We start from the raw sequence: 144,179 nt of genomic DNA, 5'->3' as shown, positions 1-144,179 counted from the left end.
ACAGAAGGGGAAAGGCCAGGCAAACAGGGTTAAGTGACTTTCCCAGGGTCATACAACTAGGAAATATTTAAGAACAGATTTGAAACCAAGTACTCTTGACCCTGATCCTGGTGCTATATCCACTGAGGCACCTAGCTTCCTCTATCCTCTATTTTTATTGTTGTTCAGTTGTGTTCAACTTTTTGTGATCCCTCATGGGGTTTTATTGGCAGAGATTCTGGAGTGGTTTGTCACTTCCTTCTCCAACTCATTTGACAGATAAGGAAACTGAGGCAAATAGGGTTAAGTGACTTGTCAAAGGTCACACAGATAGTGTCTGAGGCTAGATTTGAACTCAGGAAAATGTGTCTTCCTAACTCCAGTCATGGCATTCTAGCCACTGAACCACCTAGCTATTCCCTCTATCCTTCAAACCATCCTCCTCTCAATGCAAGCTTATTCTGAATTTGAAAAAAAAATGTTTATGGATGTCTTTCAATTCCACAAACCCTACATTTCCCATGATATCCTGCCTTCCTCCCAGAGATGCATCCCTTCTAAAAAAAGAATGTTAAGAAGTTCAGCAAAACTACTCAACATATCAAAAAAGACCGACAGTATATGCAATATTAGGGGCCCATCAGGCAAGAAGGACCAGAGGGAGACACATGTTCTGGTGTCTCTTCATGGGGGCCAGGCTGGGTCGTTCTAAGTTTACGGCATTCTGCCTTTGCTTTAGTCGAAGTCCTAAAGGAGATGGACTCTGTCTGGGTCAGTCCACAGCCGCAGTATTGCTTTTCAGGTCAAGGAGCAATACTTTAGGAGGGATATTAGTGCAAGGAAATAGAGATGTTTATAGTTGGGTGGTGAAAGGACCTAGAGGGGGCCGTGGGAACTATCTTCAGAGTATTTGAAGTCTGGTGCCAGAAGAGAGATGCAAGGCTAGACATTCCAAGAAAGAAGATGGAAATCATAATAATAGCAGCATGCATATAGTTTACAATATATATAGCTTATAATCTAATATCTTATATATTTATATTATATACAAAAAATGTAAAACAAATTATTATAACTTATAAATTTATATTATGTATTATATATAAATTATATAACAAATTATAATAATATATAATAATTTGATATATAATAAATATATTATTATAGAATATATTTCTATCATATAATAAATATATTATTATATATAGTATAGAAATTATATCTTACTATATATAATAAAGTAATATTATATATGTATAAGACAATACAATATTTTATATTCTATGGATTAAGGTTTGCAAAGTGTTTTATATAAATATAATCTCATTTTATCTTCATAAAAACCCTGGGAGGTAAGTGCTATTATGAAGTCCTTTTACAGATGAGGAAAGTGAGTTGGAGTGAGATTAAATGACTTATACCAATGGCACATAGCCAGTAAGAGTCTGAGGCTGGATTTTAATTCAGATCTTGCTGACTTCAAGTACAAGCTCTGTCTCCTGTGCCATCTAGACGCCTTTTCAGTTAACAATCTCAGTTCAGTTAAAAAAAAATCCTAACAATCAGTGCTGTCTAAAAGTTTATGTGCTGCCTTGGTAAGGTATTGAGTTACCCCTTTCTAGAAATCTCCAAGCAAAGGCTGCAGTAGCTCTTCCTGGGTATACTAGAATTAAAAAAAAAAAGCCAAACCCTTTTGTTTAAGCATTAATTCTTTTTAAAAATTTAAACCCTTACTTTCTGTCTTAGAATCAATACTATAGATTGATCTTAAGGCAAAAGAGCAGTAAGGACTAGGCAATGGGGGTTAAATGACTTGCCCAGGGTCACCCAGCTAAGAAGTGTCTGAGGCTAGATTTAAACCCAGGATGTCCCATCTCTAGGCCTGGCTCTCAATCCACTGAACCATATAGCTATGCCCTTAGCATTAGTTCTAAGAAAGAAGAGCAGCAAGGGCTAGGCAACTGGGGTTAAGTGACTTCTCTAGGGTCACACAGCTAGGAAGTGTCTGAGGTCAGATTTGAACCCAGGTCCCCCCTGACTCCAGACCTGGTGCCATATCCATTGGGTCACCTAGCTGTTCAGTTGGATATATTGTGATGGAGATTTCTGTGTCATTGATCAAGACCTATTTCCATATTATTGATCATTGCACCAGGGTGATCATTTAGGGTCTACATTCCCAGTCCTATCCCCATCGACCCAGGTGATTGGTGGAGATTTCTGTTCAGGTTTGGGTTGGATTTGTTGACCTCAGATTTCCCCTTGAATTCTGAGATTCTATGAGTCAAGTGCTGGGTTGCAACTTCACTACTATGTAATTAAGTCCCTTTTCATTCAGAATTCACTGCTTGTGAGTCAGGAATAATTTTGACATGAAAGGGGACCAGAAGTGTTTGGAGAAGCCAGTGTGGTGTGGAAAAGTCTTAGATAAGGAACCAGGAGACCTTGGTCTTGTGCCAGCTCCACCACTGACTCATTGTGTGATCTTGGCCATGCCCTTTCCTTTTTCTGGGTCTCTAATTCTCCATCAGGAAAAGGGAGGAGGTGGCTGCCCCTTTACTCTGCAAATATGATGATGACTCATTGGGATTGGTGTTACCTTTTGTACAATCCACAAAGAAGGGCAAATGAAGGGAGTGAACCAAATCTCAGAAGGCTTGTTTAGCTGGTCTTAAAGGCTTTTGTAGCCTTCATTGTATATATAACACGTGTGTCTTTAAAGCAAGGCCAATAATAATCATAGCTAACATTTTAGAGTGCCTATTAGGTACCAGACAATGTATTAAGTACTTGATAATTAGTATCTCATTAGATCCTCAGAACAAGCCTGGGAGGTAGGTGCTATTGCTTATACATTTTACAGATAAGGAAATGGTGGTAAACAGAGGATAAATGACTTGTCTAGGGTCACATAGCTAGTAAAGAGCCTAGGTTAGGGACAATTTTTGTTTGCCTAGCCAAAAAAAAAAAACAGACAAACAATACAAAAACCCTCCAGGAGTATGAGTGAATGAATGAATGGATAGATGGATGAATGGATGGATGGATGGGTGGATGGATGGATGGATGGATGGGGCATTTATTAAGCACTCATCTCATGTAAAAGATGGCAATGAGCCCTGGGGATCCATATAGCAAAGTCAGACAGGCTCTTTTCTTAAGGAGCTCCCATTCTCATGGGGGAGAAAAAGTTTCAACTGCAAAGCAGATGGAAGCTGTTTAAACATGGCGCCCATTCAGGCTAGTCGACCCCATTTGTCCAAATGAGGCATGTCTCAGAACTAGCCACCAGGTGGCACCCTAGGTCTAGATCCAAGGGTCCATACAAAGCCTCCTTGCCTTCCTTCTGGAAGATGGCTCTTTTGCAGTAAGGGACAGAGAAGCTTTCTCTTGGGCCAGACTTGAGGTGACTGGGAGGTGTGACTGTCACTAGCTATCCACATTGATTCACCTAAGTAACCACTGACATTTTGGAAATATTTGAGATGGCTGATCAGCCAGAGGCCAGGCTGTGACCAAGATCAGTACAAGAAAGTGGGGTAAACCTCTCCTGTCCTTACTGACATGATGATTGAAGGGAAAGAGCATGGATCCCGGAGTTAGAGGACCTGGGGTCAAATCCTATCCCTGCTACTATCTCTGTGACTTTGGACAAATCTGTTAACTTTTTATCTAAGCCAGAAGGTAAGGGTTAAAAATAAATAAATAAAAAGTTGGAAGGGGCCTTAGAGAGTCCAAAGTCCTTGTTTTGAGATGAGGAAACTGAGGCCCAGAGAGGTTAAATAATTTGCCCCAAATTACCTAGATAAGTAGCGAAGTTGGGATTTGAAGCCAAATCCATTCACTCCTAGACCAGTATTCTTTCTACTACACCACCATGCCTTTTCGCTTAATTAAGCTCCTATTAGTTAGGTTTGTGGGAAGCAGATTGCTGGGTCTAGCAGCCAAAGATTAGCCTGGTATCTGGCCTTTGTCTCCTGAGGACTTGAAGTCACTATTTTACCCTAGAGGACCTTGCTCTCTGTCAGAGAGAAGATTCACACTTAGAGAAAATGCTAACTATCTTGGTATTAGTGGAAGGATTAGGCTTTTCTAGGAGCAATGGGTCTAAGATACAATTAGGACAATTTAGAATTTCCAACAACAGAGCTATTCATAATTCCAACCCACTGGAAGTTAATCATCATAATCTTTTCATATCATAGGATTATCGGGTCATAGTTTTGGAGGTGGAAGGGACCTTATAGGTTATATAATTTATTTTTTTGAGGATTTACGGCAACAACAATAATAATATTAGATCAAAATCACATGGGAACAAGAAGAGGTTGCTGGGAGCCATCAGACCACAATGCCTTGACAGAGTCACGCATGGTAGCTGTGGAGACTACAGAGTGGTCCTTGGTGAGATGTGATTGCCCACACAACCCCCTTTACATGACTTCTTTCATCAATGCCCCTTACCTATGAATTGGCATGATTATTATTCCCCCTAGTCTCAAAAGAAATAATGTAAGAGCAAAACACCTGTACCCTAATTCCCCAAAATATCACCAAAAGACCAGACCCTTAAACCCAATCCCAAAGAGACTATCATGGGTTAACTTTACTTAGGTACATAAATCCCAGCAAAACCGCAGCTACAGGCTAAGCCCAAAACTTTCCCACTCACAGAAGCCTATTCTTATGAAGTCAGCACACAAATCAATCATAGAGGCCCATACAATATGTACAGGTACAGTACAAGTACACTAAGCTTCAATATGCCTCAGTGACTAAATTACACAAATCAGTAACTCAGAAACTCCCTAGTAAGCCACCTGTGACAAAATCATTTATCTTGTATTCTGTCTGTAATCACAATACAAAAATATAGAATGTTAATCAAGTGATTTGTTAAAAGTTAATGTATCACTTTTCCATTTGTCTCACTTTGATTTTGTATACCTGCATGCCAAGAAAATGGGTATAAAAATAAATCCCAGTCCTGGGAATGTCGGAGCAGCTGTCAGATGCAAAGCAGTCCCATGTAATGATTAAGCTGTCTTCTGTTTGTTATTTATTTTGACTGATCGTTCACCATCAGTCGGAAAACCCTGGAGTAGCGAGTGAGGCTGGACCCTGACCACGGTAAGAGGTCCCTAGCTTCTCTGTCATCCTGGGTACTACAGGAAGTGTATCAAAGATGCTTTCAGTGAACCTACCAAGGATGAACTGATACTCAAATAACTTTATTTAGCCCCAGAAAGTAGTTATTTGGTTCAATAAGATGAGAGCCCATGGAACATTAAATAAGATAAATAAATAATTTTATTCACATTTATTTATATCATAAAACAAAACAATGACTGGTTTTTTCCTGTGATTGTTTTTATTTAAACCTCAATGAAAAGATGAGTAAAACACAATAATGGAATATTATCCCCAAATTACAAATAACCCTCCAAAATACCCTTGACAATTTTGCAAATTAAACATACTGGGAATTGTATGTACAGATGTAGTAACTATTGCCCACAACTATTGGAATATAACATTGATATGGTACAGTGAGGAAGACCTGAGTCCAAATCCAGCTTCAAACACTTTCTATCTGTGGCAAATCACTTCACCTTGTTTGCCTCAGTCTCCTCATCTGTAAAATGAGCTGGAGAAAAGAATGACAAGCCACACCAGTATCTTTACCAAGAAAACTCCAAAATGGGTCTTAAAGAGCCAGACATGACTGAAATGGCTGAATAACAAAATATAAAAATTCAAGAACAAAGTTAGTGGTAGATGCTGTCCTATTGAATGTTTACAATCCACAGATCAAGTGGAGAGAAAAGTTCTTAAAATATAGAGGCTTAATGGAAGAAACCAAAGCCCCATGGAGACAAGCTGAAATAAATCATATTTCTGTAGTTCTGCCTGTCCTGAGGATGCTTCTTGATGAGACTAGAGAGGACTTGGAAGTCAGGAAGACCTGGATTCAAATCCAGCCCCAGATATGGACTACCTGTGTGACCCTAGGTAAGTCACTAACCCATATCTGACTCAGTTTCCTCAAATGTAAAATGGGGATAATAATAGCACCTCCTTCCTGGGGTTATTGTGAGGAAGAAACAAGATGTTTGTAAAGTGCAATGCCTAGCACAAAATATGTGCTTAATAAATGCATGTTCCTCTTCTTCTTTGGGTTTCTATTTTTAATTTACATCCTTGGTGTTTTTTTTAATTGCAAGTTACAAATATTTATAAATAGTGATTAATTTTTTTCCACCTGTGCAAAAGTCAACAAAATATGACAACTCAGGGGCAACTGGGTAGTCTAGTATGTAGAGCAACAGGCCTAGAATCAGGAGGACCTGGGTTAAAATCTGCCTCAGACATGTTCTAGCTATGCAACTATGGGCAAGCCACTTAACCCTGATTACCTAGCCCTTGCTGTTCTTCTGTCTTAGAACTGATAACAAGAAAGAAGGTAAGGGCTAAAAAAAAAAAAGAAGAATATAGCAACTTATCTTTGGACCATTTACAGTGGAAAGAGGCTCTGGGATCAGATGCCATCACTTATGTAGACTTAGGTAAGATACTTCAGCACCCCAGGGCTCAGTTTCCTCATCTGTAAAATGAAGGGTTTGTATTTAATGGCCTCTGAGGACCTTTCTAGCTACAGAGCCATGAACCTATGAAAAGAAAAGAGATGAGAAGAATGAGATATTTATTGACTGCAAAAGCCATGACAATGACATTATTTTGTGCCTTCAAGTTTGTCAAACCCAAGTATATTATTGAATTAGATCCTCACAACAGCCAAGCAAATGCTGGCTGACCTTGGCCACTGGGGTTGTTGCTGGGTCAAGACTTCTTTTATGAACCCAGTGGGTACTTAAGGGCCTCTTTGACTCCATCTACCGCTGAGATTCTGTCATCCAGAGAGTAAAAGGAGGCAGGAGAGAGTCAAAGAGCTCCAATATGGTGCCTGGATGGCAAATTTTATAGGTTTTCACAGTAGGCTATGATGGTCAGGGAGGTGAGATCTGAGCCAAGAAAGACCAGGATTCAACTTCTGCTTCAGACACTTGCTGTGTGACCCTGGGAAAGTTAGATGATCTTTTTGTGCCTCTGTTTCCTCATCTGTAAAATGAAGAAATGCTATGGAAAGGAAGAACTTATTTCTGTCCTCCTGTTTTGAGTGGCCCTGACCAATGATCTGCTGGGGTCCTTCTTTTTTTTTTAAAACCCTTTTTTAGACCCTTACCTTTCATCTTAACCGTGTATTGATTCTAAGGCAGAAGAGTGGTAAGGGCTAGGCAATGGGGCTTAAGTGACTTGCCCAAGGTCACAAAACTAGGAAGTGTTTGAGGAGAGATTTGAATCCAGGACCTCCCATTTCCAGGCCTGGCTCTCAATCCACTGAGCCACCTAGCTTCCCACTGCTGATACCCTTCTTGCATGGAGACCTTGTCTCATTCCCTCAGGAAGTACAGATTGACTCAGGATATGACTCTGTCCCAGTCGGCTTTCCTATTCCACTCCTTCCTGAATGGAAGGTGATGAAGCATAATAGCCTCACCCCCTTGCCTTTTCCAGGCAATGATGGAGGGGATGGTGAGCATAGAACTAGAGGAAGGGGACAGGAATTCTACCTTTCCTGGACTTCCCTGGCCATCTGTCAGTTTCCCAGTCTGCATCCTCTTCTTTGATCTGTGTTTCCCATTGGTGGTTTCTGGAGGACTCCCAGTTCTTGGGCCTCTCCATCACCACCCCAATTTAACCTTGAACTTCATTTATTTTTAATGGGTGCCTTTTGTTGACCAGGCTCTCTCTCTCTCTCTCTCTCTCTCTCTCTCTCTCTCTCTCTCTCTCTCTCTCTCTCTCTCTCTCTCTCTCTCTCTCTCTCTCTCTCTCTCTCTCTCTCTCTCTCTCTCTCTTTCTCTCTTTCTCTCTTTCTTTCTCTTCTTTTATGACTTCACAGGCAAGTTTCCAATAGCCTGTCTCCCATCACCTAGAGATTGCCAATCATTAGCTGTTTCCAATAGCCACTATGGGATGTCTTCCATCACCTAGAGATCACCAGTCATTAGCTCTGTTCCAGGACAACAAGACTTGTATGGGAATGGGTTCTGGAGCTGGTGGTCTCCACACAGTCTTCCTGTGGATTATTGTATCCATTCTAGGCAGTTCCCCTAAGCCAGAGAGGCCATGGAGCAGTATTTGACCCGGACTCTGTGTAACCTGAAGGATTGCCCCCAAATTGGAATGGAACTCGAGACATCTCGAGACTCAATATTAATATATGGGCAGGGGGAGCTCTTTGCAGTCCCCAGACCTGTAAGAAAGGCAGGACATAACAGTAGGCATCTGTTCAAGTTTCTATTTTGGATCTTTGAGGAGCAGGTTGCTTTTTAAAATTAAAAAAAAAAACTTGTCAATGAATTTTTGTAAGTCCTACTCATGGCTTTGATGTTTATTTGTTCTTTAATATCACAGTCATTTCCAGATAGACCCCATCCTGGCCCAACTATGAGCCTTCCTTTGTAGCAAACAGTTAAACAACACAATGACCACATCTGGCAGCATATAACCTATTCCCCACCCAGGCTCTCATGTTTTTCCTTGCTTTTCGTCATCTCTTCTTGGACCTGAAATTAGTCATTGTAGTTTCAGAGCAGTGACCCTCGTTTTATTGTTCTTTTTGTTTAAATTGCTGCGTACATTTCATCCCATGATGCTTTCCTGGTTCTGTTTCTGTCACTCTGAATCAGTTCACACCCATCTTCCCCAGTTCCTTCGAATTGTTCCAATGCATCATTTCCAAGGGCACAATAATACCCCATTACATTCCTATACTATCATTTGTCTAGACATTCCCCCAGTCAATGGGTACCAACTTGGTTTCCAGTTCTTGGTTATTCTCCTTCTTTGTTAAGAGAGTTTGCCTGGAGGAATGGAAGAGACCTCAGCCTTTATCTGCCCATCCTCGTTATGCTCCTCTCATTGCTTTGACATAGTTCAGCCAGGTTAATTTACCAGAACCCTCTTCCCCTCTCCTCCTCCCTCCTCAGCCTCTTGCCACTCTTCAGGGTCCAGCTTGCCACCTCCAGCAGCCTTTGTGATGAATTCCAAGAAGAGTCTATTAAGGCTTCTACTCAACGCTCCCTTCTCTCTCTGTGTGTGCCCCTAAGCTACTTTGCAGATAATATACTGAGTTTGAACTCTGCTAATTTCTCCTCACTGACCTCTAATTGTTGATGGTGGTGGTTGTTATCTGTGTGTATCCACTCTATTTCCTTAACTAGATTCTAAGCTCCCAAGACAGAGCCTGGATACTCCTCAGTAGTGGGAACAATCAGGGCTCTACAGGAATGAAGCCAATAAAAAAGGACTGCCCCCATTTAATTCAATTCAATTCAACAGGAATGAAGCCATCTCCTGTGTGCAGATTTTGCTGAGGCACGAGTGGAGCGATCAGTGGAAGGCAGATTTAGATCTGGAAGGGATCAAAGAGCTAAATTCACTTCCCTTATTTTATAGATGAGGAAGTTGAGGCTGGAGGGATACTAGAGTCATTAAGTGATTTTTCCAAGAGTAGCCTCATCTTTTCTTTTTAAACCCTGACCTTCTGTCTGAGGATTGATACTAAGTATTGGTCTCCAGGAAGAAGAGTGGCAAGGGCTAGACAGATGATTGATTTGCCCAAGGTCACACAACCAGGAAGGGTCTGAAGCCAAATTTGAATTCAGGACCTCCTGTGTCCAGGTCTGGCTCTCTTAGCCATTGAGTCACCTAGCTGCCCCCAGCCGTGTCTTTTCTGTGCATATCAGGTTCAGATAAGACACAGTCCCAGTCCCTTCTAAAGGTTATAATTCAATGGGGGATAAGTAGGGTTGTAACTAGGACAGGGCAAATGGAGCTTTGCCCCCAAAGACAGCCGAATTTAAAGAGTGCTGGGATTAGAGGGCACTGATAGTGCTAACAGTCCTTCTGCTGAGTGGAAGCAACAGAGTTTAGCACCTAATTAGCAAGAATAATTAGTTAAAAAAAGGAAGCTACCAGATGGCAGGCTGGAGGTGTGCTCTTCCCCATCCCACCCTTTCTATCCTCCCATCTCCTCCTATGCACATGGCAGCTTTCCCAGGAGCAGCCTTGAGCCAGTGTCCTGGGGTCTCTGTTTCCCTGCCAAGGGGGAGTTCTCTTGCCTCCCCCTCCCCACCAAGAGATGGCTCATTTCCTGCCACTTGCCCTGGGCACAGCTTGTGGTACAAAACCCCCTAATTGCAGGTCTGGGAATGACATATTGACAAAAAACATACTTCCCTCTTTGCAGTGTAAATTTCTTTAGATCTGGAAGGTTTCCTTTCCCCCTGTATCCCTAATACTTAGCATATAGCAGGCCCTTAATATTTGCTTATCCAGTGACTGACCAGATTGCTTTGTAGCTGTGGGCAGGCTCTTCAAGCCTTGGATGCTGTGGCTAGCAGTGCCCTGATCCAGCTTGGTGCTGACCTTTAGGCCAGGGATTATTACCTCTTTTATGTCACGGACCCCCTCGTCAGAGTCTGGTAAAGCCTGTGAATCTCCCCCCCCCCCGCCCCAATTTTTTAAACCCATAAAGCAAAATACAGAAGATTCCCCGGAAACGAATTATACTGAAATAAAGATGTCATCGTTTCCCCCTTCTGGTACATGACGCAACTGAAATCTAGCCGCAGAGTCCATTGACCTCTGGTTAGGAACGCCTGCTTTAGAAGCTTAGCATGGCTGCCCATGGAGGACAGAACGCTTCAACTATACCGTAATCGAAGCCTTTCCAGCCAGTCTGCAGTCTGGGAAAGCCCCCGGTGGACTGACCACTGCAACCAAGTGAATGGAGCCTGTCCTGGAAGGCAGCCGGCTCCTATTTATCTCAGCTTTGATTAAACCTCCGCTTTCTTTCTTGTGTTCTAGGAACTGATGGTCTGTCGGGGAGAGGGTACTTTCCTCAAGGTCACAGACTGTAGCAGAAGCCAAAAACTGGGAAGGAACCCAAGCGTTGAGGCTGGAGGCACATCTGGGGGAGGGAAAGACAATCTGGCTTCTCTTATCATCTTAAGTTTTCCTCCACTCAGAGTTTCAGTTTCTCCTATCTGCAGCCATTGGTGTGATACATTTCTTCTCCTTTTTGGGCATTCGTTTCTGAGTGTCCCTGGGAGATTTCCTGACCCAAGACTCCAAGGTCTGACTCCCTGGATTAGGCCCACATCACTTCCTCTCTTCTCTTTACCTATTCTTTTCTGAGAAGAAAATCTGGGGGGTTTTAGGCCCTGCCCAATGAGTCTGGGAGAGTCCTCGCTGGCCATGGATGAGGTCATCAAGTTCCTGAAAAGCTCCCTGAAGCAGTTGGAAAAGAAAATGACCAGTGAATTGTAATGAATGCCTCCAAATCATTGGACGTTGAAATACACCCTTAATTCTCTCTTTGGCCCCATTCCCTTCTGCTCACCTTGCCCCTCTAGTAAAAGGAAAAAAGGAAGTCTCTTTCTTCTATGAAGGGGATCATAGAAGTAGATCTGGATGAGGCCTGGACAATGGTCACTCAGTCCAACTCTCTCATTTTAGAAAGAAAGAAAGAGAGAAAGAGAGAGAGAAAGAGAGAGAGAAAGAGAGAAAGAAAAAGAGAGAGAAAGAGAGAGAAAGAAAGAGAGAAAGCAAGAAAGAGGGAAAGAGAGAGAAAAAGAGAAAGAGAGAGAGAAAAAAAGAGGGAAAGAGAGAAAGAAAAAGGGAAAGAGAGAGAAAAAGAGAAAGAGAGAGAGAAAAAAAGAGGGAAAGAGAGAGAGAGAAAGAGAGAGAGAGAGAAAGAGAGAGAGAGAGAGAGAGAGAGAGAGAGAGAGAGAGAGAGAGAGAGAGAGAGAGAGAGAAGACACAAGGAGATTATGTGACTTGCCCAGAGTCACATAGGTTGCATGTATTAAAGATAAGATTTGAACCCTGGTCAGACAGACAGACCCCAGTTTAGTGTACTATCCACTACACCACATCAGAGTGTATTCTCGTCATTTCAGGAAGGGAATTCATCAGCTCTCTCATCTAGCCTGTATCCTAACAATAATACCCCCTACAACAGTCCCAATAAATGACCAGCTAGGTGGCTTGGAGACTGCCATAGAGGAAGGATCCATTCTCTCCAGAGGATGGCTCTAATTCTTAGGAGATTCTTCAATGCCTTTTAGTCAAAACCTAACTCTGTGACTTCCACTCATGCTCCTGGTTCTGTCCTCTGAAACCAGGCAGAATAAGTCTAAATACTTCTCCAGGGGACAATCTTTTTAGCTCCAGATCTGTGAAGCTTCTTCTCTAAATTGTGGGGTGGCACAGAGAGTTCTGACTGAGGAGGAAGAAGAGCTCACCTCCAGTCCAGCCCCCATCGCTAACAATGCCTTGCTGACTTGGCTCTGGCTTTTTGCCATGGATTGTTTCCCTCTCCCTTCCCTCCTCTGAAGTTGAAAATATGAGAATAATCATAATGGCCCTGCCTACCTCCCCAGAAGCTCCAATGAGGTAATGGGTGTGAAAATGTTTTGGAAAATACAGAGAATGGTAGAGATGTGAGGGATAGTTCTGGAATTGTTATGAAATATTCACATGCCTCTTTTGATCTCCACTCACTCTGTGGCTTTCAATGACCTCTATGTAGGATTTCAGAGATGTTTTCAGGTCTCAGGCTTCTAGAACCTGGAGGTTCAGGTTTCCTCTGGCCTAAAAACCTCCCAAACTCCCCCCAATCTTTCCTTGATCATACTCATACTCCCTGTTCAAGCCATCTCCTCCTTCTTTTCACTGGCCAACTTTATAGGAAGAGTTGCCCACATTCCCTGATTCCATTTGCTCACTTCCCGGTCATTCCTCGATCCCCTGAAATCTCATGTCTGTCCCCACTGTCTGATAAAGCTTCTCCCTCCAAAAGAAGGCTGGACCATGGAAATGAACTCCATTTTTTAGTCCCCCTGTGGTAACCCCACAGGATTATTCAGTCCACTGTATTAGTATCATAATGGACATCAATGATCACTTGGAGTGTCATAATTTGAGAGCTGGAAGGGATTCAGAAGCACCTAGTCCAATCCCTTATTTCATAAATGAGGAAACAGATGCCAGGTGATAATAAATAGTTTGCCTAGTGTCATAGCAGCACATTAAAAAGAGGATCCTAGTTGTGTGACCCTGAGGAAGTCACTTAACCCCAACTACCTAGCCCTTGCCACTCTTTTGTCTTAGAATTTGGTACTAAGACAGAAGGTAAGGGTTTAAAACAACAAAAAAAAAAGAGAAAAAGAAAGGAAGGAAGGAAGAAAAAAGAAGAAAGAAGGAAAGGAAGAAAGGAAGGAAGGATGAAAGGAAGAAACACAAATGAACTTGACAACATTATTTTAGGATGAGTTGGAGGCAATTAGGAAAGCAATTAGCTGATCTTTTTGTAACACTTAAAATTTTCTTTTTTCTTTTCTTTTTGTTATTTTTTAAAAACATTTTTCTATGTTTACAAGATTCGTTTTCTTTCCCTCCCCTCTTCCCTCCTCTCTCCCTGAGCTGACAAGCAATTCCACTGGATTGTACAAATGTGATCACTTGATATCTATTTCCATATTATTCATTTTTGCTATAGAGCAACCTTTTATTTTTTATTTTTATTTTTTGAATTGAGAAAAAAATTATTTAATTAGTTGATTTATAATATTTTTCCATGGTTACATGATTCATGTTCTTTCCCTTTCCTCCTCCCCCCCCCTTCTGTACCTGACACACAATTCTACTTGGTTTTACATGTGTCCTTGATCAAGACCTATTTCCATATTGTTGATATTTGCACTAGGGTGATCATTTAGAGTCTGCATTCCCAATCATATCTCCATCGACCCTTGTGATCAAGCAGTTGTTTTTCTTCTGTGTTTCTGCTCCCACAGTTCTTCCTCTGAATGTGGACAACGTTTTTTTTTCATAAATCCCTCTGAATTGTCTTGGATCATTGCATTGCTGCTAGTAGAGAAGTTCATTACATTCAATTGTACCATAGTAGCACTTAAAGTTTGCAAAATCTTTACATATATTAGTCCATCAGGCACTAACTCATTTATTAAGCACCTGCTATGTGCCAGGCAGAGCATCTAGGTGGCTTGGTGGATAGAGCTCTGGACCTAGAGTCAGGAAGACCTGAGTTCAAATGAGACCTTAGACTCTTACTAGCTGTGTGACTTTGGGCAAGTCATATGACCCTGTTTGTCTCAGTTCTTCATCTGTAAAATGAGATGGAGGAGAATATGGTAAATGATTCCAGTATCTTTGCCAAGAAAACCCCAAATGGAGTCACAAAGAGTTGGGCATAAATGAAAAATGATTGAAAATATGCCAGACACTGTGCTGAGTGCTGGGATCCAAAAAGAGGCAAAAGACACTTCCTGGATTCCAGAAGCTTACATTCTAATAGGGGAGACAACCTGTAAATAAATATGTATAAACAAGCTATAGATAGGCTGAACAGAAAATAATTAATAGACAGTAAACACTAGAATTAAGGTCTGGGTAAGTTTCCTGCAGAAGGTGGGATACTTTATTTCATTTGATACATATTGGAATCTCCATTTTATAGATGAGGAAATTCAGAGGCTAAGGGACTTACCCATGGGTGCCCAAAGGGTAATGCAGGCAGGGCTTGAACCTTGATCTTGTCTATAGGTCTAATGTCTTCCATTATACTAGTCTGACCCTCTGTCTGACATGTAGAATTCAAACCCAGGTCCTGTGACTGTATCTGGGGCTCTTCTCCACCGCGTCGGTAATTTCTCAAAAGCTCCACCTCCAAATCAGGTGCCCAGCACCAGACTCTGGTGATTTGACGGGCTCTGACGCTCAATAATTCTGGAGGAACCAGGCAGAAAGCTGAGTAATCATCATCTTGATGACTTAACAGCAATGGAGAGCCTGCATTTTAAATTGGAATTGCCACAAATAACTCCCCTTGATTGAAATAACTCTCAAGGCACAGGGCTAGAGTGCAAAAACAAATAATAATCTTCCTCTGAAAACCCTCCAAATCCTTCTCATTTCTCTGGCTCTATGGCTTCAAATGTTCAGACAAGCCTAATATGTAGTAGTCCACAAGTGCTAGGTACAAGGATCTCTCCATCATCCTCCAGGTCCACTAAGTTGACATGTCCCTTTCATTCTACCTCCAGTATAGTCCTCTTCTCTATTCTCACAACCCCCATTCTAGTCCCGGATCTCTCTAGTTTTCTCTGAGACTATGGTAGTGTAGCTCTGGAGTGGAGTCAGAAAGACCTGCCTTCAATTCTGGCCTCAGACTCTTACTAGCTGTGTGACCTTGGGCAAATCACTTCACCCCGTTTGCCCCCATTCTTTATCTGTAAAATGAGCTGGAGAAGGAAATGGCAGCACCAGTCCAGTATTTTTGCCAAGAGAACCCCAACTGGAGTCACGAAGAGTTCTGTAGGACTGAAAAATGATTGAACAAAATGTGCCAGGCACTGTGCTAAGTGCTAGGCATACAAAAAGAGGCAAAAGACAGTCCTTGGACTAGAGAAACTTACAATCTAATGGAGGAGACCACATGCAAACAAATATGTACAAACAAGCTATAGATAAGAAGGGAAGGAAATAATTAACAGACAGGAGGCTTTGGAATTAAGAAGGTTCAGGAACTGGTTTCCTGCCTCCAAACCATCCTAAATATTGTAGTCAGATTTCTCTCTCTCTCTTTTTAAACACTTACCTTCCACCTTAGTTCTAAGGCAGAATAGGTAATGGGGACTAAGTGACTTGCCCAGTGTCACATAGCTAGGGAGTGTCTGAGGTCAGATTTGAACTTGGGATCTCCTGTCTGCAGGCCTGGCTCTCAATCCACTGAGCTACCCAGTTGCCCTCTCAGATTTCTCTTCTTAAAGTGCTTCTCCAATCTGTCTCCCTACTGCCTGCTGCATGAAGTCCCTACTCGATAAGCGGGCATTCAAGTCCTTTCACAATATGGCACCACCTTACCTTCGACACCTAATCTCATCTATTCTACTCCATGTACTCTTTTTTTCAAACTTTATTTAATTAATTAATTTAGAATATTTTCCCATGGTTACATGATTCATGTTCTTTCCCTCCCCTCCCCCCCCCTTCCATAGCTGCCTCGCAATTCCACTGGATTTTACCTGTGTCATTGATCAAGATCTATTTCCATATTATTAATATTTGCACTATCTACTCCATGTACTCTTAAGTTTGAGCCAAAAGGTTGGAGAAGACTCATGGTTTTTCATTTTTGACATTCCCTCTCTTGGTGTGCCCCTTTTCACACTATTCTCCCTGTCTAGAATGGATTCCCCACTTTAGCCATTCTGCCTGTTGAAATCTTCTTTCTTCACGACCTGTTTCAAAACTTATCTACTCTATGAAGCCTTTTTTGTCCCCTGAGTTCTCTCTGTATCTTAACTCATGCCATTCCTTGTACCTGGAATGCCCTCCCTCCCTTCTTGGCGTTCAGAATTCCTACCCATCCTTTAGAAACAAACTCAAATGTCAATCTCCACTGGTGGTATTCCTCAGTCTCTGGATTGGGGACTCCTGGAAGGGATTTAGAGGCAAGTTATAAATCTCTAAACAAGCAAGCTTACTTTCCGTGGACTGAACAGGAACAACACTTCCAAGAGAACCAATTACATTTCAAATGTATGTAGATGCTCTTGTGATTTTATCATGCAGAGGAGAACAGAAGGGCATTTGGCATGGGGAAGCCATTCTCTTGGATGGGCAGTAGGAGTCAAAGGTTGTATAGGTGGGGTGGGACCAAGCCGTGGGGGGTATTCAATGCTCAATTGAAGGGTTTAGAGTTGAGACAGTATGAGGAATAGAATATTTTTGGAGTCAATGAGGTGGTAGACTGATCACACTAGATCGGAGGTATTACGTTAAGTTCTAGGAAGGACCTAAAGAAGGTGAGGTAGTTTCAGAAGAAGGTGACAAGCATGGGAAGGGGACCAGAGATCATTCCCTACAAAGAGTACTTGACTGATTAGCTACAAGAGAAGACTTTGGGGAAAATGATGGCTGACTTCAAGTCAGTATTTGAAAAGCTGTCACATGGAAGACGGATTAGACTTGGAGGAACTGGAGGCCCTGCTACATGAGGAGAAGCTGAATGATTAGCTCCAGGAGAAGACTCAGGGGAAATGATAGCTGTCTTCAAGTACTTGAAGGGCTGTCATATGGAAAAGGGATTAGGTTCCCACTGCTTGAAGTAGAGATAGTAACAATGGCGGAAAGTTGTTGAGGGGAAGAATTAGGTTCAACATAAGAGAAAAACTTGCTAACAGTCAGAGCTGCCAGAGTGGAATGAACTGCTTAAAGAGATGAACCATACCATTTCCCACCTTATTTCCATCATTAATTTTTCTTGCATGTTATCTACATTTTCTTTCACAACACGAAGAATATGGAAATATGTATTGTATGACAACACTGGAATACCTCTATCAGGATTCTTCCCGAGAGTCTTCAGGCAGAGGCTGAAAGACCACTGGTTAGGGATGCTGGGGAGGAAATCCCTGAAAAGATACCCAACGGACTCAGTTCTGAGATTCTGTGAAACAGCTGTCACTGGACATTTTCAAGGATGGGAATGATTGGCCAAATCCATGTTTTAGAAAACCTCATTTAGTCAGGGAGTTCACAGAGTGGACTTGAAAGGAACAGTGGAAGTGGGGAAGCTATGAAAAGTGGGAATTACATAAATCTAAGGCAGAGTGGAGTAGTCAGTAGTCTGGGATTAAGATCAAGAAGACCCTGATTCAAATATCTATGACACACTAACTAGTTGTGTGTTCCAGAGCAAGTCATTTAATTTCCCTGAGCCTCAGTTTCCTTATGTGTCAATTTGAGATAATAGTACCTACTTTTAGAGTCGTTATGAAGATCAGATGAGAGAATGTCCATAAAGCAAACTATAAAGTGTTATAAATAACATCATCACTGCTGCCACTGCCTTCATCATCATCTCCATCTGGAATACTACTGTGCCATAAGAAATGATGAGCAAGTTAATTTTAAAAAGTCGTGGAAAGACCTCCATGAAGTTATGCAAAAGTGAAACAAGTAGAACTAAGAGAACATTATATATAGCAACAGAAACATTGTTTGAAAAATAGCTTGTGAATGTCCACCTCCAAAAAAAGAACTGATAAATAGAAACATGTAAAACATAGTTTTATATATACATTTTTTTGGTCAAATGATGCTTCTCCAATTAAAATGATGAAAGGATCCAAGACAATCTCAAGAGATTCATAATAAAAAATGCTAACTACATCTATAGAAGCAACTGTCAGTCTGAATGCAGATTGAACCATACCATTTCCCACCTTATTTCCATCATGAATTTTTTTCTTGCTTGTGTTATATATGTTTTCTTTCACAACATGAAGAATATGGAAATATGTATTGTATGATAACACTAGAATAACCTGTATCAGGATTATTTACCATCTTGGGGAAGGGGCAGGGGAGGAAGGGAAGGAGAGAATTTGGATTGTAAAGGGTCAGGAAACATTGTTAAAAAATTGTTTCTACATGTAATTAAAAAATAAAATAAAATGGATAGACCAAAAAAGCCCCAAACTAACAATGCTTTCTCTAGTGGAGGAAGGGGAGAGAGGAAGGAAGATACTTGGGGATTTTTAAATTATTTTTTAGAAAAACCCTTATACTCTTACCTTCCATCTTAGAATCAATATTGTGTATTGGTTCTAAGGCAGAAGAGTTGTCCGGACTGGACAATGGGAGTTAAGTAACTTGCTCAGGGTCACACAGCTAGGAAGTGTCCAAGGTCAAATTTGAACCCAGGACACTTCTGTCTCTGGGTCTGAATATCAACCCACTGAATCACCTATCTGTCCTTGATACTTGGGGATTTAAATGGAACTAATGAACAAAAAAAATAAATTTACAAAAAAAAATCACTGTCACCATTTTTTTCTGCTTCACGTAGGGAATGGATTTAGGCTGCTCAAACCTTTATTATGTTTCCTTTGATTGCTTTCTGTTTCTTCTATATAGATCTTGTCCCTTTCACAAAGCTTGGAACTCCAGAAAAGCAGTGATGGGATCTCCTCCTCCTTCTCCTTCTTAGAGCTTGGTGCTGGGTTGGGTACATATGATATGCTTGGTGAATGACTCCTCAAATTGAATTAATCTCCAGAAATGAGTTCATGGGATTATCCCAGGGAACATTCAGGAAGCAGAAGGGTGTCCTGGCAAGACTGCTGAAACTGGAGTCAGAGGGCCTGAGTTCCATTTCTGCTTCTACTACTTATTAGCTGAGTGCCCTAAGATGAGGCAGTTATTTTTCTCTGGGCCTCAAAGTGTGTGTGTGTGTGTGTGTGTGTGTGTGTGTGAGAGAGAGAGAGAGAGAGAGATAGATAGAGAGAGAGAGAGAGAGAGAGAGAGAGAGAGAGAGAGAGAGAGAGAGAGAGAGAGAGAGAGAGAGACTTATTTAATCTCTAAATTCCCTTATATCGTTTACCTTCTGTGATTGTGTAACTATTTGTGGACAGTAATTGCATGGGCTGTCCTTGCGCCCTGATAACAGGAATGAGAAGGGGGCTTGCTGATTTCTGCTAATGACCATGATACCGCTAATAGAAATGATGTTGCTAATGAAGATGCTCAGGAGGCAGTGCCACGGGAACTCTGTGACCAGGTTGCAGAAGTGGCTCATTACAGGGCAAAGATGCCAGGGTAATAGTGGCCACAGTGATCTTAGGAATGCCCACTAGTAAGTAGCAGGGCAGAGGCAATCCTGAATACTGGGTCACATCATGAAGCCATCTCTGTGAGCCTGGGAAGGCGTGCATCCATTTGGGTGTTTTTTTTTTCCTTTTCTCTCTCTCTCTCTCTCTCTCTCTCTCTCTCTCTCTCTCTCTCTCTCTCTCTCTCTCTCTCTCTCTCTCTCTCTCTCTCTCTCTCTCTCTCTTTTTACACTGGTGTTCTCTTCCTAAGTATATCTTACTCAGACTGATATTGAAATGAGTTGGGCTTCTCTCCGTGTACACCAGCTGGGCGGTTGGGAATGGGGTGGGGGGAGGAGATGGCCCGGGAGCCGGCTGGCTGGTGAAAAGAAGCCAGCCTGAGATTAAAAATTCTCTCTGAATATTCCACAAATTCCCCTCCTCCAAGCCACAAAATGTTTCCAGCATCAGAGGAAAAAGGATCTCCCACTCCCTTAAGCTAAGCCCTCTCCCTCTGCCGTCGATCCCAGTCCCTCCCAGCCCATCCAGGACCTTGCTACAGCAATGATGATCTTTCTTTCATACAGCTTCCAACTCTCAGGTCCACTGCCTAGATTCTCAAGACTCCCCTGACCTGAAACAGCCTTTAGCTAGGTACTTTCCTACCCCATCCCACCACCTTCCGATTTCTTTCTCTCCCTGAACAACTAAACTTCTGTTAGAAATTGTCTACAACCCAGTCCCTCCACTTCCTCCAATCATGCTGTCTCTGCTTAACCCTTTGCAGTCTGGAGTCCCTCTTTACTTCTCCACTGAAACTGCTTTCTCCAGGGTTTCCAGAGAAAAGGACCCACTAATGCTAAACCCAGGGACCATTTCTTTTGCTTCTCATTCTCTTCAACATTGGATATTTTACTACACCCCCTTCTGCATTTCACCTATATCACTATACCTATGTGACCTTAGACAAGTCACTTTAGAAAGTTGACCCCAAAGCCAGGAAATCTTGGGTTTAAATCTCACTTTAGACACTAAATGTGGCCCCAAGCAACTTAACCTCTCAGCCTCAGTTTCTTTATCTGTAAAGTGAGAGGGTTGGACACAATGACTTTTTAAGATCTTTTCTGGCTCAAAATCCATGATTCTATGTTATCTTTGATATCATCTTATGATCCTTTAGTCTGATTTGCTATTCTTCCTTGCCATCAGAGACATTCCTTTTTCAGGTCCTTCTATCTTCATGCTTCTTCTGTCTTCTTTATTGCCTCCTCACCTATTAAGGTAGATATCTCCCAGGGTTCTGTCCTGGGTCCTGAAATCTTCTCTCTCTTCTCTCTTCATTAGCAACCATCTTCTTTTCCACAATTTCCACAATCACCTTCCAATCTTTATCACCAGTCCTGTCCAATTTTCTAAGCTGGAGATCACTGAAGACTTTGGTTGTCTACAGGACATCAGTTGGCTTTCTCATTGGCATTTCCATTGAAACAGATCTAGTTGTTTTCAGTTGTGTCCAAGTCTTTGAGACTCCATGGACCATAGCTATCCATGAGGTTTTCTTGGCAAGGAAACTAAGCTTGCTTTTCTCTCTTCCCACCCCGTTTAACCTCTAAGTTAATATGTATTGATCTTGTCTATTTATATCATAATTGTTTTTATGTTATTTCCCCCATTAGATAGTAAACTCCTTGAGCGTAGTAGGGACTATCTTTGTACTCCTACCTTAGAATAGCGCCTGATATATTAGCAAATGCTTCCTTCTAACCTCAAATTTCTGCCAAAGACACCATTATTCAATGTATCTCTTCTGGCTAAAACCTTCATGTTTGACTTTATCTTTGACTTTTCCCTTTTCCTCTCCTTTCCAATAAGTCATGAAGGCCTGCCACTTCTATCTGTGTAATATCATCCACAATTAGTCTCTCTGTTCCCACTGCTGCCTCCCTAATCCAGGGTTTTAGCTACCTGGCTTACAGATGGAGCCTCCTAACAGGTTTTCTTGGCCTCTCTACTCTTCTCCAATTTCCCCATAATCATCCTTTCTCTCTTCATTAACCCCCCTTCCTTTCTTTTTTCAATCAGATCTGCTTAAAAAGTGCTCATTAACTGGCTGATTTCATCCATGGAGGGAGCTCCCACCAAGTAGCTTTTTCACCAATATTAGTGCCTTCCCACTGAGATTACCTCCAAGTTAATATGTGTAGATCTTGTCTATTTGTGTCATAGTTATTTATATGTTGTTTCCTCTTTTATATTATGAACTCCTTGAGGACAGGGACTATTTTTGTACCCCTACTGCAGAGCAGTGCCTGGCATATTAGTAAATGCTAAATAAATGTATGTTGGTTTGACCAAGGAAGATTAGAACTTTTTTTTTTTTTAATTTATAGTTTAGGAGAGTTGCCCAGGGCACTGAGGAGTTAAGAGTCTTACACTAGCCTTTCACACATGCCCAGGGTGTATCAAAGGCAGGATTCAAACCCAGGTCTTCTCAGTTTCAAGATCAGCTCTCTAGTTACTACCTATGCTGTATCAAAGTTTTGAGATCTCCAAGAACCAGCCTGCCTTCTGATTCAAACTTAACTGAAATCTAATCTGAGACTGTTGGTTGGGACACCATATATGGACTGGTTCCTTTCTCTGATCTTGATCTTTCTGGGAAACCACTCCCCAAAGCTCTGCCCAGTCTATGCTCTTTAACTTTTCATAATTTCCCTCCTATCTTTACCTTTTGCCCTTCTCACTTTGTTTGGTGGTGGGGGGGAGTAGTAGTTCAAGAATTCTAGAATAATAGGGGTGGCAAAAGGAGCTATACTTGAAAAAAACAAAACCCAACATCTTCTTGCTTTGATAACAATGACCTGTGAGGGGACAGCTTTTCTTCTGTTTTTAAACCCTTACCTTCTCTCTCAGTAACAATTCCAAGACAGAAGGGTAGGAACTAGGCAAATGGAATTAAGTGACTTGCTCAGGGTCACACAACTAGGAAGTATCTGAGGTCAGATTTGAGTCCAGGCTTTCCTGATTCCAGGCCTGATGCTCTATCAGCTGATCCTAGGCAACTTTTCTTTTAAGTGAAACAGAATTTTCTAGTGGGAAGCAATCTCAGCCATTGTTGTTATTTTCTCCCAGAAAAGAGCCCTATTGACAAGTGGTCACCTAGTATATTCCCCTTCTGGACAACTAAAAAGATCTTCCTGACATTAAAACTAAACTGAATCCTTAGCAACTTCTACTCTTTGCTCCTAGTTCTTTCTAGTTTTGGGGCCAAATAGCACAATTCTAATCCCTTCTTCCCTAGAAAATTCTGCACATTCTTTTTTTCTTTTAAACCCTTATCTTCCATCTTAGAATCAATACTGTGTATTAGTTCCAAGGCAGAAGAGTGGTAAGGGCTGGGCAATGGGGGTTAAGTGACTTGTCCAGGGTCACATAGCTAGGAAGTATCTGAGGCCAGATCTGTACCCAGGACCTTCCATCTCTAGGCCTGGTTCTCAATCTACAGATCTACCCAGCTTCCTCTAATTCTGTACATTCTTGAAGACATTTATCATTTCCTCTTGAATCTTCTCTTCTCCAGGCTAAGCATCCTCAATTTCTTCAACTACCTTTCACATGACACAGATACACTGACTTTCATCATCCTAATTGCTTTCATCTCATTTATTAATGTCCTTTGTAAACCATGACCCATAGAACAGAACTCCTAACTCCACTGAATTTGGTCTGACATAGGGGGACCAGCAAAACCTTGGACAGCTTATATGCTCCATTGGTATCCCTGGGATGTCAAGAAAAGGTGTTATGTTGGGTGGATCCACTTCCATTTTCCTCTTCCAAGTGGTGCCTTTATTGGAGAACTTAGAAAGAGTCAGAACAGGACATCTGTCCCAGTGGGGACAGATGGCATCAGAGATCCATTTGAATCTACCATGAACTCTTCAAAGTAACCTTGGGACATAGGCAGGGTAGGGACCTGCCACTAGGTGGCACAATGATGTAATAACTCTACCCTAATCCAACCCTACCCCGAACCCTAATTTTGTTTATTTCTGGGTTTACAGTCAGAAGGTGACTTCAGACACCTACTAGCTGTGTGACCTCAACAAGTCCCATAACTTCTCTTAGACTCAGTATCCCCACTGTAAAATGCGAGAGTTGGACTCCATGACTCTGAGATCCTTTCCAGCCTGAAAGCCATGATCCTATGACTATTCCCCTGATTGTGAAGTGACAGCTCAGAGGCTGATGCCACAGGGTCCCAGGATTATAAACTGGCAGAACCAGACAGCTAGCTACACGTGATCCTAGCAGGAGTAAACTCAAATACCTCAATTTCCTGCCACAACCTGTGAGTCTGGTAGTGGAAGAAACATTTTCTCTTGTTAAAATTAGACATGATTTCATCAGTGTATGGGGACTTCCAGGGAGGCACTCCTTCTACCAGGACAGGTTAGGCTGCCTGGAGATAGTGAGTCATTAAATGACTTTGTCATTGTCACACAGTCAATATGTCTCAGGGGGCAGGATTTGAACCCAGGACTTCCTGATTGTTTAGCTATCTCTCCATCCATTAACCATTTTACAGTTGAGGAAACTGAAGATTATAAAGGGAAAGCGATTTGTGTGGTCACATAGCTAGTTAAGTGCTGGATCCTATACTCAAACCCAGGCCTTTGGACTCAATATCAAATCCTTTTTTCCTATCACACATACTTATTTTTTTTCTCATCAATCTTTATATACCAACAAGGAGGCTTTCTTCCCTGCTAGACTATAAACTCCATGATAACAAGGATTTTGTTTTCTTTACATGTTAGATTTAATCACCAAGCATGATCCACTGCATACAACAAGGGCTTAATATTTGTTGACTTGAATTACTTCATTCAAAAATATCTATTAAATAGTTTGTGCTAAGTTGGAGTATGCAAAGACAACAAAAGAAATCACCTCTGCTCTCTAGGAATTTATATTTTATTGTAAGGAAATGACCTATATACTTACAAAGAAAATGAAATATGAATAGATAGGCATTTAACTGAGTAATGGAATGCTGGAAAATTCGTAAATGAACACAGAGGAAATCTAGTTTCTGAGTCTAATGGGGCAGTGAGGAGATGGGGAAAGAGCAAGAGGACACAGCTGAAGGGACTAGGGATCAGGATAGGCTACCTGTGAGAAGTGGGCCTTGAGCTGAGTTTTGAAGGTAACTAGGAGCTCTAAAGAGGCAGCTGGATGGCTCAATGGAAGGAGAACTGGGCCTGGAGTCAGGAGGAAGACCCAAGTTTAAATTTAGCTTCAGATACTAGCTGTGTGACCATGGGCAAGTCACTTCAACCTGTTGCCTCAGTTTCCTCATTTGTCAAATAAGTTAGAGAAGGAAATGGCAAACCACCCTAGTATCTATGCAAAAAAAAAAAACCAAACAAACCCATGGACAACCTCAGAGTGCCATGGTCCATGGGGTCAGGAAGAATTGGACTTGATTGAACAACAAAGAGTGCTGAGGTTGAGATGAGAAAAGAATACATTAGGAGTATGGAGAACAGCCTGTGGGAAGGCCTGGCAACTGGAAATGGAAGGCTATTAGTGGGGAATCAAATTGGCAAGTTTGGGTAGACTGTGGAATGTGCAATTAACCTTGAAAGGGGAGCTGGGTCAGATTGGGAAGGAAGAGCTTTAAAGAGTTTATTACAGGTTATCGAATGTGTCTTCTAAAACTATGTATTCTAAAACCCCACCTACCAAGATAGTTTCTTTAGTGTGTTAGCACTTGGCAGATACTTTGTTAATTGCTTAAAAGTGGCTACAGTGAATGATATGTATGTGGATTATCCCAGGAAAATTTTAATCTCTTTTCCATCCCTTTTGCCCTTGGGCAGAGGAGGCAGTGTAGCTAGAGAGCCAGTTTCCAAGTCAGGAGATTCCTGTACTGCCTAAACCAGGCCAAATCAGCTAACCTTTTATTGCTCTGGGGAATTCTCTAAGGCCGCAGACGTGACTCTCTACATTTGATCTTTGCTCCGGCCCTTCAAGAGTCCTAAATTGGCCTTGGGTTGACACAATTGGACTGACATACAATTCAGTCACCATTTCACGAATGTAAGCTTGAGTAGGGGGAAGGCAAGACTGCTGAGTGTGTGTGTTGTAAAGGGAGTCCTGAAATCTTAGATTTGTTGATAATAATAGTTATATATAAAGCAAGGTGTGCAAAGCCTTTACAAGTATTTTGTTTTATCCTCACAACAATCCTGGGAGATAGAAACTCTTATTGTTGTCCTTATTTTACAGAGGAGGAAACAAATTCAGCAACTTGCCCAGCATCAGACAGCTAGTTAAGTATCTGAGGCAAGATTCGAACTGGCATTTTCCTGGCTCTCTCCATTGCTGCCACCTCGCTGGTGTGGTAACAGCTGTCTTTAGATGGAGCTTTAAAGTTTGAAAATCACTTTACATATATTATCTCTTAGCAACTCTGTAACGGAGACATTCCAGTCAGCATTGTTGCTGGATGATTAGAGATGATTCCGGATTCAAATCCGGATCCAAGTCCAGTGAGGTCTCCATTGCTCCGGAGTCTCCAAGTCACAGCTCCTCAGCCCGAGGTGTGTTGGCTGGAAGAACCTCGGGAAAGGTGGTTTCTCAGCCAGGCGGTTTCCCTGGGGTGATTCATTCATCACTTAGTCCCGGCATTTGGGCATCTCCTGGACTTTAAGGGCGAGGGCGCGCGTGTATGATTAATTTTCCCTATTACGGCTGCGGGGAGAGAGGCGGAGCTTTGGGGTGCGCACGGGACCTAGGCGTCCCGGCGCCCCTCCCGCAGCCCGGGTTACCTGGGGTGGGGGGTGGGGGGCGGACCCTGCGGCCTGGCAGGCTCTCCCCCTCCCTGCCCGGGGCAGCGGGCAGCCCGGGGGAGAAGGCGTACCTCGGGATGGAGCTAGCCCGTCCCTAACTCCGCCCCCAGGCTGGGGGGGGGGGCGGGGGTGGTGTGGCTTTGCTCGCAGAGAGCTGCCTCCAGTCACTCGTTTGTTCGGGTGGCGCTAGCTCTCCAGGCTCCCGGCCCCGCAGCCTCAGCCCACCCGGGCCATGACACCGCCGCAGCAGTGCCCGACTCGGCGCCCTGCTCCTTGGCCGCGGCTCGCCGCGCTGCGCGCCCCTAGGGCCGGCCGCCTCCAGGACCTCCCTCTCCAGCTCTCGCTGCTGCTGCTGCTTCTCCGAGCCGCTACTCCAGCCGTGGCCGCCGCTGCCGCCGTCCCCGCAGCAGCCTCCGGCAGCCACCCCAAGACTAGCCCCCGCATCACCGCAGCCTGGAAAGGTAGGTGCGCGGGGAGAGCAGCAGGCGAGCGCCGGGGGCCAACTCGGGCGGCCGCTTGCTGCTGGGCAGAAAGGGGCAGCGTGGTAGCCAGGGTCGGTGTATGTCCGCGAGTGTATGTGAGTGCACGCGCGCGTGGGGTAGCAGCAGCAGCAGCAGCAGCAGCAGCAGCAGCGCCTGGCAAGCACGACTGCGCCTGGATGAGTGTGTGTCCGAGTGCATCCATGTGTGTCAGCGCCTAGGTCTGGGTGCCCCTGGGCGTGTAAGTAAGTGTATGGCTGTGTGAGGGTCTGCGGTGGCTGTGTGGCAGTGTGGCTCTAGAGGGCTGGATGTGAGTGTGTAAGTCTGTCGGGATGTGTGGCCATATGGGAGTGAGCATGCCGGCGTGCGGTTCCGGTGTGCGGTTTGTCGGTGTGTACGTGTGTCACAGTGAGAGCCTGGCTGTCGGTCTGTCAGCGTGTTCTTGTGTGTGTGCGTGTGCGTGTGCCGGAGCCGCGTTAATGCGGCGGCGGCGGCGGCGATCCCTGGCTGCCCGAGCCTGGAGCTCCGGCTCCACGAAGAGAGACTTGCCCGCAGCAGCCCAAATCTGCAGCGCTTGGGGGCGGGAGGGATGGGGGGAGGAAAGACGGGAGGGAGAGGATATTGAAGCGCCCCAACTTGGGCTCATACTCCTGCCACAAGCACCGGGAGACCTTTCCCGAGCCACTTTCTCCCCAGCCTGCAGGCGCCCCTCCCCGCCCCCCTTCCCCAGCCCCGCCGCCCCTGGCTACAGCGAGGTGGAGGGGAGTGGGGTGCCGGGGCGCCTGCGAGCCTGCCTCCTGCTGCTGCTAGCTTAGCAGCGGGTCAAGCCGGGCCCGGGGGCCGGCAGCTCCAAGCTCTTATTCTGGGCTGCAGAGAGCGTGGCACGCGCCGTTCTCGGCTGCGCCTAGTGCAGACCCCGCCTGCCTGCTGGTGTTCCTTCTCTTGTTGCGGGAACAAAGACCCTTCTCGCCCCCTCGCCCCGCCACGTGAGCGGGGGTGCCCGGCCCCGGGCTCCCGGGAGCGTGTGTGGCTGGCCGAGGGGAGGGAGCCAGGCACCACTTTGCCCTCCAGCTGCACCCCGACCTGCGAGCTGCTTCTCGGGGTGCAGTCCCAACCCAGCAAGGGTGGGCGGGACAGCGGCCATTGGCCCCCTCCCTGGGGTGAACCTCTCACTTGGCAAGGGGGCAGAGGGCTTTTGATGGCTCAGGCTCTCTCGCTGAGTCTCTAACCATCTCTGGATGGTTGAGTCTCCCTCCAGCAGTTTTTCCCGGGGTAGGGGGCCAATTGGAGACTGGCCTAGGGGAGGACATGGCTCCTGGCAGGTGGCAAATAGGATCCTGGGATGCCAGGCTTCTTTTTTTTTTCCCTCCTGGTGTAGCAGTGCCCAGGAACTGTGCGGTTAAGGGAAGATGGCAACATAAGGTTCTGACATTTGAAAGAACAGGGTGGGTTTTTTTTGGGGGGGGTCGGCACTGGAGAAGGAGGAGTAGTGGAGCGCTTTAGACCTAGGAAATCTCTCCCTTGTGAACTTGGGGGCCCCTGCTGGATTTCTGAGTCTTGCCGGAGTTTTGTCCTTCCTACAAAGGGGACACTGACTGAGAGGTGGAGTCCGGGGTTTGTGGTTTTGAGATGGGAGGGGTGTGGAGTTCACTCCCAAATGGCTTTTCTTCTCTTTCCCCTGCAATGCACAAATGCCTCCCCCTACCTGGGTCGGGGTCTGGCCCAGAAATCTTTCATCCCTGCAGTGGACTGTGGTGCAGCCCGGGGCAAGATTTCTGTTGGAGCTCTTTGATGTTGGCCGGATTTGCAGAGGAATGCGGAATCCCAGCTGATAGGCAGGCAATATCTGGGGCAGGTATTCTTAGCCCGAGGTAGTTAAGGGGAAAAAAAAATCCCCAAACTGCGGCATTGGGAAGGAATTTGACTTGCTCAAGGTCACACAGCACATTAATACTGGACCTGACTGGGATGAGGGGAGCCTGGAGAAGAACTGAATGAACCTAGAGGAAATACCAGTCTAGTTTCTAGGGCAGAGCAAGCTTACTCTTCATTCATTCAACCAATATTTATTAAATGCTTTTTATGTGTAGGCATTGTACAAGACATTGGGCTTACAATAAAGCACACAAATCCTAGTATCAGGGAGCGGATGGGGTGCCTGCTTTGTATCTGAAGTTATCTTCCTTACCATTATGAGGAAGGGGGAAGGAGGGAGGTAGGGAGGTACAGTGGTACTTGAGTCAGTGCATCTGGTTTCCATTTCCAGGGCTGCCACTTAATGTCCCTGTAACCCCCAGCAAATCCTCCCTCTCTCAGTGCTTCAGTTTCCTCATCAGTAAAATAAAGGAGGGGTAGCTAGGTGGTTCAGTGCATAAAGTCTGGCCTGGAGATGGAGGTTCTGGGTTCAAATGTGACCTCAGACTCTTCCTAGCTATGTGGCCCAGCCAAGCCACTTAACCTAAATTACTTAGCCCTTACCAATATCCATTCTAAGACAGAAGATAAGAGTTTAAAAGTAAAGTAAAATAAAATGAGAGCATTAGACTAAGTGAACTCAAAAGCCCCTTCCAGTTCTAAACCTTTGAGTTTGTGATTCTTAGAGTCTGGTCTGCAGCTGGGAAGCGGTTGGGGGTGAGGGCTAGGTGGGGTCTGGAGATTGTATTGAACTCAATGAAAGGCTGAGAAGCAGGAGGTGGGGTGGGTGAGCAGATAGTGCTGGGGAGGAAAGACAGCTATGACCTCAAACTTCTCACCAGGGATTAAGACTTCCTCAGGAAACCCCAGGTGTGTGTGTGTGTGTGGGGGGGCATGGAGCCCCTGCATCCTCAGCTGAGGGTATCGGATGACACAGCCCCTTTGCTGCAAAGAGGTCAGGCTGAACTGCAATGTTGGTGGGGAGCTTTCCAGCTCTCTGGTCCTGCCCTGGACTCTGCCAGAAGTCGAAGTCTGGTGCTTTGAATTTCTAAGCTCATGTTTCTCTCTATCCTTGCTCCTTGAGCTGGAGGCGATCATGGTGGTGGAGAGGACTCAGATCAAACTCTGCTCTGAGCCCATTCCTCTCCCTGCCTCCTCACAGATCAGAGTTCTAAAGTGTCAGGACTGGCACTGAGTGAGAAAACAGTCATGTTGTGGGGCCATATCTGTGCATTCTGAAAGCCTTCGGGTCCTGCACTTAATCTCCCCTCTGCCATTAGCATTAGTCTTCCTCTCCCCAGGCTCTTCGTTTAGTTGGGGGCACTTAGGCTCCTCCGTGGGTTCTAGTCAGCCTTTCCTATTTGAAGCACTGATTCCCTGCCATCTGCCCTCCACACCCCAGACCTGACACTCCCAACCTATCTACACTTAGCTTCCCTTCATATTCCCGGCACTTAGTGGGACTTGGCTTGGCGGTCCTGCCCTTATCCTTGCCTGTTCCTGGCACTTAGCTCTCCTCACTCCTAGGGGCTAGGGATATTGAAAGCACTTTTGGAATGCAGGTTAGATAGTCAGAGGAAATCCTCTCAGACAGTTGTGCAAGCTCCTAGGCTTGCTCCCCATCCCCACCTCCTCCTCTGCCCTGAGAGGCTGACTGACATTGGTTCTCCCATGGTTGGTGGCCTGGTGGCCCCATCTTCATGCACTAAAGCTTTCTCATGAAGATAAAGTGACGACTGACGATTGAGAGATTCTCTGAGGCCCTCCTCCTTTAACCCCAGGCAGGGTACCATCTGTTCCCAGACCAATTTCCAGGGTTTGGTTGCCAGGAGTCAGGGAGGAGTCCCCATCCTCCAGACCCTGCCATCGCCCCATCCTCCAGGCTGGGCCGGTTGACAGCTGCCTTCAGGAGACCTATGGGGCATATGGTTCCCAGGGCAGGAGTTGGCAGTGAACAGGATGACCACAGGGAGTGCAGTGGAGAAGCCCAAGGGCCTAAAGTCCCCTTTTTGTCATCAGAAGGAGTATGGCCATCCAATTCCTCATTCCCTGGCTTCTGGTCCTGCCTTCCTCTATCCTGAAACTTTGGCTCCTTCATTCTTACTGTCTCTTTCCCTCGCACTCTCTCTGGTTCATCCCCAATTGAAATAAGAATTAAGAGAGGTAGCAGTTTGTAGAAGAGGCCCCTGTGGAAGCAATGGCCTGAGACAGGATTATACTTTAGGAGTTTTAAGTACTGGGAAGAGGGGATTTTTCTCCCTAGGTATGTGTACCCCAGAGGCCTGAGGAGAGCCCAGAGCAGGAAGGTGTATCAGGAACACTGCCCTTCACAGTGAGGACAAAAAGGGGACCAGAACGAAACAGAATTGTATATTTTAGCCTTTTTTTTTTTAAACAGAAGAAGCAATTGAGATCCACAGAGAATATGATTTGCCCCAGGTCACACGGGGAGGGGCAGAAGGTAGGCAGCAGATCCAGGATTTGAAACAAGGTGCTCTGACTCAAGCTTCCTTTTTCTGGCTAAGATGTTGAGTAATTTCCACTGGTATCTGGACATGGTCAAGCTATGCCCTTTTTTGCAGGGTGCTTAGTGAACTTTCTTGACTTTGTTCCGCAAATATCCCTCAAGTATTGTATCCTAAACTTCCAAATACAAAATAAATCCCCCCCTTTTTTTTCATGTTCAGACCACTCCTCCCTCCCAACAACTTCTTGAATCTGGAAATTTAAGCAAATCATTTTTCTTCTCTAGGCCTTGATTTCTCCATCTATAGAATGGGGAGAATAATGCTTGTCTTGCTCACCTCCCAGGGTTGTTATGAGGATCCTATGAGATAATGAATGGGGAAGTATATTGGAAGAAGAAAATAGGTTGTGCAAATGTGAGGTTTGTCACTAACGGAAGAACTGAACCAAGACTCGGGGCTGGACTGGCCCTTCCAAAGGAGGTTTAGGAAGAGTCCTGTGAGGTGTGATTTTAGGAGCCTTTGTTATTGTGTTTCAGATTTGGGGTTTTCTTGGCAAAGATATTGGTGTGGTCTGCCATTTCTTTCTCTAGCTTGTTTTTCAGATGAGGAAACTGAGGCAAACAAGGTAAAGTGACTTGTCCAGGGATAGTAAAGTAGGAAGTAAATGAGGCCAGATTTGAACTCAGGTCTTCTTGACTCCCTCTATCCACTGTGCCACCTAATTGCCCTTTCAGGGTCCCAGAAGACTCTAAAGCTTCCTCTGCTAAGGTAGGGCCAGGAGCTGGAACAGAGATAGTACAAGCAAGGTTCTGATTGTTCCTATTGATTGCAGCCAGCTCTTAGAACTAGAAGCCTCAAGGTCGAGTGTTGGCTCTGCCACTTAAAAGGAATGTGGTCTTGGGTAAGTGAATTTCCCTCTTTGAACCTCAGTTTCTTTATGTGTAAAAAGAGGGAGTTAGCCTAGATGCTTTCTAAAGGACTTTCCTACTTTAATGGTCTATGAGATTCCTCTCCTCTCTTGCCTGAATCCCTCTTTGGGAGTAGGAAAAGATGGGAATGCTTGGTCTTGGGGGCACAAAAGCCCAGGAAAGTCACTTCCCTTCCAGGCTAGCATGTGGCTGGAAGTCCCTGGGTCTGTCCATCCAGCTGGTCTCTTGGCCCCTTTCCTTGGCCCAGCTTCTCTCTGGAGGCCAAGCCAATTAACAAGTGTGAATTTATTTCCGATTTTGGCCACCACAGCTGGGGGAAGGATGATGCCTTATTCCCAGTGGGTGAGGTGGGGGTGGAGGAGGGAAGTTGTTACCTTCCTCAGGCTGAAGTCACTGTTGGGCCTCCCCAAGCATTAGCATTTCCAGTGGAAATCCTCTAGTCTCCAGGGTATTTATTCGCTCATCTCTTCTGGGAGTGAGCTCTGTCCCTATGTGGTAGGACTTTTTCCCTCTGGGGAAGCAGCCTGACATGCTCCCAAGCTGCCAAGCGAGGGGTGGTGGTGCTGGTGGTTGGTGGGAAGGAGGGGAATTTTCAGTATTTAGTGTCATCTTGTGTGACATCATGGGGAAGGTGAGGTAGGAAGTCCCCCCTACCTGAGGACTTCGTAGAATATTCCCCAGGATTCTTTGGGAGTATCCATTTAGCTCTCAGCCAGAAATAAAGCAGCTCACATTCCTCTCACGTAATGCCTTTCCTTTAAAAAAAAAACATTTTGAGGTAGAGATTGCAAGCATTTCCCCCCATTTTTCAGTTGAAGATACTGAGACTCAAATGGAGGAGAAACAAAATACTTTTCCTACAAGGGGTTCAAAGTCGATTCAACATTTGAACCCAGGTTCTCTCGCTCTAAGTTGAGTATGCCTTCCATTGTATCACTCTGCCTCTTATCCTTCTTTCCCCCAAGGAACAAATCCAAGCCTGCCAGCTCAAGGTCTCTCATTTACCTGCTGCCTGCCCAAAGATAATCTTCCTTCAAATTCTTCAAATGTAAAACGGGATTAGCCATTCCTGCAGTATCTGAGTTTGAAGATTAAAATAGATAATTCGTGTCTGTGAAGCATTTTACAAATTATCAAGCACTACTAAATGGAAAATATTGCTATATTATTCCCTGGGGGGGGGGGGGGGGGGAAGAATCACAATATAATACGGTTGGAAAGATCTTTGAGGCCACCTAGTAGAATTCACGTTTGGACAAGGATTGCCTCTTATGATTGACTTTCTAAATCATCATCCCACTTTGACTTCAAGCCCTCCACTCCCTTCTCAGACAGCCTGTTTACTTTTGTGAAGGAGTTCAGGCATCCATTTAGAGCTGGAAAGGACCTCAGAAACCATCTAGTCCAACAACTCTCATTTTTCCGTTGAGGGAAATGAGGCTTAGAGAAGTCACTCAGAGAGTGAGGAGCAGAGTCAGGATTAGAACCTGGGACTTCCAACTCCAAATTCAGCGTTCTCCAGCTATATCCATGCCTCTAAGAACCTCTTGGTTTGCTGGGTGCTATAGTAATTAGAATGCTGGACTTGAATTAGGGAAGATTTGTGTTTAAATCTTTCATCCAATGGGTGATCCTATTTAAGTAACTTGCCCTCTGTTTTCTCATCTATAAAAGGATTAGGGAACAGTATGGGATAGTGTGAGATCAAGATGCTGAGGGAAATGGAAAAGGAGGTACACAAATCAGCAAAGTAATCAAGGAAGATTTCTTATTTATGTATGTGTTTATTTTTCAGCCCTTGTTTTCTGCCTTAGAACGAATAGGTAGAAGCATGGTAAAGGCAAAGTAATTGAAGTAAAGTGACTTATTCAGGGTCATATAGCTAGGAAGTGTCTGAGGGCAGACATGAATTCAGGTTTTCCTGACTCCAAACCTGGTGCTCTACCTACTGTGCCATCTAGCTGCTCCCTATTTTTTTCATCCTCCTCATTTTTTTTTTTATATAAACCCTTACCTTCTGTCTTGGAGTCAATACTGTGTATTGGTTCCAAGGCAGAAGAGTGGTAAGGGCTAGGCAATGGGGGTCAAGTGACTTGCCCAGGGTCACACAGCTGGGAAGTGGCTGAGGCCAGATTTGAACCTAGGACCTCCCATCTCTAGGCCTAGCTCTCAATCCACTGAGCTACCCAGCTGCCCCCATCCTCCTCATTTTTGAAGAGGGGGAAACAGAGGTTCAGAAAGGTTAAATTGACTTGTCCATGGTCACATAACTAATAGAAGCAATATTTTAACCTAGGCCTCCTAATTCCAAAGCTGATACTCTTATTTGCTGTATCACAGGGCTTCTGTCCCTTAACCCTTCTTCCTTCCCCTCTAAAGAAGAGGAAGCATGTTGCTATATACAGGGTTCTTTTCTTCACCTCAAAAAAAAAAAAAAGGGGAAATATTTCAACCCATACTCAAGGCAGGAAGGACAACCTTTCTCTTTAGCGGGGGCAGATAGCTACCCTTGTAGACCTCAGTCTTTGACTAATCCTGTCATTCATTTCTGCCACACCAGACCTTAGAGATGTTCTCTGCCCTCAACCCTCAGCCCTCAGCCTTCTTCTACCTTTCCAGCCATGACCCTGATCTCCCTGAGCTGACTTTCGGGTACCCCCTGAGATTGCCTTGGATCCTGCCCACCCTCCCTTGTCATTCTCTCTACCTCCCTCCTAAAAGCCTGGCTGGTCAGCGTTGTGTCACAAGAGGAAGACTCTACGCTTCCTCTTGCCTTCTCTGAAGTTACCCATGGTGACATTTCCCCTTTTAGAAATTTCCTCAAAGAGTATTTTGCATGTGGAACTTTAATATGGTCTTGGCTTCCCAATAGGGAACAGGTACCTGCCACTACAGCTGAAGCCCTAGAATCCATGTTCCAGGCATGTAGGGGGGGCAGGCTCCTGAAGGGCCAACCATGGAGTCTCCCGGGTCCTATAGTTCCAATCTCCCCCACACCCATCTACTTTACAGTGTCCTTTGCTTTATGCAAATCAGTTTTGAAAAGGAAGACACATAACTTGCATTTTTTCCATGTACATCTCTGTCTCCTCCCAACTCACATGAAAGAACCCCAACATTTTCCTGGAGTAAGCGTGCCTGGTATTGCTCTCCCCTTCCTTCCCAATCTCTCCCAAGAAGAAATAAGAGAAAATGACTATCTATTCTCCCATCTGATGACTTTTTTTAGAAAATCCTGACTTTCTGTCTTAGTAATCACTCTAAGAAAGAAGGATAAGGGGCTAGGCAAATAGAATACACTGACTTGCCCAGGGTCACACAGCTAGGAAGTATCTGAGGTCAGATTTAAACTCAGGACCCCTTGACTACAGGTCTGGCTCTCTAGCCACTGAGCCATCTAGCTGCCCCGCAGTGTGATTTTTTTAATCCATTATTTCCCTGAACCCTTTGCAGTGGATTTGACCAGAATGCTGGAGCTCCATTGGGAGCTCTGTGCCTAATTAAAATAAAATTTATTAAGCAGGAGCTTAATAACTTCTTGTTGGATCAGGCAGGACCGCAATGGATTGGAGGCTTTCCTTTGGTTCTTATACGATTTCATGGATCCCAGTTCCCGATTTGAGCTGTCCATCTGTTAGCTCTTGCTTTTGCTCCATGTCCTCTTTTTTTTTTGTCCTTGGCTGTGCCTTTGGCTTCCCTTTTGGAGTACAAGTCATGGTTGGTACATGCGCTACAGTCTGCTTACTCTCATCCTTGGGGTCGCCTGCAATTTTGATTCTTTCAAACTTATGGTGATATCATGTGGCATCACTGGGAGAATATTGCTATTGAAGAAGATGAGCTTTTGTGTCCGAGAGCAGCTTCATATCATTGAAAGCTCTGCTTTCCCAAATGAGATACAGCTTTATCTCTTTCTAGTCAATTCAAGGTGTAGTTTATTGTCCATCTCTAGGGCCTGGCTCATTTCAATTCAATAAGAATTTGTTAAGGCACCATGGAAGAGTGGCTGCTACCCTGGACTTGGAGTTAGGAATCCTCCCTCAAACTCTGACTCTCTGGGTGACCCCAGGGAAGTCGCTTAACTTCTCTATGCCTCATCAATAAAACTGATCATTTTCATAAAGCTTTTTAAGGTATATTAAAATAAGCAACCTTAAGGCATTTGTTGACACCTCGATCACCTTTTGCTTTTTGGAGGGATGGTGGTGATAATGCTGCTATACGCTTTCTGGCTTAATTTCCAACAAAAGTGTCAACATTGTGGAAGTGGTTCATTTCTCCTAGTAGTATGTCCACTCAGTGGTTGGACAGAGATCACAGGTTTAGAGTGCTAACATTTTGGTTAATGTTTGTAGCTAGGTCTAATGATGATATGTTAGTACTAATGATATCTGACATTGATCCCTCTTAAAATTTTGCCAAGGATCTTGCATGCATTATCTTAGTTGACTTGTGAGGTGGGTGCTATAATGATACCCATTTAAGAAATAAGAGGCCCAAAGTGGTTAAATACTTTCCCAGCTAAGTGTCAGAGACAGGATTTGAACCCAGGCCTTTTGGACCTATCTAGCACTCTAACCTCTGTTTTCTTAGTTCACAACTGGTGTGATTCTTGGGCTCTGCCACTTTTTGCATCATTCCACCTCTTTGGGTCACTTGGGAAGTAAAAAGGGGCTGCATAGGAATGAGAATCATTTTCTATTTTTAGTGGTTTCCTGGGTTCCTGTGGTCAAAAAAAAAAATTAAAGAGAAAGAAAAGACCACCTACTGATTGGCCTTCTGCTGAGAAGCCCCTCTGCATGCAGGCTGTTGGGCAGCCCATACATCTGTCTTGGGGACCTTTATTTCTCTGATGCCCTTGTTATAGTCTATTCTGCACTTTGACCATTGCATAATTATGGCATTGTATTGCATCCTTCCACATATGTTCCACCCCCGGCTCCCTCACTCAACCCCTCCCAATACCATGACCTCTCTATGAGAGCAGGGATGGGCTATCTTTCTCAGTTCCTAGGACAGTGTCTACCCACAGGAAGTGCTTACTAAATAAATGACTGATGGATGAGTGAGTAAATGAATGAATGAACAAAAGATCTGGGCACAAAGTAATTGTTTTTTTTTTAACACATTTAAACCCAACATAATTCTCCTAAGAAACTTGATGCCTGAAGTGGTCTTGAAATGAGTAGAAGCTGGGAGCCTTGAGGGTTCTTCCTGTCTCTGACCTGTACCCACTCCTCCAGAGTCGCTTCCTTACCTCAGGAGTAGCTATAGAATAAGGGAACAGCTAGGAAGCACAGTGGATGTATAGAGCACTGGCTCTGTAATCATGAGGACCTGAGTTCAATTCTGGCCTCAGACATTTACTAGCAGTGTGACCCTGGGCAAGTCACTTAATGTGGTTTGCCTCAGTTTGCTCATCTGTAAAATGAATTGGAGAATGAAATGGCAAACCAAGCTAGTATCTTGGCAAGAAAACCCCAGATGGAGTCACACCTGACAAAACAACAACAAGGATTGTCTTTTGCTCTGTTGGAATGCTCTTTCCAAGGTCATATACTCTCCCCTAGTTCTCTTGCTTTTGAATTATGTTTTGTGTTTATGGGGGACTGTAGTGCCTTGTTTTCTCCAAGGAGTGAAAACTGGCATCAAGGTCAAGGTGAAGGAATGTGCCTGGGGCTCTCCAACTTGAGGGACCAGGATAGGGAGACTTTAGCCTCCTAGAGCCTATCATTATTAATACCAAGCAGCTTTCTGCTGCTGCTCTGATTAATCTGGGTTTAACACATCAGAACCATCTGGCCATTAGCCAGTCTTGTCAGCAATCTCCCAAGGTTTGGGGGATGGGCCCCTCTTGGTTATGTTGCAGATGTCCAGATGAACTGACCATCTTCTGGAGAAGTACTGGGAAACCAGAGGGCAATCTGGGAAATTTGCTTGATTTATTGATTCTCTCCCATGTGCCTAGTATTGTGTTGAGCCTCAGTGGAGGAAAATAAAAAGACATGAAGTCTATCTATTCTTTGGGAGCCACCATCTATGTTGGGGGTGACAAGATTCACCCACCTGGAACAGAGAACACAGGACCCAAACTCTATCCTGTTTCACAGGAGGAAGGAGAGATCAGTGTGAGCCTGAGGGGACTCACTGGAGAAGTAGAATTTGAACTAGACCTTGAAGGGTGGATATAATTTGGTTAGTCATTTCAGGTGAGAAGAGGAGCAAAGACTCAGGAGGTATGATCTTGGCATAATGAGGAAACAATGAGTTGGGTGCCCTGTTTGTAACAGAAGGAGTGCGTTGGGAAGCCATGAAAGATGAAATTGGATAGATGGGATGGAATCAGATTATGGAAGGCCTTGAATGCCAACAGAGAGAAGCTTTGTCTTGAAATACTGGGTTGCAGGGACCCACTGAGGTTGCATGAGTTATCCTGACCAGTGCGAGGTGGTAATAGTTCAATTCAACAAACATTTCTTAAGCACTTCCTGTATTCAGAACACTCTGTTATACCCCAGGGAAGAAGCAAAGTTTAGGTAAGATGGAGCTTATGATTTCATAGGGAGAGAGGACACAGACATGGATAATTATAATACATAATTATGGTAAATGTAGCTGAGCAGTCTAAGAAAAGTGTTAGGTGATCTGGGAAAGATGTGGTTGGAGAAATGGAGGAAATTCATTACTGGTTGAGAAAATCAGGGAAGTCTTTCTATAGGGCATTTGAATTGAGCATCTAAGGTACTGTGAGAACACTGGAGGAAGGGGAGCTGAGGGAAAAAGAGGAACCCTGGGGGAGTAGCCTGGGCCAAGGCACTTAAATTCATATGTGTAGGAGATAATCATCATTGAGGTTGTTTGACATGTGGGGTCCATGAAACCGAGTAGCCTGTGAGAGATAAGAGCGGAAGGATGGAGTGGAATTTTGCCAGATAAAGAGGGCTTTGATAACAAGCTCAAGTAATTAGAACTTTATTTAGTAGACAGTAGGGATCCATTGAAGAGCTCTGAGTAGAGGAGAAACATGGTGGCACATATCCTGGATTGGAGGAGAGAAATAATGGAGGAAGGAAGACCTATTAGAAGATGTTACAATAATCCAAATAGACTAATGAGAGTCTCTACCAGGGTGATGGCCATGGGCCAGGAAGGGGCATGTGAGAGACTGTGGAGGAAGGACAAGGATGGGCAACTGATTATATATGGGAAGAGACTTTTCTTCTAAGGGAAAAGACAAAAATAACATCAACTTGGTGAATGTTGGTGTCCAAATGTTGGTGACCAAAACTGTAAAGTTGGAAAGAGGATGTTGGTTAGGAGAAAGGAAGTAAGCTGTTTGGGATATGTTGAGTTTGAGAGTTTGAGGACATTCAGGTAAAGACGGGCTACAAGTAGTCGGATGTGTGGGTTTGGAGGTCAGGAGAGCTGAGGGTTGAAGATGATAGATTTGGGAGCAGAGTCCCACTAGGGTGGGGCGACTGAGGGCTTTGGCTCTGGGAGGTTACACCCAGTAGGCAGTGCTTTCTCCACCCAGGTGTCTAGACACTACAATCCCATTACTTCAAGATTTAAAGTAGTAAACTGGTCCAATCCACTCAGTAAAATCCTGCTTCTTATATGCCTCCAGAACCAGTACCCCCATCTCCTGGTGCCCATCTCCTCAGGCATTCTTCCTTCCTTCTCCAGTCCCTGAAGGGCAAGGGCCAGTCTCTCTGCAACATGGGCCATCTCTTCTGACCTGAGTGCACCCATGGTCAGACTAGCCCCAGTACCAATGCTGCCAGTAACCTACTGCTGCCCCAACCTCACTGGTTTTGCCCCAGATGAAAGAATCCCTGAGTTACATTTCAGTTTTGTGAAACATCTTGGTAGAAGTGTTAAGCAACGCCATGTGAGTGAATGAGATTGGCAAGGGAGAGAATGGAGAGAGAGAAGAGGATGGGGACAGAACATTGGCAAATACCTGTCTTAAGGAGTTGGAAAGAGGCTGAAGAAGCAGAGAAGAGAGAAAACTTAGAGAACTGCTAGTTAGATCTCAACAATATATTAGAAAACAAGGCAGGATAGTCCCCTCCCCCCCTTATGTTTACTACCATATTTTAATGTCTCAATTAAATATGACTCCCTTTGCCAGAGATAGTAATGCCTCGATGATGTGCCAGACCTCCCAAAGCATTAATGTAACCAGTACTAGCCAAGGACCAATGTTCCCTTCTGTGGCTGAGACTCTCCTCTCCCTTCTCTCGCCTGCCCCTGTCTCTGCCTCAAACTCCCCCTCTCTCCCCATCACACAGGGTTGCTGTGGCAATCACTGGCTTCCCTTGAATGTTCCTCCTTCTCTGCATTTGTTTTGTCTCCTCTGCCAGAGCCACGGACTTGTTTATCTTTTGGGCGTATGTTCTCCGGAGGCTCCGGTCTATTCTTAATACTCACAACAACCAAATATTATTATTCCCATTGGCAGTCAGAGCTTTGACCTTGTCAATAAGTCCAACAAATGTACCAGCTCCCTCCTATTCTTGGCCCCCTCCCAGAGGCACATACCAAAGTGCCTGGGCATACCCCACAGTTGGTGCGTGGAACTGTATATCCAGATGCACTGGCCCATGTGTCCACATACGTGGGAGGCAGCTACACTGGTACACACATAGGCACACACAGGTGCCCATAGGCAGTCGTGCACACTCCGATGCATTTGTGTACCCATGCAATGCATGCACCCACATACAAATGTGCATTTGTTTGTAAGCACATACAAAGCGTCTGTGTATATGTGCACACATATGTGCAGAATGCATGTGTCCATCGACATCCTCCCATGATGGATCAATACACAAAACCGGAGTCCTCACAATAATGCTTGCACTTGTGTTTTTGTGTGCACCCACAATACACCTTTATAATGCAGGCATGCTTGTGCCCATGTGCTCATACACCCTTGTTCTGGTTCCTTAAAGCCCCAGTGTCTTTTGATCAAGACCTCAGACAACAGAGGCAGAAGCTTCAAGATAACCAATTTGAGCAAGTCATTTCCCCTCTGCAGACCTGAGTTTCCTTTTCTGTACAATGATGGGGTTGAATTTCATAATCTCTCAGGCCTCTTCTGGCTCTGACATTCTCTGAATGCTCTGCTTAATTTCCTGCAATTGCTGTTACTGTCCATGGTTGCTGATCAGTGGCTGACCTGGCTGCTCTCTGTTCTCTGTTGTCTATAAAATCTCTTGGCTTCTTCTGGCGGCACTGGGATGGGGTCGGTTGCTGCCTTGAGGTCTTAGCCTCCCTCCTTGGCATTCCTCCAGAAGAGTGGGTGCTTGGCTGCCAGTAGACACTTTCCCCCAGTCCCTGTGGCTACCCTAACCCCTTCTTTAGTAAGCATCTTCTGAAAACCTCAGCTTTTCTTTTTATTTAGGCTGATTTCCTTCTCCCATCTCCACCCTGTCATGCCTAGTTGGCACAAGTTCCCAGCCTTGGCTGGGGTGCCTTATGCAGCTTGGCAGGTGTCCAAACCTTACACAAGACAGACCACTCTCCAAGGCTTCTCCACTCCTTGTCCCACGTATAGGGTAGCTCTTGGCCAGCGGTCTCTTTTCAGGGAAACTGTTCCCCAAGGGAATGCTTGATTTTATTCCTGAATTGAATTCTTGGTTGCCTTCTCCTGACCCACAAACTCCTGTCTGGACCCCTAGTTTAACCTCAAAGCACCTCTGGGTCCCTTTGGCTGCCCTGAACCAGAATGACTGCATTAGCTATCTGAGAATAAGATGATCCCAGAATAATCCCTCCAGCCAAATTATTTTCTTTATTCCCACCACTCATAATCTGGAAACTTGACCTTTCTCCTTTTAAAGTGGGTAAGTTTATTTTGGGTGTGTGATTTCTGCCCTATATCCTGTGGTTTCCTAGAGCCTGCTGCTTTCTGGGAAGAGGAATTAACCTAAGAGGAGGTATTTATAGATGTTTGGATGGATAGTCTATCTGCTGAGGGCAGTGGGGTACAATGCAAAGAGCCTTGTGAAAATTTCTTTAGTGATCTCATATTCCCCAGGTCACAAGACGGGTTTAAATACTGCCTTTATGACTTGTGTTACCTAGGCGAAGCCTCTTTACCTTCCCAAGCCTCAGTCTCCTCAGCTACAAATCAAAGAGGTTGAACCAGAAAGTTTCCAAGGTCCCTTCTAACTCTAAATCTGAACCTTCTGTTAAACCTTCCCAAACCTTCTATGTAAAAAGACTAGAAATTTGGGGTTGGAGTTGCAGCTAGGTAGCACAATGGATAGAGTACCAGACCTGGAGTCAGGAAGACATGGGTACAAATGTGTCCTCAGTTACTTCCTAGCGGTATATGACCCTGGGCAAGTCACTTAACCTTGTTTGCCTAAGCCCTTGTTATTAAGACAGAAGGTAGAGTTAAAAAAAAGATTTTTTAATCTCTTGGATCCTTAGTATCCTCTTCTGTAAAATGGGGATAATGATGATTTTATTTATTAATATTCAATATTATTCAATAATTAGATATTATATTCAGTCAATTTAATAATGTATTATAATGATAATATTATTTACCTCTCAGGGTTGTTGTGAAGTTCACAGGAGATAATACATGTAAGGTACTTTGGCATCTATTCTAAATCCTTCATTTTAGAAAAGGGGAAACTGATGCTTAGAGAGACAAAATTATTTGGCCAAGGTCATGTGCTAACCAAGTCTAGAATCAGAACTAGGGCCCAGATCTTCTGAGTTCTAACTTAGTTTTCTTTTGGCCACCCCATGCTCCTTGTACATATAACAATTTCCAGTTGTTTGGTGTTTGCTCCTTTCAAAGCCCATGCATACCTCCCCCCAGCCCCAATTTTTTATTTTTTGCTGGTCCCCATGGAGGGCAAATGAGAACATCTGAGACTTGGAGAGCTTGAGGGGACCACATATGGCCACCCAACAACCCAGTGGCAGAGCTTCTGACATCCTTGGAATCCTTCATCCAATTCTCTGAACTCCCAGTGAGATTTTTTCCTTTGTCCCTCATCGCTTTGCCGATTTGTCTTCTTTCTGCTTTGATGGAGGAGAAATCCTAGACATCAAGGAGTGTTTGTAAAAGTGACCAACTCACCCCCCTTCTGGCTTGAACATTCTGAGCCTTTGAAATTGCTAAGTTGGTGATGCTGCCTCAGTTGAATCTCTGGCCCATCTGGGGGGAAGGGGGGGAAGGGAAGATTTTTTTTTGGGGGGGGAAGTGGTAATGGTTGTTCCCTTAGTCTGTGTCAAGACTCAACTTCTGTAGTCTTGCTAAAGGGACCTTGTCAGTAGCCCTTTCTCAATATGGCCAAGGTCAATTGCTGAAATCGGAGAGGTTCTAGCTAAACTCTCCCATGCTGCTCTGACTACTTGAGTTCCTTGATGCCCTAAAAATCCCTCTTCTAAAAGCTAACAATCAAAATAACAGCAGCAACAACAACCACAAAAACAAAAAAGCCAGCAAGCTTTAGAGTGCTAGAAAGAATGCTGTCCTAGAAGCCTGGGGGTCCGAGGGTGAGAGGCAGCTTTGCTGGAGAGTGAGGATGGGCAGTGACTTGCTGGAATCCTAGTGGACTGTTAGAGAGGCAAAGGACTCTTAACAGTCTGCTGGGATTCTATGCCCCTAGGAAAAGCTTCTGGTAGGACTAGCCAGTGTTTGGATCCCTTTGCTGTTTTCCTTTTCTCTTGGGGGGTCCAGGAAGGGAGAGGGCAAGAGAGAAGAGGAAGGAATTGCCATGAAGGGTATAAGCAATAAAATGGAGGAGGCCTGTCACCCTGGTCCTAATGCCTGGAGGCTGTAGTGAGCAGCTTTGTAGGTCTGTATTCAATTAGTGAGAGTGGCTAGGGGTATATCCATTTCCCCCCCCCCCCCAGGGGCTGCATTGTATTCATTTAGTTTCATTCTCTAGATTAAGCAACTCAGTTCAACAAACATTTGTTCAAGTTCTCTTTGTGTGCAAGGCACTTCTTGCTTGTCAGTTGAGGACAAAAAGTAACCAAACCAAACCAAAATTGACAGCCTCAACCCTCAAGGAATTTACATTCTGGGGGGCTGAGGGAGGAGGAGGGGGCAGAAGCCAAGAGTGTGAGTAGAAATACAAGATTGCTGAGAGTGGACCTGAGCATTCTTCAAGAGTCAGGGATGGAAAAGGGATGCATTCCAGACTATGTGGGATGTGGAGATGGAATGCTGAATATGAGGAGGAATGGCTGTCCTCCAGTTTGGCTGGTACTTGGAATGCACGAAGGTGGAATAAGATTGGAAAGGTAGATTGGAATTAGGTTGTGTAAGACTCTAAATACTATGTGCCAAATTTATATTTAGTCTTCAAAGCAAAAGGGGAGCCATGGAAGATTCTTAAGCAGAGGAGTGACCGATCACAGAGTCTTGCAGTTGAAAATGACCTTAAAGACTTTTAAAAAAATGCCTGTGTTAAAACAGTATTAAACAATACTGTGTATTGGCTCCAAGGCAGAAGAACGGTAAGGGCTAGGCAATGGGGGTTAAAGTGACTTGCCCAGGGTCACACAGCTGGAAAGTGTCTGAGGCCAGATTTGAATCTAGGACCTCCCATCTCTAGGTCTGGCTCTCAATCCACTGAGCTACCCAGATGCCCCCAAGACTTTCTAATCCAACTCAGATCTGAACATGAACCACCGACGGTGAACATACCTGATGTGGTGAGACCCGTGCTTAAGGAAGATTATATTGGCAGGTGTGTGAAGGACAATTTCAAGAATCAGAGTGACTAATTAATAGGAAATTAGTTTAGTAATCCAAGCAAGGGACTAGGAGCATCTGACCTAGGCTGGTGGTTGTGTGAGGAGGATGTAGGGGGTGGCGTTGATATGCCATGATTAGACTTGGCAACTGATTGCATATGGGAGATGAGAGGAAACAGATGTCATCAGAGATGACATCTTCCTCTTCTCTATTGCCCCTTCTCTTTCTGCCAGACTTTAGGATCCCCCAAGAGAAGGGGGAAGCAGCAGAGAGATCCAAATATCTGTCATCAATGGTAGTCTTCACAGAAATAGGAAAAGTTAGGGGGAAGGGCAGGCAGCTGAGTAGCACAATGGATAGCGGGCTGGAGTCAAGAAGACTTATCATCTTCCTGAGTTCAAATCTGGCCTCACCTACTAGCTGTCCTGTGACCCTGGGCAAGTCTCTGTTTGCCTCAGTCGCCTCATCTGTAAAGGAAAAGGCAGACAGCTCCAGTATCTTTGTCTAGAAACCCCCTGAAGTGACTGAAGAACAACAAAAGAGGGAAGGGTAGAATTAAAGGGGAAGATGACGAATTTCATTTTGGCCAGGTTGGGTTTGAGATGTCTACAGGAAGGACATCCTGGTGGAGAATCCAAGGGGCAGTTCTTAGACTATAAACTTTCTGGGAGTGCAGGAGTCATATCTTCTGTACCTTCCCAAACACTCAGCATGGACCAGACTTAATTGGTTTTCTTAGGGATGGAGAACCAGAGCTTCATCTAGAACTCCGATCATTAGTGGAGTAGGAGTAGAAAACCAAGTAGTGACTCCTCATTAGTGTCTGGGCCACTTGGCTGTCTCTGTAGGCTGTCGGGCGGGTGTCACCCAAGTGGGACGGGAAGCTCTCTGAACGGAGGGTGCTGAGTCAGGCATTTAGAGAGAGAGGTAGAGACAGGCTAACACAGGAGGGCTGGCACTGCTCCTCAGCACTTGGGGCTGTCCCTGCTGGAGGCCAAACATTCCTTCTGGGATTGTGCCAGCTTCCAATGAGATTAAGGGGAAAATGCCCTTTGGTTTTTTTAGGGTGTTGGCTTTGAGATCTCAGACTCAGTCTTTCCCGACCTGTGGCCTTCGTCTGCTCCTCATTGCCTGAACTACCTTGCTCTACCCATCCACATCCTTGTCTGCCCAAGGCTGGAGAGCCTGTTTGGGTACAGCAGAGTATGCTTTATCATTCATTTGCTTTGTGACATTGTCTAGGTCACTCACTTCCTGAAGGCTCAGTTTTCTTATCTGACAAATGGAGATAGTTTTGTATGCATTCCCTAACTCCCTGGGCTATTGTAAGGAGCAAATGAGACAGAGGATATGAGAATGGTTTGGAAAATATAGACATAGATAGGGAAGCAAACTGGGGAAGATCCGGAGTCCTAGAACCATCAAACTTTCCATGTGGAGATTGTTCTTTGGAATATATGATGGAGAATGGAAAATGGTAAATTTCCTTCAAAATGAGGAATATGGAGGGGAAAAAACATCTAAGTAATTAGTTTCTGACCAGGTTTCCTAGGCTAGTAGGATAGATGAATTGCCTGGGCATAGGAAAATGGAATTTCTTAAAATTAAAAAAAAATTCTAAACTTAATAAAGAGTAAATAAGATGCACAATTCCTTTTACCCAGAAGGACAGTAAAGAAGACCGTACATGAAGCTTCAAATTGCTATTATGGACATCTTATTATTTTTTAAAGCTCTATAATAAATTCAGTCTGCATTTTTCAAAGTTGTCCTGTTTATCTGTGTTTCCTTCTAAATTTCCTTATTTTCTGTAGCAAGAAAAAAATTTTCAATGACTCTCTTCTTTTTTTTAAATTTTGATAATCCTATTATAATGCTCCCTTCCCACTCCTTGCTTCCCCAAATTGGCTGTAAGAAAAACAAAACCTTTGTTAAAAAATATGTGTAGTCAAGCAAAACAAATCCTCGTATTGTCCATAGTCTGAAAATCTCTCTCCTTCTGCGTCTTATGTTTATCATCTCTCTGTCAGGAGGGAGAGAAACACGCATCATCATCAGTATTCTGGAGCTATGGCTGGTCTTTGCAATGATACAAGTATTTGTCTTTCTCATTTTTTTTTAGTCTTTATTAGCATGTCTGTATTTATTTTTTGTTGCTGTTTTTAGTTGTGTTGGATTCTTTGTGATCCTTTTCGGGTTTTCTTGACAAAGATACTGGGGTGGTTGACCATTTCTTTATCCAGCTCATTTTACAGATGAGGAAACTGAGGCAAACAGGGTAAGTGACTTTTCCAGGGTCACCCTACTAGTAAATGTCTGAAGTTAGATTTGAATTCCAGGCCTGGTACTCTATCCACAGTGTCACCCAGCTGCCCCGAATATATGTATATACACAGATATATTCTCTGGGTTCTGCTCACTTCTGTGTAGCTACTCATACAAGTCTTTCTAAGTTTGTTTGACATCATCCCCTTTTCCATTTGCTATGGAGCAGTAATATTCCAGAACATTAATATGCCATCATTTGTGCAGCCATCCTCCAGCTGATGAGCACCTCCCTGGTTTTCAGTTCTTTGCCACCACTAACAAAGCTGGTATAAATATACATACATATATATTGACAATTTATATATATATTAGACATTATTCTATATACTTATATTTTATATATGAACATTATATATTTTTATATTTTATATCTATTTTTAAACCCTTACCTTCTGTCTTAGTTACTAAGGTATCTGTTCCAAGGCAGAAGAGCAGTAAGGACCAGGCAATGGGGGTTGAGGGACTTGTCCAGGGTCACACAGGTAGGAAGTATCTGAAGCCACATTTGCATCCTGGACTTTGGGTCTCCCAGCCTAACTCTATCCACTGAGCCACCTAGCTTCCCCTCAAATGTGTTTTTGTAAATATAAATGAATGCATGAACGATAAAGCATTTCCAAAGAGCTTTTTGCGTTCAAGGTACTATGCTAAGTGCTGGGGATACTAATGAGAAGGAAGAGCGGATGGAGCAGTCCTTGCTCTCAAGAAGATTCCATTATAATGGGGGAAGATGACATATAAAGGGATACTAGAAATGTGGGGGTGGTTCTTCTAGGCTTGGAAATGATTGGGAAATGAGGGGGAGAACTGGTTTCAGGCAAGGTTAGGTAAAAGCTCACTTTTCAAAGCCCAGAGAACCAAGTGGCAGAGTCCAGTGGGAGGAGGAGGAGGAGGAGGAGGAGGAGGAGGAGGAGGAAGAGCAGCGTGGCCTAGAAATGGCTGGGAATGGACATTTTTTTGCGTTAACCTTCTTCTTTGGGCTTTTAGGGGTTTTGAGCTAATAGTGGTATTACCAGGTCAAAGATATGCATAGTTTGTGACTTTACAGGTAGAATTTCAAATTGCTTTCCAGAATGACTAGACCCACTTATGGTACCACCAACAATGGATTTGTTTATTTTCCCCTCCAACAATGATCATTTTTCTCTTGTGTGTGTAAGTGTTTTCTTTACCAATCTGATAGAAATGGAGTGCATTTCTCTAATTATTAGAGATTTGGAGCATTTTTCAAATGTCTTAGATTTCTTCCTTTGAGAACTTCCAGTTCATATCCTATCTAACTCTTGGGGGTGTCTTTCATATATTTGAATCATTTCCTTCTGTATCTTGGATATCAGACCCTTATCAGAGAAACCTGCTGGAAAGCCCCTACCCCCATGCCTTAACTAATTCCCTTCTAATTTTTTTTAAACCCTCACCTCCCTCACCTTCCATCTTTTTTTTTTTAACTCTCACCTTCCATCTTAGAATCAATACTGCATAATTGGTTCCAAGGCAGAAGAGTGGTAAGGGCTAGGCCATGGGGGTTAAGTGACTTGCCCAGGGTCACACATAGCTAGGAAGTGTTTGAGACCAGATTTGAACCTAGGACTCCCTTCTCTAGATTTGGCTCTCAATCCATGGAGCCACCCAGCTGCCCTCCACCTTCCATCTTAAAATCATTACTCTCTATTGGTTCCAAGGTAAAAGAGCAGAAAGGGCTAGATAATTGGGGTTAAGTGACTTGCTAGGGCCACTAAACTAAAAAACATCTTAGGTCAGACTCAAACCCAGAACCTTCTATCTCTAGGCACGGCTCACCATCCACTGAGCCACTTAGCTGCCCTTCTAGGATGAGTTTTTAATAGATTCAGGTCAACTTAGAGAGAAATCTCTACTGAAATGTCCCACGAATCCATGCATAGGTCTATCTTACTCAATATTTTTATCAGTGATTTGGATAAAGGCACAAATAGGGTATTTACTAAATATGTGAGTAATACAAAGCTAGGAGAGATATGCTTGAGGATGGATTGGAAATCCCTAAAGACCTAGACAAGCCCCCATCTAATAAGATGAAATTCAATAGTGAAATCTCTGAAGCCTCCAATCTGGATTGGAAAAATCAACCATCCAAGGTAAAGGTTTTAGAAAGGCAGTCAGACCGAGGCCCCAACGACAGACTTAGCGTGAGCCAACAGCGTGAGATGACGGCCAAAGAAACAGGAACTATCCTCTTGGGTAAGTGCATGAGAGATGCAGGAGACTGCTGGTGAGAATATGCTGGTCACAACTGTCGATGACTAGGTCCTTACTGAAAATTTCCTGACACTGGAAGTTGAATGACTTTCCCAGAGTCAGACAGTCAGTAGTCCTGAGGCTGGGTTTGAACTTAGTTTAAAAAGGGGGTGGGGGGGATCCCACACTGTGCTATCCTACCTCCATCTTTTGAGGCTGTGGAGCTCCCATATACTCTGGCTGGCTCAGATACCCTTTAGATGACCATGTTTAGTTTAGGGGTGTTGAGAGAGGGGCACGTGTCAAAAGGAGGGAGGGGGGTTGAGTGTTGAAAGGACTTCAAACCAAGCTGAATAAGGGCTTGATTGAAAGAACTGTGAACATTTACCCTGGACCAGAGGATTCTTTAGGGGCACATGATAGCTGTTTACGACTAAGGCATGTCATGTGGAAGGAGAGATTAGATTTATTTTCTTTGGCCCCAAGAGGGGAAAACTAAGAAGGATATATGGAAATAGTGGGGAAGGGAGTTCTGAAGTTTTGGTTCAGTATTATAAGGGTCAGATTTAGAATTGAAAGGGACCTTAGAGGCCAAACCTCATTTTACAAATGAGGAAACAAAGGCATGGAGCGGTTGAGTAACTTTCCCAGGGGTCACATAGCTGAGGTGGGATTGAGATCTCTGGTCTTTTTGACTCCAAATTGAATCCCTGATCTCTCCCCCTCTCTCCCCCTCTCTCCCACTCAAAATAAATCATTTGAGCTGTCCAGCAGTATGACATAAAGGGGGTGAGTACTGGCTTTAATCAGAAGACTCTGGGGTCCATTTCTGGCTCTGCCATTCCCTATCTGTACAACACTCAACATGTAATTGAACCTAATCGTGTATCATTTTCATTGTAAAATGGGAAGGTTGTGCTAGACAAATGACAAAGTCTTTCCAGATCTAAAGTGACTAATGAAATGGATTACTTTGGAAGGTAGTGACCTCTCCAGCCCCAGAAGTCTCCAAGTGGAAATTAAAGGATTACTTGTCTGGGGCCTTGTAGACAGGATTTATTCTTCTGCTTAGAGTTGGATTGGGGACCTCTGAGGCCCCTTCTAGCTCTGAGGTTTTGTGATTCTATTATTATTTCGTCAGACCGGAGAGCAAGGGACACCAAGCATTCATTTTGGACTAGGAGTAAGGAAAGGCCCAGATCATAGGGCATTATTAGGCTTTCTGAAACTTGGTTCCCTGGACAGCTGGAGAACGAATGGGGGAGGACAGGGAGAGGCTCCTGGGGGGGACCCAGGGAAGCTGGGGGACAGTGAGAAGCACAGAATGTAAGCTTCATGGCTAAAGCCATTTTTGTGAACTGTATTGTATTAGCCTGATGGACCTCCAGATGAGTGGTCAGGCTTAAATTATAAAATGCTAACAGTGACTTAGATAAATGGCTTAAAAGGCTATAGATATTTATTGATGGATACCCAGGAACTGGTGACTACTGAAGCCCTGATGTCCATTACCACTAGCCCCAAGAGATAGCTAAATGGTACAGTGATTCAAGCACTGGGTCTGGAGTCTGGAAGGCTTGTGTTCAAATTTGGCCTCAGACATTTACTAGCTATGTGACCCTGGGTAAGTCATTTAGTCTTTCTCTGCCTCAGGTTTCTAAAAATGGGAATATAGTATGTATCTCCCAGGGTTGTTGTGAGAATCAAAGGGGGTAATGTTTGTAAAGCACTAAGCACAATGTCTGGCCCATAGTAGGTACTTAATTTATTCTTGTTAAGATATCTTTCCTTCCTTCCTTCCTTCCTTCCTTCCTTCCTTCCTTCCTTCCTTCCTTCCTTCCTTCCTTCCTTCCTTCCTTCCTTCCTTCCTTCCTTCCTTCCTTCCTTCCTTCCTTCCTTCCTTCCTTCCTTCCTTCCTTCCTTCCTTCCTTCCTTCCTTCCTTCCTTCCTTCCTTCCTTCCTTCCTTCCTTCCTTCCTTCCTTCCTCACTGTCCACACATCCAGAGGAGTGCTTGGTACTCCTGTCATCAAATGAGAAGAAGATATCAGGGAACTACCTTATAGCTGAATTGTTCCAAAGTCCTCTTCAAAGGAGTTTTATACCCCAAAGGAGGGCAGGATGGAAAAATAATGCTAGTGTCCTTGTCGCTTCTTCTGGGACAGTCTTTTTTTTCCTCTTTGGTTTAAGTGTGTCTTATTTTAGTCACCCCCATGACATGTTTTTAAAAATGATGTCTCAGCTCCAAATAAGTCTAGGTAAAAAATAAAATGAATAAAGGTCAAGATGACATCAGTTCCTAGGACAATCTAGCCACCAAGTACCTTAGGAAGAAGGAGACAAGGAGAAGCTTGTGACTTAGGGACTAATCTTATCTCTGGGAAATGCCTACTGGAGCTGAGATAAACAGAACCTGCCTCCTGCTCGGGGGATTAGGGACTCAGACCTCTCTCCCCAGACTTTATTTGTGTTATTCATTATTTGTGGTCCACTACTCCATCCCTGACCTTGGGCAAGTTCCTTTTATCCACTATGCTATCTACCAGACAACACTGCCTTTCCACCATCTCAGGCTAAGAGGTGATGATTCCTGTTGCCTTCTGGCCTGTTCAGGTTGCATCTAAATGACTGTATTTTGCCTGGAGAGACTATACAGATTGGGTGGGGCAGTGCTGGTTTCTTGGATTCTCTCTGAGACTCCGAATTGATAAAGTGACATTGGATTAGATGACCGCAAAATTTCCTTCCAGTTTAAAATGGTCCCCCATTGAGAAAGGGCAAACCAGACAGATTTCTTACAGGGCACCTGAAAACAGTCCAAGAAAACATCTTTTCACCACCAGGGATCTGCTCTAGGAGGTAAACACTCAGTTGAATCTTTTTTTTTTTCTTTTTCACTCTTACCTTTCATCTTAGAATCAATCCTAAGCATTGGTTCCAAGGCAGAAGAGTGGTGGTGGGGGGCTAGGCAATGGGAGTTAAGTGACTTGCTCAGGGTCACACAGCTAGGAAGTATCTGAGGTTAGATTTTAACCCAGGACCTCCCATCTCCAGACTATTAAACTACCTACCTAGCTTTCTCTACTCAGTTGAATCTTTACTAGGATCTCTAGCCCTGTCCTATGGATGAAGTCATGGTTAAGGCTCCCTATGGATGGAAATCAGGGCAAAGAGAATATGGAGGTCAAGTTGAGGGGGATCTCTGAAGAAGGTGGAGTTAGTTGTGGGGGGTATGAAGGATGCTGCCCTGGGCAAGCTGGCTCTCATGCCTGGAATGTGCTGAATTCCTTGACAATGATAGGGCTGGCAAGGGAACTGATGATGTCAGAGGGCAGGAGCAGAGCAGATGGCTACTGTGGTTAGTACTTACCACTGAGTGAGAAGAAAAATCTTAGGTGCTTTGTTGGATTCCAGGTCTATAACCAAGGCTTCCTGATCAGCAGAATTCTCTGAGGAGGTATCTCTCAGTTCTTTACCCATCTTAACTTCATTCCAGAAACTCATATGTTAATAGCATCCCTAGGTATTTCCTTTGGACTCCATCTCTCTAGGCTCGTCGAGCCAATGACCACCAGGGTTTGATGATTTACCTTGAATTAACTAGTTCTATCCCCAGGTGGACTTGGACCCTAGAATCCAGGATATTCAGGCACCTTTTACCAACTCCCCCAGCCCCAAAACACTTCCTCTCTGTCCAGTGGTTTATGGAAATTTCCCCTTTGAATGGACAAGTGTCAAAGAATTCTAGGGTTTTATGGAAAAGGGAGAATGGCTGGTAACTACACCCAGATGAAGCGAAGATAGACAGTATAATCTGGATGGGCCTTACAGAAAGAAAATTCACTGTGTGGAAATAGAGGTTTGGAAAACTAGGACTTGAGGGAATGCTTACTTAGGGAAATAGTGAGTTGTTTTCTAGAAGTCACTCTAGGGGACACTGAACAGTCATCTTCTCCCCTCTATTTGAAGTAGGATTGGCTTAATGAGGCACCCTTTCCTGGTCCCCCTACAGGAATTTTGTAGTGGTCCATGTAATAATAGCTGGTCCAAGGAATTGATGGAAGCAGGAGGTGTTCCAAGAGCTTGCAACTCTGGCTGGACTCCTCATCTGTTCTGAGTCTTTTCCCATTTCCTTAAGGCAGCAGGGTGGCATATGGATAGAGTACTGGGCATGGAGTCCAGAAGAACTGAGTTTGAATCCTGTTTAGACACTTCCTAATAATGTGATCTACTTAGGATTATCAAGAAAACCAGTTCTGTTGAAATGCAGTTATCAGAGTATTTTTAAAAACATTAAAACAACCATAAAACACGTTCACAGACTCTAGACTGGTCAAAGCATACATAGAGGGAATTCCAAGTGAAGATGTAAGGATCCTCAGCGATAGAAACTTCTCCAGAGCCTTTGAAGCTCTACTATTGATTGTTGGAAGCAGGGGACACACTTACCCTACTTTGCTTTGGGTTTGGACAGGAAGGAAGACTTCACCTTTCACCTAGGGGAAGGGATCTGGGTTATCTTGAAATGATCCTATCACACCATGCCCACTCTTTGGAGACAAAGGGCAGAGCCATTCCTCTGGACCTGCTCAGCAAGTAGAATTAGATTGATTGTAAACAAGGATGATCTGGGACTGATTAGACTTAGCTACCGAAGGGCACGACTCCTCCTTGTTTCTCAAACATCTGATTCCTTTTCATGAGATGCCTGGATGATCACATTATCTTGGATATCCTGAGGATAGCAGAAATCTCCTTTCTTCTTGTTTTCTTGACTAAGTGTGGAGGAGGGAGCTTGGATGATATCCTGGGCCATATCCGAGGATCAGAGGAAAACATCAAATTGGGATCTCTCCCCAGGACTTCTCTCTTCCAGAGACACCTAGGTCTTGGAGGAGTCTTTCCACTCCCGGATTTTGGTCCTAGCGGTCTGCCTCCTCCACATCCAGATATTTCTTTCTGGGTACCACAGCTTTCCTCATTCTTTTTGCCCAATTTCAATTGTTCTTCCCTTCCTTTCTCTGTCTAGGCTAGTCAAATCTGGAGAAAGAGATCATCTGATTAGTGGCCAATGTCTTCCCAGAGCCCGGAATGAACCAGCCCTTCAGATCTCTCTCCATCCCCCCTGTCTCATTCCCAAGCTCCCTCTACTCTCTCAGCATCCCCCAGAACTTCCCCATTCATTCTTTTCCCTCGCAGCTGTTCTTTATCCTTTGCCTGGGCGCCTTGTTCCCACTTTTGATCTATTGTTTGATTTGGGACTGGCAATCATTTCCTTTCTCTGTTTCTATCTTTTGACACTTGCTGTTAAGACAGATAAACACAGCTGTTTAGCAGAGAGGCCCAGGAGCTGACTTCAGGAACCCAGCTGGGGCAGCACATAGAGGAGGCACACTATGGGCCTGGGATTGGGGAGGAAAAGGGGCCTGACTCCCTGGCACTGGAGTGAGAGTGAGAAGAGTTTCTGGGAAACTCTTTGAAACTGTTGTGCCCTGCATAGGTTTGGGTGACTTGAATCTCACCTCCTACCCTTGATCCGATGGTAGAGTTGAAAGATAATTGGATTTAGAACTCAAGGGGAAAAGGCAACTAGATGGCACAGTATAGTGGAAATCAGGCCTGGAGTCAGAAAGACCTGGGTTCGAATTTGGTCTCAGACACTTCCTAGATGTGTGACCCTGAGCAAGTCACTTAACCCCATTTGCTGAGTCCTTACCCTTCTGTCTTAAAGTTGTTACTAATACAGAAAGTAAGGGTTAAAAAAAAAAGAATTCAAGGGAACCACAGAAACTACTGAGTCCAACTCTTTCATTTTACAAATGAGGAAACTGATCCAAACATTAAGTGACTTACCCAGGGCCACACAACTAGTAAATATCTGATGTAGGATTTGAAGTCAGACCACCTTGATTCCAAGTCTAAGGTTCTATCCATTATATCCCTTAACCCCAAAGTATCCAGTGCTATGCTGGGCTCTTCAGAGAGACAGGAGGGAAAGACTTGGGGGCTACCCTTAGGAATCAGGGACACATTTGCACATGGGTGGACCCTGGAACATGAATATGTAACAGTCTTTGCTAATTTTGTTTGGTTGGAGGAATACTTTGAGGCTTGAAATATTTTGAAGGAACCTACAAATACTGTCCTGAGGGATTTAGGACTATGGGGAAATGACTGGATTATAGGGGGTTAGGTAAATTTAAGAGAAAAAATAAGGAAATCAAGCTTATTTTCATATAAAAATGTACATAACCAGGATTTGATCATTCATCAATCTCTTGCTTGTTTATTTATGAATGAGTGAATGAATGAATGAATGAATGAATGAATCTCTCAGTGCTGACTGACAGGAAGCTTTGAATGGTTCCATTTTTTACTGGGTCTGGTTCCACTCTGTTATGGTCCCCTTCTCCCCTCCCCCCTCCCCACCCCCCAATTCCCTGCTTATTGTTCTTCAGTTCAAGTGTGCCGTCACCCTCAGCCTCCTTAAGAGCTGGGATTATAAGGGTGAACCACTGTACCCAGCCATAATTATATTTCTGATATGTGTATGTGTAATTTAATCCTCTGCTAAAGGCCTACCCTAGAACTTTCTTGAGGTAGTGAGCTGATTTGGACTGTCAACAGTGATATCCATGGAATGTGAGTGTTAACAGCTTTTACCAAGCTAGACAAGCTCTGAGTATGACTTGCCAACGGATTGTGGGCCTGTGGCCTAAGGACCAGTCTTGATGGTATGAAGAGGTTTGTTAGGAGATGATTACCACCAAGTAATTGCTTTCTTTGGCTCCAGAAACTCATAAAAATAATAACTAGCATTTATAGATCGCTTAAAGATTTGTGAGGCACTTTACATATATTATCTCACTTAATCTTCATAACAATCCTGTGAGGTAAGTACTGTTATTATTCCCATTTTACAGATGAGGAAACTGAGGCACTATGGTGTGGTACCATAGAAAGAGCAATGTGTTCTAGAATCAGAGGACTTGATTTCTAAACCCATCCTTGGTGTTTACTACCTGAGTGACTTTGAACAAGTCCCTTAATCATCCTGGTCCTCATTTATTTATCTATAAACTGAGGGGATTGGTTTAAATAATCTCTCAGGTCCCTTCCAGCTCCAGGATCCTAAGATGTTATGATTTAGCTTTGCAATCCCAACTCTGATTCTCAGCTGCCCAAGTGACCTTGGACAAGTAAAAGTCTCTTGCAGTCTTGGTTTTCTCATGTACAAAATAAAGGGATTGGATCAGATGGCTTCTGAGTTTTCTTCCATCTCTTGATCTAGGAGTCTAGGGTGTTCAGGGTCAGAGGAAAGCATCTATCAGAGTGCAGAGGGCTTGTGACCAGTATTTGTGAAGGGAGGTCCCATGGTGAAGACATGGATGTTGGAACAAACATGGAGCAGAGGGAGTCCTGGGCTGTAGAAGAGAAGGGCTGAACCCTACAAGAGGGAAGACCCAAGAAAAGATGAATGACCATTGATCTGGACATGGACCCATGGGGCCAGATTCAGAGGCCACTTGGTGAGTTCCAGATTTGATGGTTTGGGGTCCTTTGGTTGGAGTTGGTCATTGGACTTTGGCACCTTCTTCATCATTCATGGAGCAGATGACTACCAACAAGAAGATGGGTCCCAAGTGCTGACCCAATCATCCAGAACATATCTACCATAAAAGAGATAGTGCAGCGCCAAGGGATATCCAAGACAAGAGCCCCAACTGAACCTTTAAAGGAGAACATCACATAGGAATGAAGGGTGACTAGATCCTCCCCAGGATATTCCAAGACAATCCAGAGGAAACTTACTCCCTACTCTTCCAAGCCACTTCTCTCTCAGAACTGTGGAATTTTAGAGTTGAGAGACTTCATTGGCTATCCAGGCTAGACTAAGTGATGAGTTCCTGCCTGGCAACTCCATATCATGAGACGGCCAGCGCCGCTGGTCTCACTGTCCTCTTCCCACTCATCTTCAGCAGCTCACCCCACCCCAATTCCCCCACTTCCCAGCTCCTCCTTCCAGTTTATCTTTCTCTAGCAGAACGTAAGATGCTGAGAGGAGGACATCCTTGTTTTCTTGTTTCTGTATCTCCAACGCGTAGCACATCCCCAGTGCCTGACACATAGTAAATGTTTAATGAATGTTTTATCTGTAACTTTTCTCTCAGCTGCCCACTCCCCCAGTTGCTGAACCTTGTACAAGTCCTTTCATTCTGGGACGTAGAAGGGTCTTGGACAAAGACTAAAGTCAGCTTCCTTAGCTTGTGCCCTAAGCAGTACAGTTGGTGTTCTCCAACAGGATGGGGGTGGGTGGGGAAGAATTAGAGGGGCTTATTAGAGTCTAGAGAGTAAGCATATGCTTATGCCTTTCAAATGGGCACACACATACCGCTAAGCTACCAGGCAAGTGGGCACCTCTCACTTCCTTCTGCACTTAATTTCCATGTTCACACAGTGCTTTTCAGAGGGCTTTCACGTCCATTATTATCTATTAAGTCAGGACAACAACCTCAATCCTTTTCTCCATTTCCCCAAAAAGGCATTCTGGGAAGTGAACTGACCTAGCCCAGACCAGGTCCGAGATTTCTCCTTTCCAGTGCCTTGCCCATCTTACCACCCTACCCAGCCAGAGGTGAGTTTGGGATTTTAGGATTTAGAGCTGGGAGAGACCTTAGAGAAGATCTGGTCTAACCCCCTTTTAAAGAGGAAGAAACAAAAACCCCAGGGAATAAGGTTCACAGATTTTGATCTGACCTTAGCAGTCTTCTGGCCTCATTTTGCAAATGAGGAAACTGAGGCTGATAGAGGTTAAATGATTTGTCTAAGGTCGCATACGACCTGGTTTTGAATGATGATTCTGTTACTATCTGTCTAGTAAGTGACAGAAGCACCATTCGAACCTTGATCTTTTGACTCAAAACCGAACCCTTTCTGTGATACCATGATGCTTTGCAAACCTATTAATGCATCTCATAAAGCCTCCCGGAAGCCCAATGCCCTTCTGGAAACATCCAGAATTTAGACCAGGGAGTGAAAGAGGTAGAGATAATTCATTATTTTGGAGGGGAGAGGTTGGAGGTGTGGGTATAGAGGGGAAGATGCTGACTGTGGGAGAGGACAGGTTAGAGGGTAGGTCCTGGCCTATAGCCACCCTGTGGATCTTCCCCCTTCCCTTCCCCCCCTCCCCATTATTTATTCTGGGAGCTTTTAGCTGCTACTTACTCAGCCACTAATGCGTCAGGTTCAGGAACCAAGGTGGGGGTTGGGGGGGAGCTGTGGTGCCAGACTGTGCTTCTTTTAGACACACTCTGTCCCAGCCAGCAGAGGCCCCAGGGAGAAACCTGGTCCATCAGAACTGGAGGGGAAGATGGAGGGGGGAGGCAAAAGGTGTGTGAGATGGGAGGATGCTTAACAGGAGAAGAGACAGCCATGAATAGCTGGGCCTTCTCAGGAAGTGGGAGGGGCTGGTGGAGGTGATGCTGTAAGAAAGTGAGTTCAAACCTTGAATGAGAGACTTTTTTTAAGCTTTTGTGCCTTTGGACAAATCCCTGACCTGCTCTGAGAATGAGTTTCCTCAGCCCTCCTGGTCTGGGCACATTGGAAAAGAAAAGGAAGAAGGGAAGAAAGGAAAGGATGGAAGGAGTGATGGAAGGAAAGAAGAAAGGCAAGCAGGAAGGAAATGAAGGGATGGAAAGGAAAAGGTTGGGAAGGAAGGAAGGAAAGCAGGAAGGATAGAAGGAAGGAAAGAAGAAAGAAAGAAATGAAGGGTGGAAGGAAGAAAGAGAAAAGGTTTAGAAATGTGGAGTTATTTGTCCCGGGTCATATTGTTAGGAGGTCAGAATAAGAACCCAAGTCTCTTAGTTCCCAATCCAACAGTCCTTCCACTCTGCCAATTCTGACATCAAATTTTACTGACTCTCCATCACCTACAGGGCAAGTTCCATACTCCTTACTAATGTTCTGGAATGCCTCCCTATTGCCTACTCACTCTTTTCAGAGTCTGGTCTCAATCCTCCTTTCTCATCTTCTCTTCTATATTAATATGAACCCTCCAATTCAGCAGTTGGTCTTTTCACTTCTCTAAGAATGTAGCTTGCACCCTCACTGCCTTCTCAGAGCCTTGCTATGCCCTCCCCACTCCCCTCCCCGCTATGGAAAGCCTCTCCATCCTTCCCAACCCTTTGGATTCCTGGGGAGGCAAAAGGGAAAATGGCCAGGAATTTGAGTCTTTGCTCTCTTGACCCGGTCAGAAGAGCCATGGAATGTCAGATCTGGGAGCAGGGGGCACTTAGAATGCCCTGGCTTTAGAGGGGCCCCAGAAACCATCGAGTGGGCTAACTCCCTTCTATTACTATTATTAATAATGGCTAATTTTGATACAGGGCTCTAAGGCTTGCAAGGTGCTTAACACATATTAACTCATTTGCTAGTCATTATCAAGAAGAATAATTAAATAAATTCTATTAATAAGAATACTATGATATTTATATAGTACTTTAAGATTTAGATAAATGCTTCCCAAGCATGATCTCGTTGGGTAATTTGAGGTAGGCATTATGATTGCCCCATTTTTACAGTAGCGGGAAGGAAAGAAAGAAAAAAGAGGGAAGGAGGGGGAGGAAGGAAGGAAGGAAAGACAGAAGGAAGACAAAAGGGCTTGAGAGAAGAGAGATAAAGTCATTTGCCCAAGGTCACATAATTAGGCTGCGGCAGGCAGGGCTAAAATCCAAATCCTGTGAGTCCAATGAAGCTGGACCCCCCCATTCCATCGGGACCGGGGTAGACTGAGGTCCGATAGGAAGGACAGTAGCCGTAAACGCATTGGCCTATTTATTTCAGTGAGTTTTTTAGGTGATTCCTTTCTCTGTGTTTCTAACAGTGAGGTGGAGGGGGTGGGAGGCAGCAGGGATCTAAATTTAATAACTAATAAAAGCCAGCCCCTGCCAGCACCACTACACAGTGATCACAGAGGGCACAATAAGTGTTCAGCAGCAGCAGTAGCAGAGCAGACACCATCTATGGGGCCATTTTCCTTCCTTTCCAGGCTCAGGGTTCCCTCCTTGTTGATGGCGAAGGCCAGGTGGCAGATGTCTGGGGCTTCCCTCCATAACCAAGGGGCTCCAAAGGACACCGGGAGCTCCCTGGCATTTCGGCCCCTCCTTCCGAGGGATGAGGCCAGCTGGGTTTGTTGGACTCAGGGATTTCTGGTTCCCTGTTGCCCTCTTCTTCACTGGGGTTCCAGGCAGATCACCCAGGGTGCCGATGGCAGCCCCCCTCCCCTCCTCATCCCCGAAAGGAACAAAGCGGCTCATTCTTACATTCATCCTGCCGCTGGGTGCTTCTGTAGGGAACAATCAAGCCTTTTGAGCTCTGGCTGACTGGGTGAACAGGGGCCAAGAGCAGAGGGATGAGCCGGGGTCCTTGTTCACTCCTCCCCCCCAAACTGGTGTCATCTCCTGCTTCTCTTGAACATGCCCATGTTGCCTTTCCCGTATCAGCTCCCATCAATCGCTGTTCTTCCTCCAGAAAGCCTTCCTGGATTACCTTTCCCCTTCTATTCCCCTTCCTCTTATGCTGACTGTTGAACCAGGATTCACAGGATCACAAATATAGAGCCAGAATCCAGCCCTCTCATTGGACAAAAAGTGAGGTGCAAGGAACGCGAGGCTGAGCTATTTGCCTAAGACCATTCAGCAAAGTCAGGATTTGAACCCAGATTTTCTGACTTCAGATCCAGCACTCACTCTACTGTGAAACCTGGTTTCTGGTTTTGTCTCAACACCTACAGTTCTTCGACCTTGAACAATTCACTTAATCTCTGTGGGTCTCCATTTCCTCATCAGTGGGGTTAATGATGCCTGCCCTGCCTGCCTCACAGGAGTGTTGTGGGACCCAAAGAAGATAATGGATTTGGAAATGCTATGAAGAATGTAAGGCTCCATTTCCAAGTAGTATTAATATTGTTCCTTTACCCCAAATCTCCTGAGTGGGATGGTCTGCACCATATTCACTGTTATCTGCCAGTGTTCTTGGAGCATGTTGGGATATGAAGCCTGGCTTCATTAGAGAGGGGCTCTCCAAGGTTGGAAATCTATGTATTTTCCACCCTCTGTCTCCATTGGCTAACCCAGGGCTTAGTACCACCTGGGCTACAATCTGTGGCGAGATGGAAGTGCTCCTGGGCTCTAGGCTGGGGGTCAGAACCTCCTTGGGGGAGGGGGAGGGCTTGGGCCACGGGGCAGGCTACAAGGTTGCCCCTATGGTCAGTCACTTCTTAAGATGGGACAAGCTGTAAGAAATGATCTTGGGAAATGGCTCAGCATCTTCCAGACATTAATTCAGCTGTTTTCTCCTGGCTTTAGTGGGGCAGAAGGATGAGCCTACATTTAGTAAGGGCAGGAGGGGGGCCCCTCCTGCAGACAGTCTGGATCCCAGGCCCAGATCCCAGGGGGAGGGTGTCAGGGGGAACTTGTGTCTCAGCTTGGTGACTGTGGATGAAAGTGGAGACGGCAGGGAGCTGAGTCAGGAAACCTAAATCCTTCCAGTCTAATTTTACCCTCCAAGAGGGAAGGAACGAAGGAGCAGAAATTCAGAGCTGAGCTGCCCAGGGCTTCCAATCTGTCAGAGCCCTCAATTTAGGGGCAGACTAGGACCTCCATAGCTGTCCTTGGCTCGGCCACAGAGACCCTGATGCTTCTGTTCTAGGAGTCATCTGAAGACTTAACAGTCTCGTCCGGGACCTCTTGCCCCATTGCTGGAGATTTGCAGAACTTTGAATAAGGGCTGGTGGGGGTTGGGAGCCATGAGACAACTGGCCAGTGACTGTGAGAGTTTTCCTTTTCCTCAATGGCTTTTAGTGACTGACTCAGCTTCTTAGCTCCTATCACCCTCTCACCCAATGAAGGGTGAGGGGATTTGCCCCAGAGCACAGGCTCTTGTGAGAGGTCATTGGTTCAGTTGAAAGACTTGGAATGGGGAAATAGCTGGGTGGCTCAGTGGATTGAGAGCCAAGCCTAGAGATGGGAGGTCCTGGGTTCACATCTGACCTCAGATGTTTTCCAGCTGTGTGACCCTGGGCAAGTCACTTTAATCCCCACTGCTTAGCCCTTACCAGTCTTCTGTCTTGGAACCAATACACAGTATTCAATTTTAAGACAAAAGGTAAGGGTTTAAAAAAAAAGAAAGAAGAAAGATGGGTTGAGAGTCAGAACATCTGAGTTCTATCTAGTCCTGGTGGTTCATTACACTGCTGTGACCTTGGGTAAATCACATAAACTTCCCATGGCCTCAGTTTCCCCAAATGAAAAATGATGGGATTGGACTAGATGGCCTCCAAGCTTCTTTCTAGTTCTATATCTGAGTTCCTATGACTAGATGACCTCTAAGGCACGTGTGGGAAGATGGACCTGGAGTCAGTTAGACCTTAGTTCAAATCCCATCTCAGACAATTTATTAGCTGTGTGACCCCGGCAAGTCGCTTAGGTAATATTTGTAAAATGCCATATGAACAGGAGTTATTATTCTCACTGTCATTGAAGGTTCTTTCTAGCTCGGAATCCTGTGATTTTTATGAGATGAGTCCTACTGGGGTCTAGTGGTCAGTACCTTAAGTGATGTCATTGTAGGAAATGGGAAAATGAGTAGGGGGGAGTTCTAGGAATTGGTATGAGTTACATGTAACATCGGAGCTGGAAGGAATCTTATTGGAGGGCACCTCGTCCAACCCCCTTATTTTTCAGATGAGGAAATAAGGCAGTTTGCTAAGTGGATTCGTCTGTGAGAGAATGGCATTTTGGCAATTTTCATACTTTATAGGTTCTTACTCTATGGTGGGTTTGTGCTAAATGAGAACCAGATGGCACGGGGTTCAGATTGCATCAGCAGGGCCTTGGGTCAGACTTTGGGAGTATCAAGGCTGCAGACAGCAAGGTACTAAAGAAGAATCTTGTCTGTCCAGGCTAGGATGAATCTCTCTGGCCACCTGCAGTTTGATGCTCTGCTAGCCTCAACCCCATGATGAGAGAATCATCTCCAAGATGTCATGGGACCACTGAGGCTCTTAAAGAGACTTTCTGTCCAATAGGGGAGGTGTTAGGGCTTGTGGTCCGGAAGGGTTTGGGGGGTTACCTGCTTGGATACCCTACCTACCTCTACCCCCTTGTCAGTGGAGAAGTTATTGTTATTATTAGCTATGGGGACCAGGCTAGGGTGTCGGCTTTGTTCCTGAGGACTCCAGAGAGACTTAGACTGGTCAGTCCAGACCCCATCTGGGGCTCTCTCTGTCTCTCCCTCCCTCCCTCTCTCTCTGTCTCTCTCTTTCTCTGATTCTCTGTCTCTGTCTGGTTCTCTCTCTCTCTCTCTCTCTCTCTCTCTCTCTCTCTCTCTCTCTCTCTCTCTCTCTCTCTCTCTCTCTCTCTCTCCCTCTCCCTCTCTCTCTCTCTCTCCCTCTCCCTCTCCCTCTCTCTCTCCCTCTCCCTCTCTCTCTCTCTCTCCCTCTCCCTCTCCCTCTCTCTCTCCCTCTCCCTCTCCCTCCTTCTCTCCCTCTCCCTCTCCCTCTCTCTCTCTCTCTCTCTCTCTCTCCCTCTCTCTCTCCCTCTCCCTCTCCCTCTCTCTCTCCCTCTCCCTCTCCCTCTCCCTCCCTCCCTCCCTCTCTCTCTCCCTCCCTCCCTCCCTCTCTCTCTCTCTCTCTCTCTCTCTCTCTCTCTCCCTCTCCCTCTCCCTCTCCCTCTCCCTCTCTCTCTCCATCTCCCTCTCCGTCTCTGTCTCTGTCTCTCTCCTTCTCCCTCCCTCCCTCTCTCTCTGTCTCTCTCTTTCTCTGATTCTCTGGCTCTGTCTGGTTCTCTCTCTCTCTCTCTCTGACTATACGCTTAGTCAGAGCCTATGACTGCCTACAGGCTGTGCTTCCCACCCTCTGCTGAGACCCGATATCCCAGAGGAAAGAGCAATTGTTCCCTCTTCAGAGCTCAGGCTTAGAGAATGAACATGACCTGAGGAAAGGAAGGCTGCTGCTGCTGTTCAGTTTTTTGTCAGTTTTTGACTTTTCATAACTCCACTTGGGGTTTTCCAGGCAAAGATACGAGACTGGTTCATCATTTCTTTCTTCAGCTCATTTTCCAGATGAGGAAACTGAGGCAAACAGGATCACTCAGGTGCTAAGTGTCCGAGGTTATATTTGAACTTACAAAGATGAGTCTTCCTGACTTTGTACCACTATCCAAGGACCAGTCACAATGAGGGAGGGGGGCCACAGGCTGAAAATGGGTCCAAAGGATCCGGGTTCAAATTCTGACTCTACCAATGGATGGCCTGGGTAACATTGGAGTCATTACCTCCCTGGGCTTCAGAGGCTTCCTCTATAAAGTGAAGTGACCTCTCCCATCCCTCATTTACGCCATGACTGATCTTGCCATCTTTTGTTCATAGAGAAGGATTATTCCCATTGCACAGATAAAGAAGCGGGCTCCTGGAGTGAACCCGAGTCGCCCAAGGTCATGAGGCTGGCCAGTTGCAGAGCTGGCACTCTGGACTCTGAGCTCCATCTCTTTGTCCAGATCCTGCCTGCTCAGCTCTCAGCTCAGGCTATATTGCAAAGTGAAGAAGATACATTTTCTCCCCGGAGGGAACAAATCTACCATTTCCTCTTTGGTCAGAAGCTTCCATCTTGCCCAGTCAGCCCTTCTGCTTTTAAAGGCACAGGCAGTCACTCTGGCCCTCCTGGCCCTCCTTCAGGAGCCAGTGACAATGAACCCTCCTCAGCCCACCTGGTGGCCAGCAAGCCTCTCTGGAGGGCCTCCCCGTCTCCTTTTCTTATGCTTGGCCTTGTGGGAGAGCCAGGAGGAGGAGGGGGACCCCAGTGCCTGCCCTCTGGGAGTCTCCAGGCTGGTTGGGGGAACATGCCCAGCCCCTGGCCCAGGGGAGAACATTTGGAGAGCAGCATGAGTCAGGTATTTAGACAGGCTCAGAAAAGGCCAGAGAAGTCAGTGGAGGCTCCCCGGAGGAAGTGGGCCAGGGGAGGGGGGGAAATCTGGAGCTGAGGGAGCCCCAAGACCAGTGCCATCTCCCTGGTGGGCTCCGGTGATGGCTGCCACCCCATCCCGAGGCTCTCCATGATATTCAGTCTGGGCTCTGGAATTCTGGGAAGCTCAGAGACCATTCTGCCCAGGCAGGGGAGAAGGGAGCTGGGCTCAGACAGTAGTTTGGGGGGATGATTGGAGAGGAGGCCTAGAGCCCTGGGGAAGAGCTGAAGGGAGACGGTGGCAACGCTGTCTGGGCCCTCAAGGGGACCCTGAAAAACAGCCCCTCTTGGCCCCCGTTTGCGGGTGGGAGAGGCTTTGACTGTATCCTGACAGAAGCTTCCTTGTTCCCTCACTTAACAGCCTCCGATGGTTCCCGCATCCTACCTCTCCCCTTGCAAAGTGTTTAGGAAGGAAAGTCTGTCTTCCCAGGCTAGAGGAAGTCCTATCTTTTGTGACGCCTCCCTCCTTCCCCCCTCCCCAACTCTTCCCCCATAGTCCATATGTTGTGGGGGAGGGGAGAGGACTTGGGGGAGCATCTGTGGGCAGGCTGGCACCGGCTGCCATCTCTCTGCTTGGCATTCGTGCCGTGGGTACCGTCTGGGCCGGCGGGCCGTCTCCAGGGAGGCTTTGGATAGGAGGGGAGAAGGCTGACAGGCCTTCTGGCTGGCTGATGGGAGTCCCAGAGATGGGAACGAATGCTACATGGTCTCTGCATGTGTTCTCCACATTCCTGGCCTTGGAGCTGGCCCAGGGCTGAAAACTGCAACTGGAAGCCACCAGAGGTCAGGTTGGGTGACTTTCTTTATGGCGCGTGGTGCCCAGCACCCACAGGCCAGGTTAGGCTTGTTCCTCCTTTCCCCTCTCCCTCAAGAATTAATAATGGTTCCCTATTGCCTCTGCCCGACCTTCAAGGCTCCAGCCCCTTCCTCTACTGTTCTCCAACACATTGTCCTTCCCTTCCAGCCAGGAGAGTTCCTCTCTGTTCTCTGTACATGCCAGGCTCTTTCTCACCATTGCGTCTTTGCCTATGCTGTCCTTGCCACTTGGTATGCTGTTTCTTCTCTTCTTTGACTATCCAGTAACTGTTACAAGAATAGTAATCGTGCAATGTGTTTATTTACTTATTTTTATTTTTACCAATTACATGGAATAAATTTCCACACAAGTTTTCTGAAGTTATATGATCAAATCATCTCCCTCCCTCCCTTCCCTTCCCCTTCTTGGAGCTGGCAAGAATTCCATCTGGGATATACGTGTAATATAATGCATATTTATATGGCCTTTTACAAAGTGCTTTCTTCACTGCCATAAGCCAGAATGAGGTTCCCAAAGGTTAAATGACTTGCCCAAAGACACAGAGCTAGTGGCAGATCAGAGGCTCAAACCCTGGCCCCCTGATCACACGAGAAATAACGCGCTCATTCATCCCTGGAGGGGTCAGAAGTGGGATGGGATATCCAGACACAGTGAGAAAATGGCTAGGAAAAGCGCAGAGACTGTCGCTTGAGGACCGCTGATCAGGGATGTCATAGAAGGCATTTCCATCCAGCTAGGGGCTGATCTAATTCTGAGATTCTAAGATGTTGATTGTGATCTCTGTGTGTGGTAGAAAGAGCACTGGGCTGGGTGTCTGGAGATCTCCATTCTAAGCCTGGCCCTGCCATTAACAGTGTGGCCAAGATCCAGCGCTGTCTCCTCTCTGGTCCTCAGTTTCCAAATCTGTAGAACAAAAGGGTAGATTAAATGATTTCAAAGGTCTCTCTCAGAGAGGCAGCATGGTTACTAGATAGCAAGCTGAATCTGAGTCAGGAGGACCTGGGTTCAAATTTTCCTCCTAGTTCCCTTCCTCCTCCTCTTCTTTACCACCATATTTAATCAAGGACAAATTCAGTTATCCCTCAGCCTCTGATAACTCTCAACTCTTATCTATTATCATTTGCTGTAGAGGAAGGGTTAAGAGAATTCCCAAAGCCACTTCCAGCTGTGCCCATGATTCTAATTACTATCAGTTCTTTTTTTTTTTAATTTGGTTGGAATCAATTTATTTCATGTCTGTAAACAAGGTGTTTTGATAGTTATGGCATTTTTGAAATGCATATTAAATCAGATGAGTTGGACTAATTAGTATCGATTCTTGAGGGCCTCTCTTCCCATCCAATGCTTTCCTTGGCAACTCTGAACCCTCATTCATCTGTTTCCATGAACTTGAACAACACTTGAGTCTGAGAACCTTGCTCTGTTTTTATTTTCTTTATTAGTTCTATGGACTTATCACAGCAACTAGTATACACTAAGTGCTTAATACTTGTTTTATCTCATTCCATGGTCACGTATAACTTTCAAGTTCATAGAATCATAGATTTAGAGCAAGAAGGGACCTCAGGCCATCTATGTAGTCTAACCCCCTATTTTTCCAAATGAGGAAACTGAGGCTCAGAAAAAATTAAGTGAATTTTCTAGAGTTTCACAGCCCATAGTTATCAGAAATAGGATTTGAACCCAGTTTTCTTTATCTCTCCAAGTACAATATTCTATCCATTCTACCATGGATGAATATTCTTTCCCCACACACAGGAATGCTTGTTTGCTGAATGATTAGGATGGGAAAAGTGTCAAGAGCCTTGGGAGAAGAGAGATAGTGTGGTAGGATGGAAAGAAGTTGAGCTTTGAAGTCAAAGAACCAAGGTTTCATTCTAGAGGATCTCTGTGGTCTTGTGCCCATCGTTTCCTGACTCTGAGATTTGTCTGGAAGACAATCTGAGAAGAGCTGGAAAGGCTGGTTTCTAAAGATGCTCCTAGTTCTAAATCTGCAGAATCTGAGAGATGCAGCAGTTCTAGGGATCCCAAAGACAGTTTCTTTGTTATGTAACCTGCTGGCTGGAGCTACTATCATTTTTCTCTGCTTCCAGAAGCTAGTGGAATGTCATTGATGAGCCATCCTCAAGGGAGCTTGAATTCCCTTGGTTCTAGGAATTTGTTTTTTTAAAAAATATTTTGAAAACTGCATTGAAATAGAATTGGGTTCCTTTGTAATCCCATGTATTTGATTTAATGCATTAAAAAAAATTCTGAGAGGGCACCTATAGGCTTCACCGTATATTGCCGAGGAGAGTCTGTGACTTGGCCTCTGTAGAACACTTGTATGTAATGTACAGAGTGGTTTGTATGTTGACTTCTCCATGAGAGTGGAAGCTCCTTACAAAGAGATCCTGTTTTCTGTCCCTCTGAATTCCTAGCATTGGGCACATAATGAGTGCTTAATAAATATATACTAATTTATTATAGAAAAAGGGTTAAGAACCCTGGTATAAATTAACATTTTAGATAATATTTGAAATGCACTTAGCACAGTGACTGGTCTATGATAGGTACTTAATAAAATTTTCTTTTCTTTCTTTCCTTCCTTCCTTCCTTCCTTCCTTCCTTCCTTCCTTCCTTCCTTCCTTCCTTCCTTCCTTCCTTCCTTCCTTCCTTCCTTCCTTCCTTCCTTCCTTCCTTCCTTCCTTCCTTCCTGTATCTTTAGACATATCAGGTAAAGATTGTCCCAAGGTGGGACAGTGGTCCCATTAACACTATGCTGGGGTGCTGGAAAAAGGGGTGGGGGTGGGGGGGAGAGAAATATCCCCATATCCTTGGGGAACTAAGTGAAGAGGGATGATGTGACCTCTTCAGGAATGGAGGCAGAACACACACACACACACACACACACACACACACACACACAACTCAACAAAATGAAAATGTGACTGCTGTAGGGCAAACTCCCACAGTACACAAACACAATGATAACTGGGCCAATTAAATTCTCTAAGTAATAAGCAGCTGCCCAATAATCAGATGGAATCAACCAAGGAAGACTTCCTGGAGGAAAGACCTGTGAATAGGGTTCACAAGCATATCTTGGGGAAAAATGGGACTGATATGAGGGGGAGAGAGGACACCCCACCTCTCCTTCCCTTCAGCTTTGGGTTGCTCCATTCTCTGGCCCCCTTTCCTCCCCTAACCCGTCTCTTCTTTGCTGTTCTTTTCAGGGCAGGAGAGCTATAGTTTCCCACAGCCTGAGCCCCACACAGTGCTGTACCACGAGCCGGGCAGTGATTCTGTCGTGGTGGGAGGACGAGGGAAGCTCTACCATTTTGATTTCATCCAGGGGAGAAATGCCTCAATAAAGACGGTAAGGAAAGACTCTGCTCCCTTCCCCATGTCCAGGGCAGTTTGGAACCTCCCCTGCTCACCCCCACATAAGCCTGTGGCCCTCTCCTCAAACTTCCAGAGTCAGGAGGCCCTCTAAGAACTTGGGGTTCTTCTCATTTTCTTCTCTTCCTTCTCTCTCTCCACTCGCCCTCCCCTTCTCTCTCCTTTCTCCCCTCCACCTCTACTCTCCTTCCCTCCTTCCCCCTCTTCCTTCCTCCTCCAGGAAGGGAAAGACCCGATGAATGCTTCTCTTCTAGGCCTCTGCCAAAACCCCCGAGGGTTTCTACAGTTGGTGGGGGAGGGGAAGGTGAAACATCTCACTTCTCAAACCTGGGCCCCTCTGTTCCCTTGGGAGTTGGGAATAGGGTGGGGGTGGAGGTGAGGGTGGGGATGGTTTGGCTTCCCCTCCCTGCTCCATCTGTCATAAATGGTTCCCTGGGAGAAGAGCCCTGAACAATAGGCCAAGTGGAAGAGCCTGGGGGTGGAAACTGCCTGCTATAATTGCACTTAACTAACATTAGCTAATGAGTCCCACCTCTTCTGGTGGAAAAAGGGCCCTCACCTTGGGGGATTGGGCCCTGGGTTCCAGTCTCAGCTTAGTCTGTGACTCATGCTGACCCTCAAGGGATATGTCGAGGAGTGCCTCTGGACCTTAGTTTGCCCCTCTGGAGAATGGGATTGAGCCTTCTTCTTTGGGAGAAAGAGGGAGATCCCCAGGTGTGAATGAGCACTCAACCAAGGAGCTAAAAACTTTTTTGTTAATAGGTCTTCCTGTTTACCTAGGGCACTTTTTTTTTTCCAGAGTGGCTCCAGGGAGGAGATAGCTCTCTTGTTTCCCCTGGAAACCCAGAAAGGAAATTTGGGCTCTGCCCTTTGGGCACTCTGGGGTCTGATGGGGGAGTGAGTCTCAAGGTCTACAGGGAGTCTCAGGTCTGATGAGGAGTTAGGCACTGAGGGGTCTGCTTACAATCAAACAGCAATCAAAAGGAGATGTGAAACCTTGCCTGCTTCCCATTCCCCAGGGATCTCTTCTCTTTCTACACCCCCAGTTAGGTAACTTGTTCAAAAAGTGCCCCTGTGGGTGGTAGCTGGGTAGCTCAGTGGATTGAGAGCCAAGCCTAGAGATGGGAGGCCCTAGGGTCCAATCTGGCCTCAGCTGTGTGACCCTGGGCAAGTCACTTGACCCCCATTGCCTAACTCTTACCACACCTCTGCCTTGGAACCAATATTGGTTCCAAGATAGAAGGTAACAAAAAAAGTGCCCCTGGGGGTAGGGATGAGAAAGTATGCCTGAGATTTAAACCTACAACCCCTAGGCTATATGAGTTCTGACCATCAGATTACCCCATCCTTCCTTGATCATTTCAGTATGGGCAGTATGGTTCAATACTGCACTTCTTTTCTCTCTGACACAGATGGACATCAGTCCCAATAAAGCATTCTGCCAGAATCAATTGGTGAGTAAGATTGGGTCTTGTATGTAATCAGGGTCTCTGTATGGGTTGGGAGGAGTAAGAAGTGTTGCAAAGACATGGGTGTAGAGGGCTGCCCCAGAATTTAGAAGCCAAGTCTCAGCAGCTCTGTACTTCTTCCTGGGAGCCAGCCTACCTTGTTGCTACTGGAATAGGAAATAGTCTTTCCTTGCTCTGTGCCCCCATTCTGGGTGTAGTTGACAGGGAGGAGAGCAAATTGCTGGAGAAATGGATCAGTAGTTGTCAGTGTGGATAACTATGGGAAAAATCCCATGGTCTTCTATGAGGCATCATGGGTCTTTCCCTCTTGGTGAGGGAGTCCCTGGACTAATGCTTCATGGTCTGGCCCCTCAAGAATGGGACTAGAGATAGCTTGAGCTAGGGTATCAGGTACCCCTTATTTTTTGCTTTCATACTTAATATAGATAGGGAACAGCAGACTTCTTTCTCTTTCTATTAGCCTTTTGGAGGCATAACATCATAAAGAAATGGAAAAAGCCAGGCAGCAGGAATTCTCATTATAGTTTCTCTGACCAACGGTCATCCAGCCTCTGTTTGGTTACTTCCTGGGATAAGGAAATTGCTATACACAGATCCTGCTTTTTGGATCAGCTCTAATTGTTAGGAAACTTCCCAGGAAGGGAAATTTTCCAATTTTGTTTATCATAGAACAACCTTCCACTCCATGCAGGAACCCTTTCCAAGGGGAGGCAAACCGGAAAGCAGTCATCCTGCCTTTGCTCAAATGCTGCCCACTGTCCAGTTACCCAGAAGCTCCCTGCTTCCCACAATAGTCCTTTTCTTTGTTAGATAGCTCTGTTAGGAAATTCTTACATTGAATTTGTACTTCCAGCTAATTAGGTCTTCTCTGTGGGTTCACCGATGGTGACCACATTGTCTGGGTCTCTTTCACTCAATCCTTCACCTTTTAGGGTGGTTATTTTGTGTTAACCTTGCAGTCTCCATGCTTGTCTTCTGTTTGCTAGGACTGTGAGAACTACATCACCCTTTTGGAGAAGCAGAGAGAAGGGCTGCTCATCTGTGGGACTAATGCTCGCCACCCTAGCTGCTGGAATTTGGTAAGGCCACTCTCCCACTTTCAGCATGGGGGGCTCTGAGAAAAACCTGATCCATCCTAGCCAAAGAGGATGCAGGAGAATAACGGTCCAAGTCAGAGTTAGGGGTGGGGGATTGAAGGGACTTTGCTTTGCTTTGAAGTCCCTCTGAGGAATAACCAGGCAGCATCATGTTGGGGGAAAAAAGGACAGGACAATTATATGAAACAAATATGAAAACACACCCACCTATATCCCAGAGATCCAAGAGAGGGTGATTTTTTCTAGACCAAGTGTATTCATGATGAGGGGATATTGAGTGAGGGTTCAAAGAGTTTTGAGGGAGCACAAGGGCATTAATTAGCAGAGAGGATCATGGGGAAGAGTCTTCAGGTAGGAGGCTCAGGGAAATAGAAGGAAGGGACAGGGGCTCGCTCAGTAAGAACCATCATCCTTCTTAGATCTGAAGAATGGATGGGTCTTTAGGAAGCCCAGGCTGACTCTGTCTGTTCTTTGTCTTCCAGAGTAACAGTACCATCTCTCTGCTGGGGGAAAGACGAGGCTATGCTCCATTCACTCCAGATGAGAATTCCCTCGTCTTGTTCAGTGGTATGTAGCAGTTCCACGAAGGAGGAGGGAGTCAAGGTCCTTCTTGGCCAAGAATTTCCAAACTCAGCAGCAAAACTTTTCTATAATAATAAATGTGTAACAATGTGGTATTCGTTGTGTGCAGATTAGAACATGAAGGAACCTTGGCAGTTATCTGCTTCAACTCCCTTATTTTCCAGAGGAAGGAAAATTTTACAGGGAGCCATTATGTTCTGGTGGGTAGAGAGAACTGGCTTGGAGTCAGGAAGACATCGGTTGGAATCCTGCTTCAGACACTTCCTAGCTGTGTCACCCTGGGCAAGTCAGCTCAGTTTACTCCTTTGTAGAACAAAGAGGTTCTACTGGATTATCTCTAAGGGTCCTTCCAGCTCTGAGTCTTTATCCTATGTCCTTAGGGCCCAGAGATTGGAAATGATGTACTTAAGGCATATTGATAGAAAGGTATTTTAATGAAACAGCCAGAGGGAAAATGGTTGGTGTTTTCTGCTGTGGGCCCAGTTCAATTTCTGAGATGCTTCATCAACTGAGTAACTAGAACATGCTTATGGGACATGACTTGAATACAAGTGGAGCTAGGATTGATTTGAGCTAAGGTTCTCTGATTAAAACAATTATCGAATTGAATCATTTAGCTCTTATACAAGAAAGGAACTTTGTTAGGTATTTTGGTGGTCTTTTTTTTTATACCAATCACTTTGCCTCTCTGGATAGGAAGGAAACAAACACTGAAGTACCTACTATGTGCCAGACACTGTTAAGTGATTTACAAATGCCTATTTGATCTGTATGGCAATCCTGGGAGACAGGTGCTATTTCTATCCAAATTTAACAATTGAGGAAACTGAGGCAGACATTAAGTAACTTGCCCAGGAATGTATAGCTAGTAAGTATCTGAATCTGAATTTGAATTTAGGTCTATCCAACTCTAGGCTCAGTGTTCTAATGTACTATGGAGCCACCTTGCTGCCCCAAATATTCTGTGCATAGTGATGCTTACTGGGAATCCTGGAAAGACTCAAATATTTAGATGTTTAGCGGCTATGAGTTGAAAGGCTAGCACAATAACTTTTTATTATTTTGTTTTTACATCACTTATGTTTTCTACTGTACCCATCTCCCCATCCTTCCACAGAGTCATTCTTTATTTATTATTTTTACTTAAAAATTTTTTTTAACAATCCCTACCTTCCATTTTAGAATCATTACTGGGTATTGGTTCTAAGGCAGAACTGTGGTAAGGGCTAGGCAAAAGGGGTTAAGTGACTTGGCCAGGGTCACAGAGCTAGGAAGTGTCCGAGACCCCCAGAGTCATTCCTTATAATAGAATAAAAAAGAAGGGGGAAAAAATCTCAACCAAGTTAACCAACATGTTCCCATAGACACCCAATTCTGCAAAGAAACAGAGGTCATCGGGAAAGCTCAGGCTCTTGGATGGGGTGATTGTAGCCAGAGAAAGACATTGGAGCTCAGGGAGTGTGGGCCCCTCTAGGGATGGCAATGGCTGACTGGTAGGGTCTTTCCTCTGTCCCATCTGCAGATGACCAGGTCTACTCCACCATCAGAAAGCAGGAATACAATGGCAAGATCCCAAGGTTCCGGCGCATTGGAGGAGAGCGGGAATTATATACCAGTGACATGGTCATGCAGAGTGAGTCAATCAGTGTCTCCCTTCGGTGTGGACTCATTCCACCACTACCTGTTCTGTGGGGACTGCAGGATTGGGGTGGTTGATGGGGAGGTTAGAAGAAGAGGACAGGATGGGATGAAATAGCCTCTGCCCACTCCTCCTCCTCTCAGGGGGCTCACAGGAATCCATACCTGTGACTCAGTGGGAAAACATCCCCATGTGGTCAGGGATTGTTAGATGGTAATGGTGTGATTCAGACTAGTAAGGACTGTAAGAAGTCGGGAAAGGGAGCAATTATGGAGAACTGGAGGCCACTCAGAAGGCTTCCAGTTTCTGAAATAAGATTTGAGCTGGAGCAACAGATGGCAGGATTTGGACAGCGAGAAGGGAGAAAGGTGCTTAAACATAAAGGTAGAAATGAGGGATGGAGGCAGACCTGAGATTCAAGCGGAGGGCCCACCTTAGGGAGCAGAGTGAGAGCTGGGCATAAAGTTGGGGGTGTTGGGAGCCTGGGGGGAAGACTTTGGACTGAGCCAATGACAGGGGGAGAGAAGGGCCAAGGCTAGGTGAGGGAGTGGGGAAAGGGAACAGCTAAACAGTTAAATTGTACCTTCCAAGGCCCTGTAGGGGAATGAAAGCTGGTCCCTGGGATGGTGCATTTGTGGAAGATGGACAAAACAGAGGGTGTGTTCTCTGCCTGTGTATGTGCTGTCAGCAAGCTGGAGCTGAGATGGTTCTCCTGGGAGCCCCACGGAGGCAGCCTCAGGGGGCTGGGAGTTCCTCTCTCTGCCCTTGGCCTGCCTGCCCTTCTGCCCTGGGGAAGACTGATCTCATCAGGAGGCCCCCTTGCCTCCCTCCCACTAGCTCATTACAGGGCTCCACCTATCTGGCAGAAATGACAGCCAAAACATCTGGGGAGCTTCTGGCTATTCCCAGGGACTTGAGGTCATTGTTTCTCTGTGGATGATGCGCTCATCAAAGGTTCAAAACAAATGTTCCTCTCCTGGGGCCCTGGCCTCAGCCCCAGCCCCTGTCCGGCTCTGCCTTCCGGGGTTGGATCATTGTTTCTGCCTCCTCGGGTTCTGTAGAGGCCTAAGCAGAAGGAAGTTTTGAAGGTTCCATATTTAGCACAACTATCTGACTCTTCGTCTCCTTCCTTGACTTCCTCGTTGTTCCCTTGATTGCCCCCAAGTTAATCCCTCTCTTCCTCCATTCCCTACCCCAGGATGGGAAAGTCCTGGAACTTTTGGTCTTGTTGCATGACTGAGGGCATGAAGGAGGACATGAGAGGCCACCAGGAAAATACTCCTCTCTTCCTTTACCTCCCCACTGCCTAAGGAATAGGCTACCTTGTCATGGTGTCTAGACTCCTCCCATGAGCCCTTTCTCCCTTTGGGGAAAGCAACGTCATCTCTCACATTATCCCCATCTCCCTACTAACTGCCCAGGTGAATCTTAGTTCACTCCCTCTTTTTTCAGGGAGGAAGAAGCTTCTCTGTTGGACAGGAGGGACTGGGATATCAGGAGGCTTGGGGAGAAAGTCTCAGGAATGGGCGCTTGAACCTTGGCATTGGAGCTGACTGTGAGGGGGGCTCTTTGTCTGTTCTAGACCCGCAGTTCATTAAGGCCACCATCATCCAGCAAGACGAAGCCTACAATGACAAAATCTACTATTTTTTCCGTGAGAACAATCCTGACAAGAACCCTGAGGCCCCCATGAACGTCTCCAGGGTGGCCCAACTGTGTAAGGTGCAGCCATGGGGCTTGCCAGCTTGGGGGGGGGACTTCAGGGAGGACAGACTGCCCCCAAAGGGAGATAGCCATTTCTTCTGCTGCCCTGCATAAGACTTGCTGGCTACTGGGCTCACTAGTGGACCAAATACTGCCCAGTCCCACCTTGCATGAAACTGTCCTGGACTTAAAAGGTAGGGTGGTTCAATGGAAAGGATGTTGGATTAGAGGACCTTACTGTGTTCTAGCCTAAGCATCAATCCCAAATCACAGAGCAACCTCAGGGTAATGGTTCTCTTCTCTTTGAGTCTCAGTTTCCCCATCTGTAAAAAAGGCTACAGTTGTACCTTCCCTACTTCAAGGGATATAATGATCAGTTAAATGAGGATATGGATATGTTAGCAAAAGCGCTTTGGAAAATCTGTCACTGTTCAAGGGTGAGGTAGTATTATTGTTATCGTTATTATTTTTGATGTTTGAGAGTCTAGGGGTTAGAGAGCTGACATCAGAGTCAGGGAGATGAATGCTAAAAATTAAAAAAACAAAGCCAAACAAACTTCCCTTACCTTCTGTCTTAGTATTAAGTCCAAGGCAGAAGAGCAGTAAGGGTTTGTCTTGACTTTGACTCTCATTGGCTATATGACCCTGGGCAAGTTATAATCTCCCAGGGCTCTTAACTTTTTCAAACTCTTGTGTTTCAGAGTAAGTGCTGATCTGTGTTGTTAGGAGGTTCCTTATAGATAATTCCCTATACCAATGAAATTTTAGAATTTAATATGTATGTAGTCCCTATTAAGCATAATATTACTAATACTTTTTACTAATAAATTTTCAGCAGATAGAATGAAAGCCCCTAGTTTTACCTCTGCTCCATCCCCTATGATGCTACCCACAATGCTCCTATATCTATTCCCTTCCCTATCTCCAACCTGGACTCTTTCACCGGATGCATCATCCTTGGAATTTGCTCTCCAGTGGGCAGACGTTGTTCTGTTACCTGGTCCATGGCTGGGTCCATAGTCTTTATCCAGTGCTCAAATCTTAATGTGACATGTACCCACAAAGGAAACTTCTAAATCAGCCCTCCATTCTCTCCAGCTGGGGTCCTTCTGAGGAACAGTTGGACTTGGCCATTGTAACTATTCCTGCAAGATTGGGGCAGGTATACCCCAGGATCTTAGGATTTTAGAGCTAGAATGGACTCTAGAGGTCACCTATCCCATTTTATAGAAAGAGAAACTGAGAGCCATTGAAGATAGGGACTTTGCTCAAAGTTGAGAGCTTGGATTTGAACTCAGGTGTTTTGATTCCAAAATTAGTGTACTTTCCATCATACTTTTTTTATCTTTCTGAATTCTCCTTAGTGATCTCCTCTAGGAATTTCTCCAAACCTTTTGGTTTGTGCCTGGTCATATGTCCTGGCTGAACCCCTTTTCTTCTTCTTTTTTTAAACCCTTACCTTCTGCCTTAGGATCAATACAAAATATGGGTTCCAAGGCAGTAGAGTGGAAAGAGTTAGGCAATGTGGGTTAAGTGAATTGCTAAGGGTCACACAGCCAGGAAGTATCTGACATCAGCTTCCCTTTTTTAGTGTTAATAAGGTCATTCCTCCTAGACTTTGGGTGTTGGATAAAGATAGTTTCTATCACCCTCAGAATTTCATTGGGTTATAAATCTAGAACTAGGAGGGACCTTGGAGATCGTCTAGTCCAATTTCCTGATTTTACAGATAAGGAAACTGAGGCCATGGAGATTAAGTGACTTGCTTAAGGTTGCAGAGGGGACAAGATATGAACTCAGGTCTTCTTGTCCTTTCCATTTTATCAAGCTGCCTTATAGGTTTTGGTCCCCTCAAGTCTCAGGTTGTATCTCCATCAGCTGAGAAGGCTTCTCTTTTTGGTTGGAGCTTCTGTGACTGTCTTCTTGATCAGGGGGGATGCTGATCTCTGGATAATAATCCTGTGATAACCCCCACAATTTCTCCACTTTCTCCCAAACAGGGTGACCAGGGTGGTGTGAGCTCTATGTCTGCCTCCAAGTGGAACACTTTCCTGAAGGCCATGCTGGTGTGCAGTGACCCGGCCACCAACAAAAACTTCAACTGGCTGCAGGATATCTTCCTGGTCCCTAATGCCACAGGAGACTGGCGCTCCACAAGGGTTTATGGTGTCTTCTCCAACCCCTGGTGAGTGCAGTAGGACTGTACTATGGGCTAACCACCAGTTGTGAGTAGAGCAGTGGGCTGGCCTATTGTTGAGTTGAGGAAGGATCTGTTAAACTGGGGGCTTAGGGAAAGGGACAGGGGCTCAGACAGAGAGTGGGAGTCTCAAGGAGGAAATAAGGATCTTAAGGAATGGATGGGAAGATTCAGGGAGGATGTGGGAAGGTTAAGGGAAGAAATGTGGGAAGAATCATGTTGAGAATGGGAAAGGTCTCAGAGGGAGAGGATGAGTAATTGGGGGTGAGTTTTCTGTAAGGGGAATATGGACTCAGACAAGGAATGAGGGCTCTGTCATGGAGGGAGGGAGGGAGGGAAGGAGAGAGAGAGAGAGAGAGAGAGAGAGAGAGAGAGAGAGAGAGAGAGAGAGAGAGATGCCACATCAGATGGGGAGCTAGGTCATTGATCAGGTGAGGGTCTTAACCCTTCCAGGCTTCTGTTCCTTCATCTGTAAAATAAAGGAAAAAACCCCATTAAGAATATTTAATAAAAGATAAAGTTAAAACAATTAAAAAAATTACAAATTGGCCTTCTGAGGCCCCTTCCAACTCTAGCCTTGAGCTTCTCCGCTCCTTTGGTGGCTCTGTGACAGAGATGGTTGCCAGTTCTGGGTCACCAGCTCTATGTGCTTCTGGGCAGCTGAGGTGAGATGAGCTGAGGTCATGGCACCCCTTCCTGCTGCATTGGCCTCTTGAGGGGTGTTATCACACCCGGCTCATTTACTGTGCTCAGTTTTGAATTTTTGCCTCTTAATCACTCTAATCGATTGAAAACAAGAAAGAGTGTGTCTAGGGAAGAATAGAAGGTGATAGGGAATCTTTGCTGATGGATGCCTCACTGGCCAGGATCAGATCAGAGTTAGAATTCCAGGGACCTTGGGGGAGAAGGGAAAGATCCAACCCCAGGACCAAGAGCTGCCATGGGTGCCCAGTTCTAGGACCTCTGGAGTAGGGCTGGGAGCTTATGCTATTCTCCACTGGGCAGAAGGCACCCAGTGAAGGCATAGATGACCTGCCGTGTTCCATGCCCTACCAAGGACAGGGTCTGGATACTCATCCACCAAGGATGCCATTGAGGGGATTCTGGCTAGGCTGGATTTCAGGAAGTCTAAGGTCCTTTAAGGTCCTAGTAGAACCCTAAGATTCTATTAGGAGAACAGAAGACCTTAGATTATAGCAAGGAGTTTGGTTAGGCTTGAGCACAACAAGGCACCGAGAGCTGATATTGTTGCTGGGGACAAATGTGCAGCTGAGGACTCCCTGAAGCTGGGCTAGCTGTTTACAGGAATCCAGAGGCAGGGGGCTGGCTTAGGCACTGAGGCAGGGTTCCATGCCTCCCACAGGAACTATTCGGCCATCTGTGTGTACTCCATTGGTGACATAGACCGTATCTTTCGTACATCCCCTCTCAAAGGCTACAGTGGGACACTCCCCAACCCACGACCGGGCAAGGTGAGTGTTAGTCATACTGTCCTCCCCCTCCTCCCACACGCCCATTTTCAGACACAGGGATTGATAGAGTGTTGGACTTGGATTCCAAGAGACTTGAATTCTAATCCCTCCTCCAACATTTACTGGCTATGCAACTATAGGCAAGAAATTATTCACCCTTTGTGAGTCTCAGTTTCCTAATCTATGAAAAGGGACTGGTAAGATCTATTATTACCCCCCCCCCCCCCACTTTACAGAGTTGTTACCAGGCTCAAATGAGCTCACACTAATGCTAGCAAAATATCTTGCAACTTTAAAGCATAATGTATCATATGTTATTGTTGTTTTCTTACATTCCTTTCCCCACTAATCTTTGCCCTTCTTCCTTGACCCAGTGCCTCCCTGACCAACAGCTGACACCCACTGAAACATTCCAGGTGGCTGACAGTCACCCTGAGGTGGCTCAAAGGGTGGAACCCTTTGGGGCCAAGAAAACACCCCTCTTCCATTCGAAATATCACTACAAGAAAGTCCTGGTGCACCAAATGCAGTCCAGGAATGGGTCCACCTTTGATGTTCTCTACCTGGCCACAGGTGAGGAAAGTCTTTGGGGCATTTTCTCTGGAGAACTGTCTTCAGCCTTATTCTCTCTACATTTTTTTTCTACATCCCCAGTGATTTGGGTAAAGATGTGAATAGAATCAATAATTTGGGTGAAGGTGTAATGACATTCTAATAAAATTCAGATGCCTCAAAGTTGGTAGCAATGACTAACAGCTATATAGATAAAGATCCCCGAATATCTCATTATCCTGGAACACTAAACCAAAACTAATAACATGAAACTGGATTACAATCCATGTAAAGTCCTTCTCTTGTTTTAAAAAAAAACAACAAGGGTACAAGTACAGGATGAGAGAGATGTGCTTAGATCAGAGTATCTATGAAAATGACTTAGGGGTCTTAGTGGACTGCATGTCCAATGAGTCAACAATGGATGTGGTGACCAAAAAACTTTTGTATAAATAGAAACATCATATCTAGTGCAAAGATGACTTTAGTCCTGTATGTTGTTTTGACCTGACCACATTTCAAGTACTAGACTTAATTCTGGATGTCATGTTTTAAGAAGAACTTTGACAAACTGGAACATGTCCGGAGGGCAGACAGGCTAGTGAGGGGACTTGAAATGGTGCCAGGTGGGGTTCAGTTGAAGGAACTGGAGATGTTTGACCTGGAAAAGAGAAAACTTAGGAGGGACATGATAGCTGTCTTGAAGTATTTGGAGAGCTGTCACTTGGAATGAGACCTGTTCTACCTTGCCCTAGAAAAGCAGAACTAAGAGGAATGGTGAAATGAAGGCTATGGAGAGACAGATTTAGTTTCGACGTTAGGAAAAGCTGACTGTGAATTAAAGTAGAATTCATCCCAAAGTGGAAGGACTAAATGGCCACTGGCCAGGGATGTTGGGAGTTTCTAAATAGGTAAAGGTTAAACTGAAGACCTTTAAACTTCTTTCTCACTTAGGTTCAGTGATGCTAGATCCAGGAGGCAGGGTCAGACCCAACTGATACCCATCACAAAGCATTGCCGTTGGATACTTTCCCTCCTTTCCTTTGTTTCCTGGCTCCCTTTTAGTCCCAGAAATCCCACCATCTACAGGAAGTCTTTCCCAATCCTTTTGATTTCTAGTGCCCTCTCTCTGTTGATCATTTCCAATTTAGCTTTTCTTTTCTTGTTTAAATATAGCTATTTGTATATTGTCTGAGTTCAAATAAGGCCTCAGACATTAGCTGGGCAAATCATTTCACTCTGTGGACCTTAGTTTCCTTATCTGTAAAATGAGCAGAATAAAGACAAGGTGAACCACTCCAATATCTTTGCCCAGAAACCCCCCCCAAATGGAATCACACAAAAGCAAAGTTGACTGAACAACCTACCAAATAGCAACATAAACTGTGAATTCAAGAGTAGGGACCTTTCTTTTTATCCCCAGTGTTTAGCACAGTGCCTGGCACTTAGTAGGAGCTTAACAGATGTTTATAGACTAAGTCACATCATCATCATCATTATTTGAGTGCTGGACCTATGGAGAAGGTAGATAAGTGTGAATGAAGAGCTTTGAACTTACTAGATGACTTTGAGCAGTTGGTCACCACCCAACCCTAGAGCTTCTGAGCCAGGTCAATAGACTAAAAAGTCCTAATGTCTGATGCAAATCCAAGCCTCAGGGATAAAGTCTAGTTTTGGGCCAGGTTAGAGAACTGACAGCTCGACCTATGGAGGTAGAAGGGATGCTGGGACTGAAACCTAACAGGAGCTTAGCATATAGTGTCTGGTACATTATAGACACTTGAATACTTGTTGACCCATCTCTTCTGTCACGTTTTGACAGGAATAGGACTCTGGCTAACACCTGCTAACTCAGTTTCCCTTTCCAGAGGCCAGAGAGTTGGAATGGTGTTGGGGTAGAGTTTGGTTTGGAGGGAGAGCCAACCTCCCAACCTCCCTCTGGCTGTTGGGAATCTAGGGGCTAAGGTGGAGGAGTGAGTCTAGCTTAGGTGGTTGTAGGAGATCTGGTCTGCTTCTAGACCTTTTCCTTCCCCTAGACCATGACACAAGGGTTTGAAGGACTGGACTTTATTGTCTCTTTCCCTCCCCCCCTCCCCGGGAAGGAGAAATAATAATCTGATTGCTTCCTGTCCTTTCACGTTCCCTTCCTCCCCCAAACAAACTAGCCTCCTTGCTGTTTCTGGGTACAGGACATTCCATCTCTGGTTGTGTTCTTGTCCTGGCTGTCTGTTCTCTATACAGTGAATAATCTCCCTCTGTGCTTCCACTCAGAACCCCCTCCAAGAGTCATTTCCTGATTTCCCTAGTTGTTAGTGTTCCTTCTCATATCTATCAATAGATAAGCATTTATTAATGAACTTATGAATTCAATGATAGGTAATACATTTAATAAAGGCAACAAACATTTATGGAAATTAATTAATTTAATAATCACTTTGTCCTAGGCACCAGGGATAAGAATTAAACCATCCTTATTCACCAGCTGCTTACATTTGAATAGGGAACCAAGTGCATATAAAAATATTTATAGCATAAATATAAATTTAATAAATGCACACACAATTGGCTTGGCAGGGAGGCACTTGCAATAGAGGGAAATCAGAAAGAAATTCATGTACAAGATGGTGCCTTCTTCCTTCTTTCTTTCTTTCTTTCTTTCTTTCTTTCTTTCTTTCTTTCTTTCTTTCTTTCTTTCTTTCTTTCTTTCTTTCTTTCTTTCTTTCTTTCTTTCTTTCTTTCTCTTTCTTTCTTTCTTTCTTTCTTTCTTTCTTTCTTTCTTTCTCTTTCTTTCTTTCTCTTTCTTTCTTTCTTTCTTTCTTTCTTTCTTTCTTTCTTTCTTTCTTTCTTTCTTTCTTTCTTTCTTGCCTTCTTTCTTTCTTGCTTTCTTGCTTGCTTTCTTTCCCTTTTATCTTAGAATTGATACTAAGTATGAATTCCAATGGTGGTAAGGGCTAGGGAATTGGGGTGAAATGACTTGCTCAGGGTCACACAGCTAGGAAGAATTTATGAGACCAGATTTGAACCCAGGATCTTCTATCTCCAGGTCTGGTTGACTCCACCAAACCATCTACCTACCCCTTGAGATGTTTCTTAAACATTTTCTTTTTAAAGGAAGAGAGGTAAGGAGAAAGTACATTTCAGGAGTAGGGGATGGCCACTGCAAAGGAATGGAGGTGAGAGATGGTCAGTCAGAGCAGAGCAGGGAGAGTAATATCCAATGAGACTAGAAAGGTAGGTTAGAACCAAGTCATGCAGGAATTTAAAAGCTAAACAGAGGAACGGCTATTTTATCTAGAGACAATAGGAAGCCCTTGGAAGAGGTTGAATACCAGAGTATTTACTTGACCAGGTACATGTTGTTTTCCCTGAGTAGAATGTAAGCTCCTTGAGGATAGACATTGTTTCATTTTGGCTTGCGGGTCTAGCCCAGTGCTTGGCACATTTGAAGTATATAATAAAAAACTTTTTAAGTCGCACTGAGTTGAATTTAGGAGAAAGAAGTCTATAACTACAGCCTTTCTTCTCCTCCCTCCTCATCCCTTAGTCCTTAGAGCAAAACTTCCCTCAGGTGACTAAGGGGCTTTAGTGGAATATCGGCCTCTGTGGACAGTTTATTTTTATAACAAAGCTTATTTTTACAACACATTTACCGGGATTTTTTCAGCTGGAACATTGCCTGATTTCCTCCTATTTACATGCCTCAAAGTGCTCTCTTCGTAGTGGCCAGGAAACCCAGAACCACTCATGGGGACTATTGTTTAGCCTTCTGGAAAATGGACCTTTGAGGGGAATTAGATTCTTTCTGTGTGACAAGGCCAGTGCTGTGTTATACAAGGAAGGATGGCTAAAATAGCCAGGGCCCTTCCTGACGCTGAGCCCCCACCAGAATTCAAAGAACCTCAAAGGAAATCCAATATGGAATCTTTGTAGATGGGCCAGAGGGAGGGCTGGGATGACTCAACTAATCAGCTGTGTGGCCTTGAACAAATCCTTGAGCCTCAGGGGCCTCAGTTTCCTCATCTAAAAAATAAGGGAGTTGAGCAAGAGGGTAAGATCATGAATTTAAGCATAGAAGAGACTTGAATGAATCTCATCCAAACTCCCTCATTTTACAGATGGTGAAACTGACCTAAAAGGTTCATAGACTTGGCCAAGGTCACATGGCTAGTAAGTGTCAGAACTAGGAGACCTTTGACTACAGTTCTAGCACACTTTATATATTTTTTACCCCATTTTATAGTTTAAGGCAGTTTCTAATGATCTCCAGATTTTATAGGATTATAGGTTCTAAGGTTCTAGAACTCTAATATTCTAGAATAATTGAAAAGAGGCTAAGGTAGATGAAAGTCCTATGGCAAGCAAATACCAGGAGACCTGTGGTTATTTGTTGGAAGAAAAGAGGACAGAAGTTGGATCTAGAGGTCCCTTGAAGACCTGTAAAGGGAGCATGTCTAAGTAAGAAGACAATGTTCTCACTTGAGGACAAGCCAAGAGGGAAATGTTTTGGATGTGCAGAAGGAAGGTTCAGGGTTGGATAAGAGAAGGAGAATCCCAGCTCGGCTATATGGTAGATCAGTTCTGTTCAGAAGCATTTATGGCCCTACTTTGGGCCAGACACCATGCTAGGTGCTAGCAGGATTAAAAAAAAAAGAAAAAAGAAAAAAGCAAACAATCTTCCTCTCAGGAGACTTTCATTATATCAGAGGGAAAATAACACAGACAGACAAATAAAAACCATAGGCTAGAGGCCCCTGATATATGATATAAATGCAAAGTAATTTTTGGGGAGGATGGAGAGCACCAATTGTGTTGGGAAGAGAACCTACGCTGATGAGTCTTGAAGGCTTCTAGAAATTTCCAGAGGCAGAGCTAGGGAGGGAGAACATTCCAGGCTTGGGGGAAGCTTGTCAAAGACAGGGAAGTAGGAGAGACCTGTTTGGAAGGGCTGTGCATCCCTGATGCCTATGACTAGAGAGAGGCTGTGCATTCCCCATAGGTCTGGTGATGGAGGCAAACCTGGTGCAGGGATGTTTTGAGGGCAGCCAAACCCTTCCTTGGAGGCAGAGCTGAGATTTCAACCCACTGCTTCCAATCTCTGCCGTCTAGGGTTTCCTTTGGACATCTCCATTCTTTGATTTTGGTTCAGTTCAGCTCAAAACAATTAAATGCAACAGACATTCTTGGTCCCTTTTCACTTGGGAATCCCATCACTTTGAGAGTGAAAGCGAGGTACCACTGGGTCAAATCTAGGTCCAGGTCCCCTTTGGGCTGAAGGTCCGAAGGCTTAGACCCTGGTGCCTGGCTTCCTAAGTAGTTTCTTCTATCGTGGGCACAGCTGCTTGATCTCTCGTCCTCTCTTAGAGGCTCTCAAGCAGGTCCACCAGACCTAAATTCTTTATTCTACCAGTTTGATCCACATCAACCCTCAGCTAGCTGTATCCTCTGGGTACGATCTTAATTGGGAAATCAGCTTAATTGGGCGTGGAGTTCTTGTGAAGTAGGTGAGGAGCTTTCCAGCTCTCTGTGTTCTCTGGTGATAGTCTCTGAATGGTCCCAAGCTCAGAAAGTGGAGGAACAAGCCCACTGGCCCTCCCCAGCTTGCCCACATGCCTATTTCTGTGACATCTTCCCATTCCACTCTGATTTCCCCTTTTCGGTTCCAAAGCTTGTTTATAGGTCCAGTACAGATCATTGGGAATCCATTGAAGTCTTCATTTTTTAGAGAGATTATTTCTGAGTGGCAGAAAGAGGTCCTGGGGAAAGAGAAGAACAAGAAGATTCTAGTTTAGGTGTCTGTAAAATGAGCTAGAGAAGGAAAGGGCAAACTACTCCAGTGCCTTTGCCAAGAAAGCCCTAAAAAGGGTCATAAAGAGTTGGATATGACTAAAATGAGGATTTCCCCCACCATATCAAAATGATTCTCTGAACTCAGGAGCTAGAGGCATCTGCTGAATAGGGAAGCCAAACCAGGGAGAAGCCATGGGACCTGGTGTCATAAGATCATTGATTTAGAGCTGGAAGATACCCCAGAGGCCATCAGTACCCCTTGTTCCATTTTGCAGATGAGGAAACTGAGGCATAGAGAGATATAGTGCCTTGTGCTTCACAACTTGCAGCTGTCTAGAATGGAATTTTAATCCTCTTGATCCCATGTCCAGTGGATTATTTACTACTAGCTAGAAGTCAAGACTCCTGGGTTTCTTTCTTTATTCTCCCCCCCCCCCCCCCCACTTTGGTGTTCTATGTGGCCTTAAACTCAGATAACAAAGCATTTTTTAAATGGACATTTTTTAACTGATGAGGAAATAAGCTGAGATAAGAAAGCATTTTTTAAAATGAATCATTTTTTTTCTTAACTGATGAGGAAACAAGCCCATATCACAAAGACTTTTTAAAAAAAATTGAATCTTTTGATTCTTTTTAACTGTTGAAGAACAGAGAAATTAAATTAAATTTAAAAATTGAAATTTTTAATAATAGCATTTGAAAATACCTTGGGGCAAGAACTAGTTAGTTTTTGTTTTTGTAGCTGTCTCAGGGACCAAGAGGCTGTATAGCAAGCATAATGCACAGAAAAATGACTTCAGAGTTAAATCAGAAAGGTCCTGGGTTCTAATTCTCAGTCCCTTTATGTGACTTCCTACGTCCCTCTTAAGAAACAAACCTTTCTTCCAGCTCTCTAGGGATCTTGATGAATTGTAGCTGTGGATTTAATTTTTAAAAATTAAATTAAATTTAAAAATTGAAATTTTTAATAATACTTTTTTCTTAATGTTCTAAACAAAAAAAAAATGGGAGTGGGTTGGAGAAACCAGACTGTTTGACTAACAACTGGAGAATTAGAGACTTTCAGAGTTGAAAAGTGGTTTCCAAACCATATGAGAAGCAGGGATTCTTTTTATAGCATCCCAGAAAAGGGGTTAACAAGTCTTTGCTTGAAGACTTCCAGTGATGGGGAACTCACTATCTTCCAGGTCAACCCATGCCACTTTCAGATTATTCTAATCATTAAGGGTTCTTTTTTTCCCTCTAAAATTTGTCCCCTTTTAACTTCTATCCTTTAGTGCTAGTTTTGGTCTCTGGAGGAGAATAGCACACGTGTAATCTTTCTTCCAGATATTTGAAGATTGCTTTCCTATCCCTACCTGCATTCTTCCCTCCTCCCCCTCCCTCCCAATTAGGTTTCTTTTTTCACCACTTTCTTCAGTGGGCGCCATGTTCTCCAGGCCCTTTGCCATTATGGTTCCCTTCTAATCTGTCCTTCCTAAAATGCTGTACCTAGAAATGACCTCCGTATTACATACAGCGGGGGCCTGAACAAGGGAGTAGGATCTTCCCTCTAGAGCTGAAAGGGCCCCTAGAAGCCAAGGATCTGAAGCCAGGTCCTGTGGCAAGTTCAGGATTCTCATTGCACCACACCAACTCCTTGAGGCATTGAGTGTACTATGGATCTGCCACCCCTTCCCTTCCTAATCCTGAACCTTGTTCTAGATACCTTTCTCCCTCTTTCCTAACCCCATCTAATCTAATTCAACCCAACCTAACTCTATTCTTCTCTGCTCTCTGAATGGGCTCCTGGGTGGAGAGCCCAATGATATCGTTCCCTCCAAGCCAGACTCCACCACCAGCAGTCCCATGGGACCTGAGGAATCTGAGTTGGTTGCAGACAAAAGGGCTTTTAGCCTGTAGCTCTCCCTTCCCCATTGGTTACTCTTTTTTTAACTCATGAAATAAAGAGGCTCCTCTCCATTCTGACACCCACACACTGCTCCTTGACCCAATTGTGTCATGGTGGTTGACCTAGGTTAGAGCAAAGGGAATTTGGGCCATTGGAGTTTCCTCCGGAGTGTCCATGGTGCTGTGTCTGTCTGTCTTCCTCTTGATTCCTTCCCTCTCCTCTCTCCCTTTCCCTCTTCTTCTCACACCTTCACTCTTTTCATCTTGGTTCCTGACATCCTCCCTACCTCCTCCTCCATCTTGTCTCTACAGACAAAGGAACAATCCATAAGGTGGTGGAGTCAGATCATGGTGCCTTTAATATCATGGAAATCCAGCCGTTCCGTCACCATCCGGCCATCATCCAGTCCATGACCCTGGACAGTACTACGGTGAGACCCTGCACTGGTGGTGTCCATTCCTGCTCTGGGTCCCAGCTTCATAGTTCTGAGCCCCCTGACTAGCTCATTGACTGTTCCCACTCTCCCTACTCCCTCTGGGGCCTCTAGCCTATGGAAGTGCCCTATTGGGGGTACAGGGGGTCATAGCTTGGGGTCTTCTTGTTCTTTCAGATGAAACTGTATGTGAACTCTCAGTGGGAGGTCAGCCAGGTGCCCCTGGACCTATGCAGCGAGTACCGAGGGGGCTGCCAGGGTTGCCTGATGGCCCGGGACCCTTACTGCGGCTGGGATGACACTAATGGCCAATGTGTTTCCATCTATAAGTATAAAGGGTAGGTATGACCCCCAACCTTCCCCCAGGTGTCTGTGGACCCTTCCTAGACTCTCCTGATAGGTTCAACCAGAGTCCTTTGACCAAAATATCAGCCTATTTCTTGCATGTGGACAGAGAACTCCTGGACTTTTCTAGGGTCAGCCCTGGAATGTGGATAGGCCAGGGACTAGGAATACATTTTTAAAATTAATTTTTTTTGCTATATTTTGTATCTATTTCCTTCCTCCTTTTCTGTGAACCATCCCAAGTGACAAAGAGTTTTAAAAATGAATCTTTTTTTTAACTGATGAGGAAATAAACTCTGATAAGGCATTTTTAAAATGAATCTTTTTTTCCTCAACTGATGAGGAAACAAGTCCATATCACAAAGACTTTTTTTTTTTAAATGAATCTTTTGGTTCTTTTTAACTGTTGAAGAACAGAGAAATGAAATAGCATTTGAAAACACTTTGAGGCAAGAATTGGTTAGTTTTTGTTTTTGTAGCTGTCTCTGGGAACAAGAGGCTATGTAGCAAGCATAATGGACAGAAAAATGACTTCAGAGTTAAATCAGAAAGGCCCCTCCCAATCCCTTAGAAGCTGGTGCTATTCTGATCTCATTATTGGGGTTGGGAGAGAGAGAAATAGAGAGAGACAGAGAGTATGAGAGAGAGAGAGAGAGAGAGAGAGAGAGAGAGAGAGAGAGAGAGAGAGAGAGAGAGAGAGAGAAGAAGATGCTGGTGATGTTGGAATGTTGGAGCAGGCAGGATAAAGGGATGCCGACCATAGTGGGGGTAATCTTGGCTGAGCTCTGGAGTTGGCATACTTGTGTGACCTGTGTCCCCTCTGTTCCCTAGCCCTGTGTTACAGTCTCTGGGTCCCAATGAGCCACATACAGAGTGCCCATCATCTAAATTGGGTAAGTCACACTCTCAGGAGTTTGGGGAAAAGCCATGATCCTGCCTCAGGGACTCTCTAGTCATGGGATGAATGAATGAATGAATGAATGAATGAAAATGCATTTACCTAAGTCCTTGCTATGTGCCAGACATTATATTAAATGCTAGGATCAGAGGCACAAAAGTGGGACCATTATTGCCCTTATGGGACTTACCTTCTGTTAGAGCGCTACAGTACATATAATAAGTGGGGGTGACCAGAGAGGGGCATTTTGGTCTGGGAAGTCCCAGGAAGGAGGAGTTTGGTCCATAGGCTCTCCAGTCATCAGAGCCTTCCCAGAAACAATGGTTGTCACTGAACTGACTATAGCATTGAATTTAGAATTTGGAAGAAACCTTAGAAACGATTTAGTCCAATTCCCCTCATTTTACAGAGGAGGAAACTCAGACCTCTTGAAGGGAAGGGACTTTACATGGGTTAAGACAACTAGTAAATGGCAGACCTAGTTGGTGATCCCAGATCCTCCGACTCCAAATACATTGTGACACCCCAAGAGGTGGAAGCACCAGCCTGTCCTGAGGGTGTGTGTGTATGTAGCACCCCAAGATCTTTAAACCAGGAATGTACTCCAGTCCATTGCCATTGAGGTGAGATGAAAGAATACCAATCTAACCTCCCAATGGAGACTGGAAAAGCAGTAGGGAGACAGATGTGATGCCCAAGTAGCATGGCAGATAGAGTGCTATCAGTCAGGAAGACCTGAATTTGAATCCAACTGCAGATACTTACTAGCTATATGACTTTGGACTAGTACCTACTTCCTGGGGTTATTGTAAGGATAAAATGGGATAACACTTATTAAATACCTTAAAAACTTTTTTTAAATTTTGGATTAAAAAAATTATTTTTCCAATTACATGTAAGAATAATCTTTTATTAATGTTTTAAATTTTAATTGATGTTAATGTTTTAATTAATGTTTTAAATGTGTTAATTTATTTTTATTTTTAATATTTTAAATTATTGTTTTGAATGTTTTAGTGTTTTAAAATTTTGTTTTTAAAATGTTGAGTTCCAAACTGTTTTTTCATGTAATTGGAGAAAATTAAATTTAAAACAAAATTTTGAGTTCCAAATTCTCTCCCTCCTCCCATTTTCTCTCATTAAGAAAACAATTTGATATAGCTTATATACATGCAGTCATCCAAAACATTTCCATCTTCCTCATGTTGTGGGAAAATGCAGGACCCCCCTCCCCCCCCCCAAAAAAAACACACACACACACAAAAAAGTTTAAAAAATCTATTTTGCTCTTTATTCAGACTCCATCAGTTCTCTCTCTGGAGGGGATGAGCATTTTTCATGTCCTTCGGAAGCACTTTGCAAATCTTTAAAAGACCCCATCAATGCTAGTCATCGTTGGGTTTTGGCTGTCGCCGTTACTCAATACTGTGATTCTTTTTCTTTCTTCTCCAGAGAAGGGCTCTGGCGAGGCGCAGAGCGTCACTCTGGCTCGGAATTCCCGCTACTATCTGACCTGCCCTGTGGAATCCCACCACGCCACGTACTCTTGGCACCACGGAGACAAGAAGGTGCATCGCTGTGAGCCTGGCTGGCAGAACTCTGACTGCATCCTTTTCATCGAGCGGCTCACCGACGAGCAGTATGGCCTGTACCGTTGTAAGGCTGAGGAGGGCTCCTACAGTCGCATCGCCGTTCAGTGGGAGCTCCGCAAGGAAGCCACCGCCGAGCACCTGCTGATGGGCAATGATGCTGGGGGCCTCGATGCCCCGGTCTGTCTCAGGCTGCTGTTTGCTCTGGTTGTTTTCCTCCTATTTCAATAAGGATCCCTCCCCTCGACCCCCTTCCCAGCACCTCCTCCTTCTCAGGATGTGGGCCGTCGTGGCTTGCTCCTTCCCTCTTCTGACACTTTTGGGGAGACACCCTTTGCCCCCCACCCCTCCAGGTGCCTCTCACAACTGCTACAGGCCCAAGCCTTGCCTTTACCCCTGGGGGCTAGGGCTAGGGGAGCAAAGAGCTTCTCCCCCACTTTTTTCAGGGGAATGAACATTTCTGAGCCATAGGTCTGCTTGGGAGGCATGGTGGGGTGGGGGGGAAGGACTTGGGACTTAAGGAGAAGGCCGGTCTTGGGTGCACATGGGCGCTGGGCTGCCCAATGATGGTGGTGGGGGGCACAGGGAGGTGATGAATGTAGGGGATGAGAAAAACCAATGAAGGAACAAGACTGCAAGGGGGTTACGGAGTGTACCCCAGGACATTATCCCTTTAAGAATGTTTGAAAGAAAGAAAAAAGCAATTTTTCACTCAAGGGAAGACATCTTCTGGGGGTCCCAATGGTGGAAAGTGAGGAAACATCCACCAGAAGAGAATGGAGGTGATGCAGGGAAAAGAGCTGGGGCTGGAGGAGACAAATATTCTCCCCTAAGGGCCAAGGGGAAGAGTTTGCCAAAGGTGAATCTTACTGGGAAACTATTGACTCTATGCATTGACTATGTATGGGTGTGGGGTGGGAAGGGAATGGGCAGAAGGCCCGGCCTTGCCCTACCTCCAGGGTCCTCCTGTGCCCTCGCTGCCAGAGCCCACCTGGGATCCCTCTTGCTCTTGCCCACATCTCTGGGCAGACCCTTTACCAATGGGCCCAGGCAAGCCTACCTAAGGGAGTTGGGGCTGTCCAGATGTCCTGGGTGGATCCCTTCCCCTTTGGCTTGGGGAAGGGGAGGACCTTTGAAGCTTGCATGTTTATCTAGGGATGTTTCCTTTCCTGCAGGAAAGGGCTTTATTTGTATTTGTTTAGCTTATTTTAAGTTTGACAAACTTCCGACTGCATCCAAATGAATCTTAACAATGATGGGAAGGGTGGGGGTGGGAGTGGGGTACCCGGGGTTGGAATCCTAGTCCAGAGATGGCTTAGTTTAGGGGGAGAGGGAGGGAGGGAGAGGGTGGGGACTGAGGGGAGAAGGACTGTCTGCTGGGACCTCCGAGGAGGCCTTGAGGAAGACTTCCAGGGGCCTGAGCTGTCTGAAAGGCTGACCCTTTCTCCCCAGCCTGGGAGAGGGAGGAATTGGGATCAGGCTCAAAGAAGCGGAAGACAGTTCCCAACCCCAAGGAGCCACCTGATGGGAGAAATCCTTCAGGCCAGCTCTGGAGTCCCCCCAGAATGGCAGTTCTTGGGATAGGTATTCCTCATGAGTTGGGGGAGTTGGGGGGGGGGGAGAAGATTGGGGGGGAGGGTAAGAATGAAGGAATATAATTGGTTCAAATTTCATGGTGTTCATTTTGAAGGGGTTTGGTCCTCATGGGTAATGAGGGCCTGGGCCTCTGTTGGCCTTTGGAGTTGAGGGTTGGGGGCCGGAGGGGGAGCATCCCATTCTAATCCCCTCTGGCATCCCCTCCCCAAGGGCTGTGCTTCCATCCGGATTCATGCCTTCAGCTCAGGTCATATAACTTAGGATAAACTGTGAATCCCAGAAGGAGCTCATCCTGGGGCTGTGAAGGCCAGAGCACCCACTCCCCAGGGCTTTGGAGCAGGGGGTCTCAGTGCCCTTGGTCTGTCATTTCAGTAGCAAGCCCAGGCAACCTTCTTCCTCTGTGCCCCACGGGGCCTGGCCCGGGAATCTGGCAACCTTGGGTCTGCTATGTCTCTTCCTGATGCACTTTAATAATGTAACATATTACTAATAAACAAGCTATTTATTTACCTGTGTCTCGTCATTGCCTGGCCAGGACATGGTTCATAGAGGCTACTTCCCAGGCAGGAGTCTGGCCAGGATCCACTTCTAGAGACCTTTCTTGACCTCCTTGATTGGAGTTCTAGACCTTTAGCTCCATTCCCGCCTTTACCGTGTTATCTTCACCTCCTGGGCCTCCGTGTTTTTCAACTGTCAAATGAGGACAATATTATTTGCTTAGCGTATCTGCCAGGGATGGGATGAGCACAGAATAAAGAAATGAATGGATGGTTCTTTATTCAGGCAAAAATGGTGGTCTTAGTGGAAAGGAGGAAGGAGACCGAGGCCTCTGGGAAATTTTGTGAATTGCACCCTATGTAAGTCACAAGAAAATTCACATACAAATCGGGATTGAGGAAGAAGGTGGGAGCTGAGAAGAAGGCTCTTCCCCCCCCCCCCCCCCCATCCTCTTTGCATACACCACACAGCCCTCCTCCCCTCTCCCATCCCCAGGCTTGGCTCACTTTCCAAACAAGGTGGCTCTGCCAGTGACCTCTCCTCCGCTCTCCTTTCCCTCCATATCAATGTCTTCACCTCACAAACAGTGACCGGATTTCTAATGTCTGAGCCAGGCCCGCATAGATAGACCTTGGCCAGGAGAGAACTCAAGGCCAGAAAAAGAACTCGGAATTGACCCCATGCTTCTCTGATGTCTGCCCCTCACCTCCTATCCATCCTTTCCTTTGACAGAACAGGGACCTTTTGTTTTTTGAAACAAAATTGAATGGAAATGTAGCAGAAAGGTGTCTTATCCTTCCAATCAGGAAGTTCTAGGCTGAAGAATGGTAAGGGCTAGGCAATGGGGGTTAAGTGACTTGCCCAGGGTCACACAGCTAGAAAGTCTCTTAAATCTGTATTTGAATCCAGGACTTCTTATTTCTGAGCCTGGCTGTATCTACTGAGCCACCCAGCTGCCCCTCTCAGCATTTTCTTTTTTTTAATTTTAAAATTTTTTTAGCATTTTCTTGAAAACATCCAGGAAGAACAAATTTTTTGCCATTGATTCCACTTTTGCTGAATTCTAATTGTCCTTCTATAAGTCAGAAACCATATATATTCAACAAAAGCTGATGCCTTTGCCATGCTCAGAATGCTCCAAGTCTATGAGAGATAGGAAGATGTGGAAGAGGCATAGTGTAGTTCCTGATCTCAAGAGCTTCTCCTATCTAATCTCTTCTATTCCTCCCCTAGTTCAGATCCCTATCACCTTTCCCCTGGACTACTTTAACAGCCTCCTGACTGTGTGGCCTCCCTGCCTCCAGTCTCTCCTCTTTGGTGTATCCTTCATATAGCTGCCAATATAATCTTTACAATCATAGGTCTTATCATGTCCCTCTTCTGATAGGAAAAAAAGTCCTTCGGTGACAACCTGTGTAGTTTATTCTCAGCTCCAGGACACCATTGCCTTTTGGCCGCCATGTTTTACTAAGACTTCCATGTGCTAGGAATGCCAGGCTGAAAGCAAGGGGGAAAGTTTGGGAATAATCATCATTCATATAGAGAATGAAAGGTATTTTTACAAATGTTCCAAGGAGGAGTAAAATAACCAAGTCCCCTCATCCTAGCCTACCTTGAGCCCCTAGAAGAAGTTTTTAAAAGAAATTAATGCTAAAAAGGACTCAGTTATCTTAGGCTTCATCACCAACCATTCCAAGGATTTCTCATCTCATCCTCACTTCAGTTTAATTCCACACAACAAACATTTATTAATACATTAATAAATGTAAACATAGAGTACAAAGTTTCTCTTGTGTATATGTACAATACAGGTAATATGAGAGAGATCTGTGATTTCTTCTGGAGAACCCCTGGTGTGGCATCTGCCTCCTTCAAAGCAGATCCGTAAATTAAGTAGATAAATCCTCAGGAATTGCTTGAAGAATATAGAGATTATGTGACTTGCCCAGGATCATTCAGCTAATGTCAGAGGTTCAACCTGAACCCTTTTCTTCACTATTACAAGTCCATAATGCTAATTACCTCATCACGTTGTCTCTACTGTGGACATTTCATTAGTTTTCAGAACATTTTACATATATTGTCTCAGTTCAGCCTCACGGCAACCTGTGAGGGAGGTCCTACAGGTCAGAGACATAAAAAAGGCAAAGCATTCTCCATTTCAGAGTCCTGATATAGGAGGGGGGCACTTCCTCATTATAATGTTATTCTACCCAGAAAGGAGAGCCAGGGAAGGGAAGGACATGCAAAGTTCAGAATGGGTTGGATCCAGGAAAGGAAGAGTCAGGGAATGGAGAGATACTGAGCTTCCAAACTGGGTATGGCACCAGGTGGATGTGTTGTGGTTCTTAGGAAGCTTGAATACAAGCAGCAGCCTGGGGAGCATGTCCTGAGCATCATCCATCCACCTGTGGAGATGAGGCACGTCAGGGCTGTAGGCCTTCTGGTGATGTGGAGCTAGGATGCTCCAGGAAGGCGGTAGGCTTCTTTATTTCAAATTCTACCTGGAGAGAGGGTAGCATTGCTCCTTGGAAAACTGAAGACAAATGGTGAGCTTCTGAGAGAGAGAGTTGGGAGCAAGACAGACAGAGAGAGAGAAGGGAGGAAGGGTGTGGGGAGGGGAGAAAAGAGCCAGACAGAGAGCCAGAGAGGAGAGGGAGAAAGTGAGGGGAGAGAAAGGGAGATAGAGGAGAGAAACAGAGATGACTGGGTAGAGAGAGAGGGAGAGAGAGAGAGAAGAGGGAGAAAGTGGGGGGAGAGAAAATATGAGAGGGAGAGAAACAGATGGGGTAGAGAGAGAGGTGGGATGAGAGGGAGAGAGAGAAGAGAGAAAGTGCGGGGAGAGAGTGAGGGGAGAGAAAGGGAGATAGAGGAGGAGAGAAACAGAGATGACTGGGTAGAGAGAAGAGGGAGAAAGTGGGGGGAGAGAAAAGATGAGAGGGAGAGAAACAGATGGGGTAGAGAGAGAGGTGGGAAGAGAGGGAGAGAGAGAGGAGAGAGAAAGTGGGGGGAGAGAGTGAGGGGAGAGAAAGGGAGATAGAGGAGGAGAGAAACAGATGACTGGGTGGGGAGAGAGAGGGAGAGAGAGACAGATAGGAGAGGAAGAAAGTGAGGGGAGAGAAAGGGAGATAGAGGAGGAGAGAAACAGATGACTGGGTAGAGAGAGAGGGAGAGAGACAGAGAAGAGGGAGAAAGTGGGGGGAGAGAAAAGGGTAGAGGGAGAGAAACAGAGGGGGTAGAGAGAGAGAGGTGGGGAGAGAGGGAGAGAAGAGGGAGAAAGTGGGGGAGAGAAAGGGGGAGAGAGAGACAGAGAGAGAGACAGAGAGATCCATATTCTCTCTGGGATCAGAAGCTAGGATGTAGGACTAAGCAAACAATAAAAAAGTATTTATTAAGCTGCTACTGTGTTCCAAATACAATTGGGCACTGAAGATAAAAAGTAAAAAAATACCCAAGATATATTTCTCGCCACCATTCAGGATGGAAGAAAGGTAACACAGCTACTAGGCAACTCTAAGACAAGCTGGGAAGGTGTCCTTGGATCAAAATCAGACCCCTTTCCCCTCCCTTCAAGCTGAGTTTGCCCCACGTTTGAGAATATCTAGTTACAACCCTGCTACAGGACCAGCCTAGCAAAGGGGGGCATTTAGTGGCTCATCGCAGGGCTCTGTCCTACCTCCTGTTTCATTCCATTCTTATTGGTGACTTGGTCCCCAAAGAGAGGACACGTCCATCAAATGATGACATGAAGCTGCTAGGGGTGAGACTGGCTAATGTATTGGATAACAAAGTCACAGTCTAAAAACATCTCCAAAGACTGGGATGAAGGAGCATGTGCTGGGTCAGGAGATTTTGGTGATGTTGGCAAATCATTTCTTCTCTTGGGTCTCTGTTTCCCCACTGATACGACGAGAGAATTGGATTGCAAGATATAAAAGTCCCTTTCAGTTCTAATGTTCCATGATTGATTCCATGATTGAATTTAATGTAAAATCTGACTTTTGTATTTGAAAAAACAATTGCAAAAAGATAAGATTCCCCATTTTACAGAGAAGATTATGGAGGTTGAAAGAGCTTAATGATTTGTGCAGTTTCATATAGTTAGTAAATCTAGGTGGGCCAGGATTTGAAACTTCTACACAAGTCCAGCACTTTACCTGGCCACTAGGTGAATAGAGCCCTGGGTCTGGAGTTATGAAGACCAGAGTTAAAATTCTGCCTCAGACACTTATTAGTTGTATGAGACCAGGCAATTTACTTCATCCTGCTGGCCTCAGTTTCCTCATGTACAAAATGACCTGAGGAATAAAATGGCAAATCACTCCAGTATCTTTTCCAAGAAAATTCCCAGGGGGCAGCTGGGTAGCTCAGTGGATTGAGAGCCAGTCCTAGAGATGGGAGGTCCTAGGTTCACATCTGACCTTAGATACCTCCCAGCTGTGTGACCCTGGGCAAGTCACTTGACCCCATTGCCTAGCCCTTACCACTCTTCTGCCTTGGAACCAATACACAGTATTGACTCCAAGACGGAAGGTAGGGGTTTAAAAAAAAAAAGAAAATTCCCAAATGGGATTATGAAGAGTCAGACGTGACTGAAAAAATGACTGACCGACAATAAGTTTTTTACCCACTATACCACGACACTGCCCTCAAGGACTAAGTTCTGGCAAACAACTATGAGAAGCTGGGAGGGAGAAAATACTTTTGTCTAGAGTGGAAGGAAGTGGCAAGAGGACTCATGGACATGGTGGCCTTGAAGGATGGGCAGGAACTGTTCTTTGTTGTTGTTGGGTTTTTTTTTGGTTTGTTTTTGTTTAAACATTTTTTAAATATTTTATATATATATCTATATATCTATCTATATATATCTATCTATATATATATATCTTTCTCAGCATGGGCTGAGAAAGAAAGACTAAATGCTACCTGGCCTGGGATGTGCCACTGGGGAGTCCTGACCAGCATTTCCCACATGACCCACAGATGCCAGGGACGGAAATGACACCCAGGATTCTTTCTGAATAAAGAAGATTGGAGGAGGGGACAGGCCAGGAGTTGTCACTAGAGTTCAGTTTCTGTGGGAAAAAACAAATGAAAACAAATCCCAACCCATTCACTGTCCAGATGGGAGAGTGAATCAAGAAGGCAGAATTCACCCACAGAAGAAAAAAAAGAGTTTCCTTTGGTCTGAGTGAACTGGGAGGAAGGGAGACTTCAAACACATTCTTGGGGTCAGTGAGCAGGCTTTGAGGAGCCTGTGGAAGAGAGAGAGCAAGAGCAGGCTTTGTGAGGTTTGGCCCTGATCCCAGCCCAATCTGGATAGCTCTGGGGTTGGAGAACCTGGGTTCAGATCCCGTCTTTGATGCTTGTGAGACATTGGCTGAAGTACAGTCCTCAGTGTCCTCATCTGTCAAATGAGGGGGGTGGGCTAGCTGGCCTCTGAGCTCCCCACATCATGGCCTTAGGAACCCTAAGACGAAGGGGTGTAGAACCCTCCTTCTCACTCACCAGCCAGCTAGACTGGCACCTCTTTCTCAAGCCAGATTTGAACTCAGGAAGACAAGCGCTCTATCTGCTGCGCCACCCAGCTGCCCTTCAGTTTGCATTTAATCCCTGTTAAATTAGATCATAGAATCAAATATAAAATGTTTGACTGGGAATGAATTGGAGAAATCATGGATTTTGGCCATCTCATTTGACTATTTTTTAATTTTAATTTTTTTAAACCCTGACCTTCTTAGAATTAATACTGTGTATTGATACTCCAAGGCATAAGAGCTGTAAGGGCTAGGCAATGGGAGCTAAGTGACTTGCCCAGGGTCACACAGCTAGGAAGTGTCTGAGACCAGATTTGAACCTGTCTCTAGGTCTGACTCTCAATCCACTGAACCACCTGACACTTACATCTTTGGTGGAGTTACTGATAAAAATGTTGAACCAAACTCGGCTGAGAAGAGGCCATTCAGGCTGGGGCTGGTCCATCAATCAAACAATTTTGGAGTAATTGAGGGGATTGCCACACAAGTCAAAGACAAAAAAAAATGGTCCCACAAAAAGTAAAATATTTATGTCTTCATTTTTTTGTGGTTCCAAAGACACATTAGGTGCTCATGGATACAGAAAGTGTTAAAGAAAGTTGGAACATGGAGAGAATAATTATTATTATAAAGATGATGAGTATTGAGAATGCCCAGATACCAATTTAGATATTGAGATACTAATCAATATTAGTTTAAAATATTAATTATTAGAATATTTAAAATAATCCATAAATGAAATATTATTAGAATATTTATAATTTATTATTAATATTATTAAGATTAAAACCAAGAAAAGCATGAGAAGATTTAAGTGAGCCTGATACAAAGTGTAGCAAGCAGAACCAAAAATGCAACATACATGTAGAATTGCACTGAAGCCAGCTACTACTGACTCCTGAGCGTTGATTGCTAAAATTTCAGTGTAAGTATTTACACCTCAGAAATTGGCAAATACTACAGATTCGGACTTGTTTGTTGTTTTTTTTTTAATTATCTAGACTTAAGAAAGTGATGGAAGAAAATGTTAAAAATTCAGGTTAAATTTAAGTGTGTTGTAGGCACATCTTTCTTTTTGGAGAGCTGGTTGATAAATATACCACTGAATGTATAACACTATAAATGGAAAACAAAAACAAAAACAAAAACCAAACAAACCTGAAACTCAACACTATAATTATAATGACCAAGTATGTTGTTGAAGAAGAGATAAGAAAATGCACCTTCTTTCCTTCCTTGGAGAGGTGGAGGGGTATGGTTTTAGAACATTGCATATGCTTTAAAAAAAAACAAACCAAAAAAACCCTTATCCTCTGTCTTAAAATTGATCCTAAGTATTGGTTCCAAGGCAGAAGAGTGGTAAGGGCTAGGCAATGGGGGTCAAGTGACTTGCCCAGGGTCACACAACTAGGAAGTGTCTGAGGTCAGATAGGATCTTTCATCTCCAGAGTGGCTTTCTATCCATTGAGCCACCTAGATGCCCTTCTATCTTCTCTTTACTGGGGAAAAATGAGATTTAATTAATCCAGTAATTCTAGTTGAGGCTTCTTGATTGACTTAGAGGGAAATTGTTGATGGAATGAATAAGCTTAATTCAGCATGGGCAAATTAAAAACAAATAGTTTGAGGGTGCTGTGGGATGAAAAATGTTACATGAGATTATGGAATTCAAATCAGTGAGGACTTTAGAGGGTCATTTTATTATTATTATTTTAAATTTTATTTAATTAATTAATTAAGAATATTTTTCATGGTTACATGATTCATATTCTTTCCCTCCCCTCCTCCCATAGACAACGAGCAACTCCACTGGGTTTTACGTGTCCTTGATCAAAACCTATTTCCATATTATTGATATTTGCATTAGGGTGATCATTTAGAGTCTATATCCCCAATCATATCCTCAGCTACCCATGTGATCAAGCAGTTGGTTTTTTTTTTTTCTGTGTTTTTGCTTCCACAGTTCTTTCTCTGAATGTGGATAGCATTTTTCTCATAAATCCCTCTGAATTGTTCCGGGACATTGCATTGATACTAATGGAGAAGTCCATCACATTCGATTGTACCACAGTGTATCAGTCTCTGTGTACAATGTTTTCCTGGTTCTGCTCCTCTCACTCTGCATCACTTCCTGGAGGTCGTTCCAGTCTCCATGGAATTCCTCCACTTTATTATTCCTTTGAGCACAATAGTATTCCATCACCAACAGATACCACAATTTGTTTAGCCATTCCCCAATTGAAGGGCATCCCCTCATTTTCCAATTTTTGGCCACCACAAAGAGCGCAGCTATGAATATTCTTGTACAAGTCTTTTTCCTTATTATCTCTTTGGGGTACAGACCCAGCAGTGCTATGGCTGGATCAAAGGGCAGACAGTCTTTTAGTGCCCTTTGGGCATAGTTCCAAATTGCCCTCCAGAATGGTTGGATCAATTCACAACTCCACCAGCAATGAATCAATGTCCCAATTTTGCCACATCCCTAGAGGGTCATTTTCTAGGTCAGGTCAGGGCCCAGGAGAATAGAATAGCTCTACAACTGGAAGAGGCTTTCCTTAAAGGCCCTTTCATCTAATCCCTCCTTTTAAAGATGAAGAATCTTAGACTCAAATGTTAATGGTTTGCCTTACAAGGAGTCAGTGGCAGACCTAGGATTTGAACCCAAGCCTTCTAACTACCTATCCAAAGTTCTTTCCATTGAACTGAGGTCTAGAACAAGGGTTCCAAACCTAAGGTTGATAGACCCCAAGGAGTCCATTTCAGAGGAGTTCATGAACTTGAAGAGGAAAAAAACAAATGTAGTTTTAATTTTTACTAACCCCAGCACTTAGCACTCAGTAGATGTTTAATAAGGAAATCTTGTTGTTGATTGACCTAATGCTGAAATTTAACATTTCTTTCCATTATGAATGTAGGTGATAAGCATTATTCTGAGACTGCTAAAAGGGCTCATGACACACCAAAAGCTAAGATCCCATATTCTACAGAGGAGAAAGAGGGGATGGAGTGAATCTGGAGAGACAGAGCTGAAATGGAGAGGTTCAGGACCTGAGAGTCACCTACCATGAGATCTTAGTAGGGCAGATTTGTTTTGGGTGAATTATTAATGACCTTGCCTCATTGGGTTGTGTTTGAGTTGGAATGTTTTCTCTTCCATTGTAAATAAACCCTGAAATTTACTAGGACTTACTAGGGAAATCCCAGAAGATGGATGAGGAAGCCATGTAGTATTAGTGGGAAAAGGTCTGGTTCTGGACTCAGAGGACCATCAAAGGATACTTACTGCTCATGTGACCTTGGACAAATCACCTATCCTCTGAGGCTTTAGATTCCTCCTCTGTAAAAAGAGGGGAGTTGGACTAGATGACCTTGGCTGTCCTTGCTGCCTCTAGACCTTTGAAGATGAGGATGAATGGAAAAGAGGGAAGAGGACACTAGACATGGGCACCCATAAGGCAGCAACAGCTGGAGACAGGAGAAGGGGGCAGCAGATCTCTCAGCTAGCCAAATAGATTCAGGGATGCTCAACCCAATTGGGACTCAATGATTGAGAAGTTTAGAAAAATAGCAGAAGAGGGAGGCCCTGGGGTAGAAGGCAAAGACCCCCAGATCATCTGTAGGAGGAAGATCGAGTGCACTGAAGTCTGTTGGGCTTTGGCAAAGAGCTGAGCTCAGGGAAGGACCCATGACAACTTCCAGGCAGTTGTTGCCTTTCTTAGAGCAGCTGTCCATTCTTCCTCTCCCACATGTCCCATTTCCTCCCTTTCTCAGCCTCAAGGCAAGAGGATGTTGAGCAAATGCTTGTTGAGTGGGGAAATGGTTCCATTTATTTGAATATGAAAAATAGAGTAGGCAAGTAGAGAGATCCATGTAAGATATTTAGCCATAGGCAGACATAGAGTGGGAGTGGGGAAGTGTGGGCACATTCCATGTAAGCAAGACTGTTCCAGAAGGATGTTATGAAATATCCTAATCTTGACTGTCCAGAAAGTGGAGGTCACAGACTACTGCCAACTAAGGCATCCACTCTGCTTCCAGACCTTCCCTTTTCTAAGCCTCCTCCTTATGGTTGTTCTTGGTGGCGATGGTGGCCTTGGCTTTCCTCCCAAACTTAATTGGGCTCACTATCTCAATGTCATTATGCTCCCTCTTGACTACAAAGACCAACCTTCCCAAATCATAGTTTTCCCAAAAAAGTTGAATGGGGCAGCTAGGTGGTGCCATGTGGCACAGTGTGGGCATGGAATCAGGAAGACTCATCTTTCTGACTTCAAATCTAGCCTTAGACACTTACTAACTGCATGACCCTGGACAAGTCACTTAACACTATTTGTCTTAGTTACTGTAAAATGAACTAGAGATGGAAATGACAAACCACTCCAGTATCTTTGCTGAGAAAACCCTCAAATGGGTCTGTGACAAGTTGAACACAGCTGAAATGGCTGAACAACAACAAAATTGAGTAGCAAAAAAATTGGGCTGGATGTGGGAAACCACATAGTGCTTTCAGTGATCTAAAGTTGCTTGCTTCTGCCAGAATCTATCTTCTGATGATTTTTTTAAAAGGAAAAAACAAACCATATTGATTCTTTTATCTTAAAATTATCTTTATTTCTTAATATGTCTCTTCCTTTACTAGCCATAGGATGATCTCTTATAACAAAGAATAAAAATTGTTGTTGTTCAGTTGTATCTGGCTTTTTGTTACTCCTTTTGGGGTTTTCTTGGTAGCAATACTAAAGTGGTTTGCCATTTCCTTCTCCAACCCATTTTACAGAAAAGGAAACTGAGGCCAATGGAATTAAGTGTCTTGCCCAGGGTCACACAGTTAGTCAGTGTCTGAGGCTGGATTTAAACTCAGGTCTTCCTGACTCCAAGCCCAGATACTCTATCCACCATGCCATCTTAATTGCCTCAAATAATGAAAAATAAAACATATTTTCAGGTAGCTTGATAGCACAACAGACAGACTACTAGAATTGAGAGTGAAGAAGACTTTTCAAATTCTGCCTCAAACTCATACTAAATATCCAATCCCAGGCAAATCCTTTAATCTCTTTTGGTCTCAGTTTCCTCATATAGAAAATGGGGTAAAAAAAAAAAGCATTTATCTCATAGAGTCATTGTGAAGATCTGAGGAGATAATATTTGTAAAATTCTTTAATTTATGTAATTTAATAAGTTATTTATTAAAATTTAATTTAATAACATTTACAAAGTACAAATACTAATTGAAAAGAATGACAAAAACGCACCTCAATAAAACTGATCATCAATACATCAATTCATTCTGGCAGTGCATGCGATACTCTACTCCCAGAGTTCCCCACCCCTCTGAAGAAGGATGGGTTTTCTCATCTCCTCTTCAGGGACTAGCTTAGTCATTGTAATTATACCATGTTCCATTTTGTTTAATCATTCTTTCCACTGTCATTGCTAAAGTCAATGTGGAGGCTGGTTTCTTGGCTCTGCTTTCTTCACCTGTACCAGTTCACAGAGATCTTTCCGCGCTTCTCAGCTTTATATTCATTGTTTCTTATGACATATCAATTTCCATTAAATTCCTGGACCACTCGGTTGAGCTTCCCCCAACTGGAGGCAAAGGCCATCTTTTCAATGCCCAGATCCTCCCATGATGGCGTATGTCTGTGAATTATGAAATACTGTGATCTTGAGAGAAATATAATAGCGAGTGACCCGAAGGATCGCTCCCTTGTAGAAAACCAATTAGATTTGAAAGGCTCATGGCAGGTGGAAGCCGGCTTCCGTGTATTACCAATGAAGACTTTAATGCAGTAAGTGGTTTAAAGGACACGTTCAAGGACATGTCTGACAGGAATACATTGACAATAGTTTGCACTTATAGAGTGCTTTAAGGTTTGTCTTACAAATGTTATTTCATTTAATCCTCCCAACAGTCTTGTGAGGAACGAGCTATTATTATCTCCATTTGGTAAATGAGGAAATAGTCTGAAAGAGGTTAAGTGACTTCTCCTGTACACACAACTGGTCATACAACTGGCGGGTACCATTGTTACTTCATTGAAGCTGGGATCTCATCAGTGAAGGCACTCCCGCCAATGGGAGGGAGTGTGACTCTTCCTTGTCTTCTAGTCCTAGGTGACTCTTGATCGTGCCCTCTGGGAAATCCATCATGATGGGCAAGCCTTCCTCTAGATCTTTTGACATTCTGTGGATACTAATGACATAGTGTATGAGCTAGCCATTCACTGTTGGTTGTTCTTTCTGAATAACTGGACCCACTTCCTTTTCTAGACAAATATCTTTTTGATAAGGTTGGAGAATACAAGAATGGAACATAGAGAAGAAAGGGAAGGACCACTGAAAACTTGGCACTAAGAGACAAGTCTGAGACTCTCCTCAACTGGGGCAGCTAGGTAGTTCAGTGGTTAGAGCACCAGGGCTGGAGTTGGGAGGTCCTGGGTTCAAATCTCAGTTCAGACACTTCCTAGCTGGGGGATCCTGGACAAGTCACTTAACCTAACCCCCATTGCCTAGCCCTTACTGCTCTTATACGTTGGAACCAATGCACAGTATTGATTTTAAAACAGAAGATAAGATTTTTTAATTTATTATATATTTTAAATTTTTATTTAATCAATTTAGAATATTTTTCCTTGGTTACAAGAGTCATGTTCTTTTTATCCCCTCCCCCAAGAAGGTAAGAATTGAAAAGCATTGAAATGAAAATAAAATAAAATGAGAGGATTAGACTCCATGATTTCTTTTTTGAAAAATATTCTGGATATCCCGATCTGACATTCTCTGCTTGATTTTATGATTAATTAGCTCTGTGACCCTGGATAAGTCACTTATCCCCAATTGTCTAGTCCTTGCCTTTCTGTTTTAGAGTTGTTACTAAGATAGAAAGTAAGGGTCTAAAAAAGAAAGAGAGAAGGTAAACAGTTACCACCCCAGTAGCAAAAGAATGACAGAATTCAGAGTGAAGAGGGATTGCTGTAACCATCTAGCTGGGCTCCCACCCCGGAAAGGAATCCTCATTAGAATCCATGTTAATAACCAGTATGTGGTCACTCATCATGTCCTTGATGACCTCCACATACAAAATATGGTTCCTCTTTGCTCCTGCTTTCTGAGTCAGCCTGTTCCACTTGTGTGTAGCTCTAATTGTTGGGATGTTTCTACTCAAAGGGGCAGAGGAAAACTGGATCTATACCACAAGGTTGGAGAATACAGAGGAGAAAAGGAAGGACCACTGAAAATTTAGTGCGAAGAGACAAGGGTGAGGCTTTCCTCAGGGATGAAGGTGATTGACACTCGGAGAAGAAGGATGCTGGTGGCAGCTGGGTAGCACAGTCTGAAGGACCTGGGTTCAAATCTGGTGTCAGACACTTACTAGCTGGATGACCCCTTGACTAGCCCTTGATGCTCTTCTTTCTTAGAAATGATGCTAAGACAGAAGGTAAGGGTCAAAAAAAAAGAGAAGGAAACAAAGGCTTGCCTTCAGGTAAGGATGATTTGAGTCTACAGGTACTGCTGAGTGTGAGTCAGAGGATGCAGATGCATGGAGAAGCTGATGACTCTTTGTTGAGAGGAGGCTTTATGCTGACCGGATAACATGAAAGGTGTCTTTTGTCTTCCCGGGCATATATCCAAGATGTGGAAGACTTCTCGAACAGGATGCACACTATCCAGTTCTGGTAATATATGTGAACATAGATGATATGGCCTGAAAGAACCTAGAAGGCATTACTAAAAATTGTAAATATTGGCCAAGAAATTGAACTCCTTAGAGGCGTAGGTCATGGGATCATTCTGAAAGGGTCTCAAAAGCCACCCAATCAAACCATCTCATTTAATAGAAGGAAAAAACTGAGGCCCAGAAAGCTGCAGAGGATCATGGATTTAGAGTTGGACCTTGGATACTATTTAGTCCAATAATCTTGATTTTATTGATTTTATTATTTTATTGATAAGGAAGCTAAGGCCCAGAGATTTTTTTTTAAACCCTTACCTCCTGTTTTAGAATCAATACTGTGTATTAGTCCCAAGGTAGGAAAGTGGTAAGGGCTAGGCAATGGGGGGTAAGTGACTTGCCCAGGGTCACACAGCTAGGAAATGTTTGAAGCCAGATTTGAGTCGAGGACCTCCTTTCTCTAGGCCCAGAAGGTAGTAGTTTTAAAAATTACTGGGGAGGAAGAGAAAAATCAAAGAAGAGATAGGACCACTTCATGGGGGGTGGTGATGACTGACAATGGAGAGAAAGGACAATCATTTAACATCCGTTTTGTCCTATTTTCTCTGTTAAAGACAATGATCTTCGGATTGGGAAGAATGTTAGCCAATGGAAGTTGACAGTCTAACTGAGCTCTAACTCTTAGAAGCTGATCATGCAGATAAAACTTAAATGTGTCCTGGGGAGCAGGTAGATGGTTGAGTAGATTGAAAGCCAGGCTTAGAGATAAGAGGTCCTGGGTTCAAATCTGATCTCAGACACTTCCTAGCTGGGTGACCCTAGCCAAGTCACTTAACCCTACTTCCCTAACCCTTTCCACTTTTCTGCCTTGAAACTGATACACAGTATTGGTTCTAAGATGGGAGTTTTTTAAAAAGTGTGTCCTGCATACATTTTTATTTTGAGAATTGGTTGTTAAACATTTATCAGCATGTTTCTGTTTGATAGCCAAGATGAATAAGGAAAAGGAAGGTACATACTTGATCCAGATGAGATCATGTTAGCCAGGCCAGACAAACAGATGCTATTTCTGAGCTGCTGTCAGTGATATTTGAAAGATCTTGTGAAAGATCATGGAAAGAAATGGATGACACAGCATTAGAGGAAGCCAAATGCTGTCCTGATTTTTCAACAATAAAAAGGGAGAAGTTGGCTCTATAAAGCAAGGAACTTGACTTTGATTCTTGGTAAAAGTCTAGAATGGATTATTAAAAGGATGGCTAATGACCATTTAGAAAAGGAGAAGATGGGTCACAAAGAGTCAGCGTGGCTTCATTAAGAACAGGTCATGCTAGAATCACCTTATTTCTCTTTTTAACAGTTACTAAACTGGCAGATCAAAGAAATATTTACCTAGATTTTAGCAAGGCATTGACAAACTCATGATATTCTTATGGAAAAGACGGGGAGATGCAGGTGAAATGATAGCAAATTCAGGTGAATTTGGAGCTGATTGAATGGTTAGACCCAAAGATTAATCATTAATGGTTTGATGTCAACCTGGAAAGAAGTCCTTCACAGAATGCTGGGCTTGGCCTTCTATTATTGAATACAGGAGCATAGATTTATGGATAGGAAGGAATTCGAGGTCATTGAGTCCAGTCCTCTTATTTTTCAGGCGAAGAAAGTAAAATACAGGGCAGTTAGGTGATTTGCTCAAGGTCACATAGATAGTGAATAGAAGATATTCAGCCGTTCTTCTGTCATGTCCATCTCTTCCTGATCTAATTTGGTGTTTTCTTGGCAAAGATTCTAGAATGTTTGTCATTTCTTTTTCTAGATCATTTTGCATATGAGGAAACTGAGGCTACAGATTTAAGTGACTTGCCCAGGGTCACAGAGCTAGTAAATTTGTCTGAGGCTAGATTTGAACTTAGGTCCTTCTGACTCCAGGCTGGGCATTCTATTTATTGTGCCATCTCACTATCCTCCTGGTAATGGAAGAACAAGGATTCAAATTTGGGTCCTTCAATTCTAAATCAGCCCTCTTTCCATTGTATTAGTCTGTCTCCAGTTTTTATTAATGATATGGAGACTTATTTTTATCAATGGCTTAGAGAAAGGAGGGGTGGTTTGCTATTGAAATCCACAGATCACACAAAGCTGGAGGGAAAGCTCTGAATGACACAGCTAGGACTCGTGAGGATCTTGACAGGCTGGAACATGGGACCAAACTGCTTGGAATGACAAGATTTTCAAATAGACAGCACAAGCAATGAAAACCGTGTGGGAATAGAATGAAGTACATGTCATTCCCCATCATTCTGTTTGCTACTGGAGCTGTCCCAAAGATGCGTTCAGAGAACCTGCAGAGGATGCCCTTATTCTATCAGAAAAAGCAATCATTTTGTCCCCTCTCCATCCCAAGAAAGAGTCTGTTGAATATGAACCATGAAAAAACAAGAGGAGAGTGACTTATCCCAGACTGAATCTATCTGATCACAGCTAAGTGTGAGAGGAGAATGAGAATGACTGAGATGTATATAGTACTTTCAGAAAAGTACCATATAAGCACTTTATTACATGATCCTATCTAAGCCCCCCACAAATTCTCTTTTGCAGGGATAACAAGTTTTGTCATCCTATAAACAAATTGAGACACACAGAGTTTAGGTGACTTACCCACAAACACACAGCTGGTAGATACAGGAGACCTATCTACCTCCCCTTTCCTGATTCTGAATCTATATTAGAATCTATATTAGAGTGCCTCAATCCCACCCCAACCCTCAGACCAAGTGCTGTGCCAGTCCCCCCATGGAATGCCCCACCCTTCCCCCCCATAAAGTATTGGGTGTGCCCTGCCCCCCTCCCCCCACTGGGGAGGGAGAAAGTGCTCTCATTGGGCTGCCAGGCAAAGGGGTGGGTGAATTGAGGAATGTCCTCAGTGAGTATAGAGAGGGGGAGGAGAGTGGCCCAAACACTCTGCTCCCCTCCAACTCTGCTGCCTGTGAGCCACTCCCTTTACCCTTTACCCTCTGTGCCCTCCCATTGGGCTGCTGGGCAGAGGGGTGGGTGATGTGAAAAAGTGTCATCAGGCACAATGGAGAGGGGGAAGGGAACAGTTCTGCCTGAATTCCTCTGCCTTTCTCTGGGGGGATGCAGGGAAAGAACGCTCTGTGTGACATCTTTGGCACTCATGCCATAGGTTTGCTATTACTGCTATATTCTTTCTACTATGCCAATGGAAGAGGAAGCTGGCTGACTATGTTGCAGGAGTGAGGGTTTAAGAGATGGATGGGGCAAAGCACTTGTTCCCTCCACTCTCCAACTACTGAAATAGTAGAAGAACCTGAAGAGATCCCACCACCCATTCACTGCAAAACTCATAAAGGAAATCCAGTTCTTTTAGAGGGTCTCATCAGAAAGCCCAGTCTATGGTTTTTCTAAATTGGGCCAGTCAAAAAAGGACTAAGAAAGGACTGGTTTGATTGATGGATTGGGGGCTAATACAAGCCCAGATTTTCTGTTTTTACATCCAGATTTTGATGTATATGAAGAGTATTAAGAAGGCTCCTCTCCCCCCACCCCACCTCCCAATATTTCCACCTCTATCTTTCCTCCCTCCCCATGACTATGTCTAAAGTGTCCCCCATTAGTGCTCCTAGAAGTAGAGCTACCTCCTGATTCACTATGATCCCCTTTTCCTTTCCATTTCAAGACCTTCTGGAATGGGAATCTGGCTTATATTTTCCAAGAGGTTAATAGAAACTTTCTTCCTGGGGATGGGGGACCTGGGCTCCAAAGACTCAGTTAATTTGAATTTCTCCAAGAGCTGCCCTCTGAGTGTGAGAGGAAATTTGGGGGTAAGGGGTTCAGTAGGGACTAAGAGGATGTGTGTGTGTGTGTGTGTGTGTGTGTGTGTGTGTATGTGTGAGTGTTGGGGGTAGGATTTCAGTATGTTCCAATGATATATGAATGCCATGCAAATGATATGCAAAGCTGCATGTAAATGAGTAGCTATTATTGGGGCTTTTCTGTAGCAGGACTGTGACAGGGATTGCCTCTGCTGGGGGAAGGGACTCTGACTCAGTCTCCCTAGTCCCCTTGGGGGCAAAAAGAGGAAGCTATAGGGGCAGCCTGGGGCCCTGGATTCAAATCCTAGGTAGAAAGGGCTATTTTTGTTCTTTCTCCTGATTGGCACCATTCATTGGCTGGAGCTGGAGCCTTCTTGTCTTTCAATTCTAGCAGTCTTGTTAAGGAAGCCAACGTGGAAACCCTAAAAATAGTCTGCTCTTGGCCTCCCCCTCCATGCTCCAGATCCCAGCCTCCTCCTCCTCCTCCCCCTCAGCCACCTAATTGGGAAACTGCCTCCACACTTCAATTCCTCATTTTGTTTCTCCCCTCCAGCTTTGCCAGCTTGCACTGGGTTAGAGCAGTCCCTCTCTTCACCCTTTCCCTGGGGGAAATGATTCCCAGCTCCCTTCCCTGGCTCAGGGTGGGAATTATGGGGCTTCTTCTCCCAGGTAGAATGCGATAAACTTCTTAGGATTCTCCTTGGGTCAGTGATGGCAGAGGCATAAGGAAGAAGAGATAGAAGCAAGCGATGACTCATCTGTTTTAGATGAGATCTTCCTAAAAGGGAGTCTAGAAATGCTGACCCTAGATATTGGTGGGAGGCATTTAGAGGATTTGCCAGTGTGGAACTGCATAGTACAGTGGAAATAACCCTATCTCTGGAGTTAGAGGACCAAGGTTCAAATTCTTCCTTGTATCTTTATTACCTTGGGCAAGTCTTTTAACTTCCCTGACCATCAGGTTCTTTAGCTCTAAAATGAGAAGAGTGGGAGCAAATGGCTCCTGGCTCTAGAATTCCTTCCTGGTCTAGATTTATGGGTCTTTGAAGGAGCAAAGAAGCCTCTGGGTTGGGATAAAACTAGGAGAAGGACCCAGGAAGAGTCATCCCAGTGTGTGGTCACAAGCTATAGCCAGGCCTAAATGGCTGGATCAGAGAAAGCCCTCCCCTGGGCCAATTAGTTTTTTTTTTAAACTCCTTATTTATCTGTAAATTAGTTTTAAAATTCTGGCCTTTGTCTTGAGTGAGATAAGGGCAGGGAAAAGCATATCCACCTGAGCTAGGTAAGCAATGGTGGCAAAGGCAGAGACTAGTAGCTCTCAGTCCAATAGTTTTGGGGACTTAGGGATAAAGCAAGAAGCAGAGGTGTAGAAGAGGGAGAAAAGGTCCTTGTGTGTCCGCCCAGCTGATCAGTCAATCAACCAGCAGTTATTAACACTTACTGTGTGCCAGGCACTGTGCTCAGTCATCTGAAGAAGCACTGCTCATCTGTCTGCCTTTGATCTCATTTTCTCACACTTCACCTTGACCCCAAGCCTCCCTTTGGACTCTCAGTGGATCAGAGGCATTGGGCTGGTTGAGTAGCTGCTCATTGTTTGGCATTTCTAGTCTGAGACTGGAAGTTCCTCAGTCAGTCAGGCCAATAAACATTTATTAAGGACCTACTATTAGGTGTCAGATACTGTGCTGAGAGATGGGGACAGGGGGCAAAAGACAATCCCTGCCTTCAAGGAGCCAACTGTCTAATTCTTTTCAGGGTAGGCATCACCTGCTTCAAATAGCAGCCAGAAAATGTCATTTGGTGTGTCCATTTTCTTGGAAGAGAGTGCTAGATCATAGGGCTGGAGCTGGAAAGGGACTTAGATGACAGTTAATTCATTACCTCCGCCATTTTAGCCCAGGAAAATTAAGTGATTTGTTCAAGGTCACACAGGTAGCCAATAGCAGAGGTAGAATCTGAACACATCATCCGATTGGGTCAGATGCTCTTTCCATCTTTCTTGTTGTCTTACACCTTGCTCTTCTCCATGTACATGATTGTCTTGTTACACTGGCCTTTTCACTATTTCTTACACAGCCTTTGCATTGGCTGTCCGTCCTTCATGTCTGGAATGCCCTTCCTCCTCATCTCTCTTAGCTTCCTTGGCTTCTTTGAAAACTTATGTCAAATTCCACATTCTACAGGAAGTCTCTCTTGATACTCTCCTAGCTGTTAATGTAATCCTTCTATCTATCCATCCATCTATTATCCATCCATCTACCTTTCTATCCATACATCCATCTATTATCAATCTCTTTTATCTATCCACCCACCTATCATCTATCTATCTATCTATCTATCTATCTATCTATCTATCTATCTATCTATCTATCTATCTATCTCTTCTGTGTACATACTTGAATTTTGGTCTACTGAGTCTCCCATTGGAATAGGAGTTCCTTGAGGGCAGGAACTATTAAAAAACAAAACAAAATTCTTGCCTTCTGTCTTAGAATTGATACTGATTATCTGTTCTAAAGTAGAAAAATGTTAGGGGCTAGAAAATTGGTGTTAAGTGATTTGCCCAGGGTCACACAATTAGGAAGTGTCTGAGGCCAAATTTGAACCTAGGATCTCCTGTCTCTAGGCCTGGTTCTTAATTCACTGAGCCATCTAGCTGCCTCAGGAACCATGCTTTTGATATTCTATATATCCCCAGCCAGTGCCTGGTGCATAGTAAATATAATAAAATTTATATAATATACATAACAAATATAAAATATAATATAAGAAAAATAACTGAGATAATATCTTTATAGCACTTAGCACAGTGCCCTCCTGGCATATAGTAGAGGCTTAATAAATGCTTATAAAGAATATGGTTCCCTGATTCAGACCCAGGTCTTCTACCACCTAGTCCTGAATGCTCTCACTGACCCCTTCTACCAGATCATTCTAGCAATATTGAATTATGATTTAGGAAAAGCTCTTTCTAGGGCACAATATTTTTGTCTTCCTTCATATACTGCGAATCCCTGAAATTTATAACACAGAGAAACATAGAAACATAGAACAGGAGATGAACATTAGTATTGAGCCAGAATGTTACAAAAAGAAGAGCAAACAGGAATGCAGAAACAGACATTTGTAGCTACTTTCTGTCTTTGTTATATGTCTCCTTATTTCTTAAAATAAGCAAATAGACCAGTCTTAAGTTGCCAAATATCATATGTTCTAGGAAAAATTCTTAGAAATCAAGAGGAAACCATACTATAGAAAACTTAGAAATTCTCCATAAAGCCTTCCTTGGAGGTCTTATTATAGTGGGGGAGTTGATCCTAGGGACTTGAAAACTTGGCTAATGAAGGATAGTTTCTGAAAGGTTCTATAATGGTGGAATACCTTTTAGTGTGGTTCTAGACAGTATCTTCTGTCAGAAGGCCAGCCTACCTAGGTGCTGCAAGCGAATCATCATAGGTTGGTGACTGGTCAAAGAATCATCGAAGTTGGAGGCTGGAAGGAATCTCCGAGGTCATCTAGTTCAACTTTCACCTGGAAAAGAACCCATTCTACAACTTATCTGAGAAATGATCATCTGTCCTTTGCTTGAAAACCTCTAATAAGGGGAAATTAACTACCTTTAAAGTAGCTCTTTCCACTTTGAGATATTCCTCTAATTGCTGGGAATTTCTCCCACATCAAACCTAAATTTCTTCCTTTGCAATCTCTACCCTTGCTTGCCTTCCAGGGTCAAACTGAACAAGTCTAAACTCTCCTGTACATGGCAGCCTTTCAAATACTTGAAGACAGCTATTATGCCATAGGTGATGAATTTTATATTTGAAAATACACAGACAGACAAAGGAGTCCCAGGTGATGGATTCTTTGGCCATGAGGGTCTGTGAAACAAAGGCAAATTTTAAAAATGGTCCTCAGTCCTGTGTAGCTTCTTTCTGTTTTCACAGTAATATTGGCAGAGGTTGAAAAGGGGCCAGAGGATGCTAAGGATTATACAGTTTTTAGACCATCTGCAAACATTAATGTTAATTTGTAATAGACTAATAGTATGCAATGGGAGATCTTTGGTCAATGATGGATGTGCTGTGGAAGGCCTTTGAGACTGAGTTATGTCAATATTAACACTTTTACTATCAGTGAAGTCAGAAGATATAAAAATAAAGGGAAACTACAGACTCCATGAAGGCTGAGGGAGGGGACCATTTCCTCCAGTGCCTAGTATATGCTTTTACATATTCAAAATGTATCTGTGATCTCATCAATTTGACAATTCCCTCAAAGAATTATAGAATGGTGGAGTTGTTCAGAAACCCAGATATCATCTAGAGATTTCCATTCCCTCATTTTACTGATGAGAAAACAAAGTGATTTGCTTACAGTAACACAGGTTGTAGGTGATAAAGCAGGATTCAAACAGAGGTCATCTGATTTCCTGTCCAGAGCCCTTTCCACTGTGACATTCAACTTCTCAAAAGGCAAGTCACAAATCGTCCATGCTTGCCCATCCTGTGTGACTCTTGTCCATATCTCCCATCAGTACACCATCAAGGGTCAGCCCAGCAACCTGAAATTCTTCCTTACTTTCTCCTGCTTATTTTTAGGGTGTGTTTGGAGCTCTTGGGCTGACTACTTATCCTGTGACCAGTCTGATGCCTCTTCCTACCATCCATTTCTGTAATGATAGATGCCCTTTATTCCATTCTTTGTCAAATTTTCTTTTTTTTTTGTTACATGTTGTCATTTGCTCACACCTTACATACCTTGCACACAGAAGGTGATTAATAAATGCTTTCTGGCAGGCAGATAGTTGGCTCAGTGGCAAGAGAGCCAGACCTAGAGATCCTGGATTCAAATCTAGTCTCAGATATGTCATAGCTGTGTGACCCTGAACAAGTCAGGTTCCCCCCGTTGCCTAGTCCTTACATTCCTGCCTTGGGACCAAAACTTAGTATTGACTCAAAGACAGAGGGTAACAGTTTAAAAAAATTAGGAAAAAACCCTACTGGCTGGATTGCATGGTCCACAGTTTCTCCTTGGAGAAGGTGAACAAAAGATTTGGCTTTATTTTGTGCCCAGAGACATCAAGGAACAGCATTTCATGGAACACCTGGTCCTCTCATCTTGCTGAGCTCGTGTTAAGAGAGCACTAAAGATTGTTCTAGCCTATGAGCCAACAACCTTACAAGAGGAGAAAAAGTCCTCCAAAATAAGACAACAGAAATGTGAGTTTATGATGATTTCAATGAGAAAATGGGTGCAGAGGAAAGTGATGAAAAACATTAATGTTGGAAAATATGGTTTGGGATTAAGCTATGAGAGAGGGGCTGATCCATGAGTCAGAATTGTACTCTCCTCTCCTCTCTCTCTCCGTCTCTCTGTCTCTGTGTGTGTATCATCAATGCTTTCTTCAATAACAGAATCAGAAGTTATGGCACAGAAAGTACTGAATGATACCACAAAAATGGAAACTGTCTTCATTTCAGCACAGGAAATGAACTTCTTGTTAACTGAGGTGGGTGTTATTTCTGAACTGACAGTCAGACCTTGGACTAGTCAGAACTAAGATCAAAACCAATACTAAAGTGGAAGAAGGAACAGAGATGAGACAATACCGTCATCAGAGATCCAACCTGACCTAATTAAATGAGCTATTCCCTCATGGTATCATGTATTTAGATGTGGAAGGGACCTTAGAGATGCTTTAAATAAGGAAACAAAATGTCTAAGGTCAGATTGATAGTAAGCAGCAGAAATCAGGACTTGAATTCAGGTCTCCTGGTGCCCAGGCCAGTGTTGCTTTCACCATTTATACCATACCTCTCTCTCCAAGGAACTCTGGCCAATTTTTTGGCCTGATCCCTATGATAGAAGCCCTTGAGCTGAGAGTTTAAGGACTCAGATCCCTGTAGGCCCTTTTGTGCAGGGTAGCATAGTTTATGAAAAAGGTCTTTTGAAAAAGGTCAGTTTAAAAAAATACACCTTTTCTGATCCTGAGAGCATGAAAGAACAAAGAGACAGGAAGCTGGAGGAAAACAAGAAACAGATGATCCATGTGCTTCTTTGGGAAACATTGCCACAAATAAAATGCATCCAATGATGCTTTCTTCCTGTCTGGAGCACCCACAGGCATTTGACCAGATGTATAGGGAAGAGTTTCCTTTGTGTCTTCTTTGGCCTTCAAGATAAATTTAATCATGAAAGAAAGAGAGAAAGAGAGAATGAGAGAAAGAAAGAAAGAAAGAAAGAAAGAAAGAAAGAAAGAAAGAAAGAAAGAAAGAAAGAAAGAAAGAAAGAAAGAAAGAAAGAAAGAAAGAAAGAAGAAAGAAAAAGAAAGGTTGGTCCTACCATAGGGAAAGAGCATTGGGTTTGGTACTGAATAAATCTAGGTTCAGATCTTGACTAATATTAGCTAGCCATGACCTTGGATAAGTCTCTGCAATTTTCTTATCTCTAAAGAAATAGAATTATAAAACCTCACAGTTTGAAAAGACCTCAGAGCTCTTCTGATCTGATTCATAATTGAGTAGGAATTCCCTCTTCCTCAATCTGGACTAGTGATCTCTTCTTGCACATTTCAGTGGTGGGGGAAATTACCAATTAAGGCACCCAGTTCCACTTTTAGTCAGCTATTTAAGTATTTGAAAGGCTGCTGTGTAGAAGAGGTGTTAGACTTGTTTTGCTTGGTCCCTGAGGGCAGAGCTGGGAAAATTGTGGGGAGGAGCTACAGAGAGGTTAATTTAGGCTCACCATCAGTGATATCTATTATATTAGAGACATGCTCTAATAAAGCTATGGAAAAGTGAAAAGGGCTGGTTGACTCAGGAGGGAGGGAGTTCCTTGTTTCTTGAGGTCTTCAAATCTTGAAGCTGCTTTCCCTTTTTTGGGGAGGGGATATCATAGTTATAATGGATTAGACTAGATGAACTGGGAGATCCTTTTTAACTCTGGGAATTTATTATTCTGTATTTGTTGGCAAAATTTCATTCTTCCATCTTTCCAGGCTAAATTTTACTTCCTTTGATCATGTCCTAATGGTCTTTGGTTTCCTCTCTTACCATCCTGTTCACTCATTGCCTTCCTTCCTTCCTTCCTTCCTTCCTTCCTTCCTTCCTTCCTTCCTTCCTTCCTTCCTTCCTTCCTTCCTTCCTTCCTTCCTTCCTTCCTTCCTTCCTTCCTTCCTTCCTTCCTTCCTTCCTTCCTTCCTTCCTTCCTTCCTTCCTTCCTTTCTTTCTTTCTTTCTTTCTTTCTTTCTTTCTTTCTTTCTTTCTTTCTTTCTTTCTTTCTTTCTTTCTTTCTTTCTTTCTTTCTTTCTTTCTTTCTTTCTTTCTTTCTTTCTTTCTTTCTTTCTTTCTTTCTTTCTTTCTTTCCTTCTTTCTTTCCTTCTTCTTTCCCTTACCTTCCATCTTAGAATCAATATTGTGTGTTGATTCCAAGGCAGAAGAATGGTAAGGGCTAGGCAATGGGGGTCAAGTGACTTGCCCAGGGTCACACAGCTAGGAAGTGTTTGAGGCCAGATTTGAACTCAGGACCTCCCATCTCTAGGCCTGGTCCCCAATCCACTGAGCCACCCAGCTGCCCACTCACTCTTTTCTGAACATGAGATGTTTTCAAGTATTTGAAGAACAGTTATGTGGAAAAAAAGAACTTACCATGACCGGCACCCAGGGTACAAGTTGAAAGTTGCAGATTCCCTCTTGGTGGAGGTCTTGAAGTAGCGGCTGGGTGACCGTTGGTCCATTTTCTTGAGAGGATTCTTAGTCATCTGTGAACTGAACTAGCTGACCTCTGAAGGAGATTCTGGAATGGGGGCCCAATGAAGGCTTTTGGGTAGTGCCAGGATCCTATCTATGCATTGGAATGACCATTTTGACTTGTGTGAGAAGGATGGTTCGGTGGGGGTAGAAATTAGAGGATGAGATAGGAAGATATTTCAACTTGATGAGAGTCTGAACTAGGCTGTTGGCTATGTGAGTGGGAAGGATGGGATGGGGCAGATTTGGGGATAGAGTAGAGTTGATGAGTTTAGTTTGGGACATGTTTGAGCTGCCAGTCAGGCATCTGAGTGGAGATGCTTGAAAGGCAACTGAAGTTCAAGACTGGAGCTCATTGGAGAGATTGGGACTCAATGGAAAGAATTAGGATCCATGTACCCAAAGGTGAGAATTCATTTCATGGGCACGGATGACTCACCAAGGGAGAAAGTGCAGAGGGCAAGGATAAGTCAGTAGAGAGCTTTGGGAACACTCAGTTTAGGGAGAGGAAGAAGGAAAATGGCCCCAGAATCTCAGGACACTGAGAAGGAGCAGATAGATTGAAGAAGGAAACCAAGAGAGATGAATTTAAGTGAAACTGGGAGAGCTAGAAAGAGACAGAGAGAGAGAGAGAAACAGAACAGAGATCTTTTCTAACTTTGAGGTTTTATTATTCTGTATTTAAGACAGCAAAATTTCATTCTCCTGTCTTCTCCTTTCCAGGCTAAACATGATATCCTTCAGATACAGACATCTGGTCTCTATACTTCTCATCCATCCCACTCACTCCTTTCTGAACATGTTCTAACTTAAGCAATACTGATAGAGGTGCTTTCAAGTATCCGAAGTACAGTAATTTGGAAAAAATAAATAGATTAAAAGAGACAGAAATACAGAGACAGACAGAAACACAGACAGAAAGAGAAGAAGGGAGGGAAGGAAGTTAGAAGGGAAGGAGGGAGTTGGAAAGGGAGAGGGAAGAAAAAGGAGAGGAATCTTTGGACAGATTTCTGTGATAATACAATACAATAATAATAGAGATCTGGAGCCAGACAAGATCTTAGAACCCATCTAACCCAAACTCTGCATTTTTACAGATGAAGAAGCTGAGGTACAGAGCCCTAAAGTGTGAAAGGTCTTGTAGGTAGTAATGGGTAAAGCTGGGATTCAAATCCAGGCAGTTGGGCTTAATTTTCTTTCTTTCTTTCTTTTTAAAAATAATACTTTATTCCCCCCAATTCCATGTAAAACAATTTTTAACATTCATTTTTTAAATGTTGAGTTCCAAATTCTTTTCCTCCCTCCTTGAGATGTCAAGAAGTTTGATATACATTATACTTGTGGGATCATGTAAAACATACTACAGAAGAAGATAAATATGAAGAAAAAAAGGAAAAATAATATTTTTTGCTCTGTATTCAGACTCCACCAGTTCTTTCTCTGGGGACTTCATTTTTAGTGCCGTTCCTTTCCTCCAGACCATGCTAACAATAGGATTATATGGAAGTAAGGGCAAGAATGGGGGTGAAGGATGGGGGGGTAGCTTTGGCAGGAGTGGTGACCTCATCCTCAGAGCAAAGGAGGAAAAGGGAGATGAGGTGGCCCATAACTTAGGAACTTCTCATGTAACAAGGGGGCCCAAGTCAAGTGCTGAGAGAGGGATAGGATGTCATTGGGAGGAATGAGGAGAGAGAAGATGGTTTGAAATAGCTGGTAGGAGGACTGTGATAGGGAACCTTGAGTTGCTGCCCTTTGAGGATGGGTTGAAGGAGTTTGGAGGTGTTTAATAGTGAGAAGAGAAGACTCAGGACGATCATGATTGTTAGTTTCAAACCTTTGAAGGGCTGTTATGTGAAAAAGAGCTTAGACATTCTGTTTAAATGCAAAGAACAGAAGACCTCCACTGAAGGTCTTCAGGAAATATCTACTGGATGACTACTTATCAGGGACATTAGAGTGGGCATTCCTTTCTTTTTTTTTTAATTAAAATTTAAAAAAATTTATTTAATTGATTAAGAATTTTTCCCCATGGTTACATGATTCATATGCTCTCTCTCTCTCTCTCTCTCTTCCCCCCACCCCCATCCCTGTAGCTGATTTGCAATTCCACTGTGTCTTACATGTGTCATCCATCAAGACCAATTTCCATATTGATATTTGCACTAGGGTGATTATTTAGAGTCTACATCCCCAGTCATACCCCCATCGTCCCATGGGATCAAGTAGTTGTTTTTCTTCTGTGTTTCCGCTCCCACAGTTCTTTCTCTGCATGTGGATAGTATTCTTTCTCACAAGTCCCTCAGAATTGTCTTGGATCATTGCTAGCAGAGAAGTCTACTACATTGGATTGTGGTGGGCATTCCTTTCAGATATAATTGTTGAGCTTTTTCCTTCCAATCTAAATTCTATTCCCATGTGATTTTGAGTCAAGCAGAGGTTAAATCAAATCAGTGGTGAGAGCCCAGGTGAGATCAGATTGTTTGGATTAATGATGGACCCAGGCCTCACAATTTCATGATGCCCATCCTTCCTAGGGTTTTTCCAGATCCACTTTCTGATTTCATAAATTTCCCCATTTATTTATCTATAGGAAATCAAGATGTTACGTTATGCCCTTGTGCTTGGGTATAAACATATCAAGGTGTGGCTCCTAGACTAATTCATGGAAAGTTCTGCCCATGCGTCTGCATTGTTCCCAAAGATCTAGAAGGAGAGCATGATGAATAAATATTAACAGAGAACTGGATTTTTCTCCACAGGGTGAGCCTACTGATCAGTTTCCTGGAAAACAAGCAGATTCAGCAAGAGAAAGATGGGTTCCATGTGAGTTTTGGTTGTGGCAATAATTGGGGAGGGGGGATGTGGAGGAAGGAGGCAAAATCTATTTTTTTTTCTTTTTGTAAATTGAATGCCTAGAGAATGAATAGCATCCTCTTCACATGTCTATATTTTTATTTTATTTTATTTTTCAATTTTATCTTTATTTTATTCCAGTAACAAATTTACACACAAAATTTTCAAGGTTACATGATTCATGTCGTCTCCCTCCCCTCTTCACTTTCCTCTGGGAGGCAAAATCTTAAAAGCTTTAAGGGTGTCAGAGCTGGGACAATTTAGAGGTACAATGACAAGAACATTGGATTTGAAGTTTGAGGACCTGGGTTCAAATCTTAACTATTATAGACAATTCAACTAAGTTCAATGAAATTCAAGTATATATTGAACACCAATTATATGCTGGGGAAACAAAGTCAGAAAAAGAAAGCGTTACTGCCCTCAAGAAACTTATGTTTTCCTGGTGGTGGTAGGGTAGCAACTGCAAGCAAAATATTTACAAAATAATACAGAGGGGCAGCTAGATAGCACAGTGGATAAAGCACCAGGGCTTGGTTAAAAATCTGATTTCAGATACTTCCTAGCTGTGTGACCCTGGACAAGTCATTTAACCCCAATTGCCTAGCCCCAATGGCTCTTCTGCCTTGGAACTATTACTGATTTTAAGACAGAAGAGAAGGGTTTTGGTTTTTAAAAATAACAATACAATGTAATTTTGATTGTCAACTGAACCTTTTAAGGAGCTGGGAGAATAGGAGGAGGGAAAGGATTCTAGGCACTGGGGATAGCCTGAGCAAAGGTATTTAATACCTGTGTGACCCTGAAAGCCTTTCACTTTCCTACATTTCAGTTTTATCAAGAGGAGGCAGTTTGGACATCTAGACTTCTATCTAGGCTCTAGTTCTAGGTCTAAGGGTAGGATCCCCAAATCCTAGGATTTCACCCAAGACTTTAGCTACAGAGGAAAAATGGCTCATCAAACACAATGAGTTATGGGCTAGTTATGGGCTAGAGAACCTGGGATTCCCCATGCCACCCAAGGAAGTTTCCAAGCATCTTGCTGCCTCCTATACTCATTGATGAATACTTTCTCAAGGTCTGCAATGGACTCCAGTCTCAGACGTGCCTTGTGGAGTGGTTGATATGAGAACAGTGGTTCCATGAGAATGAAAGTGATAACAATCTCCTTCACACTTGCGATTGCTTAATTTTTGTCTTTCTTATCCCCAGTACCTAGCTCAAGGCCTTTATAAATACCCATAGCTTGATTTGGATGACATTCCTTACTTTCCAAAACTCTTTCCCATCAGTTATCATTTGATTCAGGTGTAATTATCCCCATTTTGCACATGAGATAACTGAAGATCAAATGGAAGAAGTTACTCAAGGTCAATTGCAGAACTAGCATTTGAACCCAGGTCCCTTGACTACCTTTCCAGGCCTCAACTCATACTATATTATTTTGGAATTATTTTTAGAAAGAGGGGAAGGGAAGGAATTACTGTTAGGAAGAGAAGGGAAGGGAAAAGATGTAAGAGGAGGGAAAGGAAAGAAGAGAAAAGGGAAGGAAAAGAAGGGAAGGGGATAGAAAAGGAAGGAAAGAGAATAAGTATTTATATAGCACTTACTATATGCTAGCACTGTGTTAACTGCCTTATGAATTTATTGGATATTCTTCATTAGGCTAAATACCTGCCACTGTACTTTTTTTAACATTTAATTTTTATTTTATTCTCTTTCTCAATTGCATGTAAAACAGAAAAAAATTTGACATTAAAAAATTGGGGTTCCATATTTTCTCCCTCCTCCCCCTCTCTTCTCCCTCCTTAGTAGGGCAAGCAGTTTTGCGTAGATTATAGATGTGCAGTCATGCAAAATATTTCCATATTAGCCATGTTGCAAAAGAAAACACAGACCAAGCCATACCTCTCCCCACCCCAAGAATAAAGAGAAAAAAGTATGCTTTAGTCTGCATTCAGATTCCATCAGTGCTTTCTCTGAAGGTGGATAACATTCTTTTTTTTTTTAAACCCTTACCTTCCATCTTGGAATTAATACTGTGTATTGGTTCTAAGGCGGAAGAATGGCAAGGGGTAGGAAATGGGGGTTAAGGGACTGGCCCAGGGTCACACAGCTGGGAAGTGACTGAGGCCAGATTTGAACCTAGGACCTCCCATCTCTAGGTCTGGCTCTCAATCCACTGAGCTACCCAGCTGCCCCCAGTAACATTCTTCCATGAGTTCTTCAGAGTCTTGGGTCATTGAATTGTTGAGAATAGCGAAGTCCTTCATGGTTGTTAACTGTACAATACTGCTATTACTGCATACAATGTTCTGGTTCTGTTCATTTCACTTTGAATCAGTTTGTGTAAATCTCCACTTGGGACTGTTCACTGGGGAAATGGCTTGTTCCCAAATCTTCTAGGGGTTCATAAACCATAGATGTAGTACCAGAAGGGACCTCAGAAGTCATTTAGCCCAAACCATTACTTTTACAGATGCTCCAACTGATGCTGGGAAAGATAAATGAACTCAGAGGCCAGGTCTCCCAATTTGAAGTGCATCATTGTCTCCATCGTTTAAAACCTGAAGGGTTACGACCCCCACTAGGGGCTTCCAGGAAGTGGGTCTTGCTGACACAATGGGTCCATGACACCAGAGTTGGAGGAGGTTGTGGGTTCCACACTTATGAGCTTTGCTACCACAGCTGAAGCTGGGGCTGATCAGAAGCAACTGTCTCCTTCCTGTGGGGTGCAGGTTAGCAACGGGGAAAGAGATGATTTTCCCAGCAGAAAGCCAAAAGGGTTGTAATAATCCTTACATTGGGCCATGTTTCAAGCCTTCCAAATCATGCCCTCATTTATCATCTATCTAATGCTCACGACAGTCCTCAGAGGAAGGCAGAATTATGGCTGCCTTCATCAGAAATGGGAAAGAGCTTGTTCTAAATCATGCCAGAAGTCAATGGCAAAATCATCTCTGGGATCCCAAGCTCATTGCATCATAGGGTCATAAATATAGAGCTAGAAGGAACCTTAGAGGCCACTGACTCCAGTGCTTTTATTTTAGAGAGGAGGAAACTGAAGCACATACAAGTTAAGTGACATGCTCAGAATTATATGGCTAATAAGTATGCTAGGCAGGATTTGCACCCAGGTTCTCCTGGCTTCAAAAACAGTCCCCTACCCACTATACAACCTCACCATTACATCATACTGCTTCCTGACTCTGAAATCTACTTTATCACAAATACCTTTTCCTGACTTCTCTGTAAATGGACTAGAGAGTTCCTTCAGTTCCAGAACCATCCTTTTCTCATGAGTTCACATCCTTCCTCCTAAACCCTGAAATCAACCTTTAGTATCTAGTCCTCCTCTGTTTGTCTTCATTCATTCATTCATTCATTCATGCTCATTAATTCAACAAACATTATGTGTATAACTCTTTGCTCAAAGCTGGGGAAATAAGTGTGACTTATATCAGACAGAATCCTCTGCCCTCATGGAGCAAGGGGTTTTATGACCCAAGTTCAAATAACTGACATACTCCACATTTCATAATAAATGTGTTATCAGTTAGAGAAGTGTAAGCAAAGTGGTTCATGAGGTCTAAAGAAAGGAAAATCTTTATTTTCTGGGTGGATCAATTTGGGGGATGGATGGGTGTGATGTGGGTTTCAGTCTTATACTCATGCTGCTTGAGTAATTAGGACTTGTTACTTTCCAATCAGGGACCTCCTTTGATGTCTGAAAGGTGAGGTGTGATCTAGGAGGCCTTTTCACTTTCCAGTTTCTGTTCTGAAATTACCTGGTTTCTAGAAACTCCCCTATTTGCCATTGATCACGGAAGTCACTGTTCCTGAGCCGAACTGTGACTCAACCTGACCGTGCTGGTCCCTGACTCACTACCTCCATCTCTCCCCAAAGATGAGTCCAGGGAAGAAGTCCTGGCTCAGAGGTTCCATCTCTCAAGATCCTATTCCCTTCCAAGTGAGCCTTTCTGGCTTGTCTTGGAGGGTAACCAAGGGAGAGGAGGGAGGAGTGTTTAGTGGTTCTAAGTAACTGGTTGGTCCTGGGGATGCTGAAGCCCTGGGAAGAGGAGTCTTTCCATGTGACTGATGGTGATTGAGGAAATTCTTTATAGATGAGGAAAAACTGGAGCCCTGATTCTCCTACTCTAATCATTTGTCCCACATTAGGGACCCTTCCTGGGTACCAGGTGCTCTTATAAGCAGCATCTTAGGAAATTATTGGAATGGATCTTCAGCTTGTTCCTGGCTGTGCAATACCTTGGATGGCACATCTCTAAACCTTACACCTACATGTCTGCACACCCATTTGTGAGCATGCATACCCTTCAGCATAAGCACAAATGATTCCTCCACAAATACATGCACAGACAGGAATGAAGAGACCTAGAAACACACAAATGCATAGAGGTACAAATGGGCACCTAAACAAACCAGCAAGGTGTACATACACAGACTGATAAACACAGCAGGTACACTGTAGCAGAACAGTCTTTGACTAAGCATCCATAGCTCTGGGTTCTAGTCTCTCCAGTGTCACTAATTAGCTGCAAGATCATGGGCTGGACATTTATGGATTTTTCTGTCTCTCAATAAAGAGACTGGAGGTTATGATCACTAAAGTCTTGTCTGGCTCTGATATTTCATAGGATATTTCAGTGATGTAGTGTGGATAGAGCCCTGGATTTTGAAATCAGGAAGACTTTGGTTTAAATTTTTCCTCAGTATAGTATAGAACCCTGGGTACTGACAGCCTTGGAAGCTGGAACACCTGAGTTCAAATATGACCTCAGACACTTATTAGCTGTGTGACCTTGGGCAAATCACTAAACCTTGTTTGCCTCAGTTTTCCTGATTTGTAAAATGAGCTAGATAAGGAAATGACAAGCTAGCTCTGTGACCTTGGGCAAGTCACTTAACTCTGTTTGCCTCAGTTTCCTGACTTGTAAGATGAGCTGGAGAATAAAATGTCAAGTTAGCAGTGTGATCTTGGGCAAATCATCTAACCCTGTTTGTCTCAGTTTTCTCATCTGTAAAATGAACTGGAGAAGGAAATGAAAACCACTTTAGTACCTTTTGCCAAGAAAACCTCAAATGGACTCACAAGGGATCAGACATGATTGAAAAATGATTAAACAATAAGAAGCAGGACCCTGGGCAATTCCTTTAACCTCTCTGAGCCTCAGTTTCCTCATCTGTAAGCTGAGGATAATAATGGTTTCCATATTTACCTCTCAGGGCTATTGGGAAGATCAAATGAAGTTATTTGTGTAATGTCATATAAGTGTTTATTATTATGATTAGACACATGCACACACATATAGGCACAGGGCAACCCACCCATTCACAGACCTGGTCACTCTATGCTGAAGCAGACTATGGAATTCATGATGACGTCCTTGGCAGACTCTTTAACAATTCTCATGTTGTTCAGGGCTGGGAGGTTTGGGGCTTTTTATCTTTGGGTCTTTCCTTCCATCCTGTCTTCTCAATCTCTCCTGTCTTTCTGCCCTTGAGAAGAACCAGGATTTTTTCTATTTGTCCTCAGAGAGTTCAGAATTAAGAATAGCAGGTGGGGACAGCTACATGGTTCAGTGGATATAGAAAGCCAGACCTGGAGTCTAGAGGTCCTGAGTTCAAATCTGGATTCAAACACTTCCAGCTGTGTGACCCTGGACAAATCACTTAACCCTCATTGCCTAGCCCTTACCTCTTTTCTGTCTTGGAATCAGTACTTAGCATCAATTCTAGGATAGAAGATAAGGAAGGGGTTATGAAAAATAAAAACAGCAGACAGAAGCTGACCTCCCCAGTGATCTCCCCTCTTTACTCAATACACAGCATGTCCCAAAGATCTTAGAGCAATTTTATTCTTTATAAGTTTAAAACCTCACTAAGACTTTTGGGACACACTGTCAAAGCTTTACATGACATGTTTCCCTGCTGTTTCCTCTCCCACAGATTAGAAACTCCTGAAGAGAGGGGGAGTTTAATTTTTGTCATTGCATCCCTAGAGCTCATTGAATGAATGGAATTTTAGAGATCCATTTCAGCTGGATGTAAGGAAATGAACCTCCTGGTAACTGGCAGTATTCAAAAGTAGAATGGGCTACCAATGGAGGGAGGGAGTTTCCTCCTCAATGGTGGTCTTCAAGCAAAGATTGGAAGGCCACATAATAATAATGACAATGATAATGATGACGGTAGCTATCATTTATGTGGTGTTTTAATAGATTTTATCTCATGGTATCCTCAAAGTAACCCTGGGGTGTAGATACTATTATTATTCCCATTTTATAGGAAGGAAAATGAGTAATTTATCCAGGATGACCCCGTTAGTCGATATACGAGGTAAGATTTGAACTCAGATCTATCTTGACTCCTAAATCCAGTGCTCGATGTTCTGAACCCACTTGTTGGGCAATTCTTACAAGGAATTCAGGGTACAAGTTAGATTGGCTGGTCTCCACGTTCTCTTCCTTCTCTGAGATTTCCTATTTGATAGATCTGTGCATTTTCCTGAGATCCTGAAGTTTCAACCCTTGCCAGTTCAACATGGGAGTCAATAGGGATAACTATCCTTTGGCATCCTCTGCTGGACCAGGTTACAGGCTGGAGCCCTCAATCTCATCTCTGAGGCTTATTGACTATCTGATTTTTGGCAAGTCACACTCTGCTCTCATCCCTGCCTCAGTTTCTTTTTTTGGTTAAAAAAAGATTCAATCAGCTAGTCTCAAAAGGTCCATTAAAAAAAACCCAAAACAACACCTTATTTTCTGTCTTAGAATCCTACTTGGAGTCATTAGTTCCAAGGCAGAAGAGCAGTAAGGACTAGACAACTGGGGTTAAGTGACTTGCTCAGGGTCACACAGATAAGAAGTGTCTGAGACCATCAAAGGGCCATTTTGATTCCCTCTTTCCGTGATTCTTCTGCAGGTGACAGCCTCAGCTGGAGAGCCTTCCAGGCTGGTATCCACCTCCAGATTCCGAGGTTCAGCCATGCAGTTGATGTGATTTTAGGTGAAGAGGCAGGGACGGGGTCTGACTCAGCCAGACTATGGACTGCACTTGGCTGGGTAGGGCAATGACTAATGTATTGTGTGTGTGTGTGTGGGGGGGGGCTGCCTACCCAAGCATGTGTTTTAAGGAATAAGAGAGTAGGAAGGGAAATGGAGAGGGCCAGCAGAATCGGTCCCTTCTCCTGCCATTCTCTGTCCTTTGTCTCTGGGACTGAATAGATGGCTGAGCACAAAAGAGGCTTTTGCAGGAAGCCAGGTGATACTGTGTTTTGGGTTTCTGGGGAACTCGTTGCACAAGAGTTAATCTAGAATTACCTTCAGTCTTTCCAGCTTCTTTGGGCCGGCTGCCCATATGCAAACAATAATTTGACTGCTGAACTCCAAATGGGCTAAAGGGAGGGAGAGAGGGGGAAATATCTGAGGGAGGCATGAAGAGCCTCCCCACACACAGTCCTATGTCGTAACCGCGTGTCTGGAGCTGGGTTTCCTATAGTACAGCCTGATACAGCGTGAAGGATGAAATGGTAGGTGGGGACCAGATTACAGAACGATGGATGAGATTGGTCCTGTGAGCCAGCATTTCTCAATCCAAGCTCCACACAATATGGATTCCTTGATGCATTCCAAGGAAATTTGAGGAGAAAGAAATTGTCCCAAGGAGCAATGACACCCAGAAAGCCCATCCTCTTTGCTGTTCCCATCAGTGGTTCCACATGTGTTCGCCATGTTAGCCTACAAGGAGATCCTTTGGAGAATGGTCAAAACCCACCATGGAGGTGGAAGAAACCTTAGTTGTCATCCATTCTAAGTGTTCCATCTTGCTTTTGGAAGCTCAGAAATGGGAGAGGACACTCTAAGCTAGGGCAATGGTAAGAATGAAGGCACAGGGGCCAGCTAGATGACTCAGTAGATTGAGAGCCAGACCTGGAGACAGGAGATCCTGGGTTCAAATCTGGCATCAGATTCTTCTTAGCTGGGTGACCCTGGGCAAGGCACTTAATCTCCATTGCCTAGCCTTTGCCATTCTTCTGTCTTAGAATGGATACTAAGGCAGATATGAAGGATTTTTTTTAAAGATAAGACAAAATTACACAGTTTGAAGACAAAGAAAAATCAGGGTATGCCCCTAAACATGAAACAAACGTTCACAATCCTCACTCAAGGACCAAATTGATGACATAGAAGAAATCCAAATACAAGGCTCCCTGAGGCCACTCTGGATTTGTTTCTAGTGATTCTTTGGTGTACTCTGTGTGATGCTGCTCAGTTTTTAAAAATAGTCCAATTCCCTGGTTCTGGAACAATATCAAAGGCCACTGCAAACAAATCCGAGTGAGTTCGAAAACACGGGCATTTTTAAGCAAAAACAGGATACAGAGAAATACCTTCCTCTTTCCCTTTAATGGCTTATATGAGTAAGTAAAAGGGAAAATGGAAATTCTCACAAAGCTTTTTAGTATATCCAGTAATATCAACCATCAATCATCATTTCCTTTTCTTTTTGTCTTTTTAAACAAAAAGATTTTATTTCATCAATTACATGTAATAACAAATTTCTACATAAGTTTTCCAAAGTTATATGATCCAAATTGTCTCCTTTTCTTCCTTCCCTCCCCACTCCTGGAGCTGGCAAGCAATTGGATCTGGGTCATACATGTATTATCATTCAAAACATGTTTCTATATTGTTCATTTTTGTAATAGAATATTCATATAAAATCAAAATCCTCAAATAAAAAGTCAAATAAACTAAAGTGAAAAACCACGTGCTTTGATCTACATCCTACTCCAACAGTTCTTTCTCTGGAGGTGGACAGCATTCTTTGTCCTGAGCCCCTCAGAACTGTCCTGGATCCTTGTATTGCTGAGAGTAGCGAAGTTTATCACGGTTGATCTTTCCACAACATTGCTGTTAACTACGTTCAATGTTCTCCTGTTCTGCTTATTCCACTCTGTATTAGTCCATGAAGGTCTTTCTGACTATTTCTGAAATCATCCTGTTCAACATTTCTTACAGCACAGGAGTATTCCATCACCAGCATGCACCATAATTTGCTCAGCCATTCCCCAATTGGAGAACATCCCCTCAATTTCCATTTCTTTGCCACCACAAAAAGAGCAGCTATACATATTTTTGTACAAGTAGGCCTTTTCCCCTTTATTTTGATCTATTTGGGATAGACCTAATAGTGTCAACCATTGTATTCAACTTCAAACCTTTTGTTGACAGAAATGGAATCTCTCCCTCTGAGTTGGGTTTAGATATATTTAGTATTGCTGGAAGGTAACGAACATTGATTTTTTAAAAGCCTAATATTTCATACCATTAATAGTAGGTCTCAAAGTTATAATTTTTTTTGCAATAAATGTCCAAGCTTTAAGTTTTGTCCTCCTCCTCTTCCTCTTTTCTTCTCCTTCTAGTAGCTCTGCCAAGAAAACCCCAAATGGTGTCATGAAGAGTTGGACACAACTAAAATGGCTCAACAACAAAAAGGGACCTGGACTCAATGATTCCAAAAGCCCCTTGCTCCTATAACAACTTGGGATTCTTGGATGTCAAGTCCCAGTCAGATATTCTGTCTGTCATGAAACTTAATGGAAGAAAGAGATGTGCTAGATTGAATCTCTGGTGAGACAGAAAGCATGGAGTTGGGAACTGGGAAAACAGTCACCGAATTATGTATAGCATTGTGGTAATCAAAAGAGTTCTGGGCTTGGAGTGAGGGAAGAGCTGGTTTTGAATCTTGCTCTTGACCCACCTGAGCTATGGCACTCTAAATGAATCACCTCACCTTACGGAGCCTCAGTTTCTCATCTGTGATATTGGGAAGATAAGGCTGTAGTAGTTGCCTAACAAGACTGTTGCAAAGAAAAAAATCAAATAACATAAACATAAAATGACTAAAAAACCATGAAGTGTTCTACAAACACTAGCTATTGCTACATGAGCAGAATTAGGGTCTCTTCTGGTCTTCTGTTGTGGGATGAGGGAAAGGATAAATGATAGTTTAAACTCTTTCTCCCTCTCCTCCAAACCAACCAAAATTAAGACCAGTTAAAGCAAAGTTTGCTCTTAGGTCCTTAAGGAACCCACTTCCTGCCAAGTCAGTATCAGATCAGCATGGGTGGAAATGCTTGGAAGTGAGGGTGGGGGCTGAGTCATCCCAGAGGCAGGAAAGTCATCCATCTGACCACTCCAGGCAGGACACTGGGCTTCTCAAAAGTCTCTAGGGAGCCTATTTCTAGGTGTGAGCAAGGTGGTCTTGGATTAAAGTCATCACTAATTGGGGGCAGTTAATAGTAGATGTACTCAAGGCAAGTGACATTATATATCTGTTCAAAAACTACTGGGTGACACTGGGGTGAGGGTGGGGGATTGGGACCAGAAGGATCTCACTTGGATTATAGCTGAAGAGTTTCCAGGGAGAAGAGTTTCCAATTTTTACTGATTATTCTTGCTAACCAGGTACTAAGACTAATTGTCTGCACATTGCTAAAGGATTTTAGATGCTGCCAGTGCCTGTTAAATTTCAGTATCCTGATGCAAAGTCCCAGATGCCAGTCCTAGTTAATTTTAGGGTTGTGACCTAATCTAAATTAATTTTGGTCACCAGGGAATATCCCAAATAAAATACCCAAGTCAGTTAGTAAATTTATGGTGTTTTAATTAATATCGAGGAAAGGAATTAGGGAGGAGGGAGAGGGAAAGGGTGTAGGATTTCTCCAGCCTGGCCTGTGCCAGAGGAAGTTCAAAGTCCTCTGCCATGAGGTCTCTGAAGATTAGTGGCTTTCTAAGAGGGTAGTGTTTGGAAGGTAAAGGAGAAAGAATCAGCCTAAACTCTGATAGAGCTCAGTAAGATGCCTCACCTGAACTAGGCTACTCAGCTTTTCCCAGTATAGTATCAAGGAAAACTCACCACCAAACCGGACTAGAGCTGCTGCCATGCCAAGGTGCTGGAATGCTTAGCATGCTCAGCAAGCTGCTGCCAGCCACCTCTCCATCACCAAAGAGGCTGGAGAGAGGAAGTCACGTGAAATATATAGAGGGTTTATATCACTTTCTTGTATCTCACCTGTATCAATGGTAGTTTAAGCTTGACTTAGGACAGCCCAGGGGTCTGTCAGCTGTTTCTGATTTGTCATTTGTTAGCACATGTCTATCATAGACCATCCTCCTAGATACTTAATCCCTAAGTATGGGTGTAGACATTCCTGATTTTGTTAGACTAAGTAGGGTGGAGTAATCTAAAGTTCACACTTGCAACTAATATTCTTTGGGGTGGGGGGAAATCATTGCTTTTGGAATTACTGTTAGTTGGGTGGGATTCCTTGTCCCAGCTGGTTCCAGGGCATCCATATGCCTGAGTATTCAGGGACTCAGGCTATGGCTACTTCTTTAATCTCTTGGAAAAGCACCATGGAATGGGACCTCCCAAAACACACCTTCCAGCTCCACTTTGGAGACTAAATTTCATGGACAAATATGGGGCTCTTGACACTCATCAAAAGCTTTGAGTTATGTCACATAGGGCCCTTTTGTAAGATATGGGTAATGAGAGAGATGGGCTAAGATTCAGTCTGTGGCTGGGGCGATGGATCAGTCTATAGCTGAGATGTCTACAGTCCAAGGTTTGGGAGACAGCCACATTGTGTCCAGGACTAGGAATCTTTCAGCATTCAAAGATAGTGGTAAAGCCTTGTGGTCAGTAGGATGATTGAGGTTGGGAGTTTGTGACTGGCTTCCTCTATGTTGTGTCCTGACCACTGTACAACATTCTCCACTCATGTTTCCCAGGCATGGATGCTATTGGTTTTCTCTGAAGATCCAGGACACAAATTGACCTTATAAGTGGAACCAGAGCAAGAGGATGTTAGCTCATGATTTGTCATCAAAGATCCTGCTTCTCAGAAGAAACCCTTTCCTGCAACCCTTTTGTTATTTCTTCTCACATCCCCTCACAGCTGGATGAGTACAACCCCCAAACTCATTATCAAACTTTTCAAGTTCTTTCTGTGAAGAAGCATCTGTTGACCAATGGCATAGTATAAAAAACAACAATCTATTTCCTTTTGTCCAAGAATCAATATTAACTACTGGTTTCAAGGCAGAAGAGCCGCAAGGGCTAGGCAAATGGAGTTAAATGACTTGACCAAGATCACACAGCAAGGAAGTGTCTGAGGCCAGGTTTGAACCTAGGACCTCTTGTCTCCAGGCCTGGCTATCAAGCCACTGAACCACCTAGCTGCCCTGTGATACTATGGTTCTTCTAAAACATTGTGGACAGAAATGCATGAGCAGAAGGTATGGGTCTTTCTATCATTCTTTGGCCTAGGAATGTTCTCTTTTCCTTGTTCTTTTCTCCTTCCTCCCATTGCCCAACATTCCATGAGGGACCCTGCTTTTGGTTCAAGGTTAACTGTCCTGAGAGTTCTTCCAACCAGATTCTCCTCACCCCATTTCCTCTTCTCTGTACCTACAACTTCCTTATTGCCAACTTCCTAAAATAACCTTTTCCATATCTGACTAAATCTTATTCAGGATCTAGCTTGAGCACTACCTTGTTTAGGAAGCACTTTTCTATTAATCCAGCCCATAGCAATATTCACCATCTCTAACCCCCTTGAACACTCGCTGGCTTGCAAATCTAGTCCTTGACTTTATACCATCCCTATTTTTTTCTCTCAGTAACTTGTGTTGTAATCTTACCTCTCCAACACAACTGGATGCTGACTGAGGGCAGAAACTATGAATAATATTCTTTTCCTTGCCTCCTTGTAATGAAATGAACATTAAAAAAATTAGAATTCCAGACTAGTAACATGCCAAAGGTGAAAGGGATGTTAGAAAATAGAATATTAGAATGGGAAGGAATCTTAGAAGGCAGAACATATAATTTTAGAGGTTGGAGGGGCTTTAGAACATAGAAAATATTAGAGCTAGGAGGGACCTCAGGACATAGAACCCAGAATATTAGACATTCTAGCTTGGCTGATTAGTGTTTATATGACCACGGACAGATCCCTTAATCTTTTTGGATTTAAGATCCCGATCTATAAAATGAGACAAATTAGACTAGATAACAAAGGTTCCTTCCAGAGCTAATAGTCTATGGAACCCCATTCCAGAGCTGGAAGGATCTATAAGATTGTCTAAGTCTTAGACTCTAAGATGATCTATTTAAGTTTATCTAGAGAGTGTGATTTGGGGACTCCAGGGGATTTCAAGATAAAAGCATTTTTCTAATAATACTAAAACATTTAAATTCTGAATACAATAAATATGGATTGATATAGTCCACAAAATAGGAGTTCTTTGGGAGGGGTCCTTTTTTTAAATCTTTTTATTATTCTTTATTCTAGATAAGTGTTAAACTTGTAAAAATAAGGGAAACAAGGACTACTATGGAATTAGTAGTTTACATCCCTTTCCTATATAATAGTTCCCAAAAGATTTAGCTCAGCCTATATGGTTTTTTTTTTAATTTTAATCATTATTTTATTTGGTCATTTCCAAACATTATTCACTGGAAACAAAGATCATTTTCTTTTCCTCCCCCCCCCCCACCTTTCCCTCTCCCATAGCCAACGCACGATTCCACTGGTTATCACATGGAGGGGTCCTTTTTAAGAAAGGGGTCTACTCTTTTAAAATGTAAAGGAAATTTTTCTATCCTAAATAAACATTTTTTAAATAAACATTTTATTTACTGAGGTAGATTTCTACTGAAAAATCTGCTACTTGAGAACATTATGCAATTACAAAATGTTGTAAAGATGCCTACATAAGTTAGTTTCTACTATTTACAGATTGCTAATATTTTCTTGCTGATGGTGATCTAGTGAGAACTACTGATCTAGTTCAATTTCCTGATTTTATGGTCTTATTTCTTGTCATTTAGTCATTTTTTAGTCATGCTGACTCTTCATGACCCTATTTGGTGTTTTCTTGGCAAAGATACTGCATTGGTTTGCCATTTCCTTCTCCAGCTCATTTACAGATGAGGAAAACAGGGTTAAGTGACTTACCTAGGATCACACAGATTTGAACTTAGAAAGATGAGTTTTCCTGACTCCAGGGCTGGTGCTCTATCCACTGAGCCACACATCTAACTACCCTATTATGGTTTTAAATGGGATAGAAACTGTTATTTCTACAGTTAAAGTATTCATGATGTTGTATATTATTAAGGTTTAAGATTAGATTTAGGGAGTCACATCTCTGAGGGTATCTGAGGTTGAAACAGCAAAGATAAGTGGGTGGAAATGATAACTTTGGCCTAGAAAAGGTAAGCCAGGGAACATGCCCTGGGCTCAGGGTGTGTATGTCAGCTCTCTCAGCTCTGCCAGTGACTGAAAGATGAGAAGTAACTGTCAAACAGATGAGGCAGCCAGTCCAGGAAGGGACCGGAGCTTTAAAATAGAGAGGGTCAGTTGCTATGTAGGAGTAGGGCTCAAGAGACAATTGGAGGCTGTTGATTGGACCAAATGGTGCTTAGAGTGAAAATTGAAAAGCTGAGTTTCCCTTCATGGCAAAAAAGCATCCTGAATAACTGGTTGGTGACTCTTTCTGGAAAACCTATCTGGACAAAGAGAAGTATTTGCCGGTTAAAGGTAGAGCTTCTTTGGGCTAGAACAGGACAGATCTCTCTCCCTGAGATGTCTAACAGAAATACAAGTCAATCTTTGGCATACTCAGACAGTGTTAAGGATGCAGCCGCTGTTAGCCAGAAATACAAAGTTATCATTGCCTGATTCTTTATTATAGTCTGTGCTGAAGTCTTCAAGCAATTTACAGCACAGTCCAATGAATAAAATCATTCCCAGGCATAACACAGGAGAACACAAAGTCAGAGACAGAGAAAGCCATATGATTCCCTCAAAGTCCCAGTGCAAGAGACTTTATTTGACTTTCATTCTCTCCCTCCTTCACAGCCACATTTATAAGGGATGAAGTAGGAGCCACAGGTCAGAAGTCTGGGCTCTCCCCGCCTAAAGGCAGCCCCCAAATGTGAAAGAGGTTGATGCCCTCCTAGCTTGACTGGCAGCAGCTGCTAACTTTCTGTTCCCATAGTTCAGCTGTCTGGAGTCTTGGTTGTGATAATAGGAAAAAAGACAAAGGAAGCAGATAACTAAGAAGTCCAAGGAATAGATAGGAAAGTGTCATCCTTGAGCAGAATTCTTAAGGGAGGGCTTAAATGGCAATAGAGGCACCGAGGGGGTAGGAGTAATCAGCACTGCCAATCTATGACCAGACTGTAAATATTTCATGAAAAGATTTCAATATTTTGTGAAGTCTTTAGCTCTAATCTTGAACTTTTGTTTTCCTTTTGTTCCAGTTACATAGGCAAAATTTTAAAAAGTTCTTTCTTTTCTCTTTCTTTCTTTTCTTCTTTCTTCCTCTTTTCCTTTCTCTTCCTTCCAGGCTACACTCTTGACTCTCCTTTTTTCTCTACAATGCACCCATGTTGGGTACCTTTATCTCCATCTCCATATTTAGGAGTTGTTTTTCTTTATTAGAATGTAAGCTCCAGGGGGCAGCTGAGTGGTTCAGTGGAAAGAACATTAGATCTAGAGATGGGTGGTCTTGGGTTCAGATCTGTCCTCAAACATTTCCTAACTATGTAACCCTGGGCAAGTCACTTGACTCCCTTTCCCTAGCCCTTACCACTCTTGTCTTGGAATCAAAACACAATATTGATTCTAAGATGGAAGGTAAGGATTAAAAAAAAAAGGAATGTAAGCTCCTCAAAGAATTGGGAAGAGAGAGGATACCAATCAACTGGGCAATGGCTGAATAAGTTGTGATATATGATTACAATGGAATACTATTGTGCTATAAGAAATGATAATGAGGATGATTTTAGAAAAACCTGGAAAGACCTCCATGAAACTGATGCATATTGAAGTGAGCAGAACCAGGGGAACATCATACCCAGTAACAGCAATATTGTATGATGAGCAATTGTGAATGTCTTAGCTATTCTTAGCAATACTGTGATCCAAGCCATTTTTTTGTTCTCTTCCATAAAATGACTAATATAGAAAAATGTTTTACATTATTGAACATGTGAAATTGTATCAAATTGCTTGCTGTCTTAGGGAGGGGAGAGGGAAAGAGAGAAATCAGCTCAAAAGTTTTTAAAAGAATTTTAAAAAGAATATAATCTCCTTGAGGGTAGGGGCTCTTCTGAACCCCCCCAATATTTGTATTTCCAGCATTTAATAAATACTTATTGATTTGACTTATTCCCCAAAGTCAGTGATCCTTATTTATAGAATATTACTTTCCAGAAGGGGTTCTCCATGCTTCAGTTGAGATAGAAAGGGGGTACTCACAGATCCAAAGGGGTCAGGTAATTAGTGGTAGCTGTCACTTATCATATAGTCTGAGTTGACAAGGGCTTCAGAACTCAACTAGTCTGACTTCTACCCAGTGATTGAATACTAGATCACATTCATAGTGCATGCTTCTTGTTGTTTACAAATGGCTTACAACAATATTGTTAAAAATAGCTCCTTCCACACATTCCAGGTCAAAATGTCACCTAGCCTTTGTTTGAATGCCTTTGGTCTTGGAGAACTCACTATCTTCATTTTTTTCAATGATTACATATTTATTTATTTTTCTCTCCTCCATCTCCTTGTCCCAGTTGGAAAAAGAAAAGAAAATGACCTCAGACACATTCTAGCTGTGTGACCCTGGGCAAGTCATTTGACTCCACTGCCTAGCCCTCAATGCCCTTCTGTCTTGGAACCAGTACACAGTATTGATTCTAAGACAGAAAGTGAGAATTTAAAAAGAAAAGAAAAACAAAAACCCTTGTAGCAAATGAGCCTTGTTATTCAAAACAATTTTCTACATTGGCCAAATGAATTGTTGTCTTTTTACTATTTTAAAATCATACATATATTTTTATTTTTTAAAATCCTTACTTTCCATCTTATTATTGGTATATTGGTTCCAAGGCAGAAGAGCAGTAAGGGCTAGGCAATGGGATTTATTTATTTATTATTATTATTATTTTGTTTTTAAAAATATTTAATTAATTAATTTAGAATATTTTCCCATGGTTACATGATTCATGTTCTTTCCCTCTCCTCCTCCCTGCCACCATAGCCAATGTGCAGTTCCACTGAGTTTTACATGTGTAATTGATCAAGACCTTTTTTCCATATTATTGATATTTGTACTGGGGTGATTGTTTAGAGTCTACATCCCCAATCATATCCCCATCAACCCATGTGATCAAGCAGCTGTTTTTCTTCTGTGTTTCTACTCCCACAGTTCTTTCTCTGGATGCGGATAGTGTTCTTTTTTATAAATCCCTCAGAATTGTCCTGGATCACTGCATTTCCACTAATGGAGAAGTCCATTACGTTCGATTATACCACAGTGTATTAGTCTCTGTGTACAATGTTCTCCTGGTTCTGCTCCTCTCGCTCTGCATCACTTCCTGGAGGTTGTTCCAGTCTCCATGGAACTTCTCCACTTTATTATTCCTTTGAGCACAATAGTACTCCATCACCAACATATACCACAGTTTGTTCAGCCATTCCCCAATTGATGGGCATCCCCTCATTTTCCAGTTTTGGGCCACCACAAAGAGTGCAGCTATAAATATTTTTGTACAAGTCTTTTTGTCCATTATCTCTTTGGGGTACAGACCCAGCAGTGCTATGGCTGGATCAAAAGACAGGCAGTCTTTTAAAGTAGGCAATGGGGTTTAAGTGGCTTGCCTAGCACCACACAGCTAGGAAGTGTCTGAGGCCAGATTTGGATCCAGGGACTCCCATCTTAAGGTCTGGCTCTCAGTCCACTGAGCCTCCTAGCTGTCCCCTTGAAATCATATTTTTGATTGCATTTATATGGAAAGAATCCTAGGACAAGCCACCAACCTGCTATCATTTTTTTATATTTAATGCTCTGCAGACAGTAGACCAAAACTATTATTATTATCATTATGTGTCATAGAAGGATGAGTTGAAGGATTGAGATTCATTTAACCTGGAGAAGAAAGGACTTGGGGGGAACATGATAGTGATCTTTAAGCACTTAAAAGGGCCGATAGTTTTAAGAGTGATTAGACTCCTTGGGCTTGGAAGGCAGGGCCAGGAGTAATAGATGAAAGCTGCTGAGAAGCAGTTTTAGACTCCATGCAAAGAAAAATACCCTAATAATTAGAATTGTGCAAAGATGAATGGGCTGCTGCAAAAAGTGGCGATTCTGATTCTGCATATTAGTCCATCACCCCTGTCAGAAGGTAGCTGGCTTTCTTAATCATTAGTCCTCTGGAATCAGGATTGCTTATTGCTTTGATCAGAGTTCAACTGTTCATTTGACTGCATTAGCCCATGTGAGTTTTCCCAGGTTTCTCTGAAATGATTTTTCTTTATTTATTATAACATGTTAGTATTTCATTACATCCAAATGCCATAATTTGTTCAGCCATTCACCAATCGATGGGCTCCCCTGTAGTTTCCAGAACTCAACGCCTTCTGAGGCAAACCATTCTATTGCTGGACAACTCTTGATTTTGAAGAAGTCTGCTATGTTGAGAGGAGATCCATCCCTGGGTAAACTTCTATTCAAGGGTCATAATTCTTCCCCTAGAACCATAGAGAGCCAGTTCAACCTCTCTTTTTGGTGGTAGTCCTTTAAAAACTTAAAGGCAAAATCAAAACCCCAAAACCCCAAATGGGGGGCAGCTGGGTAGCTCAGTGGATTGAGAGCCAGGCCTAGAGATGAGAGGTCCTGGGTTCAAATCTGGCCTCAGACAATTCCCAGCTGTGTGACCCTGGGCAAGTCACTTAACCCCCATTGCCTAGCCCTTACCACTCTTCTGCCTTGGAACCAATACCTAGTATTGATTCCAAGATGAAAGGTAAGGGTTTAAAAATACCCCAAATTGTCTAACAAGGCCAACAGACTTACAAAACCCCCCCACTTATCTTCTGTCTTAGTATCAATTCTAAGATAGAAGGGCAACAAGGACTAGGCAATTGAGGTTAAGTGACTTGCCCAGGGTCCCACAGCTAGGACATATCTGAAGCCATATTTGAACCCAGGTCCTTCTGATTCCAAGCCTGATGCTATATCCACCTGGATATCTATCTGCCCCAGATGATAGATTCTTCTCGCTGTTAAAATAAAGGGACACAGCATAGAATGAGTGAAATGAGGGTTCCATTGTCTTTTCTCTTTGGCCTCATTTGTATTAGTGCTCCTTGATCTAACCATAGACAGATAAGTGCTTTCCCACCACCGAGGGAAAAAACAAGCCAGCTCTAAGATGCTATTCCAGGGTAAAATATCCAGGTAGGGCAATATGGGGTTCTGAAGCAAGCACTCTCTTCTTCCTACCCGGAGTATTTTCTGGTACCTCTTACCCCTTAGCTTAATCCATCACAGAGTCAGGAATGCAGTGGCAGCCCCTTTTAAAATGCTAGTACATTCCTTGGAAGAGATGGAGGTCTTCCCTAGGCTTCTCCTATCAATCAATCATTCTGGTCTAGTTCCTTAAATGATCTCATTTAATTTATGGTGTAGCAGCCAAGAAAGCTAATTAGATCTTTGCCTGGGTGCCATAATTAAGGAAGGACACTGACAAGTTGGAGCACCTCCAGGGGAAGAAATCCAGGACACGGAAGGGACTTGGCAGGATTAGTAGAAGAAACTGGTGGTATTTAGCCGGAGCAAGATAAGAATAAGGCAGGGCTATGGTCTCTGAAAGCAGGGGCATAGTGGGCTAAAAAGCTAGCCTTAGAGTCAGGAAACCTGGGTTCCTATTCATCCTCTGACATATGCTGACTGTGACCCTGGGCAAACCACTAAGACTCTAAGTTGAGGAATGAGCCTTGATGTGCATCAGTGGAGGGTCATTGCTTATAGGAAGCTCCTTATGTGAATGAAATCACATTTCCAGCTCTCTAGAAGAACATCCTAATGAGAAGAGAGCTAGACCTCATGGCAGGAGAGCTGTGGGTTGGATGATTACCATCCATGGGATCTTGCCAAAGCTTTTAGCCTCTCTGACCCTTCTTCCTGAAAGGGTGAGTGCAAGACTTGCCTTCCTATTCCTGTCTCATGTTGAAGAAAACCCAAGAGTACTATATAAGTGAGTTATGAATATTTTGTTTTCATCTTTCTGGGAGGCATTCAGTTAGAAGTGGTCCTAAGACAAACCACTAGCCTGTTCTTATTCATTTATAGTTACTGCTCTGAAGGCATAATGGATGGAACTGGTTGAGAAGCAAAGTTAGGTTCAGTGCAAGGAATGACATTTTGACAATCGGAGAATGGGCTACACCTCTCTCTCTCTCTCTCTCTCTCTCTCTCTCTCTCTCTCTCTCTCTCTCTCTCTCTCTCTCTCTCTTCTCTCTCTCTCTCTCTCTCTCTCTCTCTCTCTCTCTCTCTCTCTCTCTCTCTCTCCCCTCTCCTCTCTTCTCTCTCCCTCTTCCCCTTCTCTCTCTCTCTCTCTTTCTCTCTCTCTCTCTCTGTTTCTGTCTCTCATCCTTACCTTCTGTCTTGAGATCAATTCTAAGATAGAAGAACAGCAAGGGTTAGGCAATTAGGGTCAAGTGACTTGCCCAGGGTCACACAACTAGGAAGTATCTGAGGTCAGGAATGGGCTACTTACCTTTAAAGGTAAGAAGTTCCTGATCAATAGTTATCACCAGATATTCCAGGTCAGATCAGAGTTTGACTGGCTCCTCTGTGAGGCTCTCTGAAGAGTCTGTTGCTGTGGAGATCAGAAGAGCCAACCTTGCTATACATTATCTCCTTTGACTCTCACAATAACCCTGGGAGGGAGGTGGAGATCATCCCTTTTCTAATCAATCAGGCAGTTGATCAACAAGACAACAAACCTACTCTGCGCAAGGTGGGAATGCAAAGAAGGCAACAATAGTATGTGCTCTCAAGGAGTTCATAGTCTAATTTTATAGATGAGGAAACTGGGACCAAGTTAAGCAGTTTGCCAAAGATTCTTTTGTTATTGTTGTTTAGTTGTTCCAGTCATATTGGATTCTTGCTGACCCATTTGGGGTTTTCTTGACAAAGATATTGGAATGGTTTACTGTTTCCTTCTCCAGCCAATTTTGCAGATGAGGAAACTGCAGCAAACAGGGCTAAGTGACTTGCCCAGGGTTAGTCAGATAGTCAGAGGCAGGATTTGAATTCAAGCCTTTCCCTCTGGATGCACCATTCCACGTTGTCTCTGACTGGGAAGGACCTGATCATTGTGAAGGTGAACTTCACTGGCATTTTTTCTGATGGTTTATCCTGCCCAAAGATCTGGGAAATGTGCTGAGTGGAATGGTGAGAGGAATTGGGGGAGTGTTCAGCCTGGGAAAGGGAAGGCTAGGGGATGCAGAGGTAGCATAATTATGGGTTTCAAGTCTGTAAAGAGTTTATATCAGAGAAATAGCTCACATGAATAATAATGGCTTACATTTTCATTATACTCTATAGTTATAAAGCAATTTCACATACATCATTATCTCATTTGATCCCTATAACAGCCCTGGGAGGTAGGCAGGGCAAGGCATGATTTTGCCCCATTTATGGACAAAACTGGGGTGGAGGAAGATTGGCCTGAGGTCACCCAAAAAGTGGGAGGAGCTGGAAATTGAAACTAGTCCTTTCCCATCCCAAGTCTAGGGCTTTCTACTACACATAATAATAATAATAATAATAATAATAATAATAATAATAGCCTACTACATAGAATAATATTTTCCATGCCAATGGGGGATTTTTTAATTGAAAATTTCATTTAATTAATTAATTTAGAATATTTTCCCATGGTTACATGATTCATGTTCTTTCCCTCCCCTCCTCCCCCCACTAGCTGACACACAATTCCACTGGGTTTTACATGTGTCATTGATCAAGACCCATTTCCATATTATTGATATTTGCATTAGGGTGATAGCTTAGAGTCTACATCCCCAATCATATCCCCATCGACCCATGTGATCAAGTAGCTGTTTTTCTTCTGTTTCTACTCCCACAGTTCTTCCTTTGAATGTGGATAGTGTTCTTTCTCATAAGTCCAATGGGGGATTAAATAAGAGGAGATATGCTTATGTTAAAACATGAGAGATTGCAGTCAGATACAAGGAAGAATTTCCCAAGATGTATATGACCAAGAGCAGAAAGATACTTTTATTCTTAGGAATCTTTTTTTAAAAACCCTTACCTTCCATCTTAGAATCTATACTGTGTCTTGATTCCAAGGTAGAAGAGCAATAAGGGCTAGGCAATGGGGGTTAAGTGACTTGCCCAGGGTCACACAGTTAAGAATTTTATTTGAACCCAGGACCTCCTTACTCTAGACCTGGTTCTCAGTTCACTGAGCCACCAAGCTGCCCCTTCTCCTAAGATATTTGGAAGTGGTTAATGATAGCCCTTTTCAACTAGATCATATTTTTATTTTTTCAAAGTACTTTTCCCATCTCCTGTCTGGCTAGATGCTGACAAATACCCTCTGAAGTTGACTGGGTAGGTGTTATGACATTTATTTTACAAGTGGAGAAACTGAGGTTTGGAGAGTTTATTACTCCAGCTCACATGAGGAATTAGTGACCAAGCTGGAGGGAAATAGGCAGAGCAGATTGTAGGCCTCCTGATTTCCAGCCCTGTCCTGTTGGACGTCCACTCAATCTTCTCTAGACCTGTCCCTTACGTCTGTGATGTGGGATGGGGCAAGGGCTCTCCTTATTTTGCAGATGTGGAGGTTAAAGCTCAGAGAGGTCAAGTGATTTCTCAAGGACAGAGACAGAGTTAGGACTAGAGTTTGGCAATACATAATTGCTCATACAGGTATAGTATTACAGGATCAGAGTTCCAGGCACTCAATCCAACTCTCTCTTTGTATAGTTGAG

General features: G+C 43.8%; 1 protein-coding gene across 1 annotated transcript; it reads left to right on the top strand.

Moving 5' to 3' along the window:
• Positions 1-26,490: 26,490 nt before the first annotated feature.
• On the top strand, positions 26,491-93,626 carry SEMA7A (semaphorin 7A (John Milton Hagen blood group)). The gene is made up of 14 exons (XM_056798766.1): positions 26,491-27,042; positions 69,701-69,843; positions 71,279-71,320; positions 72,322-72,414; positions 72,915-72,999; positions 74,537-74,647; positions 76,236-76,375; positions 78,358-78,542; positions 79,918-80,026; positions 80,401-80,599; positions 88,568-88,686; positions 88,867-89,027; positions 89,866-89,927; positions 91,385-93,626. The coding sequence occupies exons 1-14, from the start codon at positions 26,814-26,816 to the stop codon at positions 91,750-91,752; spliced, it is 2,046 nt and encodes a 681-aa protein (XP_056654744.1). The 5' UTR covers positions 26,491-26,813; the 3' UTR covers positions 91,753-93,626.
• The last annotated feature ends 50,553 nt before the right edge of the window (positions 93,627-144,179 follow it).

Source organism: Monodelphis domestica, chromosome 1 (assembly GCF_027887165.1).
Source record: "Monodelphis domestica isolate mMonDom1 chromosome 1, mMonDom1.pri, whole genome shotgun sequence".
In the NCBI taxonomy this organism is placed as follows: domain Eukaryota; kingdom Metazoa; phylum Chordata; class Mammalia; order Didelphimorphia; family Didelphidae; genus Monodelphis; species Monodelphis domestica.
The sequence above is the reverse complement of the archived record's forward strand: the minus strand, read 5'-3'. Positions and strand labels throughout refer to the sequence as shown.

What these genes read in the sequence shown, in the direction of transcription:
- SEMA7A (XM_056798766.1), top strand. Translation starts at nt 26,814, where the DNA reads ATGACACCGCCGCAGCAGTGCCCGACTCGGCGCCCTGCTCCTTGGCCG. An exon ending in CAGTGACATGGTCATGCAGA is followed by an intron (nt 74,648 to 76,235) that starts GTGAGTCAATCA and finishes TGTCTGTTCTAG; the next exon opens with ACCCGCAGTTCATTAAGGCC. An exon ending in TGTTCTCTACCTGGCCACAG is followed by an intron (nt 80,600 to 88,567) that starts GTGAGGAAAGTC and finishes TTGTCTCTACAG; the next exon opens with ACAAAGGAACAATCCATAAG.